Consider the following 104,440-nt stretch of genomic DNA (forward strand, 5'->3'; position numbering starts at 1 on the left):
TCATAATACAAACTAGAATTATGAAAGATCTTGTGAAATTTCTTAAACCACCTCAAACTATCAAAACTTGATGTCACTTGACAATGAAGAATCGTATAAGCAATATGCCATGTTAGGAACATGAATATACATATAAATGTCTACTAATGATATACCAGTAATCGCATTATCGAGTTACATTCAAACTCATTTATAATATTTATACGAATTAAATATAACTAAATTATTACTATTTCATATATGTGCATCTAACATTAAAATATTACATGCAAATACAATATGCTTATAAATTTACTTTTTAGAAAAAGAAAAAACGAGTTAAACCTAAGTGATAGATGTTCAATCCGTATCACGCATTATTCCGTTTTTTTTTCCCCTTTGGGTTTGGGTTTAGACTAGAGGTGTTCATGGGCCGGGCGGCCCGGCCCATGCACACCTCTAAATTAATAACTCTTTAAACTACTAATTAATTTGCTGTTATAGTAACCAAAAAAAAACTACTCATCCACTTAGATTAGATGCATACTTTTATAATATATAGAATTTTAATTTAGTAACTGTTTAAACTACTAAATACTAATTAACTTGTTATATCAACAAAAAAACACTTTGAACTCTTTAATTAACTTGTCATTATATTAACTTCTTGTTATATTAATTTGTTATAAATATATAGAATTTTAAATTAATAACTCTTTAATTTGTTATAAATAATAAAAATTGTACTTTGAAGTTTGAACTCTTTAAAATAATAAAAATTAATTTAATCTTTTAAAATTATAAATATATAATTTGTTATTAAATTTTTTTAATAAAATTCATCTAACATTTGAAACAATTTTAAGCTACCATCAGTTATCTTTAAAATTAACTTGTATAAAGAAATTTTGAAATAATTTTAAAAATATCATGGTCTACAAATGAAAACTAGATAAAATAGTTTAACTTTGAAAGTTCGTTACCGTTATGTAGAGGAAAACATAAACAAAATTAAAATGCAAATAAAAAGGAATAAGAATTGAATGGAACAAAAACATTTATTAGATTTCAAATTTATATATAAACAATAGGCAAATTATTAAATATATAATATAAACCTAAACTAGAAAATATCCTTTATGTTTAAACAATTGAGATAGTCATACTTATTCTATAAGCTAAATTACATATGTACCAAAAAGAAATTAATGAAATTCAAACGCATAAATCCAATCCAAAATCTTAAATAGAAGTATCTGTATTTCTCAATCCCATTATTTTCCTACTAGTAGATACTAGATAAGCAAGTTTAGCTTATGGGAAATCGCTAATCTGCAAAATGTTGTACAAAGTAAAATAAAGGAAAATCAAATTAAACTAAATTGTAAAAAGAAAATGTAAATGAAAGCTTACGGAAAGGAAGCTAAGGTAAGCCAAATTCTATTTCAATGTCGATTGTTTCTGCAATAAAACAAAGCAAAAAAAAAAAAATTAGACATGTACTCTCGGAGAAGATTAGTCATTTGGTTCTTATAAAAGCAAATAAATTAGACATAAAACAAAATATCACAAAACGTGAAACTAATTTTATCATAGAAAGAAATTAGAATTCTGCCCAAACATTAGGTGTTACAGGAACCAAAGTAGTGTACTTTTCACAATTTAGTTGTGCCTATCGTCATCATACTTTTTGTTCATCTGCACCATTTTCCTAATTTAGTTTCCCAAAGCTGAACTAATCTTTTAATATGATCAAAAGGAAAAAATAAAAGGATATCGGATCATATTTTCCTTTTGCAACAATTTACGGTGGATCCTTGAATTAGAGCGTAATATTTAATATGGATATCATCTTCTTTTGTTCACCAAATAATCCTACAGGTCATGCAGCTACAAGGAAGCAAAACCAAAAATAAATCTTTGGACAGCATAAAACATAAAGCATAAAAAATAATACCTTCATAAGTTGCAGAAGAATCGAAGTGAAGAGAAGTAGAGAACAACAACAACACTAGCGTCGTGGGCTGGAGCTGGAGGTGGAGTCGTCGAGGACCGTCTGGGAGGTGGGATGGTTGATCGGTGGAGGTGGAGGTGGGTTTTGATTTGGGGAAAAAAGGAGGAGGAAGGGAAGGGTTAGGGATTTTGAAGTTTGAACGGGTGGGGAAATGGGAAAGGTAGCGGTAAGGTAACTAATATTGTAAATGAAATAAAAAATATATATATTAATTATAACTGGTAGGGCAGGCAGACCGGCCAAAAAAGTGGTGCCGAGGCTGCCCATATTTTAAACAGGCCTATTTTTTACCCAAGCCCATATTTCGGCCTATATTTTTACCCAAACCTCCCATATTTCAAGGCGGGCCGTCGGGCAGGCAGGCCGCCCGACCATGAACACCTCTAGTCCTAAGTAAATTTGAGTAAGATCAGATTTAAACCAGCTCAAATGAAGCAATTGTAAATAAATTAATAATATTTTATGAAAATTATCAACAATAATAATGATTGGATTATAATTTTTAAATTTAAAAAATACATAAAAAATTAAATCTCAAATTCTAAAAGAAATAATCTTGAAAATTTGAAGCTTGTCATTCCAAATTCATTATATAAATTTACACTCCAAATTTATTAAATCACAATTCACATTTGATATAAATATACAAATTCACAATTCACATTACTAAAAATCCCAACACAAATGAAAAAACATGGCCTCCTTATTTAAAACCATAAAAATGAACACCACATTTGATTTTTTTTTTCTAGGCCATTACCATAAAAAGTTGAAAAGGATCCCGTCAATTTTCCTCTGCTTCATCTTCATACCCTTCACCATCTTCATCAACCACAGCATCTTGATATTGTTGATATTCAGAAACCAAATCATTCATATTACTTTCAGCCTCAGTAAACTCCATTTCATCCATCCCTTCCCCTGTATACCAATGCAAAAATGCTTTCCTCCTAAACATCACTGTGAACTGTTCCGAAACACGTCGAAACATCTCTTGTATCGACGTCGAGTTCCCCATAAACGTCGATGACATCGTCAACCCGGTTGGTGGGATGTCGCAAACACTTGATTTAACATTGTTCGGAATCCACTCCACAAAATACGAAGAGTTCTTGTTTTGGACATTGATCATTTGTTCATCAACTTCCTTGGTGCTCATTTTGCCTCTAAACATTGCCGAGGCTGTTAAGTACCTTCCATGACGAGGATCAGCCGCGCACATCATGTTTTTGGAATCCCACATTTGTTGAGTTAGCTCGGGGATCGTTAAAGCTCGGTATTGTTGTGAACCCCGGGATGTTAAAGGTGCAAAACCAACCATGAAAAAATGGAGGCGTGGGAATGGGATCAAGTTTACTGCTAGTTTTCGAAGATCGGAATTGAGTTGGCCAGGGAAGCGAAGGCAGCATGTGACTCCACTCATGGTTGTTGAAATCAAATGGTTTAAGTCACCAACTGTTCATATATATACATATACGCACAAAATAAGTTTAAAATAGTGCTGGTTAAAAGTTGTCATATATAGATATGATTGGTAGCAATTATGTTTGACTCGGATCAGAAATCAATTGCGATTCCAGTTTAAAGAATGGTATCGGATTGATTGAATCGGTGATTGAATTAGTTGAATCGGTGATTGAACTAGTTGAATCGGTTTTTTTAATTTATTTGAATTTATATAAATTTTAAATTAAATCGATTAAACAGATAAATCGACAAATTAACCAATTCGATTGCAGATCTAATTTTAAAAACATTGATAATTAATTTTGCAATTTCATAATTGAAATGATTGCATCCAATAATACACTAACCCAAATCTTAAACCCAAAGGAGTAACATTTTAGAATTAATACCTCTCTTTGCCAACAATATCTTAGCTCATTGACAAGAACATTATATTATAGATATTATGGAAGTTTAGGTTTGATCTCAAGTAATTTCATTTTTCTTTCTCGATTATAAGAAAAAAGTTTAATACCTCATTTGACCCTGTATTATCATTTCAGTACGTTTTTCTGTTAAAAAATATTAAGTCAACCCATGACATAATGTCATGTGATAAGAAAAAAAAGTTAAAAAGAAATACTTAAAATTTTAGAAAATGTCAGAAAATTTTAAAAATCTAAAAACCCAAAAGTCTTAATACTTAGAAAATTATAAAAATAAATAAATCATAATTTATTTTAGAAAGTTGTAAAATATATTTTAAATTTATAAGTATGAAAAATTTTAAAAAATTTGATAATTTTGTTTGGTTGGAATTTTGGTTATATATATATTTTGAAAATTTGAGGATTTTTATGATTTTTGATATTTTAAAGGAATTCTGAGTTTTTTACATGTGGTAGTATTTGACTGGATGGGGAGATTTTATAACCAAAAATATAGATGGGGACCAAACTGATAAAAAAAATATAAATATCAGAGCAATAATTTAACTATAGTACAAAAGCCAAAAGAGGTATTAATCCATAATTTTATGATAACTGAGGATTGTCTTTTTGTTTGCTTGTTTGTTAGCATATTATATCTTGTATGAAAATGAAGATGCGGATTAAAACTAAGACAAATTATAAAACATTTTGGACTTACAGCTGGGATTTGTGAGCTTAAGAGTTCTGAAGCAGATATCATAAAGAGCTTCATTGTCAAGGACCATGCATTCATCAGCATTTTCCACAAGCTGGTGCACTGACAGGGTCGCATTATAGGGTTCAACCACAGTATCCGATACTTTAGGTGATGGAAACACCGAGAACGTTAGCATCATCCGGTCAGGGTATTCTTCCCTGATCTTTGATATCAACAATGTCCCCATCCCTGACCCTGTTCCACCTCCCAGTGAATGGCAAACCTGAAAACCTGCACATTATAAAGTTCCATTAGCTAACACACCCAAAACCAAAAACAAGAAAGCATTCAAACGTGTAATTTACCTTGTAAACAATCACAATTCTCAGCCTCTTTACGAACAACATCAAGAACTGAATCAATCAATTCAGCTCCTTCAGTATAATGTCCCTTAGCCCAGTTATTGCCAGCTCCATTTTGGCCAAACACAAAGTTATCTGGTCTAAACAATTTTCCATAAGGACCTGTTCGTAAACTGTCCATAGTTCCTGGCTCAAGATCCATTAACACAGCTCTAGGCACATATCTGCCACCACTGGCTTCATTATAGTAAACATTAAGCCTTTCAAGCTGAACAGGCGAAGTGCCGACATAGTTTCCACTGGCATCAATGCCATGTTCATCACATACTACTTCCCAAAACTTGCCACCAATTTGATTACCACACTGACCGGCTTGAACATGGAGGATTTCTCTCATTGTTATGCTATTGGGATTTTCTTGTTTTTTTATAAAACAAAGAAAGAAAAAGATAATAAGGGAGAGAGAGCAGTGTGAGCAATGAACATGGAGGGGGGAGTGGGCTTATGTAGCCAAATGGAGCAGATATAGAAAGATATGTGGAAGATGGTGACACTGATATTATTTCTTTTACTTAAATGTTTAATATATGGAAAAATACAATTATTACTCAAATAAATAAAAGGGTAAACTACACCCCAATGTTATTCAACTATTAGTAACTCTATGTTTTGGTTACTTGACTTTAAAAAGTTATAAAATGGTCACTAAACTATTCAAAAGTTTTCATTTAAGTCATCGGGCTGTTAAAATTGTTACTTAATGACCTTTTCTATTTTGCATCGCCTACACCAATCAAAAGCTCGCGTTCACCTTCTCTTCTACGGTTCAACTTTTTTCATTAACAAATCTACAAATCAAAATCCAAACAACTTTCATCTCCGATATTCAACATTGACTGTTAGATCAACTTGGATTTAAGGTATGTTCTTCTATTCATCGATAGGTATTGATTCACCGTACCGATCGTCAAATCGTAGCTTAAAACTCTCTAACGGACTTTTAAAACAAAAAAAAACTTAACAGCGCCGAGTGACTTAAATGAAAACTTTCAAGTAATTTAGTGACCATTTTGTAACTTTTTAAAATTGAGTAATCAATAATTCAGTGATCTTGGGTGTAATTTACCCAATGAAAAATAGTGTCAAAGTGTCATTGTTTGGAAGAAGCCTTGTCAAATATCAATGGAGTATTGTGAGCTGGATATTGAAGGAGACAGTGAGATGCATGTTGGTTGCTATGGCTCTATTCAATAAATAAAATATCTGACCAACCCATCCTCCAATTTGATTCTCCATCTGCCATTACCATTTTTTTCTAAAAAAAAATAAAAAACCCTTTTTCTTTAACTTGATTGTTTTGCCCTTAATCTCAATTATTGTTTTGTTTGTTTTGAAAAGGGTAATGTTGTTAGATCATTAATTAATGTAGTTGAGATAATGCATGAAGAAATAGGGAAAAAAAGGAAAATACCTTACTTTAACATTTCAAAAGATTGCATGTCTGATTTGAGTATCAAATTAGGTGTTAAGAAAAAGGTTAAATTCTGTTATTACTCTCTATACTTTGGAAAATTGTGGATTTAATCTTTATACTTTTATTCGGTCATTTTAATTTCTGTATTTTTAAAGTTTAAAATTTCAGTCTTCACTGAGCGATAATTGTTGAACTCATTAATTAAGTTCTATTATTTCCAAAATCGATGTGACAAACATATTATAACTTGTTATTTCCACGTATTAGTCACTAAAAACCAATTAATGGGTTAACGACTTTCATTTGTGTCAATACTAAAATTTCAAAAATTTAAAAAGTATAGGGATTTAGAATGATCCAATTTGAGGATATTGACTAAATTTACAACTGTACACATAGTATAGGACTAATATTTGAATTTAACCAAACGAATTTAACTACTATCATTTATGTCGGGACTAAATTTTTAAATGTATAAGGACTAAAATTGACCAGTTTGAAACGTAAAACAATTAAATTTTAATTAAATTAAAATATAAACACTAAATCCATAAATTTCACAAAGTATAAGCACTAATAGCAAAAATTAACCTAAGAAGATGGAAATTTGAATAAGATTGCAAATGGGAAGGCTTCAATTATTGGGAGAGAGTTTTTATCTCAAACAAAAACTAATCTATCTGTCTCTGGTCCCTCTTTCCAGCCCCGCACACAACTTCCAAATAGTTGCCCACTGCCTGGAATCCAATGCTCAATCCCCACCATTCCAGAGATAGCAACGGGACAGGGTCCGGCGGGCCGGGACGGCTTTTTACTTGTTCGACCCCACCCAACATATATTCATCATTCTGATCTGATCTGAAATTAAATATTAATTTATTTATATAAACCCGATTAAAAAAATTAAAATTATATTCGTTTTCAATCTAACTTGATCCAATATGTAATTTTTTTTAATTTTTATATTTTTAATCAAAATAAAATAATAATATTTAATGATACAATTTATTATTTTATGTATAATTCTACTAGAGCAAATATTAATATAAATTATTTTATCATATATGTTAAACTAGTATTATTTATAAAAGAGTATTTTAATAATTATCTTGAAACGAAGAAATTTTTTCTTAAACCCGATTTGACTAATTGAAAAATTAAACCGGACTCACCCGTGTTAAAATTCAATTTCAGAAATAAAAAAATTCCAACCCTATCATACTGGCATGAGTCAAAACCCGTCGGCTCGAAGGTTTTTTTTTTTTTTTTTTTTTTTTTCCCATCATTCATACCTACATATATACAGACACAAAAATCCATGTTGGTGAAAAAGCTATTTTTATTATTTATATAAATTAAATTTAAAATGTAGTTTTGTAAGAGTATTTTTGGGTAAAAATTTTAAGATTTTGGAGATTTTAAAATGTTAGCATTTCAAATTTCATAAATTTAAAATGTTAGTAATTGTATTCGTTTAGTTTAAATAAATAATTGTTTTAAGAAAATTTGGGTAATTGGAATTTTACAAATTAAAATAATTATAAAAGAAAAATAAATATTATAGAAAATATTAAATACAGATATCACTAGATTTGTAAAATAATATAAATATTTTTAATAAAATAAAATATTAAAATATATATTAAAATTAATTAAAAATATTTTATTTTATTTTATTTTATAGTGAAACTGTGTATTAAAAATAAAATAATGAGGATTTTGAAAACTCACTCTTTAGATGAAATTTGATAAAGGAAATTAAACCACTTAAATCCTCTCTTAAAATTCTTCCTAAATTTTCAATTTCTATATTATTTTACCTAAACAAATAAATTTATTTCTAAAATTTTGAAAATTTTCATAGAAATGAAATTTCTCCTCTAAACCATTCAAATATACCCTAAAAGAAAACTGATCTAATCATTAGAATAAAAAAAATATATTATAATTTTAAGAGTACAATATTGGGTGATAAAATTTAAACCAACATCGAATGGGTATTTCATAAAATTTTAATTACCATTTCATTTAAGTTAAAAGATAAAATTTTATTTTGTCAAACACTCATTTAACAATGCATTTAACACTTTGTTAGTAAAATAATTTAGATTTAATAATGCCCGGCCCTTAAAACCCAATTTTTTATATAACATATTTAACTTTATGAATATCATATGTACGGTGGATACAAATGTTATTATAATATTAATGTTGTTTTATTACTTTTTAAATTAGGTTTAAGGTGTAAAAATCCTTTATTTTTTAAAAAATAATTAAGCTTATTCTCTTCTGTTTTTTTTTGCACTTAATTGGGTACTTGAATTGTTAAAATACATAAATAAAAAAAGCTCTTTGACCATTAACTTTAACACTTAACAGTTAAAGTTAACTATCCTAATTTTTTAGTTAAAGCCACCCAAGATCACAATTACAACGTGACATGTGACAAAAAATTATAAAAATAAAAATAAATAAAAGTTATAAAAATTATTAAATTTTAATAAAATAATTATATTTTAAAAATAAAAAAAATGGTAAAATTTATAAAATCATAAACAAATTATAAAATGCATCAAAAGATCATTTAACCATTAATTTTAATTGTTGACCATTAAAGTTAACAACCCCAATTTTTTTTCGATTAAAGCCATCACGTGCCACAATATAGTGTGACATGTGGTGAAAAATGATAAAAAAATAAAAATCAATAAAATTATAGAAAAATTATAAAATGCTTTTTTGATACGATAATTTTATATTTTTTATAATTTTCTTACTACTTTATAATTTTTTATTTTTTTCTATATTTCAATATCTTTTATATTTTTTTCTAATTTTTAATATTTTTAATATATTTTTTTAAGTTGTAACATGTGGTAGATTTAACTGGAAAAAATTAGGGGTGGTTAACTTTAACGGTCAAAGGATATTTTTTATGAATTTTTGGCAGTTCAAGTACCTAATTGAGTTAAAAAAAAGTAGGGGTTTAATTGCTTTTTTTTTAAAGCTTAAAAGCCTTTTTTATGTACTTTGATAGTTCAAGTACCCAATTGAATGAGAGAAAAAAGATTAATTGTTTTGTTAAGTTTGAGGGTTAAGCCTTTAAATTATACTGATTTTAATATTAAAGTTATTTTAAATTATATTAATGTCTAATGCTAGGTTTGAGTTTTGGAAATAAAAGAAAATTGAAAAGTGAAAGAGATAAGGTAGATTTTCCCAAATGTATGAACTTCAATATTCTGAATTTAATGCAAAATAAAGCATATTTAAATGGGTTGATTAAATTATGGAATGTGAAAACATTTGAACCTACGGTGATTTTATAATTCAATTTTGTGTCACAAATCTCAACCATTTGATTATTACCATATATACTTCAATATGCCATTTTAGATTTATATTATTAAATTTACCTAAATATATCGACTTTTTAATTATTACTATTTTCTTTTTATTTCTCCTTTTCATTGCAAAAAATCAATGTCATGATAGGTTATGATATTCATGTTCATTCTACAGTTTTTGTTAACACGATTTTTCTATTTAAAGCACTTATTTACGGTTTAAGTAAATTACTCTTTATTTTTTATCTATTTAAGTTATTTAATGCTTTTTGTTTAAATTTTTCATATGTTAATTATAAATTTGATTTTAAATAAATTTACCTCTTTATTTTGAATTTTACTTAAATGAATTAATTTTAATTTTATAATATTAAAATTAATAAATATTAAATTGTTAAGTTTAAAATATAGTTAAAAAATTCATATTAATAATATTTATCAAATCAAATTTAAATTTTCCAAATACAATAAGAGCTAATTATGTCCATTGATTAAAGTAGAGCAAAGATAACATATAATATTACGAAAAAATAGAATAGTAACAATTTTAAGATTAAAATAAATTAATAGAAAAACAACATGTAATAAATTATTAACAATATTATTTAAATTTTAATATATTAATATTATTATTCAAACCTTGATATTTTTGTATTATTTTAATATTAAATCTTTTAAAATTTAAATAAAATTAATATAAATTAGTTTAATATTTTTAAAATATTTTGTAATTACATTACTTTTTCAATTTATTAATAACTTTTTGAAGAAATTCATTAAGAAATTTAAACAAAATTTAATATATAAAATTATAAATTTAACATACACAATTGACCTATGCATCCTATAAAAATACAAAATAATTTTCAAAATATGAATAAAAGGAAATATTGTTATTCACGCCAACTTACAAAAGTTTATCCGCTTTAATCTATTATTTAAGTTTATCTAAATATGTATATAATACTAATTTTATGGTATGAGTTTAATTATATGTAACATATTTTAAAATATATGATAAGTATGGAAAAAATATTTAATATGTTTTTCACTTTTATAAATAAATGTGGTATATTCAATTTTATGGTAATGTTATATATTAGATTTATGACCACTTATATGTACCAAACACAATGAGTGCGACAACATTCATGAGCCAACACGGCTACTACATTCCCTCTAAACTAGTTCCCAGTTTGTGACAGTAAAGTAAATAATTAGAGATACGGTAGGGCGGATTGAAACAAAATTTTAAGCTATTTTTTAAGTTTAGATTCAGCTTGATTTAAAAGGTGTGTCTAAAATTTTGTTTAAGTCCTATCTAAATTATAGAAGTTAAATTCGAGCTCATTTAAACCCAAACTTGTATTATTATTTTTAAATTATTTTATTAAATGTAACAAATTTTAAAAATATAATATATCAAATAGATTTAAAAACATTAAAACAAGTATTACAACAACAAAACAAATTGAATATACTTTAAAAATTATTTATACCAAGATAGTTGCAACTAGAATAGTAGCAAAATTAATAATAAAACATAAGTTCTACATTATCCAAATAATATTAAAAACGACAGTGAAACAATAGTAAAAACGCACAAAAATAAACACTCAAACAGCAATATAATTTTTTATTAAAAATAATTAATTTATTTGGGACGGGCTTGGGCCAATAAACTCTTATCCGATGTCTAACCTGTTTAGAAAATGGACCTTATTTTTTGTTTAGACCTATTTTTGGACCTATATTTTTATGCAAGTCCTCCTATTTTTTAGGTAGGCCCTTCGAGCCGGAGTAGACGGCCCGGCCATGATGAATTCTATAAATGATAAACAGAAGAATGGATACATGACACAATTTATTTGTTTTATTTTATTCTGAAGCCAGTGAGGTGGCTGTACACCTAATTTCTACCAACAGGGTAAAAACAATATTGATCGTCGTTCATCATCACTGTAAGCAACAATTTACCTTTCAAAATGATGACATGTGTGGGTCAGGACAGGTAGCAATAGATATATATATTGCAGCTCATTTGATATCTCCATGGTTGTGATGTCAGCAATGCCACGTAATTGTCACCCTGTAAGAACATAGTATTAGAAAGCAATATCAAACTTTAGCAATTAGGACAATGGAGCAGCATATAGATTGGAACAAAGTATCTTATATTCAATGACAACTACATCAGAATCCTCGTAATATAAGACCATCCTTTATTCTGGTAATTGCATGTCACCCTGCAAATTACAAATAGAAAACGCTGAAGATTCGGATTGCTCTCAGCCCAAGATAGAAGGGAAGAATGTAATTCATATCAATAAAGCAGCTCTTCAAAAACAACGTCAACAGATTGTCCCCACTTCCCATTACACAAATCCAAAAGCTTCTCTGCTGGTGTTTTTAAGTTATATCATCAACATCAATCTTCTCAGCCATAAGGAATTGAAGTCTTAGCACTTGAGAGGGACAAAGCAAAAGTTGCATACTTATATTCAATATTGTAAATGATGCTGATGAACAAAAGGGTGCAAAGAGCGTAGCCCACATACTGCTCAAACCTGCAGGCAGCAAAATAAATAAAATACCATCAAGTAATTAACTAGATACAAGATGGGATGATTTCTCTCAACAATAGAAAGTATACTGTTGCGTGGAAGCGTGTAAAAGAGTAAAATTATTGTACTAAAAAATCACACTAAGTTCAATTCCCAGGAAAGAGAGGTGGATCACGAAGATCGCTTAAGTACCAGGTCTTTTCTAGCCAGAATATCCCTCTATCGTAATTTAATAGCACAATAAATCACTACAATCACACTTGCAAAATATGCAGAATAAACAATAAAGAACACTAGAATTTTAACGAGGTTCAGCAAATTTTGCCTACGTCCTCGGGCACTACCAAATATATTTCACTTCAAAATACAAGTGAAATTTTACAAATAAGGAGAGAAAAGAATACCTTAAGTAGAGAATATCATTTGTGGGATGGTGAAAATGAGAAATAGCTAGGCCTATTTATAGTTGAAGCTCAAGGATCAACTTGCAAAGTTTCTATACAATTAGGGACCAAAAATGCAATTATCCCAAGCCAAATTTCAAACCAAATTTCGGTGCCTTAAATGCTTAGATTTTTTGGTGCCAATTGTCTGACACCATCCATCTTTGAAAAGTCAAAGATTGCATGCTTGCCAATATATACTAATCAAATTATTAAGCCTTGTATGTATGATCCTTATCGGTATCAGTCCAGATTTGACTGTTCAAATTCATTTTAAGAGAAAAATCAATAAATTGGTGAACACAAAAGCATATGAAAAGTATACTTTATAGTATAAAATTTGAAAACCTTCTCACGCTGAGGTAGCCATTTGCTTTCCTTCAGTAGAGGTTGAATTTGCAAATAGAGCTTTTGCTATCTGTTTCATTTTCTACACCAATTAAAAATCTAGAAAACAGATATATTCAAGGGAAGATTAAGTATTAATGTTCTCACAGGTTGCAGAGCAAGAGCAGCATGAAATTTCTTGATCATGTTGGCTTTAGAACTGAAGTCATTGTGCTAACGAAAATGCTTAAACTACCACAAATTCGATATAAATACTAAAACACATGTGAAGGACAATATATGCTTAGTTAGTAGCCATGGATAATTTGATATTGGGAAGCAAAGAGTTCTCAACAAATCATGTGTGAGACAAGTAACATACAAGTTGAAAAACATAAGGAGAAGAAAATGTTATTAATAACTTAATCTTCAAGTAGAACAAAATACTACAAGTACCATAATCTAACAAAAACAAGGAAAGTGATTTTTAACCTCAATTTTTCCGTAGGCTTAGGTTGTGTTCTCCAATGCTTCTCAGATGAGCTTTTCCATTAAAAAGTGTTTTTCCCTAAAAAGTAATAAAGAATAGACATCAGTGTAGAAATTTTTTTAACTTATTTTAAGTGCTTTTTCATAGATGAAAAAGCAGAAACTTTTAGCTTTTTTTAGCCAAAAAGTGCTTTTGGCTGATATTTTACTTTTTTAACCTTACTATTTCTTCTTCCAAATAGACGTTAGAAGACTTTTTTAAAATAAAATAATACAAATATGTTAAAGGAAATAATTAAAAATAAAAAATATTTTTTTTGAAATTCCAGATTGGGCTTTTATTGATTAAAACATTCAAACTGTTCGGAATAGTCCAAAACAAACAAACTAAAGCAGAATTCAAAAAAGAAACAGGCACAAAGTAACCGGCCCAGAAACAGATGCCCACACCTAACAAAATATCTAGATATTAAAAGAAAACTCTAGAACCAAAGAATAAATCGCCGATCCGTTGCTTGAATCGGAAGCTACTGAAATCTGTCATCCCCTCATCCTGTCATTTCAGTTTCCTTTTGACGATTCCATATTTCAAAAATTTCCTAGCAGATCATTTATGTTTCTTTATTGCTCTGAAAACTTTCTCTCTTCCAAACTCCATCTCTCGATGCTTCCCTAATCTTGTTCGCTCAGCTCATCATGCCGTGCTTGGTTCTCTGCATATTCAAGAACGCCCATTTCCAGGTAAAATTCCTCTCCTCTTCTTAGCGTCTCTGTTGCAAGGATATGTGCAAGGTTGTTTGTAGATCTTGGTGTGTGAAGAAATCTGATGTTTTTTACTTATTGTATTTTCTGTTGTATATCATAAATAAATGCCCCTACCATTGATCTGTCATGATCCTTTTTGTTGCATTTCTTGATTATTGCGAGGGAATCTCCTTCAAAAATGAGTGCCTGCCAACCATGGTCAACTCCTACTCGGACTGCTTTCCGACAGGCAATTGCTTCAGCAGCATAAGCAGATGGAATTCCATTGTGGATTTCTGAGCAGGATAAAAGAATTTTTCCTTCCGAGTCTCTGGCCACAACACCTGAGGCTGACCGGTTCTGAATCTGATTATATGCACCATCAAAATTAATCTTTATGGATTCCCACTATGGGTGTTTCCATCTCTTATTTCCTTTCATTGTTTCTGAGTTTCTTTGTTCAAGACCAGTTAACTCAATGATGTAGCTATTAACAAAGTTTGCAACTTCTATTCCATTACTAACTTTTCATTCATGTAGACTTCTGTTTCTATCTCCCCATATGGCCCATAGTGCACAGCAAAAGAGTCGACTTTGATTTGGGTTTAACTGCTCTAGTGCCCAGGTGAGCCACTGTACAAAATCCTCGCTTTGATACATCATAATGTTCTGAAGTGATAATGTTTTCCATACCTCTCTTGTAACAGCACAGTTACGGAATAAGTGATTCATTGTTTTAGCTCCTTCTCCACATCGGGGGCACCTTGTGTTGACTGTTAATTTCCGGTGTTATAGATTTACCTTTGTAGGCAGATAGTTCCATGATAGCCGCCATATTGTGATCTTTATTCTTGTTGGTATATTCAGGCTCCAAAGTGTTTTGTAAAATTTTCTGTAGAGGATTTTTAAAGCATAAGCTCTAGGATTATGAGCCGATCTCTGTAATAGTTAATATGCACTTCATACCGTAAATTCACCTGACTTCTCCCCTCCCCAAATAAGAAAATCTTCCTACGGTGATCGTGCTAGCGGGATCTTGAGGATTCTTTCAGCATCTGCTTCATTGAAGGTATTGTTAATCAACTCTGTATTCCAGCTTCTACTATTACTGTCAATTAGCTCATTTACTTTAGAAACGCGCATAGAGTTAATTCCTGACAACAATTTAAAATTATCTGAATCTGGAATCCAAGCATCATTAATGGATATACTAGAACCCGTTCCCACCTTCCAACAGTGCCCTTTTATCAATAAGGCATTGGCTGCCCAAACATTTTTCCACACATAAGAACAAGAGTTTCCTAATTTGGAGTTTAAAAAATCGTTTTCTGGGAAGTATTTGGCTTTAAAAGCTTTCGTAACAAGAGAACCCTGGTTATTCATAATCTGCCATCCTTGTTTAGCCAATAATGAGATATTGAATTGCGCCATATTTCGGAAACCCATACCTCCCTCCTCTTTAGGCTTACACATATATTCCCATTGGCACCAATGTATTCCTTTTTTGCCTTTTCCTTTCTGCCACCAAAATCTGGCAAACATTTTTCTATCTCCTTACAGAAAGATTTTGGTAGCAAAAAACATGTCATCGCATAAATAGGGATTGCTTGAAGTATTGTTTTAATGAAAACTTCTTTGCCTCCTTGAGATAAGAAACGTGTACTCCAATTATCTATCCTCTGTTTAATTCTGTCCTTTAGATTCTGAAAGGCTTCCTTCTTTTTTCTTCCTACCATGCTTGGCAGTCCAAGATACTTTTCTATATTAGTCGAGCACCTTATCCCCAATTCAGCCGAGATGCTATCTTTATCCGATTCCGTTGTATTCGAACTGAAAAAGATTGAGGATTTATTAAAGTTCACACATTGACCAGAACTAATCTCATATTCCTTCAAAATCTCCTTTAAGATTCTTATTCTGTCTTTAGTCGCTTCAGCAAACAAAATGTAGTCGTTTCCAAATAATAAGTGTGAAATTTTCGAACCTCTTCTGCTGGCCTTTACTCCTTTTACCAGCCCCTCCCGTGTTACGGTTCTAATCAAAGACGAAAGTCCTTCGCTGCAAATAAGAAAAAGGAAAGGACTAAGCGGGTCACCTTGTCGGAGTCCTCTGGTAGGTTTAAAAACTCTGCCTCTTTTTCTATTTATGGAAACTACATAAGATACTGTAGAGATACATCGCATAATTAGTGACACCTATTCCTCTGCAAATCCCATACTGACCATAACTGCCTTCAAAAATCCCCATTCGACTCTATCATAAGCTTTACTCATATTCAACTTTAACGCCATGAGACCTTTTTTCCCGTTACGCTTTTGACGAAGTGTGTGTAAAATTTCATAGGCTGTTAAGATATTATCCGAAATGAGCCTCCCTGGAACAAATGCACTTTGAGCACTATCAATACACCCTCCAATAATTGTCTGCATACGATTGGAAATAGATTTGGCTATGATTTTATATATTACTGTGCATAAGCTAATGGGTCTGAAATTGGCTAGATTTGTAGGGTTGGAATTTTTCGAGATGAGAACAATCTCCGTTAAATTTAGATCTTCAATATCTTTTCCATTATTCAGAAATTCCAAACAAAACTTCCCAACATCTTTACCCACAATATCCCAATATTTTTGAAAAAATAATGCCGGGAAACCATCATAACCAGGTGCTTTGGTAGGTCCCATACTTTTTACTGCACTAAAGATCTCTTCTTCCAAAATTTTTTCTAAAAGGGCCGTGTTGATATCTGAAGAAATGTTGTTATTAATACCTGATAGAAGATGAGATAGGTCTCCTATGCCATTAGTTTAAAAGAGTTCTTGGAAATACTTTGTTGGACTTGCATTTATTTCTGATTCATCATAGATCCCCTTCCCATCAGCTGTATCCGACCTGCTAATTGTGTTGATTCGTTTTCGCATTGAGGCATATTTGTGGAAGAAAGCCGTATTCTTATCTCCCAGCTTAAGCCAGTTAGCCCGTGCTCTTTGCTCCCAGTACATTTCTTCTTTGTCAATCTCCATATTCAGATGTATTCTCTTGTCAATAATCTGCACCATTATATCATCATTTCGTTCTTCCTCTAATAATCGCTCAAGCTCTTTTGTAAGTTTTCCCGTTAATCCCTTCTATTTTTTCTTTAATGAATTGGCCCATCTTGTTATATTGGTCTGTAATCTTTCTATCTTTTCAAAAACAGATCCATTTGATGATTCCTATGAGCTCTTTATCTCCTCTTCAATCGTTTTCTCTGTAGTCCACCATGCTTCAAATTTAAAAACTAGGATTCTCTTCAAATTAATTTCAGTACTGGTACTAATTAAAAGAGGACAATGATCCGAGAGTGAAGACGTTAAGTGGTGTACGCTACCTGTTGGAAATAATTTCATCCATTTTTCATTCGCTACACTCCTGTCTAGTCTTTCTCTGATATTTGTTTCCGGTAAATTTCCCTTTTCTTATGTATACCATTTACCCGAGTATCCCACATCAATAAGAGAGCATTCTTTTAGAACTTCACGGAACACTTCCATCCTTTTCTCCTCCCTCGATTGACCTCCCATTTTTTCGAAGGAATAAGCAATTTCATTAAAATCTCCACTTACCAACCAATGATGCTCTTGTTCCTGTCCTAAATATCTTAATAAATCCCATGAAGTATTTTTATTCTGTGAGTAAGGGGATCCATAAAAGCTGGTGAATCTCCACTCTTTATTAGTTCCTTATTCGATCAGCACATCAATATGGTTGGTTGAGAAAGTTTTAAGCTCAACTTGTACCGCCTTTTTCCATGCTAGGCAAATGCCTCCCCGCGAACCTGTTGCATCTACATCTATCCCATTAATAAACCCACACCTCCTCCTAATTTTCTCTATTCGCTTTCCACTAACCTTAGTCTCCATAAAGAAGACCAATTGAGGATTATTTTGCTTCAGTAAAAACCGAAGCCTTCTCACTGCCCGTGGACTCCCCAATCCACGGACGTTCCAGCATATGATTTTCATTGCGACCGGTCGGCTTGCCTTTTGGCAGCCGCCGATTCATTCTGGTTGGGTGATTCAATTAGCAAATTGATGTCTGTCTCCTGTGTTAAGTCCTGATCGCCAAATTTCATCCTTTCAATTGTTTGTTCATGTTTCCCGTTTACACCGTAATCCTCCTGTACCAACTCTTTCCATTTTCATTTCTGCAGCTTACTCTCTGCCTCATACTGTCTCATCACTTCTATTTGTTCAGCTCTTTTCCACCTAGCTTCCCTTCCATGCTTCAGTATATTTGTGTTTCTATTTTCTGTAGTTCTTCCATTTGTTTCTTCATTCTGTTGTATCTGTAATCCTGCTCCTAATGTTTCCAGCCAAGCATCTTCATGTACTCCTTCCATCGTATCGCTCCTTTTTTCACTGTTTAAATGGGCTTTCGGACTCTTTGTACTATCTTCTGTATACGAACATTGCACTTGTAATTTTTTTTATAAAGCATTAAACTTTAGACTCTCTTTCCCAATCAAATTTAATTCTGCTTTTAATGCCAAAGAGTAAGGTGGATCCTCTCTAATTCTAATTTTCTCTGCAGGTGTAATGCTTGTAAAGTCCTGGAGACCATGCCCCAGTTTTCCATATCCAAAACAGAAGGTTTGCAATTTTTCATACTTGAATGGGATCCAACATTTATTCCCATTCCCTGTTGACACAGATATACCTCTACGGAGTGGTTTTTGCACATTAAGCTGTATTCTAAGGCGACAAAACTCACCGCTAATTTCAGATCTGATCACTCCACCGAACGTGACCCCTACAGCATGCAGAAGGTCTTTTTTTATCAAACTCTGGTAAACAGGGTCCAATTTTAATCCAAAACGGAGATGAAACAAGCGTAATTTGGTCTCTCTTTATCGACTTAAAAATCCGATCAAAAATAATTAAATTCTTCCTAAACAACCATGGTTGGCCTTCCATCACAGATTCTAAATCGTCCTCTGATTCAAACGTTATCAAAAAAAGATTTTGTCCCACCAATTGAATCTCAAACTTTTCCTTTGTTTTCCAGATACTTTTCATCTGTGCTTTGAAACTATCACGATTATAATATTTATTTGTCCATATAGAACAGATCAGAGAAGGTTTACCGTTTGGCTCCACCATCGAGCTTTTGATAGATAGTTGAGTAAGTTCCTCTTCTAATAGGGAGATCTCGTCTCTCCCAACCCCGTTGATGCCACCACTCTCCATTATCCCAAGCCACAACAGCCACTGTTTTCGCTAGGACACCAGGGATAGCACTCTTGGCTTCTAGGGTTTTTAATAAAAAATAATTTTTAAAATAATACAATTGTGTCAATATCTAATTACAAATATTTAATTATTATATTTAAATATTTAAATATAGTTTATATATTCTAATTAAATTTAATAAATAATTAATACTAATTACTTTGAAATATTTAAAATTAATATTATATATTAAAATATTAACAATAAGTTATAATAAATTATTTTTTTATATTTTTGCTAAAATATCATAATATTAACTAATTTGAACATGGTTTAAATACATATTTGTTACTTTATAATATTATGTCTAAAATGGACATTTTATTTCTCAAAAACACTTTTTGACAGCAATACTAAACACTCAAAATTTTCAAAAGCACTTTTCCACACCACTTTTCAAAAGCACTTTTCAAAAGCATTGCCAAACTAGCCCTTACAAGATCCTCTTTTGTCAATGGCACTATAGCAATTGCAGCATCCTCTGTGGAAGGACTTGCTACAACAATCAAACTATTCCTTCTCTTGTTTCCAGACATGCAATTCTAGAGGGAGTATCAGTTCTGTCTTCGGCATTGTTGTGTGAGTAGGGAAGTAAAAATTACCAATTTTTCCTTTAAACCCAAATTCTCATTTTTTCCCTTCTTAAGCACTTCTAGAGGAACATTCATAATAGTTCTCCAAATACCTAATCAAATTTTGGAAAAAAAAACATTTCATCCTAACCAATGGCGGAGCCAAAAAAATCTTTTTTGGGGCTAAAATTAAATTGTATATATTTAAGATAGTAAAAATGCAATTTCATCATTTAGATAGCTTATAACTTTATAAGTTTTAAATGATTAGATCAAATTTTTATCATTTTTGGGAGCCAATGTGCAATTTTACCATTACTAATTTAAAAATTTATAAATTATATATGACCTAATTAAAAATTTTCCATTTTGGGGGGCCATCTACTAAGCTCCATCACTGATCTTAACTTTCCAAGGGAGTAATTTTCACCATTAGAAGTGGAGGATACATGATAGAATACCCTTATTCAAAACTAGTTGACCCAAAATCAAATGACATCCTTTTTCAATTCGGACACTTTGAGTTTAAAAATATTTTCTTTCAATAGTGAAATATTTGATGAAGACATTGCTTTGATACCAAATGAAAAGCCTTAATGGATTAGCCTTTACCAAGAGAGGGTGAACTAGAAAAGATTGACAAAATAGATTTATAGAAGTTCAACCTCAATTGCCAACATCCTCTATTTTAGCCCCTCTTGTTAAGGATTTTTTTTCATTTCACTAATTTGAATTTTTACAATGTATTACGATTCCTATCTTTTTAATGATTAGATAGAACATATTTTCTCCTTTAAAATGGCTAACACGGAACCACTTCAGCTTTCAATGATCAACTAGCAATCTCTCTAGCTTTCAAGGCTAAACTAAAAACCTCTTCGACTACAATTAGGGGTTTTTGTATAGATAAAAGCCCTCTCTAAGGGGTGTGTTCACAAATTTTTAGCTCACTAGAAGATTGAATAAATCTATAGCAAAGAAACTCTATAAAATATATGTACAAGAACAAGATGAAAATAAAGTTCTCTTATATTTTCACTTCATCTTATGCTTACATATGAGCGTAGGGAGATTGATCCTACGAAATGTGGGATTGATTAAATTCCAGGTATTAACAAGCAGGAGGATTAGTCCCATATGTAAGGGGTAGTCCTTTTGAGTAGGGGGATTAATAGGGATTAATCAACCCCTAGCTACGGATCGATCCTACCTCGAAAGGAATTGTTACTATGCTTTTAAAATGTTAAAAACACGATTTTAAATATTTGAAATGATTCTAGATTAACGTAAAAGAAAAAAATACATGTCAAAGCATTTGAGTACACATTTTAAAGTATTTATAAAACTTGATTTTTTAAAAATAATTTTAATTTTTTTGTAGTAAAAAAAGAGTCTGTTACAATCAAACAGAGACAACATTAGAATTAGATAGTGTGGAAAGATTATCTAATCAGAACTGATCAACAACTTTAGTAGGGGAATATGAAAAACATAGGGCCCAATTGGAAATTCTTTCATTAGACCTGCTAGAATGTGGGGAGCAAAGTTCGTTTCTTTTGGAATCTGCTTAATGACCACTTGTCAATCATGTTTGCACAATTCTTGGATTCGTAGTATCAAATCTCTATTCGCTAGTCCTTTAAAGCCCTCATGAATACCTTTAATAGCCTGAGCATAGTTAGTCTTAAGAATGACCTCATTCCACTTGAAATCCCATACAAGATGAAGACCATCATAAATAGCCCAAAGTTCAACTTGTTCAACACTACATCTTCTAATATTTCTCTCAATCTCCCATAGCCACCTACCATACTCATCTCTTGCTATTGCTGCGAAAGATGCAAGGCCTAAAGACGGATTGCGGGCATCATCAACATTTATTTTGAAAGAACCGGTAGGTGGTGGACTCCACCTATAATTCCTATGTCGATTACTCATAGATGCACTACGCCTGCTAGGCCTCGTCTTAATATAACTCGCCCAACACGACAAGGACTGTATAATATTGGCAGAATTAAAAGAGATCCCTTGGAAAATCGTAAGATTCCTTTGTTTCCAAAGCTTCCAGCAAATGATACCAAAGAGAGATTGCCACATCACATCCTGATATTCTAAGCTAAAAACATTCCTCAAGTTTGCCAACACCAAATCCTACAAGGAGTAAGAAAAAATATTGAGTTAACATACTAGTGGGAATAATATAAGTAAGAAAAAAATTGAGTTAACAAACTAGAGGGAATAATATGTTTCCGAACCTCCCATGCTTGACAGCAGTCTCTTAAGACGTGAATACAAGATTCCTCGGCTCTCCCACAAATCACACAAGAAGGGCCCATCGAGACTCCTCGTTTACAACATTCCACATTAGTCAATAGGTGTTCTTTGAGTACCAACCAAAGAAAATAACTATAACAATCTATTTTTCAGTGGTGTCGGAAACAGTGGTTTTGGGGCCATAAATCTGATAAGTAAGTTTGTAAAGGTTATTATTTAATATTTACGAGTCAAATATAGTATTAAAATAAATTAAGAATTGGCAATTTATAATAATTGAATGAATAATTAAGTTCAAGTGGTATGTGCCTAAAGTCAAGTGATTTTAGAAAATGAGGTATTAGGACCTCATTTCTATAAATCGAGTTGTAAATATTTTATTAAATATTTATAGAGTGTTATTAGGGTCATATTAAAATTTGGTTAAGAAATATTAACGTTTAAGTAGTTAATTAAGTGAAAATGACTAAATCGTAATAGTTGAAAAAGTCAATCGCTATTAATTTAAAAGTGTTAATTTATTAAAGAAACATGATTGGATGGCCTTAATTGGTAAATTACCCATTCTTAAGATAGTGAGATGGTTTGAGCTTAAATTACATTTATTTTTATATGTTATTTTTATTATTAAAACAAAATAATAATGTTAAAATACGAAACATGAAAGCCATCTTTTTATTTTCTCCTTTCTTTGACCGAACCACCATTGTTAAAGAGCTTGGAGCTTTGGTCTTTTGTTTCCCTTGCATGTGTATGCTCTCAAAATCCGTTTTTAATAATTTTTACGTTTTTAAAATCGTTGCAGCTTAATGTAACTAACTCGGGGGTCAATTTGTTAAATTGTTAAATATTTAGAATTTTATCATTGATGAATTTGAGATTTTCTTAAAAGTTTATGGTAAAATCTTAAGCTTGGTTGCTAAATAAGACTATTGTGTAAAGTATTTTTTGGTAATTTTAATGTTGAATGATTAAAATGTGAAATCAGTAAAAGTACAAGGTCTTGTTATGAAATAATAGTAAATATGAGCTGTAATAGGGTTCCAAAACAATTCGGCTAAACTTAAAATTGAATAAAAATGGTTAATTTGCATGTTTTGGACTTAGGATTAACTACATAAAATGTAACACCCCTTACCCGTATTCGACACCAGAATAGGGTACGAGGCATTACCAAAACACATACACTTGTAAACGTATTTAACTGAGTTATAAAACTTCATCTAAATTAAAATTTTCAAATTATTAACATGATTTTATAATTCTTCATAATATATCCTCAAAATATTATATTCATAATAAATAGGACCTACGAGACCCGATACATATTCATGCAATTCACAAGTCTTAATAATTCAATGCTTCATTTCCATTTCATTCAATTCACAAATTTCTCATGTTCACAATTCAAATCATTAAGTTTAATACTAATACGTATTTATCATTTAACTCAACGTTTATTGATTATACCATTCATTAACACATTTATGAAATTCTCAATTTTTGCAATGAAAATGTCACTTTAGCTTATATAACAACATCAATTCAACTCATCATCCTGGTATAAATTCACTACCACTTATCCATTTACTATAATTCTTTTGGGCCCATTTGTCACTTACCATTAATCAAATCAGGGAACGGTTACGGAAAATTGAGTACTTCACTTCCACTTTGCCATAGTATAACTATGGTCTTACGTATGATCACTTATCACTTGTCCCTGATCAGATAAGTGTAGCTAAGCTACCACTTATCACTTGCCACTTGTCACTGATCAGATAAGTGTAGCTAAAGCTACCAGCTATCACTTGTCACTTGTCACTGATCAGATAAGTGTAGCTGAAGCTATCACTTATCACTTGCCACTTGTCACTGATCAGATAAGTGTAGCTGAAGCTATCACTTATCACTTGTCACTGATCAGAAGTACTCAAATCCGGCGTTCCGCTCAATTTGATCATTTATTCGGTTTTTGCATTTTTATTTTATTCTCATTTCAACAATAAATATATTTCATCATACATTATATAATTCATGAAATTAACATTTAATCATTAAATTTCAGCCATATGAACTTACTATTTCATTATCTTTCCACACTCGTTTCCTATGCACATCACACAAGATATAAACATATCATTCAACCATAGTCGCAAGCTAGTGTATTTAAACATAACTCTTTTTGGAACTAACCACATGATAAACCATTTCACTAGAGATTACATAATTTAAACCTTACCACCCTTTTCATGATCACAAGCATATTTCCAATTAGGCACTTACCATTTCAATGCATAACTTATAAATTTAACGTGGCATAATCCAACCACTACTTGGCCAAAGCCTAAGCATGTACACCAAATATGTTAGCCAAATACACATATAGCATAAACATTATAAGCATGGATGAGCACAACATTTATTCATGTATCACACTTACCAACATGTGTTAATTCATAAACCATTCATGACATTACTTCATGCCAAATCATATACCGAATATACCATACACACATTCTATGAAACTTTATTTTCACTTATGAGCTTAGACCATGACCAATAATACACAAATATAAGCATCATTTCTATTTCATCGTTTATCAATTATAATCAAGCATATGACCAATTATACACAAATCATTCATATATTTCCCAATTTTCCTCCTTCTCCTCTCCATTCCACATCCTTAATGTGTATAACACATTTAAACAACATTATCCATACTATCATTATTTTCTTGTATGTAAATTCAAGCTGTTTATCTGAGTCAGAGTCACTAATTTATTTATATCTTGAGCTACAGAGCTCTAAATTAAGATCCCTTAATTTTTCCTAAAAATAGACTCACATATATTCTTACCATAAAATTTTCAGAATTTTTGGTTTTGCCAATAAGTACAGTTTATTCTTTAAAGTTTCCCCTGTTTCACTATTCGACAGTTCTGACCCCTCTTCACTAAAAATTAATTATCTCTTTGTATAGAATTCGTATGATGTCCCCGTTTGTTTCTATTGAAAATAGACTCATTAAGGATTTTAAATATATAAATTGTAACCTATAATTATTTTTATACAATTTTTAATGATTTTTCCAAGTCAGAACAGGGGAACCCGAATTCATTCTAACCTTATCTAACAAAATTCATTATATCTCATGATTTACAATTTCATTACTTACACCATTTATTCTATGAGAAACTAGACTCAATAAGATTTAATTCCATATTTTTTTTCATCCTCTAATTCAATTTCCACGATTTATGGTGATTTTTTTCAAAGTTAACCTACTGCTGCTGTCCAAAACTGTTTTAGTGCAAGATGTTGATAATCAAATTTATAACACCCTCCTTTCCTTTCTCTACAATATTTTCTATCAATTCCTCTTGTTTCCATTCACTAACATATCAATAACATAGAACCTTATATAATAAAATCCTACATTAACATCAATTTCATACTTTTTCAATAATATCAAACTTAAAAATATATTGAAATCTTGATGTTCTTACCTTGCTCTATTGATTTCAATATTTAACTTAATTTTCTCTCTCCTCTAGCTTCTATTCTCAAATCTAACTTGATATTCTAGCTCCCCATAGTCTCCTTAACATTTTTCTCTTTTGGTAGCTATGGATATTCTTTTAATTTCTAGGTGAAAATGGTAAATTTTTGGTGGAATGACCAAATTGTAAAGAAAGCAAAACTTTCTTTCTTCTTTTCTCTTCTAACGTGAAATGCATGGGAAAGGAAGGTAATTCTTCATCTTTTCTTCCACACATATATATATACTAAATAAAATAATAATAAAATGATAAAATGTCATTTAAAAATCAAATTAAAATGTTAATAAACTAATATTTATTTATTTAATCTAAAATATCTCCAACATCATCATTATTTTTCTAGATTATTCCACCCTTAAAATATTTACACTATTGGTCCTTCAACTTTTCATATTTACACTTTAACCCCTCAAATTTTGAGTATTTAATCTTGGATAACAAAAATTTTCTTACTTTTGCAATTTAATCCTTTCTTTAATTAATATGTCATAATATACTTCCCAATGTTGTCATAACTCAAAATTCTCCTTTTTGTCACTTTATTTCCTTACTATATCAAAGATAATATCTTACTGTAAAAATTTTCGGGGTATTACATAAAATGAATTGATTTTTCTGTTAGAATTGGTGAATTGAATGGAATTATTATTTTAGATCAAGAAGGAGTGAAAAATTGAGGAGAAGAGAAAATTATCAAATAGCCCCTGTACTTGGTCGTTGCTGCAATTTAGTCTGGTCAGTTCATATGAACTATAATCGTTATAATGTTATTTAAATTAAATGTTTACCATTTTTTTAATGTAAATGAATCAGCATATATGAGAATGTATCCATATTATGACGAATTGACGGATATTGAATCCCGGTTGAACCTTAAGAATTCTTAGGATACAAATGACATGTCATTAGAGATTTCATATTTCGAGTGTTGGTCTTGAATGTCCTACCGATGGTTGAGGTCCTGCATTTGTCACGGATTCTTCACAGCTCGTGTGAGCAGCATCGTGTAGCTTACATTCCGACTCACAGCTTGTGTGAGCATTGATGTAAAGAAAATGTTACAGTTATATGTAAAGGTACACTTCGTGTGAGCTTTCCCAAGTATCCGATGTAATTCTAGATGGTTCAACGGGTAAGAAAAAGAATGGAACGGTAAGTGACTCAATGGAAAGGTTCATGACTTTATAAAAGATTCGACGCATATGTAAGGTATCTTATGAAATCTATTTATGTTATAAATGAGTTTATATGATTTGTCAATGAATCTACTAACATGTAAGCTTGATGATGCTTAAAAAAGCTTGTATTAAACTCATGGTATGTGAAATGGTAAGTATGCAAATGGAATTAATCATAATCTGATGGTAACGATGATAAGTTAAATGTTATGTTTATACATGGTTGATTTCATACGTATCATGAACAAGTATACTAACTTGTGGATTTGATGGTGTTGAATAGGCTTTTACTAAGTTTATGACATTAGTTGTGGCTTATGTTTATTCTATGATTTGTATTATTAAAATGGTAAGTTATGTTTTAAGTTTATACGAGCTTACTAAGCACTCGTTGCTTACGTAGTTATTTTCCTTTATTTTATAGATTATCAGAATTTCGATCGGTTGGAAGCTCGTCAAAGACCTATCACACTATCTAGCAATCAATTCAGTAGTTTTTGAGTGATTTGGCTAAGATTTATAATGACATGTATAGGGTGATTTGTAATGGTATTATGGTGTATGTGTTAATGGTGTTTTGGCTAGTATAAGCTTTAGAAAGCTATGTTGATTTGGTACACTTTGATGCCTTACCAAGTTATGTTGTTTTGGTAACTGTAAAGTGTTTGTTTATAAGGTTCTCTTGGCATGTTGATGATGGCTTGAAAATGGTTACTTGTGACATGTTTTAGTTCATATTTGAACTAGGCTATTATGTATGGAAATAGCATGTATAGGTTGTTGTGTAATGGTATTTAATGAATGTGTTAATGTAAGTTTTGGTAAGTTTAATCTTTGAAGTTATGCTTGATTTGGTGAACTATAGTCCCTTACCTAACCATGTCATTTTGGTCACTTTTAAGTACATGTATATAAGGTTCTTTTGGTATGTTTGCAATGACTTGATAATGGCCAATTTGTGGTATGTTTTGGTAAGTAATTGAAACAATATATAATGCTTGTAATAAGGTAATGTTGACTTATGTTAGCATGTTATGTTTTGGCATATTTGTGGTGCCTTTGACTGATATATTGGTTGGGTAAATTAGGATGCTTGAAATGATATGTTTATGCAAGTTTGAATGGTGATTGAACCCCTTGAATGTGTGCACAAATAGTTTAAATAGTTATGCATGAAATGATTTTGAAATAGCTGGATTTTTGGTAAATTTTGGGTTCACATTGTAATAGCTCGATTTTGACCCTAATCGGACAAAGTGGTTTCGAGACCACAAATCTGAGTCAGAAAAATATTTAAAAATTATTTTTAGTATTTACAGTATGTGAATTTCAGTGTGTGAAAATTTCGTATGAAAATTTGATCGTTTGAGTGCTCAATTTGATAAAAAAGGTTTAATCGTGTAAAATGAAAACTTAGGGATCTAATTTAAAAGCATCTATTTGTTGATGTCTTATCAATTAGGAGGCTTAAAAGTGCAATAAACCCACTATATAGATAGTGGATGGTTATGGACAAGACTAACCTGAATGTTTAAGTATATATTATTTAGTAAAAAAGGTTAGTCAGATAAATAGCTTATTATTACATTATATGTAATTAAAAATACATGAGATTTAAACTAGCTATCATCTTCTTCCATGGTTGAATATTAACAAAAGAAAATAAAGAAAAACCAAGCTAGGTTTCGGCACAAAACAAACTTGATTAAGGTATAATTTTGTTTCGGTTTTTGATAATTTTTACGTTTTTTAGATCGTTGCTTTGTGTACTACAAGACCCATGCTTTAATTTTTGAATTTGATATTGATTTTGTGATATGCCATTGATGAATGCTTGAGCCTTGTAATAGTTGATAATGAAATATGGAAGATATGTGGAAGATTAACATGTTTTGTCTTTGAGTTTTTGGTGAAATTGAGTAATTAGGGCTAAATTGTGAAATTAAATTTTTGAGGGACTAAAATGTGAAATAAATGGAATGTGTGGACTTGTATGAGCATTAGGGATATTCGGCCCTTGTATAATGTGGGGAAATTTTGTGTATTTTGTGTTTTATGCAATAGGGATTAAATTGCAAAAAGTGTAAATGTTAGGGGCAAAATAGTAATTTGCCCAATTATGTGCTTTTGGATTAAATTGAATGTAATTATATTTAAACTAGCTCATTTTGAATATATTTAGATCAAGAACCGAAGAAATCGGAGTTGGATCGGGGAAAAGCTAAAGTTGTCGATTAATAGTCCAGTTTCGACTTTTCACCGTCCGGGGCAAGTCTATTAGCTATTAAATGTTATTAAATTGATATATATACATGTATATGTATTGTATTTTTGCAGAACTATAATTTAAAGTATATCTATTTAATATATTTAAAGTATGAATGATTTATATATATATATATATATATATATATATATATATATATATTTCTAATGTTCGAACATATAAGTTTATACTTATATAAATTTTTGCAAACGGTTAAAGTATGAAAGGTATATAAGCATATATATTTATAAATGTTATTGATCATGATTGAAGTATGAGAATTTTATATTTATATACAAGATTCAAGTTCATGTATGTATATTCATGTATAAATTATTGATTTAATCAAAAGTTTGGATAACATAAATATATACGAAAGGGTCGAATGAATTTATAAGTATATACACGGTAAATTTTGGATTTGATTTATAATATGTATGTTTTAAAAATATATAATAAATTCGATTAAGCATGTAAATATACATGCGTGTGTTTTTTGTATTGAATTTAGATATGTTATTATTTAAATGTGTGAGGTTTGATTATGCATTATACATGTATAAATTCTTGTTATGAAATTAAGTATGAATTTACATAAGTACATGATAAATTGAATATGTATATATATACGTCATGTATAATTTCTTGTATTGAAATTAGGTATGGAATTATATATTGATATATATGGTCGGATGTATATGTATATATATGTTTAAGATTTGCATTGAATCAAATGTATGAAATTGTTAGCTTAGATTATTTTAATATTTTCAAATGTGAAATGTATATTATTTAAGTATAATAGAAGTTAAATATTATGATGGTAGTAGTTGAATCTATAGTATAAAGATATATATATATATATATATAAATGTATTCGGTTGAATCATTGAATTATCAAGTTTGGAATTGGTGATTGAACTTTATATAACCATGTGTATCAATGATATAAGTTATGAATTTTAAGCTAAATCTTTATGCATGGACTTTGTATACAAATATAGTTCGAAAATGAATTATATCGATGTGAATTATGTATTCAGGCTTAAAGCCTAGTAAGCTAAGTGCCGTGAATCTGTTTTAATTAAGTGATCATATACATTGGGTATATATGTATATGATTTGGTTATTTGTATTGGATAAATATATGAACATCTGTTTCTATGTTTTCATAAGCATATAAAAGCTCGAATCTTTGTGTTTGGTGAGTATATATATATATTGGTTATCATGAAATTGTTGGATATATATATATGCATGCATTCGCATATGTGAATTATAAGTATATATATATGTGCATCGTCACATGTGGTTGATAAGTATAATTATTTGCTTTTGGCATATGTATTTGAATAATATATATATGCATTCAAAGAAGTGCAAGTGATAAGTACACTAGTAATCAAAATATAAAATTAATGAGAATGTTAATAACTCGGTTATATGCATATAATGTATATACATATGTTCGTTTATATGTATTAGTTAAATATAAATTCTTTTAGATATCAACAAAATGACTTAAGATATTAGTGTTTGAACAGTAATTATATTGGATATTTGTGATCTTAACAATTTTACTTAAGGAATTATATGATTCTTTTATAAGTATTTTAGTTATCCTATAGACTTACTAAGCTATAAAAGCTTACTTTGTTTGTTTACGTCTCTCTGTTTTATAGACTTAAAGAGCAAGTTTCAGGCTCGGGGATCGTCAGTAAGATCATCACTCTATCTACAGTCTCGGTATTAAATGTTTTAAATTTTTAACTTATGGCATGTATAGACTGGATAATATTTTGAAAGTTGTACATGATGTACAATATATGTAATTAATAGCCATACGAATATGGCTTATTTTCTTATAGTTTAACTGGATTCAAATCTTATGTTATGTTTAAAATGATCAAAGTAGAATTTATATATTATACTTATTTTAATATTAGACATTGCTTATTATATTTAATAATAATTTTCTCAAAATTATTAAACTATACCGAATGTTTGTTTTGAGTTATGTTTGATTAGTAATGTCTCTTAACCCCAAATTCGGCGACGGATACGGGGTAGGGGTGTTACACACATGGCTTGGAACATGGGCGTGTGACACAGCCGTGTAAGACACATGACCTAGAGAAACGACCGTGTGTCATATGAGGATTTCTTAGGGTTCAAGTTAATGAGTTACATGGCCTGGCATACGGGCGTGTGACACGACCTTGTGACTTACTCAGAGAGTTACACGGGCTGGGACACGGTCATGTGTTCCTTGTTCGAAAGTTACACGGGCTGGGACACGGTCAGACGGCCGTGTGACTCTTGTTTTGAAAATTTTACATTTTTTTCTTAAACTTTCCAATTTGTTTCAGATTAATCTCGAATTGTTTCTAAGCTATTTTTAGGGTCTCAAGGGCTCAATTTAAGGACAAAGCGCATGCGATTGGATGAATTATAATATGTTTAGCCTATTTGAATGATTTGATGTTTAACATTCTCGATTATATGGTAATGCTCTATAACCCTAGTCCGGCGATGGAGACGGGTTAGGGGTGTTACAATGATGAACTCACTGAGGACCATCCAAAGCCCAAACAAGTTTCGAATTGTCATCCGAAAGGTTAAGAGAATTTTCCAAGAGCATACTATAAGCGGATTTGATTGTATAAATACCATTTGGAGACCATTTCGATATAAGAGCATCTTGACCAACCAGAAAATTCGAGGTTGGGATTTCAACAATATAAGAGAGTATCACTATCCAAAAAGCAACGTAAGTAATTCCAATTCCAATTTCCATCGGTGGAAACAACCTCATTCAATGTGATAGAATCATCAATAAAAGATGGGAACCTACAAAAATTGAGAAGAGGGTCTACATCCACTATCCAATTATCAGTCTAAAAATTCACAAGATTCCCATCACCAACAGACCATAGTAGACTTTGGCGTAGTAGAGGCCAAACCTTTGAAAGCGATCTCCAGACGAAAGAACATTTACTACGATAGATGTCTTCTGGAATTACCTCAGTAAACTTATATTTTGTTTTGATGACTCTAACCTATAAAATTGAAACCTAGCTTAAGCATAAAAGAATCGTTCTATTCTTTAAGACATCGTAATCAAATTAAGACTTAATCGACTGCTATAATTGTTTATTTAGTTTCTCCATAAGGAGTATTGAGTTTAAAAAGGTTAAATTAGTCTTCACAATCAAAAGCCTACCACATCCCAACTACATCCCAACATGTTTGGTAGAAAATACTTGATTTTCAATTTCCTCATTAAAGAAAAGGCAGCAGAACCTATAACGTGTGAATTCCATGCCTCACTATTATTTCTTCAATTGGGGATGTGTTATACTCATTGTTACTTACTAGAGATATTTCTTTTTGGCTGTGGAAGAATCTAGAAACAAGTGGAAATGGCATAATGGTAATATAATATAAAAAAAAAGAGTACAAACAGTTGGGTGTGGCGGGCGTGTTTTCAATCTCCTTTATTTCCAAATTTTCCCACTAATAATCGTCATTTGAAAATCCACTTGAAAGAAAGAAAAAAGAACCGGCGAAAGTCAAAAGCCCTGTTACGTAATGAGGAACCGAAGGGTTGCTCAGGTGTCCACTAGCGACGACGAGGATGAAGTACCGATGACTCGCAGACGGTCTCGGTCCGAAGATAAGAGACCAGAAAGGAAGAGGAAGAAAATGAAGTTACAAGACGAAGACGAAGAAGAGGATGATGAACAGATGGAATCCAATAAGAGGAAGAAGAAGAAAAAGCAAGACGAGGAAGAAGAAGAAGAGCCGGAGGAAGAGGGAATTCAGGAGGATGCCAAGCCGATAGGGAAAGTCGTTAGGGTTTCGGGGAAAGGGAGAGGGAGGAGGAGTCATTATGAGAGTTTTGAGTTTGATGGCAATCGATATGATCTCGTAAGTTCTTATTTGCATTTAGGGTTTTTTTTTTCAAGGCTTTATTTCTTGGAATGGCTTTTTAATTTTTTTGAGTTTAGTGATTTCTTTTATCTGGCTTCTGGTTTTTTGCTGATTTTTGTTTGCTATGTTTCGTGGGTTTTAGGATTTTTAATGTATTGCGTTCTGGATATAGGGATTTATGATCTGATTTGTTGGCTATGGGACAATTATATGATCCGTTAGGATATTTGAATGTTCTTAATGTATTTTTCGTGCTTGCTTGAGGTTCGTTTTGTTTTAATATTTGTTTATGGTGATTTTGATATTATATTATTTTCAGTTGTAGCTGGGAGAAGGGTATATTTTTGGTTTATGGATGTTTGGTTTTGTCATTTGTGTCTGGTCTCCCAAGTTCGTGAAGACTGATAACTGATTGACGGATTATTATTGTGTGTGTGTGTGTGTTTGGTGGATTTGGACTTTTTTTTTTTTCTCAATAATAACTTGTGAAGCTGCTTTGAGTAGTTACTGAAGATTCATTCGGTTTATTTTTGTGGTGCTCTGTTTTATTTTGGTTGCTAGTATTCTGGAACCCGGTATTAGTTTTTTGTGCCCATACATGGTCTATTTTTCTGATTTATACCTTTGCATTTTTGCATTATTATTTGTGTTTACTAGTGTTGGTTTACAGGAGGATCCGGTTCTTTTAGTTCCTGAAGATACAAAGCAAAAGCCTTATGTGGCTATCATTAAGGTAATTAGATTGCCTTCTATTACAGGTACAGTTTCTTTATTTCCAAAAGAGTTTTTAGTCATATTCCTTCGCAAATAATGGAGCTTTTATATATTGATAGGACATTAGTCAGACTAAAGATGGGAGCATTATGGTTACTGGGCAGTGGTTTTATCGCCCTGAAGAGGCTGAGAAAAAAGGTGGTGGAAGCTGGCCATTAAATGATACAAGAGAACTTTTCTATAGCTTCCACCGTGATGAGGTTCCAGCAGAATCCGTGATGCACAAGTGTGTGGTTCACTTTGTTCCCATACACAAGCAAATTCCAAACCGTAAAGAGCATCCAGGTTTTATTGTGCAGAAGGTCTATGACACAGTGGAACAGAAGCTTTGGAAGCTGACTGATAAAGATTATGAGGATAATAAACAGCATGAGATTGATCTTCTTGTTCAGAAAACTTTATCGCGATTGGGAGACCTTCCTGACCTTGAGTTTGATTCTACTGCTGCAGTTTTTGATCAGGAAGAGCAGTTGAAGGCAAAAAGAACTCTCAGAAAAAAGAACATTTCACCCCTTGATGTTACCAGGAATGATGAAGGAAGTACCAGGTCTGATCAAAGTTTGAAAGCTGAAACACCTGGAAGCTGTCCAAGTAATACCAATGAATATTACACAATTTTGTCAAAAGCTAAGGTGCTAACTGGAGAAACCCATCGTGATAAGTGGATGACCAGGCTTCTTCAAGGAGTTCAGTACATGTGTAGTTGTCCTGATGGCTTGGAACGTGAAAGAGACATTAAGAGTCCAAGAACTGCTAATGGATCTCAAGAGAAGAGTTCAAATGTGTGCAGTGATTTCCTTTTTGGCCTATAATTAGTTTCTATAGTAGGAATATCTTTATCTTTTCCCAATTTATGATTAACAAGAATAGGTTTTATTTACTAAAAAAACAGTATAGGTGTTATTAATTGATGAGATTCTATGGTTTGCACAATATTTATTGTCTCTCTTGCTTTGCAGAGTGGCAAATCTTTTACATGGCCAGATGCTGCTGTTCCTGCTATCACTGCCCTCGAGAAGGCCTCACATGATGCACTTTGTTCTGATTTCCAGAAGTATAACCAGAAGTTACGGCAGCTTGAGTTCAATCTGAAGGTAGAGGGCTTTCTGCTTATAAATCTCTAGAGCTGTCTTGCCTTATTTGCATCTAGGATGATGTTAATTTTTGTTTCTTTTTGGCAGAACAATGCATTGCTAGCTCGTCGTTTACTAAATGGAGAATTAGAACCTTCAACAATACTGAACATGTCGCCAAATGAGTTAAAGGTACAGTCTGAGTCTGTTAGGTGTAGGCTTCTTTCCTGCTTGTTTGAGAGTGATAGAAACCTTATGTAGGTTGGAATGTCTAATGTGCTGAATCTGATGACTCTTGAACACATGAAATATAAATTGGTCATCTATTAGGAGTTGTGTTCTCATTAAATTTAGAATGGAAAATGTGATAAAATATACCTTTTGTGGGAGAGTAGAATTTTGACATGATCTTGTCTGCATAGACGTGGTGGCCCGTGGCTATAGAAGTCTTCTTTTATACACATAATCTTATTAATAGTTTTACGTTGACTTGTTAGTAATTATCCGTGCCATTAAGTTTTAAGGTGTTTATTTATTTAAAATTTTTTCGAACAATGGCATTTAACTATTATTCCGCACCATTTTATTGCATCTATGACACTAGGATTTTGGTTTTTTGTGAGTCGAAAAATATATACTAACAATTTCAACTCTAGGAGGGTTTAACTGCAGAAGAGACGGCCAAAAAAGAGCCTGATGAGTCAGAGCGCATGCAGGTCACTTCTCTCTACCTAATTTTGTTTAAGCATAGAATTTAATGACCTTTCTGTTATTGTGGCTGATGTATGCTCGTCTGTTGTTCTACTATCGTGAAAGCAGATGACTGATGCTCGGTGCTCAAGATGCATGGAATTTAAAGTTGGTCTAAGGGACATCATCCAAGCAGGACATGGAGACCGTTACCAGGTGATCTCATATTTTCTTCTATCATGAAGTCACTCTTACTATTTAAAATAAAACCTCATGTTCCTTGCCTAACCATGTTGAACAAGAAGACTATTTTTGGGTACAAATTATCTTTTATTAGGGCAAAATGTAGGCCCAGCTAAAATATCAGACTTGCAACTTGCCAGATATTATTATTGTTTCATTGTAATATGAATTGGATATAGACATGCTTCCTTCATCCATCAATGTCTATGTTTCTATTTAAAAATTTGATGAGATATGACATTTATAAAGTGCATAATGAGCATCAGAACAGATAATTGTATGTTAGGGGTGATGGAGAGTAATAGACTCTCAGACTTATGAAGAAAAGTTCAAGATGGCAATTATGATTCAAGGATGAATGTTATGTATGGAATCGCTAACATATAATTTAACTTCAAGGATGAGTATTTTGAGTTAGGACTGGAATTCCTAGTAAGTCTCGGGTTTGTTGGCCTTGACATTATTGAAAACAGACCATGTTATCTATTATGATATTTAGAGGCAACTGCGTGCAGCTTAGTAGTATTTACTATGTGCACTGTAAAACATATTGCAGTTTAAAAACCTAAGCATGGTATATATGGTTTTTTGTTTAATATACGTCATATAATTTCCATTTTTAACCATTAACATTCTTTGAACATCCATTCTCGATACAGTTGGAATGTGGTGCTTGTGGACATTCCTGGTATGCTTCTAGAGACGAGGCTGCTTCACTTACAATAGAGCCCTCACTGCCAAAGTTGCCGGTAAGGAGTGATCAGCCACAGCTAAGCCTGAAAATTCAGAGAAGAAGCTAGTTAGTCTCCGTGAGTCAGAATCTACAGTGAAGGTAGAGTAGGAAAATCACTACGGTTAGGAACAAAATTGACCATTTGTACAGTTGAATGGCGATCTAGTGATAGTTAAAACCCAGAGTACATACGCATATACATTACATCCACACGAAGGTTAGGATATAACATTGAGGTTTCAGCAAAGAATTATTATTGATCTCTGCTGAAACAAGTCGAATTAACCAGTATTATTTTTACAAGGTACTGAATATATAGTAGCACAATGTACAAAAATCAATTTAGATCCCCATTTTGAGCCATAAGATTATTTTCACCATTTTCTTCTTACCGGTTATTTTTAAGCAACTTTGCCAAGAAACGCGGCTAGAGCCATCTGAAGTAAAGGGGTGGCTAACATAATGGAGTGGGGTTGCGTAGGTTGGCGCCTACGCCATCAATCTTTTTTTGAAAGGATTATTATGGCGGCCATGTTTTGTATGGGTGGTTGCCCAGCTGTAGTAGTTAATGCTACTTTTATAGCAAGAGAAGAGATTCCATTTTCGTTTTAGCTATTAAAAGTTATACCAACTTATTGACTCTTGCAGGTGGCCGTGTTAATCTTAGATTAGAAATCTCTAACCACTCCATCTTGAAGGCATAATAGGAAATCTTGGAAGTGAATAAATAGGAGACGTAAACAAGCAGCAGCTTCCAGTAGGGTAAATGTGTATATTTGGAAACATTCATAGGTATAATGTTCATCTATTTGTTTTTTTGTCAATTTAATTTGTATTTTTAAAATTAAATTTGATTATTAACTTTTAAAAGATTTTTTTAAAATTATATTTGACCCTAGTTTATAAAAAAGAGTTAAATTGTATTTTTAACGAAATTTTAAGTAGAATCAGAATCTTTTATGATGTTGGTGTGGTTATTCGTATGATAGTTCATGTAGATTTAATGTTAAGATGGTATTATTTTTGTATATCATATTAACGATAAATTTTACAATTATAAAATATTTATAAAATAAAATAAAATATGGGTGTGAATTGTCTAACTAAAATTTTAATATTTTAATCATTAAAATATAATTCAATAATTTTTCAAAATTCGACTTCTAAAAGAAAATGTAAATATTAAAAGTTGAATTTATTATATCTCAAAAATTTATTAGGGTTAAAATGTGCAGAACATATTTTCGAAAATATAAGCTGTATCAGGTTATTATATAAAATAGATAAAGTAAAGCATGCTTTTCACAAACTTGTGAATATAGACTTCTCAAAAGAATTATCTTAATTTTCTAAAAAATTACTTAAGAAAAGGAGCTTTCACATGCATTTAAAATGAAAATAGAGAAAAAAAAAGGAATAATTGTCAAGCCTTCAAATATAAACACAACATGGAATGAAAGATTATAGTTTTTGAAATAATATATATAACCTCATATCTACATAGAAATGTTCGTGGGTCAAGTTCGACCGAGTAATATAAATTGATATTATACTTCATTCTTGTTTAAGTCTAGTTCGATTTGAATATGAATCTTAATATCTGCTCAAATTTATATTTTTTATTTAAAAATTTGAAGATAACCCAAGGAATTTTCAATGTCAATGAAAAAAGGGTACTAGAAGATAGAATAATTAGGAAGGGACAACTAGTTTGATTATTGTTAAGTGTAGGGCCACATGGATGGTACTACATTGGTCAAGTAATTCTTTTGGTTTAAAACTTTAATTTCACACCCATCAAATAACAGGATTTCACGTAATATTTTTAAGAAGAAAATTATTTTGAGGATTTAAATTGTATATTTTTATGAAAGTTAAAAATATAATTTTATTACTTTAATAGTTTATATCTTTATAATTTTTTAGAGTATTAAATTAAAATTTATCATTTTTAAGTCAAAATGTAATTTTAGTATGTACTAATTTAAAATTTTAAAAGATTAAAAGTGGAAATTTTCATCTGCTCCCAATGTTAATATAATTAAATTTAAAATATTATTAGTTACACCAATAGTGAAGTTAAGAAATGTCTCAAGTGAAACTAGAAAGTTTATCTTTCCTTTGTTTTCGTTAATTTTTAGCCTAATTTAAAAATACATGACATAACCACGGGAGTTAGGTGAGATGACAAAGGTCTCTCCTACCTTAACTAGTGATCAAGAGTTCAATCATTGCCTTGGGTATTGAGTAGCTTTAAAACCCATAGCCAACATCTACCCCTTAATGGGTCTATCGAATGTGGAGAATTAGTTTCTGGGCTCACTCCAATAAACACCTTTTTTAAAACATTTGTATAATCTTTTAAGTTAAATTGGTCTATCCACTTTTTAATCGGCTTATTTTCTATTTTTAAAAATTAATTACAATTATAAATTTAAGCGCTTAATCTTTACAATTTTAATCAATTTGGTTTCTGTTTTTTACTTTAATTATAAAAAATTTTAGAAAAATTAAAATTATTCCAATTCTTTTAGAGAGATCAATTTACTCGATATCAGAATTGAGAAGAAGCCTTTTACCAAAAAATAAAATTTAACTACTTTTTCTATAAATTAATTATGAAATAAAAATAATACAAAGTGATAATGATATATGTGATTCTTAGATGTGATCATGGGCTGGCCGGCCCGGCCCGACAACCCGCCCGAAATATGGGAAGGTTCGGGTAAAAATATATGCCCGAAATATGAGTTTGGGCAAAAAACGAGTCCGTTTAGAAAACGGACCGGACTTCGGGCACCACTTTTTTTACCCGGGCCCGGTCCGTTTTCTTTTTATTCTTGTCGCAGCACTTCACTACATGTTTTCTTTGCAATTATCAATGGTAAGTTCCAACAATAATTTTTAATTTTATTATTCGTTTTTTAAATATAGTTATGCTAGATTAAATATTAAAATATTTTGATAATTATATATATATATATATATATATATATATATATATGATGACTTTGATACAATAATCTTACAATAGTGTTAAAATTTCAAAATAGAGAGTTAATATTTTTTCTTGTCAATACCTCTTTCTTAAAAAGATACAGAATTTTCAAGGGAATGTTACTTTTATATTAATTTTAATTTAACATTTTTATCATTTTACTCTTAAAGATATAGGTTTATCCTCTTATTATATAATGTAATTATTTTTGTAATTATTTTAAGCTAGAATTTTTTCGTTGAAATTAAATTGTATATTTTATGGTAGTAAAATGTAATTTCATCATTTTAATATTCTATATCTTTATAATTTTAAAAGATTAAATTAAATTTTATCATTTTTGGGGATTAAAATGTAATTTTATAATTATTAATTTAAAATTTAAAATTATAAAGGACCTAAATTAAAAATCTATCATTTTAGGGGTCATGGCCCTCTCGGTCTCTTAGTGATTTCGCCACTGATTTTAAGATTTATCCATTAAGATTTTAATTTAGGTTCAAATATTTATGACGGGTTATTATGTAAATTTGTCACTATTTATTAGATAAAAATTAAAATTTATCACTATTGATACTTGTCATTGTACTTTTAAATTAAAGGTAAATTTATCACTTTAATTCTATATTGAATTTTGTCACTTCACTTTTATTTGATTGAATTATGAAATTAAAGTTTAATTTTTATTAAATTTTAATTTAAATTAAATTTAATAAAATATTTTATTGAAGTAATTAACATATTTATTAATTAGCATAATATTAAATTTTAATAAAAACTGTTATTTATAAAAACAAAACAAAACATTCATTTTTTATATATTTTAAAATTCCTTAGCTCTTCCTATTATTAAATAACTTAATGTTGGCTATTAAAACAAAATATTTGAAATGATATTTTTTTATTAAATTTTGTTTCCAAATCATTAAAATTAATATCTAATGGTAAAATTTTATTTAAAAATTAAAATTGATGGCAAAATTAATTAAAATTCAAACTTTAATAGCTCATATAAATAGAACAATAAATTTATCCATATTCTTAAAATATAATGATTGACGTTATTCAAAACGAAACATAATGACAAATCTCAATATCTATATAATATGACCTATTTATAATTGATTTCTTTATTTGCCAAACCTAATTTACTTACTCATCCCTAATTAAATTGATTTTATATATTTAACATCTCATGTTAAATGCAATTTCTTATGTATTTTGTTTTAAGGTAAAATTAGAATTTACTTGTATTTAATAAATTCATATGCTTTACAACCTAATCTTATATAACAATGGTAATCTTAATTATTATTAATTGAGAAGGTTTAACATTTTATTGATTATATTACTTTCATTTTGTATGATATTATTAGCTTAAATTTTTTCCCATATTTTCATAATTAACTTTCTTTCTTAGTAAGTTTTTCTTTATCCTTATTTATAACGTATTAAAAACAAGTTTAATTTCACCAAAAGGTATTATTCCTGTTGTTTTCATCCTCTACATGGCTTTAGTTCTAAGTGGTAAAAGCTTCCATGTAAGGGTACATATATACTTTTACAATGTTGTTGTTTGTTAAAAGACTTAATTTTTATTTATTAATACCGAAAAACCTTTGGTTTTAATGTGCCAAAACATATAATAATAATAACCAGCCACATGCATATAAAGGTAAATGCACAAAAATGCCTGTCCCACATGAGAAATCTCACTTTCCTCTTTTCATAATATTTTTCATCTATCCACTCTTTCATATGAAGATGAATATTAGAATCGAGTTAAATCATCCCAATTGCGTCTTAATTACCTTACACTGACATGCCCTTTTTTAGCATCTCCTCCTTAATTTACCAACAACTAATGAAATTGATTGTTTTTGCTAATTCAATTTAAGAGGCTTCAATGTCTAATCCTAACGCATTCATTTGAGTTTAGTTCATTCCTTAGGTCCCATTGCAGGATACAATGGGAGGGTCTCTAATCCTTCATCCATTTGTTTTAGGGTTGATGTGTTCTTTGAAGTTCCAACCTGGTAAGTGTTTTTATGTTGATATACCAAATTCCATATGGGTCCAAGTTAGTTTATGATATTTTCTTCAAAAAAATAATAAACCCTTTTGTCTTACTCTCATGCAAACTCAGTTGAGCCACTTTTAAGTTGATCCCATTAAAAAAAGTGGTTCCAAAATTTAATGTAATTAACTTCATCACCATTTTACTATTCAGGACATTATTATCTCTGGGGTTTGCTAATGAATGATTTCAAGATTCATATTTGATGTAAAGTTACATCATAATAACGAAGACATCCACTCACTCCCGTTGTTAGTTTTGCACTATTTTATGTTTTTCTTTTACTATTTATATTTTAATAATTCAACTATTAAATTTATTAATATAATTATATTTATTATGCACGAAAGTTTCAAGTTAATTTAATATCTCTATTATATTAGTCTAAAATATTGTTTATATTAATACATATTTAACGATTGAAATTCTTTTTGATATAAAATAAATAGTTAATTTTTTATTTTGAACTTAATATGCATGATTTACATGAATGAAAGATAACATCCGATGTTGTTAAAATATCAATTATAAAAAAAATTATAAAAAGGTGTAAAAAGTAAAAACATGAATGGTGTAAGTGGATCTCACTCATAAAATATAATATGATATAATAACTTTAGATATGATAGATCGTGTGTTATGTATTTTATAAAATTTTAATAAATTTATAACTTATATTATTTGATAAATTTATAATTTATATTATTTGAACTTAAATTTAATTCTAAATATGTTTATATTTTCTCTTTTATAATAAAATTTTAAATTAAAGGAGAAGATATTTAAATTTAAAGATAATATTGTTAGATAGAATAGACACGAATTTTGAAAAAATTAATTTACATTAACGTAAATCGAATATGAATGATACTTTGGTTCTAAAAATAAGGAAATGACTAAAAGTAGAAAAAGCCGAAAACACCCATGGGAATGAAATGAGACTTGTACGACTTGTGGGTACTATTGTCATTTCCCATTATCATGTATCCGACCAAAAGAGCAAAAAAGGGAGTAAAAGGCAGGCTAAAGAGAAGAAAAAAAGACACATATAAACACATAAAATGACTAGTGACGACGACATAACCAGCACGCATATGATGACTTGAAACATACAGGATTGCTTTTTTTCTAGACATGAACAGAAGAAACCTGAACAACTCATTGTCCCTCCAAATTTCTTAGCACAATCCATCACACAGGCAAGCCATGTTTTTTCTTTAAAAATTTCCGACCTTTTTGTGTCTCTAACGCTTTTTCCTAGTTACTGTTCCCCTGTTCTTGTTGCTTTCGCATTGTTGTACTTCTCTGTTTTGTTGGGTTCTCTTAGAATTTCAACTACCCTTTGAAGAACATGTCTCAACTCTTGTTTAAACAAAGGTTTTTGGTGTGTAGCTCAAGAGTTTGAAGGGTATGATTTGCATTTTATTACAGTTTTTCTTTGGTTCTTCTTTTAATTCAATTCTGTATGATCTATATTGGGGTATCCCCATTCTTTTTTCTAGCTTTTACCTACTTTTTGTTGGCTTAGAATGCAAGTGAAACTAAAGTTGTTGTTTTTCTTTAATAATTGTATATGCCTTTATCCCTGTCACTTTACTCTGTTTTTTTTTTCCTGAGTGTTTATAGAGATCACGAGATTCCTGGTTGTCTCAAACGTTTTAGCTTTATTTATGTGATCACAGCCATTTGCTTTTTTACAAAGTTTTTTTTTTTATCAGGCTACCAGTTTTGCTTGTGTATGAATTATGACCAGAGATTTTTGGTTTTGTTTTGGAAAATGCTTTTTGCTTGATTATTAGGTCTTATTTTTCAATTTACAGACTAAAAATTGTTTTTTTTCCTTCAATTGTTTCAGAAACATTGTCCTGTAATTAATTTAGGGAAAGTTTATTTTCTTCTGTATTAATGAGGATGTTATCTTTGTTTATATGATTTTGCATTCTTGCAGGACTGTAAATGTATGAATTGAAGACTTAGGGAAAACTTCACGTCTGATCTGAGTCCGAAGACTGTTGTTCCGTGTCTTAAAGCGATATCGGAAGGGGAAAACCATGTTGTAATGCTCGGTTGAAGCGATTCTACATATCGAAGCTCCGAAGAGGTAAGGAAAATGAAAAGTACAAGCACTGTCAAGGGGAGGAGAAAAATTGAATTATCTTGTGGTAGTGACACTTCTTTTTCCTTCAGAATTGTTGATTCTCTTTGTAATTCAGAAGAGGAAAGCTTGCCACGAGGAAGAGATCTGGTGATGTATGTCGGCTCGAACTTGAACTTAGCATCCTCTAGCAGCCCGTATTTGGAATCATGTTCATCAGATGATTTCATTGAATTCTGTCTAAGTTCAGATAACAAGATGGACATTAGTTTCGGATTTAAACCCGACGATGACGCAGCTTATAATCCGCACAAACCGCTTGAAGGTGACTCATTCTCCAGGACCAGCTCAAGGGCTAACTTTAGTCCCATTAGAAAAATGTTGGATCCATTGGTGAAATCAAAGTCTCCACCGAGTCCTTTGGGTTATCTCACGGTCACGGATGCTGACAATGTTGATACTAGTGTGATGGGAAATACGAGAAGAAATAAGACATGTCGGAAATCTTTGTTACATGACTTCTCGCATAATGCTGAATCGGATTTCGCCTTTTTCGAGAAAGACAACGTTCACTCACCGATTCACCTACATGGTTGTCTTAAGTTGGGAGCTAAACATGGGGTACCATTTTTCGAGTTCTCAATGAATGAACCAGGAGATGTTTTTCTAGCCAAAACATTGAAGGCAAATAATGGTTTCAATTGGGTGTATACCTTTCACTCTGTTGGCAATAAAAAGAAAACCAATGCTGGTATATCGGGACCAAGTGATAATAGTAGCAAAGATGCTGCTTCAATTATCGCGCAGATGCAAGTTTCGAGCCGTTTATGCTCAGAAATGATGGAGGGTGGGGAGGTTGACAACTCCGTGGTTACGGAGTTTGTTTTGTATGATATCGCACGTGCAAAACAACGTGTTACTGTCCTTGGATCCACTGATGTTCATAAAGCCCCTGCCTGCTCTAATGTGGTGACGCTTAAAGATCATTTAAACCATGCTTGTGACAGTGATGAGGTTGAATTCATAAATGGACCACCTGCCAAATTGCATCCTAACCTTGAAATAGCAGCCATAGTCATTCAAGTACCATTTAAGAATAGAGAGAGCTTAAAATACAGAAGAGGAGATAAAATTGATGATAGGAACCACTCAAACCTACTCAATGTCTCTATGACTGAAGAAAGCAAAAGCACGATACAAGACAGCAGGAGCAAAGAGAAGGTGAAGGTCGTTATTCCAACCGGAAACCACGGCTTTCCCTGTGCTGGGACTCGGGGTCCTTCATCACTACTTGATAGGTGGAGGTTTGGTGGAGGCTGTGATTGTGGTGGCTGGGACATGGCTTGTCCCCTTGTTGTTTTTGACAATACTGGTCTAAATTGTTTCGAAGATCGACCACTAGTGGATAATGAACAGCCTTTTCAACTTTTTCATCAGGTGAGATTTTAGTTGCTCATATGCTAATGTGGATAATATGCAGAATCTACCTCGAAAATGGATAGTTGGAAAGCGATTTGCTTCATTTTTCATATTGCTAATTGCTTTGTAGGGTGCCAAAGAGAATACACCGGCGTTGACCATGATGGCCATTGAAGGAGGGTATGCAATCGATTTTCATGCGAAGTTATCCGCATTACAAGCGTTTTCCATTTGCGTTGCAGTACTACATTGTACAGAAACCTCTGCTGCTGCTACTGGGGAGATAGAAAGCAAACATTCATCACAATACAATTCCTTAAAAATGCTTATCGAGGAGGAAGTGAAATCGTTAATAAAAGCGGTCACAGAGGAGGAGACGAAGAATAAGAAGAAAAAGAAAGTCAGCAAGAAGGTAGAAGCTATCCCACCATCCTATGTGATTAACCCTCCTTTCTCTCCAATCGCTCGTGTCTAAGCCCGAAATAATGCCTTTTTGAATCGAAACTGGCCTATTGATCCTTCTCCAAGCATTCTGCCATGTTCAGACTAAGAGCAGCACTGATCCACGGTAAATACAAAACGTCTTATCTTGCACGAATCGATGGTTACATCACTTGAGCAAGAACTTCACTGCACTACCAATTCGTTCTATGATAGAAACACCATAACGTTCATATTGTAACTTTGGTAGCAAGGCAAAATTAGTGATGTAGCTATTGAGACTCTGAGGTAATGGTCTATCATAGAAAAATTTACCTAAAAGTACTCGTTTAGTCATTTTACTATGTTTTTAGAGCCAACATCGTTCATAAAGAAAAAGAAAGTGTTGTACATCCTTAATAATATTAGTCCATTTTATCCATTTTGACCCTCATATTCAATAATTCAATTGTTTCTGCAACTAGTCCTGTTCTAAGATTGTTTCTTGACTTGTTTTGCCAGATAACTGTTACCCTTACAGGACATGTGAAAATTTTGTGGTAAAACATAAGACTGCTGGGAAACTTGTCAGAGATAAGAACCAAGTTTGCCATTCTGGGTTTTGTTTTTGCAGACTTTATGATGGTTAAATCAGTATGGCTCAGTACATTATTTTCTCAAGCATCAAGCCAAATGAATTGCAACAACGTGTGTGTCAGTATGTTTAATAATCCAACCATATCATTTTGAAACCATGCAATCTACCAAAGAAACAAAACTGGAAAGTAAGTTTATGGTTATTTAAAATTTTTACCACTTTATTTTAAAATTAAATGTATAGTTTATTGTAGAAAATTAATTTGCTTTTCAACTTATAGAGTATAAGGATGGGTTAAGTAATTTAATCATGAAAGTATAAGGTAGATAGACATTAGAGGAGAAGATGCAATATTGCTGGCAATGCCGTAATATAAACATGGTAAACCTGCAAATATCATAATTTAATTTAAAGATGCTTATAAGACATTATGATAAAAAAAATTATTTTCTATTCAAAGAATTAATTATTTAAAATAAACTTGAATTAATTATTATTTGACAATATATTTAAAGTCAAATAACGATAAAATTCGGTTCCTAATAGTTTTGTTAAACTGATGGAAACTGATGAACTCTCATATGATAAACAGGATCATCTAGTGCGCAGTACTAAGAAAATTACCGTGATTGAAGGCGCAAGCACACCGCAAGCTTTAAAGACATGCTCATTCAGTCTTCGATGTTTTCTGACATGTTTCATGGGTCGTTATCGGTGGAGGAGGATGATACGAATTCTGATTCTAAAATGGATGACAGTGACTGTGACTTCTCCGCTATTCCGACAGTTAAGATTAATAAGGAATGGAAGAGTTAACAAATTGGCCAACAACTCTATCAGTGCTTGTCCAGTTCGATGTGCTATCAGTCCAGTCAGTCACATCTATGTCTCTATCTTCTGGGAGTAATTCGCTCTGATACTCAAGACTATACATCTCTCCAATTGGCTTAATAGAAGACATATTAGTTCTTCAATCAGTTTGCTCATTTCTGATTAGACTAAGGACATATTTATGTTCATCTACCAATATAAGCTATCTTTTCGTATTACGATCTGACCACTTAATACCGTTTAGTATTAGTTTAAACATTAGACAACCAATGAGCCAATATTTTCTTTTATTTTACGCTATATGCAAAAACCATGTAAGGATAACATACAAAAGGTATCAATGTAATTCAAAAATAATTTTATTAACAAATCTATTCGAAAAATTACAAGTGTTTATAGACGAAAATACTACACTTAAGGCACCAGATCCAACAGTCTCCCACTTGCCCTAGTGAAGTGAATGAGTCATGTTTCACATTTCTATGCCCTTAATATGTTTCCCAGAGAACTCTCTAGCTAACAGAGTCTTAGTAAAACAAATCCCTAAGGTTTGTCCTCAGATGCGATCTTTGACTACATCAACTATTCCGTCAAATACTACCGTCTCCCTTATGATACTTTCTATTAATGTGTTTTGTTCTTATGTGGCTTCTTTGGAGTTTAGCTATATCCACATTGTTATAATGCCATAGCTTTTCCATACCTCATTTAACTACCCGGTTTCCAATGGTGTTAGAAAATATGGTTCTGGATCCTGTTTCCATAAACCAAGTCCGTAAAGATTAAATAGATATATTTATAGAGTTAGTGTATTAATGAATTGGAATTCAATTAAGTAATTTAATTGGAATTGTGGTTGATTAAAGCCTAGGGACTAAACTGTAAAAGTCTAATCACTATAAAATTTTAATTAGTAAATGGTTTGAGGACTTAAATAACAAGTAATCAAAGGTCCAAAATTACAATTAAACCATAAATTCTATACAGTTGGTGGATGATGATGTGAGAAACCACTTAGTTTAATTAATATTAGATTAGTATGATTTAAGCCTTAAGTTAAACTAAACAAGATTAATTAAGAATAATTATAGTATATATATTAAAGAAAGTTGGAAAAGGTAATATCATCATCTTCCTCACTTAGTCATAGTAGGAAAAAGAAAGAAAATCAAGTTGAGGCCTTGAAACATTCGGCTAAAATTGGTAAGCAAATTTTAAGTCATTTTCTTGTAATTTTTGTAGATTTGAGGTCATGTGAGTTTGATTTAGCTAGCCCATGTACCAATTTATAAATCTGTTAAAGTTTTAGAAAATTCCATTATTGATTTCTTGAAGATTTAGGTGTGAAATTGACTTCTTGATTTCTTGTAAAGCTTAATTGATATTTTTGTACATTAGGGACCAAATTGAATAAAATGAAAAATTATCATAAATTATTGGTTGGGATAGAAAATAGAGGGTCCCTAATGTGTTTTTGAGAAATCGGATTTTAATTTGAGTCTTCAAATTAAAAGTTATGCTAGTCTCGATTTTAGGGACTAAATTGAATAAATTACAAAATATGTGTGACTTTGTAACTGATTGTGATTTGAGCTGGAATTTAATATGATGTATTATAGGATTATTAGTCGTAGCTAAAGACAACACGAGAACGTCGAGAGGGAAAGGAAAGACGAGAGTAGACGACAAGTATTTCAAATTTTTTATTTGTATTTCTATAATTCGAATCATCATAATTATTACATATTTACACTATTTTGTATAGTATGATATCAAGGTAACTTGAAAATAATTAATTTATTTTGAAATGTTATGTTTGAGATTGATTATCAAATAGAGGACTAAATTGAATAGGATTAAAAATAGAGTAACTTGATGAAAATATGAAATTAACTTTGAATTAGGTTGAATCATGTTATCTTATATAATAAATTGATGAATTGGTTAATGAATTGAAAACGATGTAATGTGAAATTGAGATAAATGATAAATTGAATAATTAGTTAGCCTATTAACTGTTCGGGTAGAGTTGGATATAGTTGACATGCCTTAGGATAAATTGAGTACGGGTTGCTTCGGCAACATGTCGATGAGTGCTGGGTACAACTTTTACTTCGGTTATACCGATGAGCGCTGGGCGCAATTTAAATTGCTTTGAACTTTCCGATGCGGCATTGGATGCCGAATTGGTGTGTTGGTTGGATCTATGTATCCGTTCGAGTCTAAGTCATGTTTATAAGTGATATAATTTGTGAATTGATTTAATTTGCAAACTGGTTAACGAGCCTGAGAGCCGAGATGGTAAGGTATTTAGTATAATTGTGGTATATATATAATATACATATATTGATGCGCTTTGGGTTTTGGGTGGTGAATATGTTGCCTTGACCTTTTGAGGCTGGCCACCCTTTGGGGACACTAGTGGATGATTGTTTAGTTTTGATAGGGGAGGGCTGGGTGCTGAATGTCTGTCACATTCTCTAGGAAGGGAACCAGTGTACTGATCACCTTGCTAATTTAGCTCAAGCGAAATCTATTGCTGGTGTTGGCGTGTACTTGTCCAATCCGCCTTTAAGTTTGTTGTCGCTCCTGCATGAGGATTCCAGGGAACATGATAGTATGCATCTGTAGTTTTTTCCTTTTCTCTGTTATACCAAAAAAATGATAAATTTAGCTATTAATGTTTACATTTTTGTCAATTTGACCTATTTTTTTTTTGAGTTAAATTTGACCATCAACCTTTTAAAAATAGTTTAAATTTGACCATCAACCTTTCAAAAGAGTCAAATTATATTTTTTTCAAAATATTGACTAAAGTATTAAATTTTTAAACATGACAATTCACATGTACTTCATATTAATTTTTTTTTGATTTTTTTGATTTTTTGAATATTTTAATAAATTTTAAATTATTTGTTGACAAAACATATAAGACAAATAGTACATTGTTAATATGAAGTACACATGAATACTACAGTGATGGAATCTCAAACATAACGACAACCACTAAGAAACGCATTCAGTCCGACAACATCGGAATTATATATATCAATATATCTTTATTTGTTTATTTATAAAAAAAATATGCAACTACTTTTAATTAGATTTATGAGTTTTTTTTTTATAATGCAATTAAAATTTTATTTTATTCCATCTGTTTAATCAAACATTAAATAAGAGTAACTAAGAAAGTAACAAAATTTTGTCAAATAAGTTATCTGAATAAAAAACACTTATGAAATAGTTTATTTATGTTACATTTGATTTCAAAATTAAATTGAAAAGGACCTGAACAGGAAGAATTAAAATAAACAACTAAATTACATAAAAACCTAATCAAATTCTTGACATATAAAATCTAATAAAATTAAGTTAAATGGAAATGCAGTATTAAAATATTAAATGATATTGCATGTAGTCTTTTTGTCTATTATGCATATAAGCTAAAAGTGAGCCCAAATTGGGGAAATAGCAATGGGTGGGCCATTAAACAAAGTCCAACATCTGATACGTCAAACCCTGTTTGTCTATTTTGTTCATTTATTTATTTTATTTACTTGACATTGAAATTGGAGTCCATGAGAAAAGGCTAATTAGCTTATACTCTACACACATAAAAAACAAGAAATGTTGATTCATTAATTTTTATGATTAAGTAAAATGAATTAAAGTTATTAAAATAGAATAAATTTGTGAAAATGCCACATCACTAAGCAAATGTAAGAAGAAATGATATTGAGATTACTCCTAAATTTCGAAATCTTAATGTTATTTAGATTTGATATCTAAATGTGAGAAACATTTCATTATTCCTTAAATCAACGCAACACTATAATTTTCAAATAATCTTGTAATGCCAAAATATCATTTTTTGTGGCAATTTTTTGTGGAGTGTAGCCGAGGGGGCCTCCCCTTTTTGAAAATTTTTAATATTCCTTTGAAATCTTTTGAAAATTTTCATTATACATTTTTTAAAATATTAATTTGGCCTCTTATATATATTAAATTTTTTTATTGAACTCTTAAAATAAAAAATAGTAATTAAGCTGTCTAAAATTTAGGGTGGGTTTGGATGGGTGGTGCGTTTACCTGCAGTTAGTGTAAAACTAGTTGTGACGGTGAGATTAGATACTGTAGCGATACTATAACATGAGACAAAAAATAAATTAAATGCACCGTACTATACCGTCCATCCAAACCCACCTTTAATTTCGCATTGAGTATAGTCTTCTGTCAAGGAAATGAAATATAAAAAAGGGAAGTGAAGTTAGTGGGTTAAAAGGGTGTAGGGGTTTAATGCAAAAGGACAGAACAGGGTGGACTCCATCCTCAACTACAACATCAGACGAAAGCATGATTACTAGGTATTCAAATTATGAAGCTTCTTCCTTTAGTGGATGGAAGAACTGAATAAATGAATGTGCATTTGGCAATGTCTCCATCAAGGTCGGGTTCGTCCCATTCCATTCAACTATAAATCAACTTGCAATTGCATACCTTCACTCAACCCACTAATCTTTTATCATTATCCCATAATCATAATTTTGCTTTTATGTTTAAAATACCTCAATTCATTCCAATAATATATTTTCTTCTTTATATTTGTTAACTTTTGAAAAATATAAAAAAATAAACAAGGTATCACTTTGAAATTGTATCACATTATCACATGAAAATTAATATATATATATATAAATTTTCAAGTGATGACATTAAATTTTTAAGTGATGACGTCGCACAATTTTAGAGTGTCACGTATAACTTTTTAATAACTGGACTGGTGGTTGAACTGGTCATACCAATGGTTCCCGATTCAATTGATTTTGATCGGTTCAACTATTAGACCAACGATAATTAAATAAATAACTAGAAATTCATGAAAATAAAAATAAAATATTGAATTGATTCAACCTATTCAACTAAGGGTTTTTGTCACAGTTTTCAATTTTTACCGATTTCAAGTAGTTTCTTATTCCATTCGTTCAACTCTTTTGTTTGAAGAAGACCAGCCACATAAGTGAACCTAATTGCTAAGTTTAGGGATAAAAAAATTATATTATCCCTAAAATTTAAATATAAAATAAATATATATTTTCAATAACAATTGAAGGTTAAAATATGCCACTAGTCTTTATACTTTTACTTTTAGGAATTTAGTCTTACTTTTCAAGTTTCAAAATTTAGGTCAAACTATTAATATTATTAAAATTATTTTATTAAATTTAGGTTCATTATAATCTTTTTTTAGTTATATGGCTACCAAGCGAGTATTTTTTATTTTAAAATGTCACATTAACAAATTTAACAAAAAATAATAGTGTTAAAAATTAGACTTGAATTTTGAAACATGAAAAGTAGATAAACAAAATTCACGAAAATAAAAGTAAAGAGACAAATTTTAATTTTGTGAAGATACAGAATTATGACATATTTTAACCTAATTGACATGATTGAATCAAATTAACCGAGCTCAAGAATGAGTTCAAATTTATTAGGGATTGATTATTAATTAAAATTATTTTGGGTAAATTATAAAAATAGTCACTCAATTATGCTTTTAGTTCTATTTTGGTCACCGAACTATTAATTTTTTTAATTTAATCACTCAACTTTTCGAAATCAAATATTTTAGTCACTCTTCCATTAGTTGCCATTAGATGAGCGACGTATTTTTTTCTTTTTCTCTAAAACCGACATATTCCAATAAATATGCTACAAATCAACCTAACCACTCAATTAATTTTTAAAATCGACAATTTTTTCCCTAATTTAGCCCTTATTCACTTCGTCAAGATTATAATAAAGTTAAATATGCCTTGTCGACATTCTTTGCTTTTTTATTATTATAAAGAATAAGATAGCGAATTCTAACGTATAAAGAAGAAGCCCTATCCCCTACGACATAATTTTCAATACATTTATATTGGTTGTTTGGAAGTTCATTACTTTGAAAACAACCTTTTGGAATTCAATTCATCATTGCACCATTCCATTCCCATGCTATTATCTGACTACACCAATACTGTTTTTAAAATTCGTATTTTTTTCTAATTTGATATCCGTGTTATTTTTTGGTCTGATTTGGTATTTATATTTGACAAAAGTTATATTTTTTCATATTCAAAGGTAACGGTGTTAACTTTATAGTGTTTAATTTGGGTTTTAGGGTAGATTTGATGAAAGTTAGTTGCTAACATTATTAGGTCTGAATTTTCATGATTTTGTTAATAGAATAAATTCAGTGTTAACGTGAATTTGTTTAATTTTGTGTTTATTTTGTCAAATAGAATCCGATGAATGTGATATAATTCAAGTTTTAGGGTTGATTTGATGAAAGTTAATTGCTGATATTATTAGCTAATTATGAATTTTATCAAATCAACTTTAAAACTCAAATTAAATACTGAAAAGTTAACATTATTACCTTCAAGTACCAAAATGTGCAACTCTTGCCAAATACACAGTGACAAAACTAAGGGGGCTGGTAGGGTAAAATGAAATTTTTTTTCATATGGCCCCTTTAAAATTTTTAAAATTTTAAATTAGCAAACAATTTTAAATTAGTAAAGGTAAAATTGCGCTTTGCTCCCTAAAAATATAAAAATTTGATTTAGTCCTTTAAAAATTATAAAGATACAGTATATTAAAATGGTGAAATTGCATATTTTCTATCGTAAAAATTACAATTTAATTTCGCTCCCCCAAAATAATTTTTTTGGTTTTGCCCCTGCAAATACATGTACCACATTGTAGAGGTGCTCATGGGCCGGGCCGGGCCCGAAATATGGGCCTGAAATTTTGCCCAGGCCCGGCCTGGGAAAAAATCATAAGCCCGGGCCCGACCCGGCCCTTTTTTTAATAAATACCAAAAATTTATTTTAAAAATTAAAAAAGTATTTTAAAAATATTTTAAAATTAAAAATAATAAAAAGTATTTTAAAATATTTTAAAATTAAAAAATTAAAATAAATATATTTATTATATTGGTCGAGTGAGCCTGCCCGCCAAAAAGTGGTGCCCGAGGCCCGACCCGTTTTCTAAACGGGCCTCATTTTTTTGCCCAAGCCCATATTTCGGGCCTATATTTTTACCCAAACCCTCCCATATTTCGGGCGGGCCGTCGGGCCGGGCCGGGCCGCCCGGCCCATGAGCACCTTTACCACATTGGACCAAAAAATAACACAGGTTTTGCATTAGAAAAAAGTGTCAAACTCAAGTATCAAATTATATATTAAGCCTTCTTCTTTTTTCAAATCAGGGTATCTAACGTGGTTAATATCTTCGCTCCAACATTAGTTTTTTTAAGGCTTAATGACAAATTTGACCACTAACATTTGCACTTTTTATCAAAATGACCTAATTGTATTTTTGAGGCTTTTTTGGCCATCAACCTTTATTCTTTTTTTCAATTTACTTTTTCTAACAGATTTAATGAAAGTACCATTAAAAAAGTTAACAAGGATTATGTGGAATATTTTTAATGAGATGAAATTTATTACTTAGATAACCCAATAAGATAATTACACGAGAAAAATAATAAAATAAATAAATAATAAATTAAATTAAAAAACTCTTAATTTAAAGAAAATAAATGTAATTATCTAAAAGAAATTAACTCAGTAGAAAAACTTATCAGTAAACTAACGTTTGAAATAGACCTGTCCATGGGCCGGGCCCGAAAAAATTTTCGGCCCGCCTCCTAGGCCCGGGCCCGAAATATGGGCCTGAAATTTTTCCCAGGCCCGGCCCGAGAAAAATATCATGAGCCCGAGCCCAGCCGGCCTGGCCCTGCCCATTTTTAAAATAAACATTAAAAAAATATTTTAAAAATAAAAAATTTAAAAAAATTATTTTAAAAGTATTTTAAAATTAAAAAATAAAAATAAAAAATATATTTATTATATTTGGGTCGGTTGGACTGGCCGGCCAAAAAGTGGTGCCCGAGGCCGCACCTATTTTTAAACGGCCTCGTTTTTTGCCCAAGCCCATATTTCGGCCTATATTTTTACCCAACCTCCCATATTTCAAGGCGGTGTCGGTCGGGCAGCCCCACCCATGGATGTGTCTAGTTTGAAACCTTTTGAAAGAAAAGAAAATTGAAATATTGAATTTATTCATTAAATCATTAGAAAAGCAGATTGGAAAAAGAATAAAATTGATGGCCAAAAAGGCTTAAAAATACAATTAGAACCATTTTGACAAAACATGCAAACGTTATCATTAAGCATTTTTAATTACAATTCTATTACCCTTTTAATTAGAATAAAGGCTAATATACTAAAAAGCCCTTAAACTACTACACATTGTTTAAACAAACTTTTAAACTATTTTTGTAGTTAAATTACGTATGGTTTTAATATTAAAGTAAAATTACTTTGTATTTCAAATTATTATTTTAATTTCTTGTTGATACAATAGAAATTATATGCACTTTTAACATCAAAATAAATTTTAATAGAGTTTTACACATTAACCTAAAACAAATCTTTACAAGTATTAAATTAAATATTTAATTCAAGAATCGACTAAAACTAATTAAAACAACCTACACCACAAGTTTGAGAAATCAATGGGTATATAGAGAGACACCGTGGATTTTTGTCTCTATTCCAAGTCAGATTCAAGGATATTCTTTTTAAAGAAAAAGACACTTTTTTTCAAAAATTCCATCATTAGAATATAATATTATTAAAGGTTAATTATATGAAATGTTTTTTTAAGTAATTCCTGATATTTTAAATTAGTCTCAACTCTAAAAATATAAATATGGTACCAATTAAGTTTTTCATTAACCTGGTTCTGAATTTAAGTCTTGTATGTAAATTTAGATTTAACATGAAGATTATATTGTAAATATGTTTATAGGGTTTATATGAATAACTTGGATTTATCGTGTTAAAAATGTAAAAGTGTCATTATATTATGGGTTTGCTACTTGATCAATGTATTTGAAATGTACTCCACGTTAGATTTAAGTTGAAATTTAATACCAAAGCTAACAATGAAGTTGATGAAAATTCAATTATAACATTTGAAAGTTTAGGATGAATTTAAAAATTGAGTTGTAGTTTAGGAATGTATTGGGGGAATTAACCCATTAATTAATAAAGCAAAAAGCCGCCTAACATGACAAGTCCATTGAAATGCTAGTCACGTGCAAAGGGAGGTATTGGTAAAGTTTACTTCACTTAAATTTATTATAAAATTTATGTATTATCATTTCTTTTGTACCAACCACACACATGAATATGGATCTACTTTTATCTTGTCGAGACATCACCAAACTCCAACTGTACTGCATGCTTTCAACTTTATATGATAATTACATCGTAATTTAAATTTTAAAATTCAACTTCAATACTTAACATTGTTATAATTATATTTATTATAATGTTATTCTTTATAGTCACACTAATAAATTTAATGAAAATAATTAACAGTATTAACAATTGAATTTTGATTTAAACTTTAAAATTTGAAAAATAGAGAGATTAAATTACTGAAAATAAAGATATATGTACTAAATTCCAAATTTGTAAAAAGTTTAAGGATTGATGCCACATTTTAACCTTTATTTAATTGAAGTTTGATTTTGTTTAGATAACTCTAAGATGAGAACTTAGGAGGGTTGGCTCTGATTAACCCCACAGGAGCCATGAAAGCCATGAGTACGAGCACTAGGGCCTCGCTCAACCCCTATTTCATTATTTTCATCAATTGATTCAGTGTTATAAATCCAATTTATGTATGCTAACATTACGGTTTCGCCTTTGATTTTTTGTTGTACTATACGTCGATAATTATAGTAGAAATAATTGTAAAAAAATAAGAAAGAAAAACAAGAACACGCAAATTTTACGTGAAAAATCTTTATCAGAAAAAATCACAGGTAAAGGAGGACAAATTCACTAATATTAAAAAATAATAATATAAGAGATTTTTGACTACACACGTTTTTAAGGAATAAACCGCATATCTTCCTATTTTGCCTCTCTATTTTATTTCTTTAACAAGTGAGTTACACTTCAAACTTTTCAAATCGAATTACACAACTCTAACCATTCTAGAGGGCGGCTCCTATGTGAGCTATTGAAATTGTGAGGTGGGGGTTCGACGAAGGATTTAGCAGATTGCATATTAGCTCCCGAAGCTCTTCAATTTTTGTATATTTGTGTCTTTTCATATATAGCTGAAAAGTCTTTCTAGTTAGTCACTAATTAATGCATATTTAGGTGATGGTGGGCTACACCTACGTTAAATGACAAGATAGTCCATTAATCCATCAAACCCTTGGTTTACATTACCTCTTGCTAGGGGAAATGCGGATGAAAATGGAGATGAGGGTTCAACTGGAGGGTGGACTTATTAGATTAATTGACTATAAGATTTGATCTAACTGGGTTATAAATGGCAAATGATAACTATTTATCAAAGTGGTTGAGTGACATATCTTTAATCTTAGGCGAGATATGACAAAAATAACCACTTTGTATGGTGTGATTGACAACTGTCTATCAAAGTGATTGAGTGACACATGCTCGATCCTAGGTGAGATTTGGCAAAAATAACCCCTTCATGAAGTGCGAAGGAGGTGTCTCTTGCAAAGCATACACAACAAACAAAATTAAAAGTGACTTTGTCAAGCTAGGTTTTAGATGTAAATTAATGGTTATAACAAAAACTTTCCTTGAGGAAATTTTCAAGTTAGGACGAATAAATCAACTCTTCAACAACTCCTATTCATGCATCTATATACATTTTTATTAACTTAAAATATTTAATAAAGTGATGTCACAAATTGACAATATATTAACTTAATTAGAAAATAACTTAAAAACTTTAAAAAAATATTAAATATTATTACAATAGTATTTTTGCTTTTAATATTTTTATATAAAATCTTTAAATAAATAAATTAAAAATCACTCCTTAGAATAAATTTCACTGACAAGTCCAAAATGTCACTATTAAGCTTGTTAACAATAAATAAACAGTCCGACTCGCCAATAATATGATTAAAGCCCAACTTGCACGCCTTCTTGCGAGAGTCAATAATTGCCAAAGCCTCGGTGGAAGGGGCATCGAAGGTGCCCACCTATTCAGCACGGGCAAACCCTTCTGAGTCTCGAACGATCGCTCCAACCGCTACGCGTCTCTCATCACTACTCTAAGTTGTATTGACATTAAGCTTAGCTCTCCGTCACAAGAGGGGATCCCAATAAGCAATTCTTAACCTCCTATGGAGCAAAGGTACAGACATGAGATTCTAGACTCAGAAATCCCGATGAATAGTCTTAGCCCAAATCATAACATCTTGAGGAGACAAGGTTCAGCCTTGAATATTGCCCGAATTTCTTGCTTCTCAAAGCGGCCACAAGATCACAAGGAGGCTCGTAAAGGCTTTTTTATCTAGCTTCCTCATCGAATGTTTCAACCAATTAATACCCCTGTCAAGCTGCTCCTTTTTTATATCAGAAAAGGGACATATTAAACCATTGTAATGATCCACTTGATAGTCATATAAAAAAAATTAGCATTGTAATGATTTAAGATTTAATAGAAGAATTTTAACGATGCTAATAATTAAACTTGCATTTTAAAATCCTAAAAGTAGAGAGATTAAATTCTTAAAATAAAAATAAAAATATTATATTCTAAATATACAAAAATAAAAGGACTTGAAACCTATTTTAATCAATATATTTATAAATTAAAATTCTATAAGAAAACAACATTAGTCAACCAGATGATGATACATCAGAATTTTTTAAATAAATAAACTTAATTAATTTCATTTTAGGTGATGTGTTATTGAATTATTTTTCGTTCGTGATAATGCATAAAATTATGTACAATCGAAAAAAGTATCATGAAAATTTTATACTAAAAATAAATAAATTAATTCTTATATATTAAATAAAAAAATAAATTGATCCCTCTATTAAAATTTCATCCATTTACAATAAAAAGCAGTTAAGTATCTTTCCCCGAACCATTATTTCTGGATTTGGTAAATATTGTTGTGTTGTTTTCTCAATTATTTCTCACCAAAATCGTATCTATGAAAACATTTTAACACAAGTAGACAGGCAACTATCTAAATATGTTCAATGGTGTCCCCCTTCTATCTTTATCTCTATGTCTTTTTCGTCTTTGGCCACACATCCCTGTACATTGGGATCAAATATAAAAGCAAAGCCAACCCTACTTCAATGGAAAGAAGTACCTCTATATCTTGTACTTTTCTTCATAATCTTTGAGTTTTGTTCCAAAAACGAGAAAAACACACTATGAATATAAATTACGAAATTTGGAAAGAGGCCCCCCCACAACAATTATAATTTTATAATGATAAATTTAGTTCTTAACATTTTCATTTTTTTATCAAATTAGTAATTAAATTTGACCATTATCCTTTTAAAAAGAGAAATTATTTTTCTTTAATAGAAATGTTGACTGCAACGTTAATTTTTTAGCGATGTTGTCGTGGTAGGCCACGTGCACTTTATGCTAATGTGACATTGTTTGTCTTATATGCCACATCAACAAATAAATTACAAATTTTAAAAAAATTCAAACAAATTATAAAAAGTTCGTAAAATTTTTAAAAAAGTATGTAGTACATGCAAATTGCTATGTGGGTTGTTATGTTTAAAACTTTAACATTTTATCTAGCATTTCTGTTAAAAAAATCAATTTGATTTTTTTTCAAAAGGTTGATGGTTAAATTGAACTCTTTTTAAAAAGTTAAAAAACAAATTTAAGTGAAAAAAAAAATGACCAAATTGATAAAAGATGTAAATGTCAAAGACTAAATTTGACATTATACCTTTTACAATAAACTCAATAAACTAACTCATCCTCACATAATGTACACAAGTAGAACTTGAACTTGTGGAGTGTGCCTCGCAATTTTTGGCCGAAATAGAGTTGACGTCCTGACGAGGAAGAAGCGTTGTCCTAATGAGACGACCATCGACGTCACGACGAGAAGATTCGCCATGTCATGATGTAGCGATGTGTTCACAAGGCTTCTCGATTTTCTTCTTCCGATTAAATTTTGATTTCTTTCCCTACTTAAACTTTGATTATTTTGGGGATGTTTTAGTCAAATTTGTACATGAAATTTAGCCTATAAATAGGTAATTTTCTACCATTGAAAGATTTAACCCACAACACATTTATGTAAATAGCTTTTACAAGTTTTTAGGGAATTTTGTGTTTAAGTTTTGTGAGTTCTTATTTTTAGGTTTTGGGGTTTAGTTTTTATCTCCATATCATTTACTCTTTGTTTTTGTCGATTTAGTTTAATTATCTTTATCTGTGATTTTTTAACCTCTTCGGAGGAATTTTTCCACTTAAATATTTGTGTGTTTGATTTATCTACTTTTACCTTTTATATTTTTTGTTTATACAAGTCGGTCTCCAATGTAACTAGAGGTAGACAATAATAATTTTAACAAGATTCATTTCTCCTTTAAAATTTTTAAATTTTTTAATTAAGTCTCTAAATTTTAAAATTCTCTTTATACTTTTATATACATTGAAAATTTTAATAAATTTCTTTATAAATTTTAAAATTTCTCAGTAATTTTATAAAATTTTAAAAGAATTCTAATAAACCCTCTCAAAATTCATCCTGATAGACATAAATCTGATTGGCACAGCATATGGGTATTTGATGTAATAGTTTATTCCTGTTTTTCTTTCAAGTTATTAAGAAAGAAAGCTGGCTTATTTACGTTTCTTCACGTATCAATGTCAAATTTATTTCCCATTAAAGCTTTAGCCTTTAGTCATTGATTTTAAATTTTTTAAATTTAAAACAGTGTTTTCTTTGGTTTCACAACAATTAAAAGAAATAAAAAGTTGCGTGCCTTTGTTGACTATGATTGTTGGACCATTTTTTTTCTGTCAATTTGCGTTTATATAATCTATTTTATTATCTCTTTCCGTATTATTGTTAATTCGAAATGCGTTAAAATGTATTATTCTTCTATTTATGGGTTGGTGAAAGACTATAATTAATTCTAGATATTGTATAAAAACAGATATAATCAAAATCTGTAATTAAATTATTCAAAAAATATAAGACACGCTTTCTATTTCTCTCTAAAAATCGACTTATTTTTAAATATCAGAAAGAATACCTAAAGCCTTAATTATTTTCTGAAAACCCTAATTTACCCTCAATTTATAAGTCGAGTGAAATACGTATCAGAGTTGTATGAAAATTTTAAAACATTATTTTAATACGTTACATAATAGACCCTATATTATTTGTTTCTTAGTGTTAGAATATTTTATTTAAAGTAAATGATGTATATAATAAAAGAAACAAAATATTTAAAAGAATATTTTAATTAAAGTGATTAATTTGGATGTTAAATTTTTTAATATTAATTTCGTTATAAATTCAGATCATATTTGTTTTTTATATAATGTCTAAAACTATTTATAGTCCCTCTTTAAAGAGGATAATATGCTTCAGCGCACTTAACTTACATCCTCATGTATCGATAATAATACCGATACCAACTAAACTAAGACTTAATCGACTAATTTTTTTTTACATGTATGTTTAATAGAAATCAATCCACACTTTCACTCGAAAAGATTTAAATCTACCCGACCTACTAGAAAAAGAGTTATGATATTCAAATAATTTTAAAAATTTTAATTTTTATAACTAGATTAATATTATTAAAATAATTTGTTAAACCGTGGCAATAATTCTAGCATATAAGTAAACACAGATCTTCAAAAACAGTATCCCCTTTCTGAACACAAAATAGTAAACTAATTGCATCTATTCTTAGCCTGAAGTTTTGAGTATATCTGCAAATAATCCTCGCAAGTTCCTTTCCGTACCCATTTTTCCTCTTCCTTTCAACCTTCATAGCTACCTCTAAACCCCATTCCTTTGACTTCATAGCTATTGAAGTTTTCATCTTTGGTTTCTGTTTCAGACAAAATAATATGTTTGTATTGAGCTCTGGGTTGTTTCTGGTATAGGAAACAGCAGCAGTGAGACCAAAACCCATCTAGATTTTGCTGTTTAGGGGTAAAATAATCATGAACTTCAACTCTACCGCATGTTTTTTCTTGATACTTTGGTTGGAATATTCCACAACCTTCTAGAGTTTTCATTACAGTGAGTGTTGGTGAAATAAAGAGTCGCCACTCACCATTGTCCAGTATAGTTGGAATCTATTTGCATCTGATCTAATTGTTGGTGGACACACACACACACACACACACACACACACACACATACATGTAGCTTTTAGCTTTGAAATGTCTACTGGAGTTCAACATCAAGAGAGAGTACCAATGAACCTGAAGAAACAACTTGCTCTTGCTGTGAGGAACATTCAATGGAGTTATGCAATTTTCTGGTCCATATCAACTAGACAACCAGGGTACAAGATTCTCCATTTTTGTTTGTCTTTTTTCTGGCTATTATTGTTTGTTAACTTAAAACACTTTTCAGGGTGTTAGAATGGGGAGAAGGTTATTACAATGGAGATATAAAGACAAGGAAAACAGTTCAAGCTGTAGAACTCAACACTGACCAATTGAGTTTACAGAGAAGTGAGCAACTGAGACAGCTTTATGAGTCTCTTTCAGCTGGTGAAAGCAGTCCTCAAGCTAAAAGACCTTCAGCAGCATTATCTCCTGAAGATCTTACTGATACTGAATGGTATTACTTGGTTTGTATGTCATTTGTATTCAACATTGGCCAAGGGTAATCTTTCTTACATGTTCTTTGTTCTTAAAAGAAAAAAAAACAAAAATCAATGTTTCTGTTTGTTAATTATTCATCTAATTTGTTGTTAGATTACCTGGAAGAACATTGTCTAGTGGTCAACCTGTTTGGCTTTGTAATGCTCATTGTGCTGACAGTAAAGTGTTTGGTCGTTCACTACTAGCTAAGGTATGTCCTTATATGCTTTTGGCTAAAGTTCAAGCTAAGTTCATATGGTCTCAGAAATGACAATTTGGTTTTTGTTTTCATGGCTCAAAATTCCGGCAACCGACTCTCGCAGAGTGCATCGATTCAGGTAAACCTTGGAAGGGCTTTAGTATTATTACATATATGTCGATGTTTCTTACTGAAATCCTTGTACTTGTTTCAATTTCAGACTGTAGTATGCTTTCCGTTTTCAGGAGGTGTGGTTGAGCTCGGTGTGACTGATTTGGTAACTTTTTGGTTTTTGCTGTTGTTTTTGGTTTGAGGAAATTTGCTTTCCGTTTACTTAATGCTGTTATATTGATTGCTTTTTGTGTAGGTATTTGAAGATTTGAGCCTCATTCAGCGCGTTAAAACTTTGCTCTTGGATGATCCACAGCCGATTGTTTCTAAGAGATCGATTCAAGTCGATGGGATGAACAACGATCTTGCTTGTCCAGCTCTTGATCCTTTGATCCTTGCCACCAAATTGAGTCCAATATTAGGCTGTGAACAACTAGAAACGGTTTCTCCCGATGATAGTCCGGACGGCTTGGAGCCTAAGCAATCAAGAGAAGATTCATTATTGATTGAAGGGATAAATGGTGGAGCTTCTCAAGTACAAAGTTGGCAATTCATGGATGAAGAGTTCAGCAATTGTGTTCACCATTCCTTGAATTCAAGTGACTGCATATCTCAAACCATTGCGGATCATCGAAAGGTCGTTCCTCTTTGCCGGGGAGAAAATGATAATGGTTTGCAAGATGTTGAAGAGTGCAATCAGACTAAACTAACATCTTTTGATTGTCAAAACGATGATCGGCACTTCCATGAAGTTCTCTCGGCCTTATTCAAGAGCTCACACCCGTTGATTTTAGGACCACAGTTTCGAAACTCTAACAAGGAATCGAGCTTTATCAGATGGCAGAAAAATGGCTTGGTGAAGCCTCAAAAAGAAAGAGATGAAACCCCTCAAAAGTTACTGAAGAAGATATTGTTCTTGGTTCCTCATATGCATGATAGAGGATTGATTGAATCTCCTGAAACTAATGCTGTTCGAGATGCAGCTTGGAGACCCGAAGCTGATGAAATTTGCGGAAACCATGTGTTATCGGAGAGGAAGCGGAGGGAAAAAATAAACGAACGACTTATGATGTTGAAATCACTTGTCCCTGCAAATAACAAGGTAGCTTAAATTAACACTCCCCTTAAGTTATTCATAATTTGAACTTTAATTAGTAACTAGCTTTCTTCAATCCTTTACGCAGGCTGACAAGGTTTCTATACTAGATGTCACGATAGAATACTTACAAGCCCTCGAAAGAAGGGTTGCGGAATTGGAATCTTGCAGAAAGTCAGAAGCAAGAACGAAAATCGAGCGAACATCAGATAACTACGGCAATAACAAAACCAACAACGGAAAGAAATCGTCCCTAAGTAAAAGGAAAGCCTTTTATGTTGTTGATGAAGCTGATCAAGAGATCGGCTATGTTGCATCTAAAGACGGTTCAACAGATAAAGTTACTCTCAGTATGAACAACAAGGAGCTTCTAATCGAGTTCAAGTGTCCATGGCGAGAAGGAATTTTGCTTGAGGTAATGGATGCATTAAGCATTCTCAATTTGGATTGCCACTCAGTTCAGTCATCTACCACTGAGGGGATTCTCTCCCTGACCATAAAATCCAAGGTAAATAAAACCGAATCTGCTACCGATTCAGAACGTTCGCAAACTTTCTTATGTTGAAACAAACAAACTCTAAACAAAAGTATCTGTGGTTATTGCAGTACAAAGGATCAAGTGTTGCAAAAGCAGGACCAATCGAGCAAGCATTGCAAAGAATTGCTAGCAAGTGTTGAAGCTATTTGTTCTAGATTTTACCAGTTTCTTTTGTAAGATCCCATGTCATAAGGTGCCAGAAGCAAGAAGATTGATCCTGCATGCTAGTAGTAAAAGTAAAGGCAATTAAACCTTGTTTGGAGCCTTGTAACAAAGCTTGACCAAGGACATCAATCTTTTTCACCATGCATTAACTTTGAGAAATATCAACTTTTCCTTGCAACTGTAACAGGAAAACAGCTTTGAGCCTTGTTTGAACATGGAAACAGGATTGGTAGGGGTTCGAATTTCAACAACTATGGTATAATAATGGTATTAATCTAGGTTTCCATGATCTCATTTGAGGAAGTTGGCTTTACACTTTATGTTGGTAATGGTGTTCCCATTTTCCTTACTTATAGCTTTATTGCTTCTGATATGATGAAGCCCGTTTCTTTCTTTCTTTTTCTGACAACCCACCTAATGGGGGTGCGTTATATTATTTTAGCTCACATGGGATTTTTTTTTCTAGCATTGGGTAATGATGTGGGTATAAAAATTTTCTAAATAAATTTTTTTAAAGCTAAAAAGAATAGAACAAAAGTGTAGACTCACAAGGTTGGAAAGACACAACACCAAGCAAACTTGATCAACATCATAATGAAACACACCTAGAGAGAAGATACTTACTTAGAATTCATAAAGTAGCAGCCTAACCGTAATAATCTGAATAAAAATTTTATTTAATAAATAGTGATTAATAAAATAAAAATAATTAGTATAAATTTAAAAAGATGTGTAAAAATTCTTATAAAAAATAAGACCTCTAAAATAGGCAAAAAGTTCTCTTTCCTTGTACCACAAACAAGTCGTGTGATTAACGTGACTAAAACATGTAAACATGTGAAAATAATAGTAATCCTACCAAACATAACATAAATGCAATAATAGAGTATAGCCTATAAATGCTAAAAATCAAAATTGTATACATTCTGTAAGTGCTCTAATCAGTTAGTCACGAATGTACTTTATTCTCAAAAGTATAAGCTAAAACCCCAGACTATATAATTAAATAACGAGATGAATAACCACTATGTTACGCTTAGTTATTATAATTGCTATAGTAATTACCCAAATACTATTTCTTCTACTAATATAGAAAAATCCCCTCAAAACATTCACATGCTAGAATTCGATTAATAAAATTCAACTTGGTTAAAAAATAAAAAAGAAATTCAACTTAGGTTTAACCAAATAGTGACTTCTCTTGGGCCAAGAAAGTGAAGTATTTTTCTAGCTTTAAACAAGGTAAGAAGAGGGAGCAGAGCACGATTGGGCAGGTAAAAACAAAGTAAAAAAAGTGTTAAGTTTAAAAATGAACAAAAAAGACCAAGAAAAAAAAGAAAAAGGCTGACAAAGTTTGCAAAGACATGACAAATTTTAGGGTTTTAATATATGTAAGTTGACAGGAACCAGTTCACCCCCTAGCAATAGTCTTTAATTTTTTTATTCTCTCTTTCTTTTTGAAGGCTTTGATGAGTTTTAAAGTGCACCTTTTTTTTTTCCCCCTCATTTCCAATAACTCAATTACCTTTTCCACCGAAAATATTGTTGAACCTTTGCTTTGTTACTGCCAAGATTTGGTGGTCACTGGTCAGTATCTCCCCCTGCCCTAACCTGTTCATTCAAATAAAAACAAAAGCATCTTAAATTCTGTAACTGAAGGAATAGTCAAAACATAGTGAAGTTGATTACCAGGAAAACTATAATAATTCAAGATTGCTTTGCATTGCAGTGAAGTGTGGGGACCTTGAAATGAAGGGGTTTTATAGTGTAGTTAATCATGGCTATTCATCATTCCCTACAAATTCCACTACAAAAAGTTACTCTCAATCTTTAGTTATATCTAACCAGTTAGTTTAGTCTTAATTCAATGTTTATCACTAAATAAGGGTTCAGTCAGATCTTATGAAAGCATTTGTCAGGCACCTAAGCTGGCAGCAGCAAGCATCCCAATCAAAATCCCAAGCCATATTTGACCAAACAGGGTCCAATTGGGACCCAACAATCCTTTCATGATACCCTATCGTAACTCTCAAAAAGGGTATTAATACTTTAGTTTGTATGAAGGCAAGAGAACAAAAACAATCACATCGAGTCCACTAACAAGCTCTCATCATTCATAATTCTAACCATAGATTCCATATACATAAAGAAAACCAATCACAGTATGTGTTTCAGAATTCATGACTAATCACTGTTGAATCATATTGTCTTTATGTAATCCAAGCAACACAAATGGATGGTAAATCATCAAATCACTAGAAGAATGCTAGAGAGAACCTTTTGAAGAATTGCTTCAAAAAAACCTGGTGTTGTGATGATCTTGAACTCCCATTGCTCCATTCCTTTGATCTCATTTGGAACCCCACCAAGCTCATCATGGTATAAAGTTGTTATGCTGTTCATATCAATGTGCATTCCCACTCCTTCAATTTTTCTTTTGTTCCATATCATATGCTGGTCAGCTGGATTATAATTTAATATCCTCATATGTCCATGACGGTTTCCAATTTCAGATTCATAGAACTCCCTTTCATAACCTTCTTCTAAATTCTTTAATGAGTTCAAGCATTGACTAAATTAATACCAAAAATCAAATTTATTTAGGTCAGTAAATTAACATTAACAGAAGCTTCGGAGAGTGATAAGCCATAAAAGTAACATATTTTTAATCCCATTCTTGATGCGTAAATATGCATAAAGTAACATATTTTTATTTAGGTCAGTAAATTAGTGAATTTGATACTCCTAATCCTTTAAATTCATGTCTTTATAATTAGGAGAGCATTTGGAAGTAAAAAGGAACAAAAAAGAGCTAAAATTGGACAAATAGAGCTGTTTCCAGGATCCACACGGCCTGGGCATTTCCACACGGGCTGACCACACGCCCATGTGCCAGCCCGTGTTGATATTGCACATTGCTTCCCAAATACGCGAAAAAACTCAATTTTTAGGCTTTCTGAGCATTCTAAATCTATAAATACTAATTAGAAGAAGATCTAAGGGTACACTGAGAGAAGATTGAAGAGAACACTCGAAGAACGCCGGCAGAATCAACTCGGAAGCAGATCTCCTTCAAGATCGAAGATCTCCATTTAATTTCCTTCGAAATTTTATTAAGTTTCTTTATGTCTTGTTGTTATCCTAACTTTGAGATGTTTCTGTTCAGGATTATGAACTAAATTTCCAAAATACTTAGGGAAGACGAAACCTATGATGAATCTTATCATTTTATTTCTAATTACGCGAAAAATACTTGCTTCTTGTTTTCAATTATGTATGCTTATTTCTTGTTTTAATATTTCTGAGATATTAATTCAAGTTTAATGTGCTTATTTCAGTGGAGCAAAAGTCTCTGTTTAAGAGTAGATCTAATATAATTGAGTGGAGTTGCATGCAATTCTAGAAATAGGACGATATAAATCTACCGAATTAGAGTCAAATCTAATAGGAGAATCCATAGATAGAGTTAATACGACAATAGGGTTTTAATTAGAAAGAGATTTTAATTAATCAACCTAGAGTCAGTTGTTCTTACTCTCAAAAGAGATATTAACATAATTTAGCACTTAATTCAGATTTATAATAATAGGTAAAGTCTAAGTGAATTCTTTCCTGGGTATTGTTTATTTCATTGGTTATCTTTGATTATTTTCCTATTTCATTCTCTGTTACATTCTTAGTTAAATTAGTTTAGTGATTTTAGATTAAAAACAATCACTCCAATTTATCGGCTAAATAATAGAAAAACGATAATTACTAGTACTTTTAGTCCTCGTGGATGCGATATTCCCTACTCACTATAACTATATTATTACTCGATAGGTGCGCTTGCCTTAGTCGTATTTATTGCTAGTTTAATGACCATCAGAGAGGCAAACAAATCCAGCCCACTTATTCTTAAACATTCAGAATGAGTGTATGTTTTGATAGATAATGATAGACCTAGATTGAGTTCAGTATATTGAGGAAAAGGCTGAATAATATCATTTGAAAGTGCACGAACTTTGTTAAATAATTTCATTTGAAAGTGCATAGAATCTTGCAGTTCACAAATTATTATATATGGAAACATAACAAGATCCTTCAATTGGATTGCAATCTAAGGATACATGGTAGAAGAATCTGCTTATAGCATACCAGTACCTTTCAGGAATGATTTGCTTAGTAAAAATTAGCCATCATTTACCACCACCAACCATCCATAATAAAATGCATCATAGAAAACATAGCAACACTTTGACACTTACAGTAATTGGTTTGGCATAAAACTCTGGTAGGCATAACCTAATGGTTACATCCACTGAATCCAAGAGATGAAAACGATTTTAGAGCACATGGCCAAAGTAAACATTTGCACTCTGTTCTCATATGCTAAATTTCTTATAGAACAGAAGGGTAAGAAACTATATAAATGGCAGGTCAGATCATATGCAATTTACTCTAGGATACAGTTTTAAAACAACATAAAAATACAAACACTTGTAGGCACACTCGGAGAAATATGCTCTTCATATTTGGCAAAAAAAAAAAAATCATCACTCGAGAAAAATAAATGACCTGTATATTATGATGTTTAAAAGTGAAAAATTTTCACAGAAAAAATGTTTAATAGTGAGAATTTTCTAATAGAAATATTTTACACCAACTGTTGACAACAATTTCGTTGTGAGAAATAGGCAATGCAGAAATAGCATATGGTATAGACTTTATATATCCAGTAACTTGTATTAAGAGATCCTGCTAAACACAGCTTTCTCTCTTGTCACCAAGAACGGGGAGTAAAGACACAATGAATATATCACCTTCACTCTTAACAGCTATGGAGTTGTTACTGACATCCAACATGGCATCACTCCCATTCAATTGTTGATGGGGGCTTTGATGTAATGTCTAAAGCAACACGATTCACACCACGAACATTGTTGCAAATTTTTTGGACAACATCATCAAGGAACTCACGTTCAAAATGGTACCTGGAATTCCAAAATTGCAAGAGGAAAATGAGAACTTCGGAATTTTGGAGTTAAGAGGTGGGAAAAGGGATCGAAAGTTAAATTCTTTGGTTTTAGCCGCACCACAATCAATAAGACAAAGGAAAATGTGATATTTAATAAATATTGAGAAACTTATAACGTATAATGCATAAGAGGATGGAGAGACTTCCATATTAATTAACGTAGGAAGTTGTCACATTTTATTCAGCCACCACTAGAATTGGATTGAATCTACTACATATTAGAATCAATACTGTAGAACACTAACAATCTTTTTCCCAAGATTTCCAGCTTAAACTGCTTTAAGTACAACCAGTCATGAGAACCATATGATCTGGTTATTAATCCTTCTAGCATATAGTCATATTATAAACTCAGCCCGAAGTTACAGACACATTTGAGCATATGCTTGTTACTGTATACAACTGGCTCAGGTGGGGCACATAAACATTGCACCAATCACGGAGAGCAAAGCAATGCAGAGCAATGAAAACGTACCAATCTGCTGTCATTCCATCTTGACTTGTAACAGCCCGGAGAGCAACAACATGAGAGTGTGTTCTTTGATCACCTTGAACTCCAACTGATTTTACAGGCAAAAATACAGCAAAAGCTTGCCAAATGGAGTCATAAATACCAGCATCTTTAATTGACTGAATAAAAATTTCATCCACCTGGGAAAAACAAGTTCTTGAGGAAAAATATGCTAAATCATAACAAATTATACACAAGCTTGCACTTCCTCAAGTAAATACCAAAATACCTGACGTAGAGTATCTAAGGCATTGTCCTCAGTTACATCACCCAAGACTCGTACAGCAAGGCCAGGCCCAGGAAATGGATGGCGCTTTAAAAATGAATAAGGAACTGTCAATATCCTCCCAAGTTGACGAACCTTGCATATTAAAAGAAGAAAATGGGAAATAGTTTAAAGGGTGAAAAACCAATTTTAGAACTAAATGTCATCCATCAAGGAACAGAATCAAAACCTCATCCTTGAAAAGAAGTTTAAGCGGCTCAATGAGTTTTAATTTCATGTCTTTAGGAAGACCTCCAACATTATGATGACTTTTGATTGTGTGAGAGTGACTTCTTCCGGTTCCTGGTGGGGGACAAGATTCAATCACATCTGGATACAAGGTTCCTTGAACCAAGAAAGCAGGTTTCTTTCCTAAGTTATTCTCCAATTCTTTAGCAAAAGCATCGAAGACACAGATAAATTCTTTCCCAATTATCTTCCTTTTCAGCTCAGGGTCTACAACCCCTTTTAGCTTACTAAGAAATTGCTCAGTTGCATCAACACAAGTAACAGGCAGATGTAAATCCCTTTCAAAGGTCTCCATCACGCGTTCTCCTTATACCTACAGAAACATGTAGTAAATGTACAAGCAAAGAATTAAAAAAACTTATTAAGAATGGTACTATTTGGCAATTCTTTTCAAACAATTCAAGTAGTTCCTTTCATACCTTAATAAACCATTGTCAACAAAAATACAATGAAGCCAGTCTCCAATTGCCCTGTGAACTAGAGTTGCGGCAACCGTGGAATCAACACCTCCAGATAAAGCACAGATAACATGATCATCAGACCCCACCCTGTTGTTAATCACCTTAATTTCTTCAGCCATTACATCTTCCATTTTCCAGCCAGCATTCACTCCACAAACTTCAAACAAGAAAGACCTCAGCGTTTCCATCCCTTCTGGGGAATGTGTGACCTATATATAATCACATAAAATTATTCAACTGCTTCAAATGAATCAAAAGCATAACAATAAGCCCCCATCACCAAAAAAGAATTACTTATTAAAAGCCAACCTCAAAATAGAGCCTAGGTCCTATTTGCCAGTTACTCCCAAGATGCAAGAATTGCCAAAGAACTAATTTTTTTAAAGTGCAAAATGCATGATTAAACTTTTATACTAAAAAAACTACGTTTAAATTGGTGTTGCATTTAAATCATGTGTTCATTATCAGTCATTAAATAAAAAATATAAGAAAAAGTAACAATCAAAAGAACCTTAATAAACACAAAATAAAACCCAAAATATCAACAAACGGTGAAAAAGCTCGAGCTACCTCGGGATGATACTGCAACCCATAAAACCTCCTATCCTTATCTTCAACGGCAGCGACGGCCCCTTGCTGACTCCTAGCCACCACTTCAAACCCATTAGGCAAAGTAGCAGCCTCATCCCCATGACTCATCCAAACAACCTGTCTATCCCCAACCTTCTTTCCCCCAAAAATACCACAACTTTTCTCAACCTCAATCTCCATCCTTCCATACTCCTGCTTCTCCCCAACCCTAACTTCTCCACCAAGTCTCTGAACAAGCAAGTGAAGTCCGTAACAGATGCCCAGAACAAAAACACCGTTGGACTGAGCCCACTCAACGAACCCATCAGCAAATGAAGGAGAATCATCGGCATGGACAGAGTGAGGTCCCCCGGAAAGGATAACGACTTTGGGGTTGAGGGAAGTGATGGAGGAAAGTGGGAAAGTGCCGGAGATACAGAGTGAGAAGACGGAGAGAGAGCGAATGCGGCGAGTGATGAGATGGGTGTATTGCGAACCGAAGTCCAGGATGAGGACTAAGTCAGATTTCACGGCTTTTGGGTCCATTGTGGCAAGTGATGAATGTGTATTCGTTTTGGATAGAAAAGGAAGTGCTGGTGGAAGGAAGGGTTTAAGGGGCAATGGGGTTTGGGAAAGTGGGAAAAAAATCGGCGGGAAGTGATATTTAATTAGCAAGGGTAAATTACACCATTAGTAAATTTAATTATTCTAAACCAAAATTCAAACACTTTTACTCGTCAATTGATCCAGTACACCGATTATACTCTTTTTTTTGAAATTTCCAGATTGGGCTTTATTAAGGAAATAAATAATTACTGTTCAAATTTGTAATCAAACTAAAAAAAACCCAAAAACAAAATAAAATAAAAGAACCTAAACCTAAACATGGCCCAAATCAGATGGCCTTAACAAAATAAAAAATCTAGATATTTAAAGCGAATATTCTAGAATCGATCATTTAAGCACCGACCCATTGCCCAATCAAAAGAAGCTTGGGAAACCGTCTTCAGTCTTTATTATCATCTCTTTTCATTATGACGATTTCATTTCCAAGATATGCCAAAAGAAATCGGTCCGTTTCCTTTGCTGTTCAAAGCTTTTCTTTCTTCATTCTTTCTCTCTAAAGACTTCTAATCTTCTTCACATCTCCCATCCAGCCGAGCTTGGTCCATGGCATAATCTGGAACTCCCCTATCCAGGTAAAACTCTTCTCCTCTTCTTAACGATTTTGTTGCTATGATATGAGCAAGACCATTTGCTGATCTAGGTGTATGTTGAAATCTGATATTATCAAGTCCAAATATTTCCTGTTGAATGTCATAAATATATACCCCCACCATAGATCTATCTTGACTCTTTGATTTGCATTTCTTGACTATTGTGAGGGAATCTCCTTTAAGAATCAAATGACGCCATCCCCTCATGATTCCCATTTGAACAGCTTTCCGGCAGGCAATCGCTTCAGCAGCAAAGGCTGATGAAATATTAAAATGAATCTCTGAACATGAAAAAAGAATATTACCATCCGAATCTCTAGCCAAAATACCCACGCCCGACTGATTCTTTCCTCTATCGAATGCGCCATCAAAGTTGATCTTCATGAAACTTGCCTGTGGGGACGACCATCTCTTTTTTTCTACGGTACGATTCAGATCTCTCTTCTCAAGACCATTAATCTCACTGATGTAGCTGTTTATAAGATTTGCAACTTCAGTTCCCTTTCTAATTTTACCTTCATGTATTCTTTTGTTTCTGTCTCCCCATATTGCCCAGAGTGCACAACAAAATATGCGACTTTGGTCAAGGCTGAGCTCCTCTATTGCCCAGGTAATCCACTGTACAAAATCCTCACATTGATTCCTTAAAATGCACTGAAACGATAATGTTCTCCATACCTCCCTTGTAACATGACAGTCACGAAATAAATGGTTCATTGTTTCAGCTCCTTCTCCACATTGGGGGCAGCTTGGATTTGCTACTAACTTCCGGTGCTGGAGATTCACCTTTGTAGGCAGATAATTCCAAGATATCTTCCATATTGTAACCTTAATTTTAGCTGGTAGATTTAGGCACCAAATTTTTTTGTAAAAATTTCCATAGATGGTCTGTAAAGCATAAGCTCTAGGATTTTCAGTCAATTTTTGTAATAGTTGATAGACGCTTCTGACCGTGAACTCACCCGACCGTTCGCCTCCCCAGATAAGAAAATCATCATGCGGTGTTTGTGCCAGAGGAATTCTGAGGATTCTAGATGCGTCGTCTTCCAAGAAGGTACTAGAAATCAACTCTTTTTTCCAACTTCTGGTATTATTATCAATCAACTCATCAACTTTAACATCACGCATAGAATTAATATCTGATGATAATTTAAAATTAACAGAATCTGGAATCCAAGCATCGTTTATGAAAATATTAGTACCCGTCCCCACCCTCCAACAATGCCCTTTTATCAATAAGTCCTTTGCTGCCCAAATGCTTTTCCATACATACGAACTAGAATTTCCTAAACTGGAATTTAAGAAATTATCATTCGAGAAATACTTAGCTTTAAACACTTGCGTAACGAGCGCATTCTGATTGTTCATAATCCTCTACCCTTGCTTAGCCAATAAAGCAACATTGAACTGTGCCATATTTCGGAAGCCCATACCACCCTCCTCTTTAGGCCTGCACATGAATTCCCATTGACACAAATGAATTCCTTTCTTTCCTTTTCCTTTCTGCCACCAAAATCTAGCAAATAAATTGTCAAACTCATCACAAAGCGATTTTGGTAATAGAAAACATGTCATAGCATAAGTAGGAATTGCCTGAAGAACTGATTTAATGAAAACCTCTCTACCCCCTTGAGATAAGAAGTGAGAACTCCAATTATCAATCCTTTGCTTTATTCTGTCTTTGAGATTCTGAAACGATTCTTTTTTCTTCCGGCCTACAATATTTGGCAATCCAAGATATTTTTCCATATTATTCGAACATCTTATTCCCAAATCAGCCGATAACCTGCCTTTATCCCCCTCCTTCAAATTCGAGCTAAAAAAGATCATGGATTTATTAAAGTTAACGCATTGACCAGAACAAGCCTCATATTCTTTCAAAATAGCTTTGAGGTTCCTTGCACTACTTTCGGTGGCTTCACCAAACAAAATGCAATCGTCTGCAAATAACAAGTGCGATATTATCGGGCCTCTTCTGCTGGCTCTCACCCCTTTAATCAACCCCTCTTCTGTAGCATTCCTGATTAAGGACGATAAACCTTCACTGCAAATAAGAAAAAGAAAAGGGCTAAGTGGGTCACTCTGTCGGAGTCCTCTGGTTGGTTCAAAGACTCTACCATTCCTCCCATTTGTAGTTACAACATAAGAGACTGTAGAAATACATCTCATTATTAATACCACCCATTCCTTCTCAAATCCCATTCGTATCATAACTTCCTTCAAGAAAGCCCATTCCACCCTGTCGTAAGCTTTACTCATGTCAAGCTTTATTGCCATAAAACCTTTCTTCCCCTTACGTTTTTTCCGAAGTGTATGCAGAATTTCATAAGCAATCAAAACATTATCCGAAATTAGCCTCCCCGGGACAAATGCACTTTGAGCACTATCAATGCATCTTCCAATGACCTCCTGAAGACGATTGGCAATAGCTTTAGCAATAATTTTATAAAGAACTGTACATAGACTAATTGGTCTAAAATCAGCAAGGTTTGTAGGATTGGACTTCTTCGGAATGAGGGTGATCTTAGTTACGTTTAACCCTTTCACATCTTTTCCATTATTTAAAACTTCTAAACAGAAATTCCCAATATCTTCTCCCACTATATCCCAGTATTTTTGAAAGAATAGAGTCGGGAAACCATCATAACCTGGAGCTTTTGTTGAACCCATTCCCTTTACTGCAATGTAAATCTCCTCTATCGTAAACTTTTTCAAGAGGATTTCATTTATATTCGAAGAGATGCAATTCTGAATACCTGTTAGAAGATGAGAAGGATCTCCAACGCCTGTAGTCGAGAAAAGCTTTTGAAAATACTGCGTCGCCATCTCATTAATTTCTAACTCCTCAGTAATTCCTCTCCCATCATCACTATCTAGCCTACTGATTGTATTAATTCTTCTCCGCATTGATGCATATTTATGAAAAAATGCTGTGTTCTTATCCTCTAACTTTAGCCAATTAGCTCGTGCTCTCTGTTCCCAATACATCTCCTCCTTTTCGATTTCCATGCTCAAATGGATTCTTTTATCAATCATCTGGTTCATAACATCTTCATCAAGTTCCTTCTTCATTAAGTCTTCAAGCTCTTTTGAAATTCTTTCCGTCATTCCCTTTCGCTGCTTCTTAATGGATTTAGCCCATTTCAATAAACTAATCTGCAAGTTCTCAAGCTTTTCCAAAACCGATCCATTTGGAGACTTCCAGGCTTCCCGAATTTCTTCTTCTATTGACTCCTCTGTAGTCCACCAAGCTTCAAATTTAAAGCTAGGGACTATCTTGAATCTGTTTAAATTAAATGTGCTTATTAGCAAAGGACAATGATCCGAAAGGGTAGACGTCAGATGATTAATATTGCCCGTTGGAAATAATTCCATCCATTTTTCATTCGCAACACCCCTATCCAATCTTTCTTGTATATTCGTCTCTGGTAAATTCCCTCTTTCCCATGTATACCATACTCCTGAATATCCCAAGTCTGAAAGGTGACATTATTGTAGGGTTTCCCGAAACACTGCCATCTTCCTTTCCTCCCTCGGTTGACCTCCCTTTTTTTTAAAAGAATAAGCTATTTCATTGAAATCTCCACTCACTAACGAAGGATACTCTTGCTCCTGTCCCAAGGTCTTTAGTAAATCCCATGAAGCATTTTTATTTTGTGAGTAGGGAGAGCCATAAAACCCTGTGAATCTCCAATCTTCATGAGCATCCTCTCCTTTAACTAGCACATCAATATGACTTATTGACAAAGATCTAAGGTGAATCTGAACCTCCTCCCGCCATGCTAAACAAATCCCACTCCGCGTACCAACAACTCCTACTTCAAGTCCATTCGTGAAGCCACACCTTCTTCTAATTGCTTCCATACGTTTTTCACTTACTTTAGTCTCCATTAAGAAGACTATTTGAGGATTATTTTGCTTCAGTAAAAACCGAAGCTTCCTTACTGCCCGTGGACTCCCCAATCCACGGACATTCCAGCATATGATTTTCATTGCACCCGGTCGGCTTGCCCATTGGCAGCCGCCGATCCTGTCTGGTTGGAAAATTCCATTTGTAAATTGGTTTCATCTTTCCTAGCTAGATCCTGTTCAACATGTCTCGCCCTTTTTGGATTCTCTTCCCGAATCTCCTTTACCCCATATTCATCTTGCAGTAACTCTGCCAATTTCCTTTTTTGCAATTTACGATCAGCCTCATGGTTCTCCTTCCCTCCCACTATTTTCATTCTTTTCCAACTAGCTTTCCTGGCTAAGACCGGATTATTGACGAGACTATCTACAGTATCTCCTTCATTGATACCTACTTCCTTGTGTGATTCAAGATCTGCAACAACTGAAGCCAAACAAGTATAATCCTGGATCCCTCTCACTAAACCACTACTTTGCTCCCTGTACTGATATTCTTCCTGATCCTTTGTAATGCCTCCAACATAAGAGCATTGTGATTGTGATTTTTTCAGTAAAGCATTAAACTTTAAACTCTCCCTTCCCACTAACGTTGATTCTGCTTTTAATGCTAAAGAAAAAGGTGGATCCATTTTAATTCTGTTTTTCTCTGCAGGAGTGAATTCTGAGCAATCGTGGATACCATGCCCCAACTTGCCACATCTAAAACAGTAAGTCGACAACTTTTCATACTTAAAGGGAATCCAAGATTTATTCCCACTCCCTATTGAAACAAAAATACCCCTACGAAGAGGTTTCTGAACATTTAACAGCACTCTAAGCTGACAAAATTCACCAAGAATTTCAGATCTAATTACCCATCCGAAAGTGACTCCTATAACATTCAAAAGATCTTTTTTGTCAAACTCTGGTAGACACGGCCCAATTTTAATCCAAAATGGTGATGAGACAAGTCGAATTTGATCTCTTAGCATTGACTTATTCAACCGATCGAACAGGATTAATTGCTTCCTAAACAACCATGGTTGGCCTTCCAGAACAATCTCTAAATCCTCTTCTAATGCAAACGCAATCAAAAAGAGATTTTGTCCAGCAACTTGAATCACAAATTTCTTCTTTGTCTTCCAAATACTCCTCATCTGTGCTTTGAAACTATCTTGATTGTAGGGTTTCTTTGTCCATACGGAACAAATCAAAGAGAAATTGCTACTTGGCTCCACCATCGAACTTTTAACCGAAAGTTGAATAAGCTCTTCTGTTAATAGGGCAATATCATCTCCCCCAAACCCATCGTTACCACCACTCTCCATTATCCCAAGCCGCAGCAACCACTGTTTTCGCTAGGATACCAAGGATAGCACTCTTGGTTTCTAGGGTTTTTTCAGATAGCACTCAAATTGAGTTTAATATATGATTTTAATATTTAAGCTTAGTACACCGATTATACTTACTTAATAATAATATAATTAAAAAAATTAGGAAAAATTCCAAAGATTTCTACATGTTTTAAACCGTTTAAATTAGCATAGATGCTTGTACAAGTTCAACCACTAAACATTTCTTTTCGTTTTGGTACATTTCAACGACTAAACATTTAATAATAGAAAATCTTCACCTACGGCACACTTTGAGTTGCATCTCACCATCAAAACTCCAATATCCTCTCATAAATTAGCATAAATGAACCCTTTTTATTTTAGGATAAATTACCACTAAATTATTAGTAAGTTTATATTCTGGTCACTGAATTATTTAAAAGTTTTCATTTAAGCCATTGAACTATTCAAAAGTTTTATTTAAGTCACAAGGCTGTTAAAGTTTTTTTTTTTTTAAAGCCGGACTAGCAATCTCCAAGTGATGATTCAATAATTGGTGTGGTGGATCAATACACATTGATCAGTAGAAGAACATATGTTAGATCCAAGTCAATTTGACAATTAGTGTTGGAGATTAGAGAAGAAAATTGTTTGGATTTTGGTTTGTAGATTCATGATGTTCAAAGCTATTTCATGAAAAAAATTTGAACTGTAGAAGAGAATGGGAGGAAGGGCTTTTTGTTGATATAGGCTATATGAATAGAGAAGGCTATACAGCAATAGTTTTAATAGTCTAATGAATTAAATAAAAACTTTCGAATAGTTTAATAACTATTTTGTAACCTTTTGAAGTTGGGTGACCAAAACATAGATTTACTATTAGTTAGAGTTGTGTGACCTAAATTCCTCATAAACAAATAATATATTGGTAAAACTAGGGGATCTACAGTACGGGCCATGCAACACTTTCAGCCTTTAAATAGATGTAGTCGGAGCTCCTCTTGTCTCATTCGATTTTCAACACTAGTGAATTTTTTTCTTCTCTACTCGTAGTTTTTTTTTTCTGAAAGGGTTTCCACATAAAATTTGTGTATTTTATTTTTCTTTCTTATTGCTTTGCAAAAGTTCTATATTGTCATTATTTAGTGACCTTAGGTATAGTTTACCCTAATATAAAATATATGAAAAGCTATAAAGCTCGAGAGTCATTCGAATCAAGTATTATTAAGCTCGAATTCGACTCGATTAATAACTTAATTACTTAAACTCAATAATCACAATTTAATTTGTGTTTTTTCAAATTCAACTTAAATAACTTGTGAACATCAATATCTCAATCACACCCTACTTTAACTGAACAAAATTGGTTGATTCTTAAAATAATATGCAGACAAAACTTGTGGACTAGAATTTCACGAGTAACAATTTTCCAACACATTTCAACGAACCCCATATTCATTCAACTCATTTAACAAACAACATTCTTGTCCAATCACTTTTATTCCCCGAGAATGAAATTCTTTAAAAAACTATACTTCATTCTTGTCTCAAAGATTACATTGTCCTGGTCCCCCATAAAAAAAATCTATAGCATTGGGTGCAGCATCATCGGGAGCAGTCTCAGACCCGTAACAATCAGGTCTGGTCGCAGACAACACAAGCTTGTCGGCCTCTGGATCAACAAAATTCACATTGTCCCATATTCGTGTTTGTTTGAAGTAGGCTGATTTATTTTGATGACCATCTTTAGGGAAATGGCCACTCCCCATCGGAGGACTAAGCTCGTTTGTCGGGCTAGCAGCCATTCCTCCCCATACAGCCACATTGGCACCACCGTACATGTAATAAAACAGTTTTTGTGGCCAATACCCTATGAACTGGTTAAATAACTTAAGCCACCATTCTCCATCCTATAAGACAATTGGTTGTTAAAGATTTTCAGTTAAACACGTTAATGCTTAGATTTGACAGCTAAAAAATGGTTACCCTAAGTATGGCAATCTCTATATCACTTTGTGTTCCATTGTAAATGGAAATCTGGTTTAGAACCATTCCAAGGCTTATTTGACGGTGAACTTGTACAAATCCTGGACAAAGATAATTAGTGCAACCTGTTTTTCTGTAACCATCTACCTGTTGGGTGTAAGAACAATATTAGCACGAACAAGGAATAGTGATTTTGAAGGAAAAATAAAATAAAACCCTTACAGTCCAGTAAGTTAAGAGCCTGGTGTAGTTGCTTGAAAAAAGCTGTGGTTGAACCTGAAAAAAATTCAATGTGTTACACCCCGTTAGGCGTCGCCAGCAATACATGCAGACCCCTTGAGGAGGGATGAATTTAGAAACTGTTTTAGGGAACGGAATTAAATTACAAACTTTTAAGGTTGAAGTGTATTTTTATGTTGTATTATCTTATTATTTCATAACTTTTGAAAAGATTAATTAGAAATCTTTTCATTTTTGAGGGATTAAAGTGTAATTTTATCACATAATAACTTTTAATTCTATCATTTATTAAGGGATTAAAAGACAATTTTTCCATTTGAGAGTAGCCAAGGCTCTTGCATGTGTCTTTTAAATTCGCCCCTCCTCAAGAATAACCCCTCGCAGGATCTCTTAGCTCCGGTAATGGGATACACTCATTAACCTTCACTCCAACTTCTAACTACCACATCCTATCCAAGGCAACTTAGGGCATGTTATAATACCACTCTACTTAAGCCTATAAAATCACACCACTTAGTGTCCACCAACCATGGGTTGATATGTGATACATTGGGACAAGACTCTCTCTCTTTTTTTCCCCTCTTCTACAAATACATCTCTCTTTTATTCACAAACTCTGACCAGCCAATCAAACGACTCTCCATCTTGTCCTAAACAGAGTGAACCTTCTATCACCACCCCATTCCTCCGTCCAACCATTAACAAATGGCTTTCTTTTTGGCAACAATATAAAGAGGTGGCAAGTGTTACTTACTCCCCAACCAGCCTGTACAACATTAAGTGCATCTGCAGGGCCATTTGCAATCCATAGATAAGCGAAGCTAGCTTGATCAGATAAAGTAGTCGGGCTCCACACGTTCATGATTGTTTTTGCTCCAAAATTGTGCTTTTCATAATGAGCAGCAGCATACTGTACAGACAGAAAGGAAAAAACCATGGATGACCTTGTTGTGAAAAGCAGTATATATATACATATATGTAAGTATATAAAACCAATAATCAAATTTATGGTAGATTTTGCTTACGGCATTGCCTATTGTTAAATCAATTGGACCAACACCGGTGGTGTTAAAATGGGAGCTTGTAGGATAATTAATCAATCCTAAAGCTTTTATTTTCTTGTCCATGATTAGATCCTCTTGGGTAGTTCTTTTGATAAGCACTGATCCTGGTGGGCATTTTATGTGTTTGGGCAAAAACCTTGGAGATTTGCCTCTCACCATCGACTCTGGTATATGTTTTGGTCTCATCTGTATTAAAAAAAATGTTAATAGACTGATTATCCAAAACCAAAGCGATAATTTTTTTAAAAATATATTATTATTCTCTATATTTGTATAAAATTTGAGATTTAATCTTTTTACTTAAAAGGTTAAGTCCTCTTACTTTTTTATTTAAAATACCAATCCAATTATTAAAATCATAACTATTTTTTAAAAAATTTAGAATTTTGACTATGCAAGGGTGAAGGTAGATCTTTTTGAGCCTAAAATTAAGTTGTATATTTTTTTTATGAGAGCTAAAATGAAATTTCACCATTTATATTAACTTATATCTTTATGGTTTTCAAAAGACTAAATCGAAATTCTAGTATTTTGGAGAGTAAATTATAATTTTACTGTATATTAATTTAAGATTTTATAAATTTAGGGACTAACTTATGGGGCTACTGCCCTTGCTTGCCCCCTCCCTTTTAAGTTAACAAATTTTGGCAGAAACTATCAAAACGATAAATGACTGGACTAAGATATTTAAATTGAAAAATAAAAATTGAATTTTTAACTTAAATCTTAAATTATAGAGTACATGGATTAACAACTTATTTTAACCAAAAAAAAAAAAAAAGAGATTGTTGACCTGCACTTTGTGATCCTTGAGCAAAGGATGATCAAAAGCATGTTGTTTGTAAATATCAATGCAATCAAAGATATCCCCATAATCTGTCTGTTTTTTACATGAAAACAAATAGTCAAAAGAGATGTAAATTTAATATAATGCCATGTTTGAATCATTTTTCAAGCTTACCTTGAAACTCTTAACGGGAGATTTGTTGATAATTTTGAGTTGTCTTTCCATCCCCAGCTTTTCTTCTTCCGATACTGCCTGCCATTCTTCAACTGCTTGTAAGAGACCAAACATTATTTGCATTAACATTATAAGTAAAACCAAATTCCTAGGTTGTCTTGCGGACATTATCATCAACCTACTTGCTTCCATGTTCTGTCAACAATTGAAACAAATGATACAGGTTTTGTCTTATTGTTCTTGCAATATATAGTCATTTGAATACATGAAACATTATGGCTTTGCCATTTTTTTGGCTAAGAATCATAAAAATTAAATGATAATGTGCTATAATTGATTATTTATTGCTGATAGTTGGCATGAAATTCACAAATGGAAAGGTCTCAATAAAACAGGTAGGAGATAAGGGCTTATTAAGCAACCTTATTACATTCAACATATATTCTCAGAAATGGTAACTAATACTAAATAGAAAATAATTTAAATACACATTAAAATATTTTTGGAGATTCTTTGCCCAAAAAGTAAAAAAATTTCTAGATATAGTTAGCTCTTTTGAAAAAATATATAAATAAATTTAGGCAATGTCTGATAAACCAAATATATATATAAACAAATTGGGTTGAATTTATCTCTAAATGTTTGATATAATAAGACTTATAGTATTATTTGAATTTTTCATTTTTTCCAAATCTGACATTTAATTAGGTATTTATTATCATCAAATATTATATAAATTACCCAAAACACAAAGGTGTTAATTAAAATAATCTTCCATCTATTTTTTGGAATATTAGAAACAATCTCTACTTTTTATAAGTATTTTAATAACAATAATCTTTACTTTTTATACATAAATTTTATTTAGATGCTACATGATTGAAAATGTTTAACTATTGAATTCTATTTATAAATCTAAAATTTTAATTTTAATTGATATATAATTTTAATACTAATCATTAATTAAAATAAATGAATTATAACATATTATATATAATAAAAAATTCTTAAAAATAAAATCAATTATTGTCTTATTAATTAATTAAATGAGATTAGCTGTGGATTTTGATTTGAAATTTTATTATAAAATTCTAACCAAAAATTTAAAAGTAATAAAATCAGTGGTATGAATTAATTAAATAATATTAGATGAAATTAATTGAGTTGGACATTGACTTAAAATTTTATCATAAAATAATAGAAGTTAAATGAAAATTAAAATAAAAATAATTTATCACTGCAATAGTTTTTTTACCATATGAATTGTAAAAAACATATAAATTAATAGTTATTTATACTTCTTTTCATTATATTAACTTTATTTTATGCAACAACAAAATATCATTACTATAGAGTTATTTTCATAGTATAATTTATGTAAAAAATATTTTAATTATCAAGAAATTTTATATTTAGACTTATTTTCATAATATAACTATTTTAAGCAAAAAAATATCATTACTATAGAATTATTATCATTATATATTTTATGTAAAAATATTATAATTATTTTAAAATGTCTATTTTCGTTGATTCAAGAGTTTTATCAAATTCATGCTTTTATCTAGATTATAGATAGATAAAAATCTGTTTGATATTACTTAAAATTAAATAACAAGTATAATTAGATTGTTTGATAAAATTGAATTTATTCTCTATTAAGTAATAAATAATCCTTATCTATTTATCATTTTCACACTTTTTTAGAAAAAATTGTTGTATAGTAGTTTTCATAGGTTATCAAATGTATTTAAAGAATTATGTTACTAAAAATATTAATTTTCACAAGGTATATTAAGTAATCCCTATCAAATGTATTTAAAGAATTGTAGGGTTCATAAGGAATATTGGGCATTGCTCAGCGATCATGGCGGAGCTATGGAGTATACTGGATGGACTCCAAATTGCATGAAGTCTTGACATGAAGAATGATCCTTAAGACAGATAGTAAAAAAGCTATTCAAGAAATTCAAGCAACTAGAGAGAAGCGAGGTAGCTCAATAGTGATACGCACCATTAAGGACTTACTTCAACAAGATTGGATGATATGATTAACACATGCGTTCAGAGAGGATAACAGGGTAGCAGATGGTTTGGCAAAGATGACGTTCTCAATACCGTTGGATAAAAATATATTCAAGCAACCACCGGATGCAATCTTTCAAGTACTACATGAATTTTCAAACAATTTGGTAGAGCTTTAGGCTTTCAAAGCTAAAAGTGTTCACAGTTAATTGATTTTAGGTTTTAAGTTTTTAAACTTGAAAATTAATAGGAGAATGATTAAATGCTAAAATTACATATTTTATGTAATTAAATTTGTTAAATTATGAGAGTGCACCACTGATTTTTCCATGTTTATGTTGAATTTTGTGCAGGGGTGCAATTTGGGGCTAAATAGAAGAAAAATGAAATAATTGGGCTAGATTGAAGAAAGAAGCAAAGAAGGAGGACCAAAGCAGAATTTTTCCAAGATGTAATTAGCTGAAATTTTTGTTGACTTAGTGGGAGATTATGTTGGGATTTTTATATCATGGAATATTTTATTTCCTTGATTTTCTATGGTTAGTGGCTCTTAATTTAGCAAAGCCACTAGTATAAATAGGGGGCTACATTGTTCATTTATTCATCAAGTCATAAATCAAGCTTTCATCTTTGAATGCAATCTCTTCTTCATTCTCTCGAAGCTATTTGTTGTTTTTGGTTTCTTTTTCTTTCAATTTATTAATTTCTAGTTTGTCACCAACTTGAACCATTTACAATTTCTTTTTCAAACTTCCTTTTCATTTCCAGTAGCTAGTCATCCCACTTTAATACACTACCAAATTTCCAGCCCCCATACTTAATCACGCCACCCATTCTTTTTACCCATTTTTACCTTATTTAATTTATCCAACTCCAATATGCCCCAAACCTTAGTTAACTAAATTTATTTTCAGCTTTAGGTCGGAATTAACCTCGTCAAAACCCGTGAGTTACGAACCCGAGCAATTTAACTCCTAAATTTCAGTACTTATTATTTCTCCGGATTAAGAGTATGATTTTGTCAACTCACAAAGTCAGATCAACACTAAGTAAAAAAAGACGTCGTTTGAGTTATTGTGGTTAGACGTACAGTTGGAATTCCGAAAGGATCGATTGTCTGATTGGTTTTCCGTGAACACATTGGTGTGCCAAGTGGGGATTGTTGTTTGGTTCCGTCAAGGGAAGTAGTAACCGGATTTAAATGTCCCACGCGGTTAAGGGCATTGGTTCGAGCTAGGCTATTCTAGAACGCAAAGCTGCCGGAGTTTTAAATCACGAACGTTTAGTTGGTTGTTCGATTGGTAAGAGTTAGTTATTGGACGTTCCATAACTAATTTACACAAGGAAAAGTTGGTGTCCGAGGCGTCCTTGGTAGCTATAACTAGCTTATTGAAAAAGAGGAGTTCATCTAATTTCGAGGATCGGTTCAAAGACGAGGAAAAAACCGTGCCTAAAGCTAAGCTTAGTTTAATTAATTTTTCTTCAGATTTATTTAACTGTTTTTATTATTTTATTTTTAGCTTTTACTTTTCACGCATTTTTTTGTTTATTTTAGGTTCCAGGTTTTCAATTTTATCCTCCCCCTAAATTTTTTAGGCACGACAATTGCCCAGACACGAATCTGGTCGAGAAAGAGAGGAACAATTCGTAGTAAACCCAGTCTCTGAGGGATCGACCCTACTCCCTATACTGCTTAAATTTGCAAATTAAGGCGTAGGTTTATATTGGTGGAATCGATAGCCATCAGTTTTGGCGCCGTTACCGGGGATTGGCAACACTTACAATTGTTTAAATCGTCTTCATGACCAGATCTTCATCCGGAGATCTCAAATACGACCCAGAGATCGAGAAATCAACACGAGCACGAAGAAAAGAGACAGAAGCTCTTAAACGTGCAAGTAAAGCAGAAGTTGAGCTAGGACAAGGGATCCTAGAATCCAACGTCGAAAAGTTGAGCCAAGCAATTCGTGCAGAGGCAATTCGACGTGGGAAATAAGTCGAAGTGGTTGAACCTGAGACTGAACCACTTCTTGAAATGAAAGAAGCAGAAGACAACCTCAGTGAACCAGAAAGGATGGCAAACAGAACCATTCGTCAACTAGCCACTGCTCCCAACAAGCAAACACCGTTATGCATCAACTATCCAACCGGAGAAACCTCGTTCGAGTTGAAGTTAGGCCTGATTCACCTTTTACCCATTTTTCGAGGCTTGAAGAATGAAAATCCACACACTCACTTGAGAGAATTCCACATGGTCTGCTCAAGCATGAAGCCTCAGGGAGTAACCAAAGATGAAATTAAACTTCGGGCCTTTCCTTTTTCTTTAGTTGATACAGCAAGAGAATGGTTATTTTACTTACCCCCGGTTCTATTACAACGTGGGATGACTTATCTCGTGTCTTTCTTGACAGATTTTTTCCAGCATCGGGAGCAGTTGAACTTAGGAGAGACATAGTGGGAATTCGCCAAATGGAAAGTGAATCATTCTACGACTATTAGGAGTGGTACAAAAAAATGTGTGCAAGTTGTCCTCAACACGGTTTGACCGAGCAATCACTTCTTCAGTATTTCTACAAGGGTTTGCTCCCTATGGAAATGAAGATGATTGACGCTGCTAGTGGAGGGGCGCTTGTCAATATGACTCCTCAAAGGGAAAGAGAACTGATATCTACCATAGCGGTAAATTCTCAACAGTATCGGCCGAATTCAGAACCCACAAGACGGGTTAATGGGGTAAACGTTTCATCCTTAGAAGATAAATTGGATAAGCTTACTAATATTGTTCAATCTATGCTTACAGAAAAGAAGAATCTGACTTTACTGTGTGGAATTTGTACTACTTCTGAACATCTGACGGATTTGTGCCCAATCCTTAATGACAATTCAACGGCACATGTTGACATTGTCGGAGGTTTTTCGGGACTTTTGCAAAGGCGTTATGATTTTTTCTCCAAAACCTACAATCCGGGGTGGAAGGATCATCCCAACTTGAATGACGGAGTTAATCCCCGATATAACTCGTCATACCAACCGAAACCTCCGCAACCACCACTCAAGCCGAGCACATCTCTAGAAGCTATTATGGAAAGACTTACCGTCGATACTGCAAAATACCAACAAAGGACAGACGCATCAATACAAGAGTTAACTAATCAAGTTAGTAAACTCTCGATGGTAGTTAATCATTTGGAGTCTCAAGGTAAATTACCTTCCCAGACAGAGCTGAATCCTTGGCAGAATGCAAGTGCAATAACTCTTCGTAGCGGAAAAGTTCTGGAAATAGTTCCAGAAAAAAGTGGGCAAGACAAGGAACGGGAAAAATAGATCTCTGATCTAACAGTCAGACCAGAATCAGAAATTCAAAAACCATTCGTGATGCCACCTTCTTTTCCAGGGAGGCTCGCAAAGGATAAGAAAGAGAAAGAGGAAAAAGAAATCCTCGAAACATTCAGGAAGGTGGAGGTAAATATCCCTTTGCTCGCTGTCGAACAAATCCCTCGCTATGCAAAATTTCTCAAGGAATTGTGTACTAGCAAGAGGAGGTTAATAGGTAACGAAAGAGTAAATATAGGAGAAAATGTCTCCGCAGTACTACAAAAGAAAGTTCCGCCCAAATACAAGGACCAAGGTATGTTTGTTATTTCTTGTGAGATAGGTAATGTAGGCATTAAGAAAGCCATGTGTGATTTAGGGGCTTCCATTAATGTTATGTCTTATCCTATTTATAAGTTGATTAACGCGGGCCCTTTGAATAAGATAGGAGTAATTATTCAGTTGGCGGACAGGTCAGTCGTCTATCCCGAAGGGTTGCTTGAAGACGTCCTTGTTAAAGTTAACGAATTATTTTTCCCTGTAGATTTCTATATTATTAACATGATATGACATGTACAAGTTAATTATCATTAGAGATTTAATGGTTGGGTAACTAAAATGAAAGCACCCAAAAAAGTTGAATGACGAAATTGCAAGATTTTATTTTAAGTGACCAAAATGAAAACACCTTACAAATTTGGTGATCAACTAGGTAGTCTACCATTTAAAATATATATATAAAAAATTCTTGTCATTAGCCTCTTGATAGCCATACATTGGTTATTTCTATCACCTCATAAAAAAAAAAACTAACATTATTAGTATTTTAGAGTAACTCCTATAACAATTGACAAGTTTAAGTATCAAATTAGATAAAAAATTAGATACCAAATTAGAATAAGTTTCAAATTAAGATATTAAATTTTACATTAAACTATATAATTTTGATACCTTTGATCTGAGTTGTATAGCATAAAGTAATATATACATATAAAAGAAAGAGAAAATAGGACAAATAAACTAATGGCACGAAGAACTATATTAATCATTTAAATTGATATCAATAAGTGTTAAGTATAATGGTAAGACACGTTGTACTTCTAAAAGGAAAATTTAAGTTCGAATTTGGGAGACAATATTATTGAAATGAATAGTCACTAACTCCAAACATGAACCATAATTGTAATATGGATTTAATGTAAACTAGTAAACTATGTGTATCGGGGGATTCTTGGACATAGATTGAATTTGTGCACTGCGCATCGCACTGATAACTGCTGTAAGTTGCTGATCATGTCTCGGTAACATGGAACACATGTTGTGCTGCACTGCTTTTAAATTTGAAGCTGAATTGCAGCATCTATTACCAAATCCTGCAATATGCTGTCTGCTAACTCGATAATAACTTCCTCTGTAACGAACCGGAGATTGAACCACGTTCCCGATTTGGCCAAGTCGTTTTCAACAAGTTGTTGTAATGTTTGTTGGGGCAGCTCTGTTAAGAGTACCCAATCAACATGTCTCAACACCTCATGAACCATGTCTTTGGAGAACCGAGCCGGTCGAGGTCTCGGGTCAAGAAGTGATATCCATGGAGAGCATCTAAAATAACATCGATACATCTCCGAAAGGACTTCATTGATGTAGCTGAAAATCAGTCTATGATGATCAGTACTACAGGACTTGTGATGCCATAATTTGACATTATCAAACATAGATGAATCAAGCATTTGATCTGCCAAATTCCATTTCCTAAAGAGTTCATCCCAATTCAGACCAGAGATTTGGAGAACTGATCTTATGTATTTGGACAAAGATTCTTGCTTATCTATTGAAATGCCTGCATTGTTCTTCATGTCCAAATGGGATTCCACATGAGAAGATTCATAGAGTTCTTCAATATTTATACAAAATGATTCAACTGGTGGCTCAGCTGCACCATATGCAGATGTTAACTAAATTACTCTATAATACATATTGTTGAGAGAGGGGAGGTCGGTTTCAGTCCCTCAAAAAGTAGAGGTATTATGTCTGGCGTGTCTATACTCAATTTTATCTTCAGGTTTTGTCTTTCAACTCTGAAGAGAGCCCCAATGGGTTCAAAGAGTTTAGGGAGTGCCTCATCACCAAGGAAGTCGGGAGACAAACCCAGGTATAAAACTAAGCATAGACAATCCAGAGACAATATAGTCTAACCAAGTGGTAGTCTTATTACCCACTAATGCCATATAAAGGCATGGATTCAAACCTTGCCAAGGTCAAATGCTCACATTTCCTTGGTTTAAGGCTCTCCTTAAATTTCATGAACTCATCAGGCCTCTCCTTGGAGTTGGGAGACAAAACCCGATAATAAAACCGAGTATAAACATCCCGAGCACAATAACTCTACTGTTTGATCTGAGACCGACCTCCCCTCAAACACATACAATTAAAGTAGTTTGTAGTTTAAGGATTTTACCTGCTGGAGATACAGTGCTAGGAGATATATGGCCAATGGTACTCTTCTTTGCACCACCATGCAATCCATCATACAAGGGCTGTGCCTCTATAGCTTCAATGGTAACAGAACTTGAGCAACCACTCATGTTTTCTATTTGAACCCTCCTCTTGTATCCATTAACAGTTGAAAAGGGTGAAAATCTCATCTGTGGAGAATCAAACCCATGTTCCCTGTCCCTTCCTGGTGTAACCATAGGCAACACGTCATGTTCAGGCAAAGACTTTAATAGGTCTGAGGTTGTATAGCAAATTTCAGTGGATGAAGCAGCTTTGTTTCCAATGCATGAACCAAAGTCCTGAGTTATATTGACATCACGGGATGATTCGGGTTTTTTTCGATCATGGGACATCTGCCACTGCTCTTTTCTCTTCGCCCTTAAACCATGTGTCAATTTCCTTTTTATGTGTTGAAAAGACAACAATGTTGGCCTAACACCCCCGTCTTTTTTATTATAATGAGACTTTGGTGATGGCCAATTACTGATTCTATTAGGACAGTTTTGTTTGACAGCCTTCAAGACAACTATTGTGTTCAATGGTTGGGACAGTGATGATGTTTTTGTTTTCTGTTTCTTTGCCTGAGAATCACATAATTCATGAACATGTTTCACCAGCAGTGAATTTGGATCCTGCAGGAGTTTCATCAACAATTCCTTGTTGGAGTTCGAAATCTCCAATGCATCGATAAAATCCGTAGACTGGTTACTTATTAACCTTTGATTTATGAATGCTTCGACCGCTTCATTCATGCGAACTCGAAGATTAATCTTGGTGTGATGATCATCCTTCCTACCTCTGTTACTTACCATATTTCGATCAGAAAACCGCCTATACCCCTCCGTTGCTGCATTACTAGCTCGAGCCGGATAACTACTCTTGGTTACCTTCCTAAGGTCTTCACTAGAGGGAAAATTAGGCTTATTCCTTGTATAACCATTGCCTCCTGCAGTATAATTACACCTGGTTGGGCATCGTTACAACCATAAGAACTTATCAGTACATAAGATTATGATGAGATTCTTACCTTTAGACGGTCTGTTTGCGAGCTTACGACGGCGAAAATCGAGGAAGTGAATTAATCCCCAGGCACATCCTGATTTGTACTTTTCGTAGATTACAGGAGTTTTAGATGACAGCATAGGGCTCCGAGGCAATGTCGTGTCCATTTTGGGTGGATGATGAGTTACTAATTATGATGGCACATTTTGCGTCTCCTGTCCATGAAACAACAACCTCCATTTTCATTTACGGCTCATTAGAATTCCAAAAGCACACAAGGAATCAAACAAGAACAAGAGAAAGTACCTGAAATGTTTTGTCTTCTTCAAGTAGTAGAAGAGGAGAAAGAACAGAACAGGACAGGACGGGACAGAATCAACCTCCCTTGTTTCAGTATCGTGGAAACAAGGGCTTTCTATTCATGCTTCAACTCTCTCTGAAGTTCTGAACCATTCAAATAAAATATATACAAAAACTTGCAATGCACACACATTTTCAATTTTTCATGCATTGTTCATCATCTCCAAAAGTCAATTAAAAAAAAAAAAAGAACTGTCCTTTCATCCACCCATGTGAGCATCTTTCATTTTATTTTATTTTAATTTTTTAATGAGTTTCTTTAGCTTGGTCAATATATGAGGTCTGAAGAGTTATTGTTATAAGAATGGTGGTCTGGCATTTGGTTCATATGAGCCATTTTGGATGAAGATTGAAGAATGGTAAAAGAGTTATTATAAGTTAGACATTTTAATATACAAATCATATATCATCCTTTATGGCAATGAATGGGGAATGGGGAATGGGGTAATCATCGTGTTGAAATTAAGTTGTATATTTTTATGAGAGTTAAAATGTAATTTTTCAATTTTAATAACCTATTTTTTATAAATTTTAAAAGATTAAATTAAATTAAAATTTATTATTTTTAAAAATTAAAATTTAATTTAATTTTTTACTCAATTAAAATTTTGTAAATTTTAAGAGATCAATATTGCAATTATACATTTTAAGGGGCGGAGCGACTGTAGGGGTAAACTTTCAAATGAAGCAAAAATACCATTCATCACAAATTCTCTCATTGATGTTTCCTTTTTTTCCCTTCAGCCTTATATATGTATTTGGAGTTTATTTTCTCTGAGTTCGAATCATAATTGTATAAAAATAAAAATAAAATAAAATAAAAGGTAAACTACACTTAATATCATTAAGTTATTAGTAAATTTAAGTTTTGATCATTTAACTTTAAAAAAATTGCAAAATGATTATTAAACTATTCGAAAGCTTTTGTTTAAGTCATTAATTAATAAAACCATTAGTAATCATCTTTCCATGTCAACAGCCATGCCAGCACTTAATGACATGTCATGGCCTTCAACGGAAAATTAATTCAAATAGCTTAATTGAGTGCACTTTTCGATGATGGACTTAATTGATTTTTTAATTATTTTCAGAAGACTTATTTGATATTTCAACTTTTTTTTATGCAATCCACACTTCTACCCCTCAAACTCTTAAATTGAAGAAAAAATATGCTTAAGCAAGCTTGAATTAAGACACAAGTAATTATTTTATAAAAATTTAAATACATAACTAGTATAAAAGTTTTTTTAATTTCACAAATAATATTAAAATTTTTATTATGTATCTTATTTATTTATAGATAATTATTTAATATATTAGTAGTTAAGAGTTTTAAATATACGAACAGGCTTAAAAATACCAATTATCTTTACTTAGTATTTAAAAAATAAAAAATAAATTTCAGAACCAAGTATATAAGGCTATCCAAAACCATCATTTCCGACACTACTGAAAAACGAGTTGTTAAAATATCCTTGACTTTTCCAACTTTATTGTATTACTATGCCAGATTTGAAGCATGTGTAATGAGTTCATGATGTAGGGAAAGATGACTCCTCCTAGAGTGGTGTTCGAGTGGGCTCAATCTTTGCATGTTGCTTTTTACTTACTCAATTTCGCTCGTAATCCAGTTCTCCCCAAAAGACCGAGGCAAGTTAGATGGGTTCCTCCACTTGATTCTATTATTAAGATTGGGCAATGCCTACTTCGAGAGATACTATAGCCATGGATGGGGTGTGGTGGCGAGACACATTGAGGGCTTTATTCTTGGAGGCATTGCAGAACCATCCAAAGGCACTTACCCTGCGAATCTAATAGAGCAAAAAGCCTTCATCATGGCTCTCAAATCCGCTACGAGCATAAGCTATTTTGGTGTAGCAATCGAGGGTGGGTCCATGATTATGATCAATAGACTTCATTCGAGAGGCACAGACTTATTATTGCTTGGCGTGCACCTTTGGGAGGCTTATAAATAATATTTACCTCCTCTATTTCCTTTTCTTATGTTAATCGTATTAATAATTCAATTGCACACCATTTAACTAATTTGGCGTGCAATATTTTTATTTTTTATTTTACAATTATTTTAATGTTATCCACATGCTTTTGTAATACTTGATGCGATGAATGTTTAATGCATTATCTTTTACATTTCTAATAAAAGATACATGATAATTTCTTATCAATTTTTATAGATTTGTTAAATAATTTTTTCATCCACATCAAGGGTGTGTCAAAATCTAGTTTGTATTAAGTCCCTAATTGAGTTGGTGTCACAAGTCAATCAAACGTTAACCCAATTAGAAAATTATTAAATTTTTTTATATACAAAGTAAATTATATTATTGTAAGAGTGTTTATTTTTACACTTTTATATTAAATCAATAAAACTCAATCACAATAAAATTTAAACTTATGGCATAATAAATTTTAAACATTTAACTTTATTATTTTAAGTAAAGATTTTTTTATAAAAATATTTAAATTTATCATAATTTAATAAATATATATATATAAATGTTTATCACATTTTACAACATTTAAATAATATTTTATCACCTTCTACTGTTTTAAAAAGAATTCACTACAAATAAATTAAATCTTTTATAGGAAATAAACCACATTTCAGAATCCAGTCAAATAGAAGATTCTATGCTAACTTTGAGTTTAAAAAATACTATCTTTGGTTTGAAGTCAGCAATATGAATTACAAATCTCTGAAATAATAAAATAAAGACAAGTAGCCTTGTCATCCCACACACTCATATTTAATAATCACAAATTAATCCATTTTATATACATTGTAATTGCCATCATTCATAAAATTCCATTTCTTGCTTGCATCAACTTCTTTCTAAAACATTTTTCAAATAATGTTGACTATTTTAAGCCTCTCAATAAATATTTGACATTACAATAAATAAAAAAAGAAGGTAATCACAAACAAAACTGCATATCAGTAAATATTATAAATTTCTTGTTATCTATACTATTATTTAAGTTTTAAATTGAGTTGGTAAATCAATTAAAATTACAAAAAAAAGAGCATTTTCACAAACTAAGTTATATTATTATGATGGTGTTTTTATCTTTTATATAAATAAAATTAAAAAATATCTAGGCAAAATGAGATTTAAATCTTCAACACTATGGATTTTAGATTTTCAATTTCACCATTTCAACTTAAGAAACTATAATAATAATTTTTACACAAACATATAAATAGGAGGATAATGCACTCAAACTCATTTCCTCCTGCATTGACAACAATACTCATGCCAGTTGAATTAAAACTCAATCGACGCCATAATCTAGTTTTAATTAGTGATATTTGTATTTTATTCTTAATCTATACTATTATTAAATGATTAATTGAATTTGTAACAATAATTAACTCAACACTAATTCAATTAAATAAATGTAAAAAACCCTAATTTTAATGTATGAAATTATATGAATTTAAGGATAATAATACAATCGATTTTTTTCCATTTTGTCCACTATAGATAACTTCTTTAAAAGGAATACTACCACTTTTAGGAAAAAAAATCCTTTTATCTTTTTATTTATTTATCTCCTTCCATATGAGTGTAGATTTTTAGTCTTTATTTTTTATATAATGTCTAGAACTACCCATAATCCTTCTCCAACACTTAAATAAAAGGATAATGCGTTTCAACCTACTTAAACTCACGCTTTCCTACATTGACAATAATACTAATGCCAACTAAGCTAAGATTCAATCGGCAAAATTAATATCTGTGGACAATTTAATTTTTCAATATCGATGCAAATATTTTCAGTTAATTTCATGAAATGTTCTTTTTTTTCAAAATAGTGTTATGACTTATACATTTTGCATTTTATATAATTAAACAAATATTATACATTTTTATTTGTTTCAATGTATTTTTTTGTCCAAATATAAGGGTGTATATGTAATATAAATAAACAATGTCAAAGATGGAATTAATTAAAAAAATAAAATTTGAGATTAAAATACAGATTTTGAAAAATAAAGGAATTAGAAATGATAAAAAAAGTTTCATAACAGAAGGACTTTTCTTTAGAAAAGTAAGCAGTAAAAATTATTGATGGATCAAATTTTATATTAATATCAACTGAAGTCTTAAATATATATAAATATATATTATATATATTTCACTCTGCTTATAATTAAGTGGATAATAATAAAAGATTAAACCCACTAAAAATGCATAGTACACACATTTTATTTACTGACACGTGGGCTACCATGGTGCTTTCTTTTTCTTCTTCTTTTGCATTTTAAAAATGTATAATAACCTATTTGGCCCTTCAACTTTATAAAATAATCATTTTAGCCATTCATTTAAATTTTTACCTCTTTTCGACTTTGAACCTGCGTTGTTTATCAAATCATCCCAAAATAGATGAAAATTCAACATTTTTTTAACTTTGCTGATGTGACATAAGTCATGCCAACAATTAATTAATTTTTTTAATATTAAAAATTTTAAAAATATAAAATTTATTAAATAAATTATTAACATTATTAAAAAAAGTATATAAAATATAATTTTTAAATAATTAATTAATTGTTAATATGGTATACACGTGAATGCCACATCATCAAAGTTAATAGAGGTTAACTTTTCCATCCATTTTTGGGTGATTTTACAAAGGGTTAATAAGTAGTTTGCCCCCTGAATTTGTCAAAAAGTACCTAGTTGGTACCTGAACTTGTATTTTGTCACCTATATGGGTACCTCTACACAAACATGTTAGTTTATGCTAAGCACTAATAACCAATCCGTTGGTGACATGTGGCAATCTCTCAGTATGCTACGTGGCATATATAAACTTTAAAAATAAAAAAAATTTTAAAATATATAAATTAATAAAAGAAGTATAAAATTTTCACATCAAGAATGAACTTGGACAAAAATTTATATTCTTATTTATTTATTTATTTATTTATTTTTAAAGATTTGAAAAAAAATAATTTGTGCTTGTCATATGTTATACTGAGAAGTTGTCACATGTCACCACTAGATTGGCTATCAATACCACGTCAGAAGAAACTAATGGTGTTAAGCAGAAATATCAACCTGAGTAACAAAATACAAGTTCAAGTACCATCTAGGTATTAAAAAAAGTTCAGATACCAACTAGGTAATTTTTGACAAGTTCAGGAGGCAAACTACATGTTAACCTTTTGACAAACAATGTAAGTTTAAGGGTTAAAAGCAACAAAAAATTAAATAAAGGGTTAAAATGACTTTTTTGTAAAGTTAAAAGGTCAAATAAGTTATTATGCCTTTTAAAAATATTAAATTTTATTTTGATCTCTCGATTACGTCTACATTTGAGATTTAGCTGCTCCATTTTAATTTCTAATATAATTTGATCCATATACTTTTTAATTAGTCCAAACAATTAATATTATTAATTTTTAGTCAAAATGTTACGTGGATATATATAATTTGGATGCTCTAAGGGTATCGAGATGGATACATAACTTTCCATTTCTTTTGGGTTTGCTTTGCTTCTTCTTCTTTTTTAACATTATAAAAATAATCAAATTTCAGATTTAGCTCCTTATACTATCTTTGAAACTAGAGATTTAATCTATATATTTTACTTTTGACATAATTTAGTCATTTTAGTTTTATAATGACATTTGTCGGTTTAAATACTTAACATTGTTAACTATTTCAATCAAAATGCTAACATCAATTTTTCTTAAGAATGCTATTCCAACAAAAAATCATTTTATCATAACGAGTTTGAATGATTTTTTAATCTAAAAATATTTTCAATATTTTTATTTTTATTTTACATGACTATCAAGTGATTTTATTAATTTTAAAATATCACATCAAAAAACTAATAGAACAATTTTAACAATAATATCAATTAGACCTAAAATTCAAATATACAAAAGGTTTAAACTTCATAATTTAACATAAATAAATGATGAACCCAACACGAGACAACCATTCTAATTTAACTTATTTTACAACCTTATGGCTTATGCATATGTAATGACCCAAAATTTACGGGTATCGGAAAAGTACGATATCGGGCTTCCGTCTTAGTAAATTGAGTCATAAATAATTATTAGAAGTAATTATGAGTTTAGTTGAGTGCTTAATTAGATATTAATTAGGTGAATTTAGCCTAATTTAAAGTAATTAGGAAAAAGGATCAAATTAAATAAAGAATGAAAGCCTAATTATAGATTAAAAGAAAGTAAAAGGGCTAAAATGGAAATTAAGCTATTTATATGAAATGAGGCGGCATATATGCATTAAAATCTAAGATTTTATTTAAGTTATACATAAATATTATATATATAATTATTATTATTATTATTATTAAATAAAGTAAATAGTAGACAATTGTATGGTAATAAAATATACATGTGTAAAAATTTTATTTGTACATTTGTAAACTAAACACCTAAATTACTTATAATTTAAGTATGAAGATATTTTATAATTATTAATTGAATTAATTATATTATGAGATTTTATATAATAAATAAATTAAAGACATGACAAGTGTATGATGATGATAAGGTAATTAAATAATGATAAATTATTATATTATTATTATATTATATAATAAGAATGATTATTCATCATTGGAAATTTAATCAATTAGTAAGGTTAATTTTGGAAAGTTAATAAAATAAAGATGATAAATGAATTATAAATTATTTATAATTTATAAAATATCTTTACCTTAATAATAATAATTAGTAAATATTGTAATAAAATTATTGGGACCAAATGTAAAATTTAATAATATTATGTTATTAAAATATATTTATTATAATCATTATATTATGTTAATAAAATAAATAAAATATAAAAGAAACAAAAACAAAGAATAGAAACAGAATTGAGACGAGAAGCAGGGAGAAAAAGCGAAAGAAAAGGGAAAGAAAAATAAAAGAGAAAATTAGGGATTTGAAGCTTGAAACTTTAATTGGTAAGTTTAATCAAGTCTTTTCTTATAAATTTGATGTTTTGGAATTCAAGAGTGAAATACTCTTGGATTTAAGTTGAAATTTTGAAAGTTAATAGATTTTTGAGTAGGGTTTATGCTGAATAAATGATGGAATTGAGGGTTTATTTGATAGAAATTTTGATTGGAATTGAATAAAGGATTGAATTGTAAACTAAGCTATAAGTTTTGAGTTTTAGGGACTAAATTTAGAGAAATTTGAAATTAGGAAAATATGCTGAAATTTTAATAGTTAAATTTGAGTTTGGATGAAATTTGAATAGAAATAGAGTGTGAATTGAATTAGGAAAGTAAGTGAACTTAGTTAGGATCAAATTGAGAATAAAGAAGAAATTGAATAGAAATTCAATTATTTATCATAATTAGTGCTGTAATTAATAGTGTAAATTATTATTATTTTTCGTAGCTAACAAAAAACCCGAGGCATCGGCATCAAAAGGAAAGGAGAAAGATATCGAGGACTAAAACGGGAGATTTACGGTTTGTAGTACTATAATTTGAATTTATTTATTTTCAATTGTTAAATTTCAATTAAAGTACTTGGTAAATGAAATTGAGGTGAGTGTTAAAATATTGCATTGAGTAAAAGTGAATGAAATGAATTGAATCTAAGTGAAATTATCTGAACTGTGTATTGATTAAAAAGTGGAAAGTGAAATTAAATTGAATTGTGATTGAATCAAAAGTAAATTTGAAATAGAAAAATGATTTGAATACCCTATTAACTAGTCGGGCGGAGTCGGATATAGTTGGCATGCCATAGGATTGGAAGAGTTCAGGGATACTTCGACCTCGAGTCGATGAGACACTGGGTGTCACTATATTTCTTCGGATAGATACGATGAGGTACTGGGTACCAACTTACTTCGGCTTAGCCGATGAGACACTGGGTGTCAACGTTGCTTCAAACTATCCGATGAGGCACTGGGTGCCATTCTGGTGTGTTTGGTTGGATCCGTGTATCCGCCAAAGTCTGAGTCTTGTTAATAGGGGCAAATAAATGGAATAGCAAAAATCGAATGAAAATGATCGACTTTATTCATGAAATGGAAAGTGAATTGGAATTGAGAAATGAGAATGAAAAGAATGAACCAAAGATTCACGAAGAGATTTATGTTCAATAAAATTGTTATATGATATTAAATTGATGAATAGCCAAATTGAGTAGTTATTGTTGAGAAATGAAAATTAAGAATAAATTAGTTTATTTATGAATTAATTAATTATTATATAATTTGACATGTTTATTTGTTATTTTACTTAAATAATTTAAATTATAGTAATACCACTGAGTATGAAATACTCAGCGTACGGTTTTTTCCGTGCGCAGGTCGATAGAAGTCAAAGGTTCCGGTTCAGCATCCAGATCAATCCCGACTTCAACATAACTTCGGTTGTTTCCGTGCACAGGTCGATAGAAGTCAAAGGTTTCGGTTCAGCATCTAGATCAATCCCGACTTCAACATAACTTCGGTGATGTATTTTTCCTTTTGGTAAATATGGCATGTACTTAGGTCTTACTAAAGAGTTTTGTAAATTTTGGTTGTAAAGAATTGGCTTCTAATGTTTGAATGATTAAATGCTAAATTTTCATATTTTATGTAATTAAATTGGTTAATTTATGAGAATGCACCATTAATTTTGCCATATTTATTGAATTTTGTGCAGGAATGCAATTTGGGGCTAAATTGGGCTAGATTGAAGAAAGAAGCAAAGAAGGAGGGCCAAAGCAGAATTTTTCCAAGAATAATTAGCTGAAATTGTTGACTTAGTGGGAGATTATTTTGGGATATTTTTTATATTATGGAATATTTTCCTTGATTTTCTATACTAGTTGGCTCTTAATTTAGCAAGGCCACTAGTATAAATAGAGGCTACATTTGTTCATTTTAATCATCAATTGAAATATCAAGCATTCATCTTTCAATACATTCTCTCTTTTCTCACAAATTTATTTGTTGTCTTTAGTTTTCTTTACTTTCAATTCCTAATTTTCCAGCTTGTTACCACTTAAACCATTTTCAATTTCCTTTTCAAACTTTCTTTTCATCTCCAGTAGATAATTCACTTTATTACTTTATTTCACCACCAAAATTTTAGCCCCCCAAATTAAATCATGCTTCCCATTCCTTTCATCCATTTTACCTTATTTAATTATTCCAATACGAACATGCCTCAAACCTTAGCGAACTAAATCCATTTTCAGCTTTAGGCCGGAATTAGCCTCGTCAAAACCCGTGAGTTACGAACCCAAGCGATTTAACTCCTAAATTCCAGCACTTATTATTTCTCCGGATTAAGAGTATGAATTTGTCAACTCACAAAGTCAGATCAACATTAAGTCAAAAAGACTTCATTTGATTTAGTGTGGTTAGACGTACAGTTGGAATTTCGAAAGGAACGTTTCTAATCGATTTTTTGTGAACACATTGGCGTGCCAAGTGGAGAGAGCTGTTTGGTTCCGTCAAGGGAAGTAGTAACCGGATTTAAATGTCCCACGCGGTTGAGGGCATTGGTTCGAGCTAGGCTCTTTTAGAACGCAAAGCTGCTGGAGTTCTAAATCACGAACGTTTCGTGGTTGTTCGATCGGTAAGGGTTAGTTATTGGACGTTCTATAACTAATTTACACAAGGAAGAGTTGGTGTCCGAGACGTCCTTGGTAGCTATAACTAGCTTATTGGAGAAGAGGAGTTCATTTAATTTCGAGGATCGGTTCAAAGACGAGGGAAAATCCGTACCTAAGGCTGAGCTTATTTTAATTAATTTTTCTTAATATTTATTTCACTGTTTTTATTATTCTTTTTTCAACTTTTTCTTTTCACGCATTTTATTTATTTATTTTCAGGACTTCAAATTTTATCCCTCCGAATTTCTTGGGCACGACAGCTGTCCCGACATAAATCTAGTCAATAGAGCAACAATTTGCAGTAAACCTAGTCTCTGAGGGATCGACCCTACTCCCTATACTGCTTAAATTTGGAAAATTAGGTGTAGGTTTATATTGGTGGATTCGACACCCATCATTGAATGATAAACGAAACATGAAGTTATAAAATGGTATGTCCGGTATTAAAATTGAAATGAGATGAACAAAGTTTATTAGTTAACTTTTATAAAGTATTATGAATATTGTTGATCAATTTGATAAGTAAATGTTTAGGCATGATTTAGACATGTTTGAATGTGAAAATGTGTTGGTTTCTGTATTAACTGTAAATTGGTTGCGGTTTTTAATTACAGGGGGTTTATGTTAAAATAAGTAGAAATGCTGTCGAAATTTATAAAAAAATCGAAAAGAAATGAATGAAGTCAATTTATAAAACAAACATATGAATTTATGGTTATATTTTAATATGTTTGTCATTTATTTAAGAATTATTTGTAAATTGTTTGATATGTCTGGTAATTCCTCGTAACCATGTTTCAGCGATAGTTTAGGGTTAGGGGGTATTATAGTTGTTGGTATCAGAGCTATCAAGTTTAGCCGATTCTCGGCCTAAATCGAGCTCGGAATTGAGTTTAGATGTACATGCCACCATTGAGTCAAACTGACTCGGGATTTTTGGATGCTGACCTATTTATTTGTTTCTGTTTTATAGATTAAAGATATCTAATGAAAGAATAAATAATACTGATGAAGAAATGTATCCCAGAGAAGGAAAACCTTATGGGTTAAATGAAACTGAATCGGCAAAACCTAGTATTAACCCGATAAGGAATCAATCTCCTAGAGTAGATAGAAGAAATAATAGAGATGATTCTGATATATTAAGAATTATTACCGATGCTTTGCAAAAAGTAGCAGGTACTGTTCCTGCTACGAGTTCAACACATACTCCAAGACATGCCCTGATAAAAGAACTGAGCAAATATGGTGCTACTGAATTTATGGGTCTAAAAGAAGTCGATCCATCCGCAGCTGAAAATTGTATGGAGTCGATTAAAAGAATTTTGCAGCAGTTGGACTGTACCCCCTAAGAGTGTTTAATTTGTGTTGTATCGTTGCTACAAGGGGAAGCTTATTTATGGTGGGAATCAGTGATTCAACATTTATTGGAGGATCATATAACACGAGATTTATTTCAGAAGGAATTTCAAAAGAAATATGTCGGAGAAATGTATATTGAAGATAAGAAACAAGAGTTTCTAATGTTACAACAGGGTGATATGTCGGTAATAGATTATGAGAGAGAATTCTCGAGACTTAGCAGATATGCCTCCGAGTTTATTCCAACAGAAGCTAATAGTTGTAAAATATCTTTACGGGGTTTGCGAGACAAGATTAAGGTACAGTTAATATCGCATCGAATTACTGAGTTAGTAGATTTGATTGAACGAGCCAAAATGGTGGAACAAGTGCTGGGCCTCGACAAAAAGACTGAAGTTGTTAGACCAACCGGGAAGCGTACAGGAACTACCAGTTCGAATCCTCAGCGAAAAGATTAAATGAATCCCAAGGTGGTTGGAGATCCAGTTTTAGATCAGACAGAGGTGGTAGAAGCAGAGGGAAACAGACAACAGTATCTACTAGTAGTGTGAGAGGTCCACCTCTGAGTGTAGAAATTCCAGACTGTCAGCACTGCAGAAAGAAACACAGAGGGGAATGCTGGAAATTAATTTGAGGCTGTTTTCGATGTGGTTCTACAAACCATTTCATCAGAGATTGTCCAAAGGCTGATAGTGCTGCACCCGTGACATCACTGAGATCAGTATCTACTACTAGAGGCAGAGGGTCAGGTAAAGGTAGTTCGGTATCCAAAGGTGGAGGTGTTTGTAGGAACGGTGATATAGTTACACAACAGTCAGAGGCAAGAGCACCAGCCAGGGCCTATGTAGTTCAGACTCGGGAAGAAGGCGATGCCCATGATGTTGTAACAGGTATATTCTTATTACATACTGAGTCTATTTATGCTTTAATTGATCCAGGGTCGTCGCATTCATATATTAATTCAAAACTGGTTGAGTCGGGAAAGTTAAAATCTGAAATGTCTAGAGCTTTAATAGAAGTGTCTAGCCCTTTGAGACAAACTGTATCTGTAGATAGAGTATGCCGGAGATGCCCGTTGATGATACATGATAAAATGTTTTCCGTTGACTTATTGATCATGCCTTTCGATGACTTTGAGATAATCTTGGGTATGGATTGGTTGTCTGAACATGGAGTGGTATTGGATTGCTATAAAAAGAGGTTTAGTATTCAGACAGAAAATGGGGACAAAATTGAGGTGAATGGCTAATAAATTACTTCGACAAGGTTGTACAGCATATCTAGCTTATGTTATTAATTCTAATTCGGTTAGTAGTC

General features: G+C 31.8%; 6 protein-coding genes, 2 long non-coding RNA genes and 2 other non-coding genes across 14 annotated transcripts; 4 read left to right on the forward strand and 6 right to left on the reverse strand.

The window, feature by feature from the left end:
* Positions 1 to 2,549: 2,549 nt before the first annotated feature.
* Positions 2,550 to 5,433, reverse strand: LOC105792218 (tubulin beta-7 chain). Its single transcript, XM_012620680.2, has 3 exons — positions 4,933 to 5,433; positions 4,589 to 4,858; positions 2,550 to 3,448 (listed from the first exon to the last, which is right to left on the reverse strand). The coding sequence occupies exons 1-3, from the start codon at positions 5,324 to 5,326 to the stop codon at positions 2,778 to 2,780; spliced, it is 1,335 nt and encodes a 444-aa protein (XP_012476134.1). The 5' UTR covers positions 5,327 to 5,433; the 3' UTR covers positions 2,550 to 2,777.
* A 1,465-nt stretch (positions 5,434 to 6,898) lies between these two features.
* LOC105792220 (uncharacterized) lies at positions 6,899 to 12,750 on the reverse strand. Its single transcript, XR_001133250.2, has 3 exons — positions 12,719 to 12,750; positions 11,728 to 12,317; positions 6,899 to 7,261 (listed from the first exon to the last, which is right to left on the reverse strand). It is a non-coding gene; the product is annotated as an uncharacterized LOC105792220 (long non-coding RNA).
* A 1,443-nt stretch (positions 12,751 to 14,193) lies between these two features.
* LOC105792221 (uncharacterized) lies at positions 14,194 to 15,362 on the forward strand. The gene is made up of 3 exons (XR_001133251.2): positions 14,194 to 14,731; positions 14,891 to 14,942; positions 15,025 to 15,362. It is a non-coding gene; the product is annotated as an uncharacterized LOC105792221 (long non-coding RNA).
* A 17,544-nt stretch (positions 15,363 to 32,906) lies between these two features.
* LOC105792223 (uncharacterized) lies at positions 32,907 to 37,494 on the forward strand. Its single transcript, XR_008198363.1, has 8 exons — positions 32,907 to 33,374; positions 34,048 to 34,110; positions 34,211 to 34,933; positions 35,111 to 35,245; positions 35,333 to 35,416; positions 35,881 to 35,940; positions 36,044 to 36,130; positions 36,817 to 37,494. It is a non-coding gene; the product is annotated as an uncharacterized LOC105792223 (transcript).
* Positions 37,495 to 43,059: 5,565 nt separating this feature from the next.
* Positions 43,060 to 46,341, forward strand: LOC105792222 (uncharacterized). Of its 5 annotated transcripts, none has more exons than XM_012620681.2 (3): positions 43,060 to 43,164; positions 43,914 to 45,497; positions 45,610 to 46,341. In XM_012620681.2, exons 2-3 carry the CDS (start codon positions 44,076 to 44,078, stop codon positions 45,952 to 45,954), a joined length of 1,767 nt encoding a protein of 588 aa, XP_012476135.1. In that variant the 5' UTR covers positions 43,060 to 43,164; positions 43,914 to 44,075; the 3' UTR covers positions 45,955 to 46,341. The 5 variants fall into 5 exon arrangements, with proteins under 5 accessions (XP_012476135.1, XP_012476136.1, XP_012476138.1 ...); XM_012620682.2 differs by lacking the exon at positions 43,060 to 43,164 and adding an exon at positions 43,201 to 43,373; XM_012620684.2 differs by lacking the exon at positions 43,060 to 43,164 and adding an exon at positions 43,631 to 43,764.
* A 15,753-nt stretch (positions 46,342 to 62,094) lies between these two features.
* LOC105792224 (transcription factor EGL1) lies at positions 62,095 to 65,512 on the forward strand. The gene is made up of 8 exons (XM_012620695.2): positions 62,095 to 62,750; positions 62,822 to 63,076; positions 63,169 to 63,265; positions 63,378 to 63,392; positions 63,474 to 63,530; positions 63,621 to 64,466; positions 64,549 to 64,968; positions 65,067 to 65,512. Exons 1-8 carry the CDS (start codon positions 62,626 to 62,628, stop codon positions 65,136 to 65,138), a joined length of 1,887 nt encoding a protein of 628 aa, XP_012476149.1. The 5' UTR covers positions 62,095 to 62,625; the 3' UTR covers positions 65,139 to 65,512.
* Positions 65,513 to 69,702: 4,190 nt separating this feature from the next.
* On the reverse strand, positions 69,703 to 72,854 carry LOC105792225 (uncharacterized). Its single transcript, XM_012620696.2, is given in 6 exon segments — positions 69,703 to 70,136; positions 70,656 to 70,831; positions 70,921 to 71,052; positions 71,147 to 71,511; positions 71,602 to 71,875; positions 72,237 to 72,854. Coding segments are annotated over 6 exon segments (1,617 nt in total). The 5' UTR covers positions 72,783 to 72,854; the 3' UTR covers positions 69,703 to 70,012.
* A 512-nt stretch (positions 72,855 to 73,366) lies between these two features.
* LOC105793429 (uncharacterized) lies at positions 73,367 to 77,446 on the reverse strand. Its single transcript, XM_052634883.1, has 3 exons — positions 77,049 to 77,446; positions 74,832 to 76,736; positions 73,367 to 74,744 (listed from the first exon to the last, which is right to left on the reverse strand). Exons 1-3 carry the CDS (start codon positions 77,444 to 77,446, stop codon positions 73,367 to 73,369), a joined length of 3,681 nt encoding a protein of 1,226 aa, XP_052490843.1.
* Positions 77,447 to 80,222: 2,776 nt separating this feature from the next.
* Positions 80,223 to 83,061, reverse strand: LOC105792227 (uncharacterized). Its single transcript, XR_008198701.1, has 7 exons — positions 82,927 to 83,061; positions 82,759 to 82,845; positions 81,927 to 82,151; positions 81,656 to 81,811; positions 80,884 to 80,937; positions 80,626 to 80,808; positions 80,223 to 80,552 (listed from the first exon to the last, which is right to left on the reverse strand). It is a non-coding gene; the product is annotated as an uncharacterized LOC105792227 (transcript).
* Positions 83,062 to 89,375: 6,314 nt separating this feature from the next.
* Positions 89,376 to 92,208, reverse strand: LOC105792226 (uncharacterized). The gene is made up of 4 exons (XM_012620698.2): positions 92,068 to 92,208; positions 91,787 to 91,976; positions 90,722 to 91,705; positions 89,376 to 90,196 (listed from the first exon to the last, which is right to left on the reverse strand). Exons 2-4 carry the CDS (start codon positions 91,926 to 91,928, stop codon positions 89,598 to 89,600), a joined length of 1,725 nt encoding a protein of 574 aa, XP_012476152.1. The 5' UTR covers positions 91,929 to 91,976; positions 92,068 to 92,208; the 3' UTR covers positions 89,376 to 89,597.
* Positions 92,209 to 104,440: the final 12,232 nt, after the last annotated feature.

Source organism: Gossypium raimondii, chromosome 8 (genome assembly GCF_025698545.1).
Source record: "Gossypium raimondii isolate GPD5lz chromosome 8, ASM2569854v1, whole genome shotgun sequence".
Lineage (NCBI taxonomy): Eukaryota > Viridiplantae > Streptophyta > Magnoliopsida > Malvales > Malvaceae > Gossypium > Gossypium raimondii.

Coding starts and splice junctions, on each gene's coding strand:
- LOC105792224 (XM_012620695.2), top strand. CDS start 62,626: ATGTCTACTGGAGTTCAACATCAAGAGAGAGTACCAATGAACCTGAAG. Junction 64,467..64,548: donor TTGTCCCTGCAAATAACAAG/GTAGCTTAAATT, acceptor TCCTTTACGCAG/GCTGACAAGGTTTCTATACT. Junction 64,969..65,066: donor CCCTGACCATAAAATCCAAG/GTAAATAAAACC, acceptor TGGTTATTGCAG/TACAAAGGATCAAGTGTTGC.
- LOC105792226 (XM_012620698.2), bottom strand. CDS start 91,928: ATGGACACGACATTGCCTCGGAGCCCTATGCTGTCATCTAAAACTCCT. Junction 91,706..91,786: donor CGCAAACAGACCGTCTAAAG/GTAAGAATCTCA, acceptor ATTATACTGCAG/GAGGCAATGGTTATACAAGG. Junction 90,197..90,721: donor TAGCACTGTATCTCCAGCAG/GTAAAATCCTTA, acceptor CATATGGTGCAG/CTGAGCCACCAGTTGAATCA.
- LOC105793429 (XM_052634883.1), bottom strand. CDS start 77,446: ATGAAAATCATATGCTGGAATGTCCGTGGATTGGGGAGTCCACGGGCA. Junction 76,737..77,048: donor CAGGAGCAAGAGTATCCTTC/GTTAGTGAGTGG, acceptor TAATTTAAACAG/ATTCAAGATAGTCCCTAGCT. Junction 74,745..74,831: donor GCTTTATTGGCTAAGCAAGG/GTAGAGGATTAT, acceptor CTTAAATTCCAG/TTTAGGAAATTCTAGTTCGT.
- LOC105792222 (XM_012620681.2), top strand. CDS start 44,076: ATGAAAAGTACAAGCACTGTCAAGGGGAGGAGAAAAATTGAATTATCT. Junction 45,498..45,609: donor CTTTTCAACTTTTTCATCAG/GTGAGATTTTAG, acceptor ATTGCTTTGTAG/GGTGCCAAAGAGAATACACC.
- LOC105792218 (XM_012620680.2), bottom strand. CDS start 5,326: ATGAGAGAAATCCTCCATGTTCAAGCCGGTCAGTGTGGTAATCAAATT. Junction 4,859..4,932: donor GAATTGTGATTGTTTACAAG/GTAAATTACACG, acceptor TATAATGTGCAG/GTTTTCAGGTTTGCCATTCA. Junction 3,449..4,588: donor TAAGCTCACAAATCCCAGCT/GTAAGTCCAAAA, acceptor ATATATGAACAG/TTGGTGACTTAAACCATTTG.